This window comes from Varanus komodoensis, unplaced genomic scaffold (assembly GCF_004798865.1).
Source record: "Varanus komodoensis strain SLA01 unplaced genomic scaffold, ASM479886v1 scaffold5, whole genome shotgun sequence".
NCBI classification, from domain to species: Eukaryota; Metazoa; Chordata; class Lepidosauria; order Squamata; family Varanidae; genus Varanus; species Varanus komodoensis.
This window is the reverse complement of record NW_025336087.1, coordinates 51,905,276-52,041,544: the sequence shown is the minus strand read 5'-3', so window position 1 is coordinate 52,041,544 and position 136,269 is coordinate 51,905,276. Positions and strand designations below refer to the sequence as shown.

Here is a 136,269-nt window from a genome sequence, read left to right as displayed (position 1 = left end):
TCCAGGAAAGCCAGGTTTGGCTCTTGGGCCTGAGGATCTGTATCCCCGTCTTAATCTAATAAAATGTCAAAGAGTTTGCCAACATACTGATGAGAAAGAAGACCAGGTAAAATTATGTTGTGTGATCTCCAGGCCAAACTCTCATCCTTACTCCTTTAGATGAAGATCTAATCTCAGTTCATTGATTTCAGTGGAAAGCTGGATGTTCCTCAACAGGGTATCCCAGGAAGCATTGTGTCCATAGTAAACTTTGTTAAGTCAGTCTCATGAAAATTAGTGGGGTTTGCCGCAAAGTGGTGGGTTTCACATCTGGATGTTTGTTGCAGGTCTCATCCCCTGCTAAGATGTCTGGGTGAAAGGAGCTCTCCCTCTTAATATGACAGAGTAATTTAGTACAGAAAATAGTTTAAGGCCCACTGTAGGCAAACCTAGTTCTAGATATCTGTGGGCCTGCCTAGCCCCATTTTTGCTTTTAGATATGAACAGGAAAAAAATGAAGATAGTGTCCTTGGAAAGCACTTTGCTTTTCTATTCTATAGCTCCAGCAAGCCTCAAAGTGTCTGCGATTAGAGGAAGAGGCTTCCAGGGCAAGGGCAGCAGCTTTCATGCTACATGTATGCAATCCACCCTTGTAAATCACACAATGATCCCTACTGCTACCATACAAAGGAGATCACAGACCACATGGCTGGAGCAGCTGTGCAGCCCAGCAGTAGGGGCTGATGGCAGGTCTCTCAGCAGTCTCTTTGCTCGATGGATGTCCAGATCCATCCGCTCTGATGCCACCATGTGCACACCTAAGGCAGCACAACACATTTCTGTTCTCTTTCTGCACTGTATCAGATATTGTGTTGATGAACTAGTCTAGCTTTCCCCAACCCAGAGCCCTCTGGACTGAATATTCAGTCACCCTAACAGGATGGCCAATATACTGGCCAGAGAATGATGACAGCTATAGACCTGTTCATCTGGAGAAGGCTATGCTAGACGATGTGCTGAGTGGTAGGATCAAGTGTGTCACATGGGCCAAACCCTCTCTGACTATGATGCTGTTCATGCCTAGGAATGCTCATATTCATCGGGTTTTGTTTCTGTGCCTTCTTAGGCTTTTTACTGCTCACAGGAGCTTTCTCCATCTTGGTGCCCTTCAAATGCTAGATTGCAGCTCCCAAGACAGCATGGTCATTGGCACCATGCCATATCTGAGACCACCAGGCTGGGGAAGGCTGGCCGACAGTCATGCAGAGGCAAAACAGACAAGGCTTCAGCAACTGCTAGCGTAAGATATTGCATGCAGGAAGGTGCATATTAGAAAAGGCTGCCAAAGGCAAACAGGGATTTTGATGTGTTTGAAATTTAAGGACCTTTTCAGGTGAGAGATTGTCAATGAAGGGAGTGTGCAGTCTTGCACAGCCAGGGAGGACAGCCAGCTGTCTTTCCCTAAGAAAGTGCTTCTAATGCAAAGTTGCTGGATTGGTAAACCACAGCATTTTGAGCCTTGTTCACTATTGGCATTTGTGCCAGTTTGCTTGTATTCCCACCCCAAATCCCACCAGTAGCTACAGGAGTGTCATAGGTACTTGTTCAGTGGTGTACATGAAATAAACTTTCCCTTGCCTACACTGACAGGGCAGCATTTTATTTCTCTCTGCAGTACGACACAAGTGGTAATATAAATTACATTGCACTAATGCAAGGGGACCTCTAGCACAATGCCAATATAGTTGGCCTGACAGAATTCCCCAGAAACCCCATCACCCCAGCTAACACTATTGGCATTGCTGTCGGTATCTTTGTGCCAGTGCAACAACATTTATGTTCATGTGAGAGCTGCATTAGATACTGCTCTATATTTATAAATGCTTTCAGTGGAAAGTTTATGCAACCCTTTAAACAAAACAATAAAGCCATGACAAACTCATGTAAGGCTACCTTCTTCTATATAGGAATGCCTCTCTCCTTTCTAAAACTCTTGATGTTTCCGCGTCACCTCTTTTTCCTTTTCATTGAGTTCTGCATTCTCCATTTTACTAACTCAGACACTGATCCTGTCCTGGAACATCTGCAATTCAGTCTCTGGATATACATCCAGACCCCTCTGAACGCTGCCTCCAGATTCAAATGGTTCTACCCCTAAGTCCTGCCCTGGAGCCAGAATATTTTATGGCAGTATCTTGTTGGGCAGCCGTATATACTACATATAGAACTAGTAGCAGGAAAAGCCAAAGTTCTGCGTTGAAATTACAGTTACCAAGACAAGGAGGTCCATTCTAGACACTAAATATTGCAGAACATTGACCTAGAAAGAAAGCTCATATTGAACCATCTTGTCTCAGTCCTCTTTCTACATATGTTTTATACGGTGCAAGGATTGTTTAATTCTGATCGGATATTCATTCTTTTCTTGCAGCGTTATCATTTGATAGCTGGAAAACAGCATGTCCAGCAGCTAAGGTAATGCTAGAAGTGTGTCTGTAAAACTATGTTTAACTGATGAAATATATCTGATTTTAATGGGGCAGTTTTCTTTCCATGGGAGTTAATTGAGATTAGAACATTACAAATACATAAGGAAAAAATAGGCTTTTGTCTATGGCTGGGAAAGGGATGCAGTCTGTATAACTTTCAGCAAAGCATATTATACTCTACAATAAAATGTGTATGATATTGGTCCTGATAGAAGCCAGTCATCTTGCCTCTCAGCTGTCTACTGTGAACAAGTGGTTGAAGTGGTTTTCTAAGATGTGGTTCCTTATGCTTTCCCAGGACTACTTCTGATCTTTTTTCCCATTGACAAGGACTTCATGATCATTAAAATAGGAAAAAGCAAATGAGCTGCTAGTTCCCAATCAAAATTAGTACTTAAAAACACTACCTTTCATAGTGTATTTTAATTTTGCATTCTGCTGAGAGAATTCGTGGAAAATTCAATGTGGCTGGGCAGAATTATTACATTTCTGCACAAATAAATAGCCTAAATTCTGCACTCCTGGATAAATTATGCACAAGCAATATATTGCCATGTATATAATGGAATATATATACAGTGGTACCTCAGCTCACAAATGCCTTGGTTCACGACCAAATGGGGTCATGAACAAAAATGTCACGAAAATTTTGACGTGGGTCACAAACTCCGCATTGGGTGGTGACCAAGATCACATCCATCTCCCCACCCCCCGAGTGGGGAGATGGCCACGATCACAGTTGTGTTGGTGCAAGAAAGACGTGTGTGATCACAGGCATGCTCCTGCAGTAAAGACGGGTGCAATCTTGGCCATCTCCCCCCCTCAACCAGCACGATCACGCCTGTCTCTCCCTCCCCTGGTGTGCCTGCGATCATGCCCTCTCTCCGCCGCCCAGCATGCCAGGATGATGGGCGTGTGCAGGGATGACAGGTGCAATCTCGGTTGTGCTGAGGGGAGAGGGGAAGAAGGCCGCGATCTTTGTTGTTCTTTGTCACTTTGCTTTACATTTTTCTGATGAAAAAAATGGTCACAGAACGGATTAACCTTATTTACATTGAACCATATGGGGAAATTTAACTTGGGTCACGACCAGTTTGGGTCACGACCAGAGCCCTGGAATGGATTAAGTTCATGAGCCAAGGTACCACTGTAGGTATATATATTGGATTTTTAGAATTGAAGGAACCTGTAATTTATTGGTAAAGTTGGAGGAAGGGTAGAAAAACTAGAGTTACACAGCCAAAAGCACTGGGAGGGTGAAGCAGGAAATAATATAATGGAGTTGTTTGAATGACTTGGCTGCCAGGTTTGCGATATAAGCCAGTAGCAGGCTGCAGAGTACACAGCCAGAATTTTGAATATGCAGCTGAAGATCCAATTTGAGAATTTTTGTGTCATATGATCCTTGGTGAGTTTGGGCTAAACTAGCCTTGCATAATCCACGGTCACCAAATTGTCATGACAAGCCAACCCCTGAGTGGCGTTTGCATGTGCAAGTTAATTAACCCGTGGGGAACAACCATGTATTGTCCAACTCCAATCATCCAAAGGGGGCACAAAATGTCTTCCTCTTCCTTCTTTTTCTGTGCACTTTATGAATGTGGGCTATAATTTGCATAAAATGAAATTTGTATGATTCAAATGAAATTTGAAGCATGGGCTCACCTATGTGTCTTAAGAGATGAAGAAAGATATATTTCCATTTGTTTCAGCAGCCTTACTTTAAGCAAAATCACTATAAAGTATTCCAGTGTTAATTGACATGAGAAGGTTTATGAGTAAACAAAAGAAACCATATAAAGACAGCTAAGTGTTGGCGAGGCGGAGAAACAGTTGCTTTTGTGTGTGTCTAGCTGAAGTACCTAGAAATTCTAGATGGAAATTATGAAATACATTCAGAATAAAATGTGATGTAGTTTGCCACTGATGCATGTAGCATTTTTACATGGATTCAATAAAAGCCTTGCATCTTATAATAAAGATACCAGTGTTTCAGTTGTCAAAAAACAGAGCACTATCTGAAGAAATAACAATTGCCTCAAAATGGAAATCTTTAATATCGCCTCCTCAGATTACAAAAAGGTTGAATAATAGGTGGTGCAACAAAGTTTTTCAACTTAATTATGTTTGTATCAGGGTAAATCTAGTGTGTAAAGGCGTGATCTGTGTGAGCAGGAGATTATTTGTGTGATACTGGATGGGCCGGTGTGATTGTGAGTATAAATCTGAAATGCAGGAAATACTCTCTGCCCTCACCATTTTGTCTAGAGCTCTACCCTAAGTACAGGTGTCCGCTTATCTCTTTCCTTTTTGCCCTCCTCCAATTTCCTTGTTCCAACTACTGGAAGTCTTCTTTTCATCACAGGTGATCAGAGAACCAGATGGGCAAGACAGTTTGTCTCTTGATTCATCATCTCCTAAAGCAAAGGAATCTGCCAGTTGCTTAAGTAACAATCCTACTTTTTGCCATGAAGCTTCGTTTGCCTCCCCACTGCGTTACCGGTCACCAAGTCCTGGTAGGAGAAGGCCAACTTCACCATACAGGTCACCATTCCCAGATTGTTTTGTTTTGATTGCAGAATTGTTTTTAAACGTATTTTGTGAGCTGCCTTGAAGGCCTTTATTAGGTGTCAATCTGGGATAATTTGGAAAAGCATAATAAATACAAGCAGTGCCAGTGATTAAATGCAGAAGACTCCTGCACGTCTTTCATGAGTTGCCTGATATGTGGCTTGATGAGGCTCCCTGGAGGATTACTAACATCTAGAATGCCTTGTTCGGAAAAAGTCAAAGCTACAGTCCTCTTACTCTTTTTCTCTCATGCTTACAGAAGGATACAATGCAATGATGCTCATCAGCAGAGATAAAGAAGAATAGGAGCTCAGTTCTAGGCAGGTCCCATAAATAATCCTGACCTTGTGGTATAAATAGCCCCCAAAATCTGAGAGAATTCCACACATTTGGATCTATTTGTCATTGCTCTGAAGAAGAAGTACTTTGCGTTCACAGTCAGCACTCTGGCAGAAGTTGATTTCCTCAGCGGAATGGTGCCTTTTGTTGGCCATAATAGGAACGAGAGTTATTTTGCTGGTGACCGACTTGTAGAACAGAGAGGTCAAAGACTAAAGCAGAGCAGTGCCTCTGTGCGGGATCAACAATAGCGGGCCATGCAGCTGTGCACTTCAGGGCTTGGAGGAGTGGCCTGTGGTGATGCGGCTGCATGCTGGGCAGCACAGAGGGTGGCGCGTGGAAAACATGGGAGAGGGCGTCGTGAGGAGTCCTTGGTAGAAAGGGCTCCAGCCCTTGGGCCCATCAGCTCTTTGGATTTCGTTCTAGTTTTTTTTCACATGGGAGCTTAATACCTTTTTTATTTTGGTATTGCTGTGTCTATAATGCCAGTGTAAAACGTACACTGGTCAGAAGGGGCCACCCTTTTTGGCAGGTGTGCTATATGTCAAATCTACAGATTGCCACTGTAGTGCTTGCCACAGCCCAGACACAGTCCTCTGCTTCTTGGGAAAGTTTTATCTGATTTACTAGGCTGAGGAGCAGGGAGCACAGGCAAAGGAAGAAAACTCTCTTTCTATGCCAGAGCAGGGCCCATAGACCTTGTCATCCCTCTTCAGATGTCACAGACTTTTGCAGCAGCTTGGCCAGCTGTGGGGTGGACAACATGTGTTCCTCCTGATGTTTTAGCCAACAGCTCTCATGATTTCTTACCACTGGCTGTGCTGGCTAGGGCTGGTGGAAGCTGTAAGTCAAAATATCAGGGACACCACAAGTCACCCAACCATGAAGAAGAGTTAAAAAGACTTTCATTAGTTACGTTCACAAAGGTGGACACTCACATGATACGAAGAGGTTTTGCATATCATGTCAACTCATAATCTAACCTGACATTCATTTACTCTGCTGTCTCATAGCACGGGGGCTCACGATGTCAGTGAAGATCTAGTAAGGTATAGTGGTGAAGGTGCTGGACAAGGCATGGAGAGACCCTGGTTCTAAACCTGCTCAGCTGTGAAATTCACTGTGCCATCACAGGCTGGTTGCCGTCTCCCCGCTTGAGCCACCTCACAGTGTTGTTGTGACAGGAAACTGGGGGAGAGAAGAGAACTGTGAGCCCTTAGAGGAAAGTTAAAATGCAGCTGCAATCAAGATAATAAACACTATTAGTTTTCCCAGCCTGGCCTTCTGAATGTTTTCAATTCAGCTCCCATCAGGCTCAGCCTGCAAGGCCACTGGCCAGGAATGCTGGGAGTTGTGGTTGAAAATACCTGGTGGGCACCAGGTTCGAGAAGGCTGATCTAGGGTATTTCAAGCATATCAATTGACTGAAACTGCAGACAAAGACAATAGCTTCCATTTATCAGTGAAAACTTAACAGAATTGGTGGATATCTCTAGTGGAGGCATTCTGTTACCTGGGATGCTATCTGAGAAAAAGTTAGCACACCTAGTTCACTTTCAGATTTGGTGACATCTGGCAAAGGACTTTGACAAAGATTGGAATGATATGGCAGATGTGTATTTCTTTGCGAGCAGGTGGCTCTACTGTAAATAATGATAAATATTGTTTGTGTGTTTCCGTATCATTTATACTTCTGAAGTGTTGGGAAAAATCGCTAAGAAGTTAAGGTAAAGTTTGGTTACAACTTAAAAGTTACAATATAGTTTAATGTATTGATTTCAAAAAGTGCAATGTAATACTCTAAAAAAATTACAGTACATAAGTGCAGAGAATGAGAATCTATTTCATTATTAAAAACAAAAACAACCAAAATCAATTACAGTTGTCCAAGTAAAATGAAAAGCTTGTTGACTCAAGGGTTTTCTTCAGTGTTCTCTTGCAAAAAAACCATATTAACATCAACATTAAAGGTGCAGTCCTGTGTGTTTAGACAGCAGAAAAATCCTACAACATTCCACTAAGTTGGCTAGGAAATGCTGGGAACTTTAAAAAAAAACTGAACATGCATAGAATTTTGTCCTAATCGAATTAAAGCCAATTTTCATTAGACAATGCTTGGTTTATATTTCCCTTTTTGTTTGTCTGCAGACTATTAAAGCTATTCACATATGGCCTTCTTTCAGATTCAAATTAAAATCTGGCTTATTCTTACATAATATAATTTGTTTTTTAAACAGAATTAAGTTGAACTAGTTTAGATGGCTTTCAGAAAGTAACCAAGCTCACAAAGGATATGTTTATCAATAGAAATCAGTCATGATAATTCAACAGAAGCTCTGTGATCAGAGGCGGTGTACCTCTCTTGAGTACCAGATTCTAAGATCAAATAGGTGAGCGATGCCCCGTCAGCCGTGGCCAGCATTGCCAGTGGTTATAGGTGATGGGAATTGGGCTCCAGTAACATTTAGACGGCCACAGGACGCCTCCTCCTGCATTTGCAAGACATCTTATACCAAGCCAAGCTACTTGCTCAGTTGACTAGTGAGTACCAGCAAATCTCCAGGGCCATAGGTAGAGGCTTTCTGCATCGTTTGCGGCTTGATCTTAAAAAAACAAAACAAAACAAAGTGGTAGATGCCAGAGACTCAGAGACCTTTCAAATGCAAAGCAGGTGCTTTGTTGTTATGTGCTATCAAGCTGTCTCCAACTAATGGCTATGAATGAAAGCTCTCAAATACATCCTGTTTATGACATTGCTGCTTAATTGTTCTAAATTCAAGGCTGTGGCTTCTTTTATGGAGTCAAGCCATCTCTTATTTGCTCTTCCTTTACTTCTTCTGTCTTCCACTTTCCCTAACATGATTGTCTTCTCCAGTGAGTCTTGCTTTCTCATGGTGTGTCCAAAGTATGACAGCCTCAGTTTTGTCATTTTTGCTTCTAGGGAAGCCCCTTTTAGGGTTACACCTCTGCACTAGACTAAATCATTCTGATTTCATTGGACTTGGCTTCCAAATTAGTGGTTTAAGATCATTGTGTTAGGGTGCAATTCTGTGCATGTTTAAACAAAAATACTGTTGGGAGTTGTGGCACTTATTTCTGTCTAAGCATACATAGGACTGTGCCCTTAGAAGGGGTGGAATGTAGATGAGTTGCTTTAAACTACACTGCTTGAACATTGTGTTATGTGGTGGGCCTGTCTGTGTAGCAAGCAAAATAATGAACATGTAGTGACTTGAGCCCATTGACATTTTTCAGGATATTGTCCAGCCCCAGTTCCAGCTGGGAAGAGATTAATGAGAGAGTGAGGAATCTCTTAACGTCAGATGAAGCCAGGCAGAGACTTTCCATTGTGAGTATGATGCACTCAACCAGCCATTTTGATGGAGCAGCAAATGACGTTTGCATCCCCCTCCCTCATGACCCTGCGATCTTACACGTGCCTACTCAGCAGTAAGTACAATTGAGTTCCGTGGCTCCTCCTTCCAGGTAAGCATGTTTAAGATCGCAGCCTAGATGGCGAACATTTTGCTGTACTTTATGTCAGCCAAAATCTGCTGCTTGCGGTCGTTGCCCCACTCTGCCTGACAGCAGGGCCAGCCCCTCAGGAAAAGCTGTTACAGGCAGCTGCGTCATTGCTGGATCCTTTCAAATAACTGGCCATTCTGCTCGCATGTCCAGTATAGCTTCCCTTGACATGTCGCCTGTGAAGTGTAGTGGTGAAGAGTGCAGGACTGGGTGATTTGGGGCCAGTCACCACAGACTCTAATCCCAGTGTACCTCACCGGGTGGTTGTTGTGAGGATGAGACTGAGAGGAGGGAGAGAAGTACGTAAGCCTCCTGGACTGCCTTGTAAGGAAAAAAGAAGGGATATAAATATAATACACAGGTAAATAAAGAGAAGGCTTAGAGGAACCTCATAAACTGAATCAGGGACACCATGAATGGGTGACCTCCCAGTTGTTGTTGGACTACAACTCCCATCTGGCCAAGCCAGCATAGCAAATGGGGAGGGATGATGAGAGTCCAAATGCAGCTACAGAGCCAGAACTAAGTGCTAGCTCTTAGGTCCAATCCAGATAAGTTTGGGAGAACATGAGAAGAGCAGGCTGCATCAGGCCACAGGTCCACCTCGCCCAGCATTCTGTTTGCACAGTGGTCAGTCAGTCGCCCACAGGAAACCCACAAACAGGACATGAGTGCATGTTCCCAGCAAGGCCCTTCCACATGCAGCTTCACATGGAGAAGCAGGCATTTGAGGGAATAAATACGGTAGGGCAGACCTCCTATCGGTTAAATCACTGTGATTGTCTACCTCTCTACATACTCAAGCCAGATCCCAGTGTCATTCTGTCACACTTCAGCACAGCCTTCTCCAGCCTGGCGATCTGCAGATGTTTTGACCACAGCACTCAGCATCCCTGGTTGTTAGCATGTTGACCGGGGCTGATGGGAAGTTAAATCTGAAACATCTGTTTGAGTTGGCTCCGACTGGGCACATGTGTTTCATTGAGATGAAATGTAGCTGTGGTGACTGCAAATCTGATAAAGGTAGCATTGAAAGATGGGGTGCCTTAGAACCCCAGCTACTTTTCTCTCTGCAAGAAAAAATATACAACAGCCACGTAATTAAAGGTGAACAGTGTTGGTCAGAAAACCAGCCTGTGATGAAAGTATGAAGCAACCTCTGCTGCTGCTTCTGCTGCTGCTTTGATTACATTTGTAACCCGCTCTCCCTGCAGCTGCACTCCAGCAAAATAACCACAGCAACTACAAGCAAGTTCAATAATAACAAGGTCTATGTTACTGGGAGAATGCTTCTCACTCTCATCTACTTTAGTCCTTACAGAGGTGAAAAACCTTTATCTGAGTTGTTTCACTTCAGACTGTACAGTGAGCTCGACACTCTTGCTGTATAACACAACAACAGCAACAGTTCCCTACACATAGAAAAGCTGTTGTCAAAGAGAAGGATTCTGTCCTAATTTTCTCCCTGACATGTTAGCTTTCTATGTTTTTCATTTGTATGGAGAAGTGAGAAGTAACCTGACATACTGTTATGTTTGGATGATGCAGAAATAACGTAAGGTCCTGTCATATTGAGACAAGGGTTCCCAAAAGGATGGGAACTGACAACAATTTGGGGAAAGTATAGTTGCTGGATCGATCTTTCTTTAAAAAAAATATGACTGAAAGAATCTGGATGGATCAAACGTAGGACCCTTGAATGAAGATGGAATATGAGAGGGAGACATTTTATTTGGAGGCATGCTCGGCTGAATGCTGTGGGAGAAGCCCTCAGTTTCAATACCACTAACACATATACAAGCTGCCAGCACTGTCAGTGATCAGCCTTCTGCTAAAAGGCTCAGAAACTGTTCTGTAAAGGCTATGGTTGTAGTCAGTATACACTCATTGCTAACTCAGCTCCCCAAGTGAAAGCCTTATGTAGCTCTCCATACATGGGAGGCTTTGAGTAATTCCAGAGTTTGCAGAAGTATGCCCCCCCCCCCAAAAAAACCCCCCCCCCCCCAGGCAAACAATGGCCAAACATGCTTATTGGGCACAGAACCCTGACTGAATTTTGGGGCAAGAAACAGAAAAAAGGGGAGGGAGAGAATGGAGCATCCTAGAAAAGGGCATGGTTGGCATGGCCTACGGGTTGTCAGTTTGCTAGTTCTTCAAAAGAAATTCTTCCTCCCACTGAATTCATAGCTCACTATTTCTCCCTTCAGCTCTTCTATTGTCTGCTCTTAAATTTTTTGCAGGCATTTTGTCTCTGCCTCTGTAATCTAGGTGTTATGTTTTCTTTCGGTCAGTAATGGCTTCCACTCTCTAATTTCAAAAGCTCTCTGCTGAAGGAGACACAGATCTGTGTGAGTTAACCCAAACTGACATTACGTGCTGTTGTTGTCCCTCTAAAATGATGCATTCTTCTAATGAAACTTAATAGAAAGGTATTCTAACCAGCCAAGCTACAGAGGACAGTGTCATACATCAGTGGTTCCTGAACATGTACTGATGAGCTGTTTTAATTCTCCTAGACCAGCTGATATATTTGTTTTGGGTCAGGAACACTTGGCAGTGCTGATGATGATGAACAACCTATGTTAACAGGACAAGTATTTTTCAGGGAGCAACAGATTTTGAAATTGATGACGTCCTTGAAAGAAGGTCCATCTCTCTCAGGAGTTCCCCACTGTGTGATTCAGTAGAACAAAGATACTGCTTGTAGTGTCTATCATTGGCAAGGTATGCTGCTTAAAGCCTGCTCTTTTTCAGCTTTCAGATTGGTATATTTCAGGAGGTTATTAAAAACAACAAACTGGGAAATGTGTAAACCACTTAGGACAAAGATAAACTGTAAAACAGGAAGCCATTTTTTGCACTTACCATTTGATTATAAATTGTCATAGCAAGCCTTAAATTTGTATAGTCTGAAAATGCCCAATCACTTCTCCCTAGAAAAGGGACTTTGACCAAGGGATTGTTATGTATTATTCTTTCCAAACAGTAGCATAGCCACAGTGCTACTGCATTTTTCCTAGCTGCCAACCTAAGATTCCAGTGTCAACTGAAGTTGATGGGTAAACTTGTTGGTGGTATTACTTTCTCTGGCTCCGGAGGGTGCTTTTGTTCCATCACCTGCCAGTATCTCATCTTGGTCCCCACATGGACATTTCATATCACCAGGTTTAAGGGTAAATATGCCAGGTTCAGTTTCGTCCATTGCTAGAACACCAAGCTGAAACCATCAAGGTCCAAGTTGCAGTACGCTAGCTAAAAAGTGTGCCCGTCCCCCAGTCTTCAGGCAGCACAGCACCAGAGCAACTCACATTAATTTGGTGTTACTATAAACAGACTACTGAGAAGTGTAGTGTGACAGTTTGGCAGTGTGACAGTTTGCCGCTTTTTCCTTTCAATCCACTGAGATGAGTGGGACCTATGTCCAGGCAAGAAGGATCAAAATCAGGCTCTGGGAAATTGTATCTCTGAGGCTCCAGCTTCATAGGAATAGCAGCTTTGCCCAGATCCATAGAGGTGTAGTTTTTGTCTGAAAGTTCTGGTTTTATGGCCTTCTGCCTTGAGCATTTTTTCGGTTGAAAGATTGTGGAAATTCACTTGTTCTTTGGTTCCTGGTTAAAATCCACTCACTGGTGACTCCATGTGAGTTTCAGCTCACTCTTCCTTAGCTGGGCTGGCTCTGCAGCACTTTGTGGGAAAGCCGTGCAGACTGAATAAGCAAACCCAAAGCGGAGTGGTCCTGTAGCTCAGCGAGAGAGCGGATGCTTTGCCTGCTGGGGCTTCAGGGCTCAATCCCTGGTGTTTCCAGTTAAACAGCAGCAGGGAATGGAAAAGGTATCTGCCTGGCCCAAGACCCAGAAGATCTGGTGATCGTCAAGCGTAAGAGGACTGTGTTAGACAGAGGCAGATGTTTTGGTCTGCAGCATCCACCAGCCTTAGCCAGGATAGCCAAGGGCGAGTTCTAAGCCAAAACATCTGGAGGGCTAGATAGACAAATCATGTTACATGGTTTTTCCATTGGTATGCTTTGACAATTTTGTTGCTAATGTATTTTTGCTTCTAATGTAATGTGTCCTGGAGCCTCGTTTTGATATATGAAACACATGTGAAAATGCTTTTTTAGAATTAATTTGCAAATTCAGATTTATCCACATTCAAGTAATTAGAAATTAAAAACTGCATTTCAGACATGTGTGCTCTTTATCAGGGAATATAAAAAGAATTTTCAGGTTTGATAGGGAGTGTGTTTCAGTTGCTATAAGCTTCAGGGCCCTTGCTGTAGGGTGAGAGGGGAGGTGTGCTTGCTCTGCCAGCCACACAAATGTTCCTTTATAAAGAAGAAGTCTTAAGTCAGCTCTCTCCCAGTGGATCACAACACAGGAATTCCTGCCAGAAGTATGATACATGGTGCAATCCTGTGCCTGTTGAAGTCCATGACAAATCCCACAGATTATAAGGGAGCAGGACTGCAGCCATGGACCATTGAAAGCAGTGGTTTTGAAACTCTTTTCAAGTGAACTGTAAGGATCCTGAAAGGGAAGATCACTCATGGCAGAGCAGATTCCCTCAATGAGCACTTAAGGCCACTGCTACTAATCTTTCCATTCAAAACATGACTTGCAGTGTGTATACTTGGTGCTTGCATAGGGCAACGGCTGGGCTCAAAAGGGCACATGCCAGTATCTCTTTTTGGTCCCCCATGGACATTGGCCAGGCGGACTGTGAATATTGATGGGCTATGAATATTGTGCCAGTTTAATGTGTTTTGAAAGGACTAGCATCTAAGTCAAACTCACTGGCTGGGTTTGCATGGTACAACAAGCTATGGTGGCTTTTTACCATTGTTGCTCTTTTGAATCATCTGGATCCCTTTGTGGTATTTCAGCGTTTGTAGAAACCATAAGCAGAAACCACGATTGCATCCGAACCCAGAAAACACAACCCATGGAGGGATGAAGTCCAGACCCAGAGAGATGTTGCCGCTCTTGCCAAATAGCTAGGCAGAGAGTGCCACTGATGGCTACTCTTTTACACATCTGTCAGAGGCTCTCTGCTCTGCAGCTCTTCCTTGGGGCAGGAGCAAGTGGCCTTCTGGGTGGTGCTGTGGAAAGGAGGAGCGCTGCTCAGCTGAGTCCTCTCTTGCCTTCCTCACTCTCGCTTGTGAGGAGGGTGCTCTGGGGAACGCCAGCTTGGGGACATCTTTCTGGCCAGCAGGAAGGAGGAAGCAGGGCAAGCACCCCCACCCCCTCATTGCTGCCCTTGTGAGAAAGCTGCTTGTGTGGGCTCTGGATTGGCGAGCAGGAGGGAGAAAGGGGACGTGGGGCAGTCAGCCAAACTACCTTGCCCCCAAGCAGCAGCAGCAGCAGCACTCTCTGGAGTCGCACCTCTCCGGCTCACTTGCCTGGGGGCTTTCTCTGGAGCACACGCAGGGGGCAGCAGTGGAATCAGCTCAGCAGTGCCGGTCCTTTAGTGTCACCCGGCTGAATCTCCCTCTTTTGCCTGAACGTGGATCGGGCACTGCCCGCCTGCAGCCACCCCCCCTCAAAAGCAGGGTTAACATGAATATGATAGTCTGGCATGTAGGTTGAAGGGGGGGAAACGTGCATTGTGGTGGTCACACAAGATTGCTGGTTGTGGCATGTGAACCCAGCTGCTGGTGCTCAGCCTGTTCCCCCACTAAGCGAGTGAATGAGGGGTGTCACCATAGAGTGATCAGAGGAAGCTTTTGCATTGTTTTCTTCTGATAGTCTTAATGGTACTACCTTGTAATGAACAAGGTTTGCTTCTTTTAACGTTCCTCATGCAATGGGTGGGGTCACTTCCTGACCAACCTGTGGCACGGGAATGCTGGAAGAGACAACTCAAAGGGCTAGTCAGCTCCCTCTGCAAGCTGAATGGTGCCCTCAGACATGCTCTGGAATCTTTCATAATAGACAGGGACGCTTAGGCAGGTGTGCAGGTGTTCACTGGCAGACAAGCATGCATGAAAGAGGTTCCCTGGAAGCGGTCCATCTTAAAACTGCTGTTACAGACTATGGAATTGTTAAATAAAGTGCTCAAGTTTAGCCAGAAGTCTCTATTAGAACATAATAATTCAGAACAATAAGGTGAAAAATAATAAAAAAGGATACCTACATAGATTTGTTCAAGTGCCTGGCTACTTTGCAATAGCTTATCTGCTCTTTCTCCCTTGCTGTGCTAACATACAATCTGATGTCTGTTTGCAGAGAGAATAGAGGGAGCGTCCTTGGATTATAGACTTGAAGACCCATTACTGGCAACATCTTCATTTTAGAGCAAACTTATGGATGGTTCATATTCTGTATGATGTTATGTTTAAATTGGTTTTTGAAACAAATCTCAGTACTGAATGGTTGTGTTGATTGCATTGGTAATGTATATAGTTTCAAGGGAAGGGAAACATATCAGCTTATTTAGGACTGAAGCCATAATAATACTGATGGTGCAGTAAATCCTTGGGCTTTGGATAATGAAAGTATTTTCTGTGAATAATCATTTCTATGAATAATTTTATTAATTGAGCTGCGTGTGGCTAAGGGTTAAGATTGTGCTAATTAAGTGATTAAGATTGTGCTAATTATGTGAGGTGCTAATTAAGTGTACAGAGTAACTTAGAATCAGGAGTGCAACTTTGAATTTAAGGAAGGTGAGGTCAAAGAGAGTTCAGGCTTATTCTAGGGAAATTGATGTCAAATTTCACAGATCCCTTCCCCCTTTGCATGTATTCAAAATTAAGAGACCAATTGTATATCCCTGGAAATGGCAGCTGGAGGGTTGTTGGATCTTGTGGATTTTGTCTGCCCATGGAGAGGAAGGTCCACAGGAGTAGAAGGATAGCTGCCGCTCAAGACCTAATCAGAAGAGTATACACTAATATCTCAGCTATTGGGTGGTATAGAGATGATTGGGTGGTATAGAGATGACGACGACGACGACGACGACAATAATTATGATTGTTGCTGCTCCAGTGGCGGTAGGTGGTGGGACGGGCCACGCAAAGAGCAGCTCTAGGGATGCTTCAGATTCAAAGCCTTCCCGTTCTCTGACACACCCCAGATTGTACCAGCCGGCTCCTGAAATGAGTGGTGGCACAATGCAAAAACGGATGACGGGTGTACAAAAAGGGGGAAGGGTGAAAGCCCCCTCATTCTGTGCCCCCACCAGTACAAGTGCAGCAGGGTTTTGGTGTGGCTTTTCCCTCAGGAATTCCCCCAGCAATCATACCGCTAACGTTTCCCTGCATAACCCTGAGTTCTAGTGTAATGAGAAAGAAAAATTCACTCTGTCCATTTTCTATATATAACTTTGCTTTGTTTAGTCTTTCACCCCCATTTAGCTGTTCTTTCTGCAGTCTCCCAGACACTTTAGACCAAAGATGGAGAACATGTGGTGCTCCAGAGGTTGCTGCACGGCGGCTCCCATCAGCCCTTGCCAGCGTTATTCCCAGTAGTGAGCACTGATGAAAGGTGGAGGCCTTGGTCTGGAAGGGTGCACATTCCCCATCCTTGCCTTAGACTTCCAACATGCAGAAGCTGCTCCAGTTTCTTGAACAGTGTAATCCTGTATTTTCTTCAGTTCTGTGGCCCATTTTGAGATGGGCAGAAAAACAGTGCAGATAGCACTGCCCTTTCTTTAAGGATGTCAGTGCGCTACTTCTGATGGTGGAGGTGAGCCTTCCCAAACAAACAAAAAGGAAACCCTGCAAGGGCTGGCTTTTCCTTTCATTTCTGAGCAGTTTCCTCTCACTTGTCAAAACACACAGCTGCAAAGATGAGTCATTTTCATTTGAGAATATTTGAAGGGAGGTAAGGAAAACTTAACCCTGTGTTTTCTTGCCATGCAAAACAAAACCAAGAAAAAATAACTGCGAGAGCTCTCAAAGGTACACCAGTGTAGCAGCTTTTGACACAATTTTTGGTTGGAGCCACTGCAGACCTGAGACATGCCGAAGTCCATTGACATCAACAGGGCTAAGCACATCAGACTGCCTAAGACTGGGCTGCAAGAGTTGTGTTGCTCGAGTGGAAGGGCACCATTGCGGTAGTATCATTCTCCCTCATCCCTGGCCTGTACAATTTTCTTCTTTGGTGTGGGCGACTGGAGACTGCTGGTCCTGTGTACGGTGGTGGGTTCAGATAGTACGGTGAGCCATGGCAGTGCTTTTCAATCGTTCGTCTGTCATGCTGGTCAAACCCAGTAGTGGCATTTCACTGTGGCAAGCTTGTTCTTTAGAAACCGTAAGAGACAACAGTTTGTTCTAAGGCTTCTCTGTACTACCATGGCTTGTGTTGTCCAGACCCAGGATGATGGTTTCCATGGTGCTGGCATGCACCTAACACAGAAAAGAGTGGCCACTTGAAGAGCCATCCTTTCCAGCCACCCAGCCTCTACTGTCCTCTGCCTAGTAACAGATGCACAGACCAATGAAGAAGAGGTAGGCAGCATAGGCAGGGGGCTTGGGATTGTTGTGAACAGTAGAGATATGTGTGAACCCACCCATTGCCTCAAGTCGTGTCAACATTATGCATTCGAACCAGGCGTGGCTCTCAGCCAAAGGACCTTGGAATGAAAGTGGAGGTGCAGCCTGTCTGCTGCGTCCTGGCCTGCCAGCTACCAGATGTTCAACCAGTGATCAAACCAGTGCGGGGGGGGGGGGGGGGAGGACACCATCTATGGCCAAGGACATGTATTCAGCTCGATGGGGCACATCTTGTGCAGCCCTATCCTAGTCTCTCTTAAGAAAAAGTTCTGGATACTTTCAATCCCCAGCATTCTTTAATTAGGGGGATCAAGAAGCTGTGACGGTTATTTTGCTTTCAAACCAGACAAATCTGTAAAGTGGACATGCTTCTGGGTATGCAAGAAGGGCATTTTCAAAGGCAGCTTGTAACTCTGCCCTAATGAGTTCCAAACTGCCAGAATAAAGAACTGGTTGTAGGTAACAATACTTGCTGCCTACTAGATTTAGCCTAGAACAAGATTACTGTTTACTCAAGATTAAAATCAAGCCAAACTCAGTCCTGGAGCATGTTTTCAGCGGGGGCAGAAATAACGAAAGACTGTAAAAAACAACCGCGCTACTATGCGCATAAGGAAGGCATTTCCCTTATTGTCGCAAACAAGATTCTGTGGAAAGAGATTGGAAAGATGCAACTTTCAGGTTTGTCGTAATACTGATTCTGCCTGGAAAGGAAGAGTGATCATTTAGTGAGAAGATGAAATTGACTATGCCTTTTCACCTTTGGGGTGCTTTTGCTAGGACAAAAGATGACTTGATCTACACAAGTGCATTCTTTACAGCAAATTGCTAAGTCAAAGTTACATCTCAACAGTTGGAAGAAGATCAAAGTAATTTTCTCTTAAAATTGCTACTTTAAATGATTGTCCACCCTTAGCACCTTGTAGGGAGTGATTTATAGAAATGGAAACCTTCATGCAATGGCAGCCCTCTTTATTTCCGCTCGGATACTCCACACTGCACAGACATTGGGCTGTAGTCTCCAATTCATTTCAATCAGTCTAGTTACTTAACCTTGGAAGGAGTACAATTCTGCACAGCAAAGTGGTGCTCTTGATCCACTCACGGATTTCTCGAATATGTTCAGGAAGAATCAGAAATATTTTCTTGCCTGCCTTCCTGTTAGTAGTTTTGGATGAACAGGAGCAGAAAAACACTGAGCATTTGGAAGCTATCCCAATTTTCTAGGTTGAGGCAGCAGAAAACTGTAAAGTTTAAGATAGAAAGTCATCTGATAAATTATTCAAGTTTGACTGACTGATTGGTGGGATCAGTTTTAACTGGGATTGTTAAAATGTTAATCTTTGGGACTGAATTATGGAGGAATACTCTGTGATTTGATTGTATCATTGCAACAGATAATGCAAGGCAAAATAGCAAACAGGGTTTTGCCTTCTTGTGTAATGCGTTTTGTTGAATTGTCAGTTATCTCATAATAACGAATCTTATTTAAAAGATCTATATTGATCAAGACAGGATGGACTCTTACAAATAACAATACTTTGGTTTTAAGAAGACTGGTACTGTCCAGGCCCTTTCGCTGGATGAATGGGTCATGATTAGAGAGTCCTTGCAGCTCAAACAGGGCTCAGGCACTAAACTGCAAAGGGGAGAAATGGGGAGCTGATTGGGGGCCCCTGCCCCTGCTGCAGAGAAGACCTCTGGAGCAGCAAGCAAGGTGCCCAGTCTGCTCCCTGTTGCTGCTCTGGTTCTGGGGGCAGCGCTGCTAAGCCAATGGGGGGTTTCTACCTCCTGTCCAAGAATAGGTTTTTCCGGCAGAGGTAGGAGCAGTGGGCTGCTTGGGCACATACTCTGGAGGCAGCTGTCAGCCGTGCTTTCTGGCTAGCTGCTTGGCAAGAGCAGCAGCAGCTGCCCTGGCCAGGTGGCTTGCTTGTTCAGGAACTGGTTTCACAGTGGGTTCTGTTGTCTGAATTTAGATGACACAACAAGCAGTTATGGTGGGATGAAGCCCTAGACCAGACCATTGTGGATTATCAAGGCTGACAGCCGCATTCAGAATGGCTGGGCATTGCAACTGGGTTTGCACGATGCTACAAATAAGCAATTTTCCCCAAAAAGAAAAAAAAAGTTGGTTGTTGTGTTCTGTGAACTCAGAGGCAGGAGACCTCACTGAATACAGTAAGCTGTGGTATGTGAGGTGGGAGCCCCAAAAAGTGAGCAGAAGCACCCCATGCAACAGAAGTCTTTCCTTTTGAAGAACCCAGATCCCGGATCCAAATCTTGGAGTGTGAAGTAGACCCTGGATTTGAGCAGAACCTATAGCTGTGATCTGGAGGACTGACATGCCTACTGTAACAAGAGTTTAAGTTGAATTATGAATAGTATAACCCAGAGATAGTGAAGTCACACAAGTTGGAATGTGTATACTTGCCTGGGAATAAATCTGATTAATGAAGCAGGACCCATTTTGGCATAAACTCATGTAAGGATTGGCCAACCTCAGTGGAACTTGCTTCCAAGAAAGTAGACATAGAATTGGAGTGTAACATGCATACTGTTCATATGCAAGGTAAAGCTAGGTGTGTCTGTCTTTGCTGCTGCTGCTTCTTTTGGTAACTAAAAGGAAATTTCCATTTTATGTTCCCTGATTTGTAACAGCAGCACTATCAATTTGGAAAGCATAGCTACATCCCCCACCTTATTGCAAGCAAGATTAATAGGTAATTATTATTTAATGCCAGCAGATAATGAGAAGTGCATACAGTTTTTCTTCTGTCTTGCTTTCTCAGAATATATACAACAAAAAGAACCTCCTAGCGTGCTTTTCAAAATGTGGCAAAAAACAGATTTATGAACACAAAACTATACAATAACTGTGCTACATTTAAGAGCCCTTCTAAGTTACTGTACAGCATTCAGGGTTCTGTTGAAGCAGTTTACAAATCTGTATTTTATGATCTTGTATTATCTCCACCCCCTCCACACGCCTGGCTTCTCTGTATAGTGTTGTTTTGTGTGACATTAACCTAGTTTGTGTGACATAACAATCTATTCTGGATAACTTAGACATGGTAGGTTTTTGTAGCAGCTAGACCAGATCACTTCCTCTGGAAGAGCTTATTTTGTTTGGCAAGAACCCACTGTGACATCCCATGGCCTATTCAAGGTATTGTTCCCATCACAATGGGCTGCCATGTCATCCAAACCTGGGAGAGCCGTATCATCATGGGAAGTAGAGATCAGCCACCGAGTCTCTTGGCAAGAGTGCACCCCTTGCCCTGCTCCTTGTGATTTTGCCTGTGCTGCTGGATTGATGCGCAAACAGTACTTTGGAGTGACCATGCCTGGTTCATCACAAAATGGTGGTCTCAGAAAATTGCACAAATATGTATGCAATGTTTGTAATTATTATTTATGTATGTCTTTTTGCAAGTGTACAAGTGCCATCTATGGTTGTCAAATGTGTATAATCTTGGTCAATTTTTTCATCTGTGTTTTCTGTCAGAAAAAATGAAGCAGGTAACAGATGAGAAAATTGACAGTCTGCCTATATTTGCGCACAATTGCCAGAGACCAGTTGCCAAGCTGAAAAGTACCAGTAAAGGGGAAAAATGGCAAAAGAAGATGGGTCAAAAAGGGGCAGGGCACAGTATCTCCCCCATAACAATGTAATACACAGTTACAATGCAATTCTACTTTCATTTCCTCATACACTGTTGCACAATTTTCACAAGTCTCAGAATTTTTTTTTTGAATGGTGACAAATCAAAAGAGGTAGTGATCAGGGTAGGGATGGTGAGGCAAGATGGGATCTGCTGTGAAGGACCTGCTGTGAAGATACATGTTGAGTTCACCTGGAGGACTGAGAATTAAGGAGGGGAGAACAGGTCACAACAAGCCCGATTGTGCCACGGGTTGCTCCATGAACAACCGACCCATTGTGGCTTATGGGCCAGGTGTTCTGATGTGATGTGCAAGTCTGGGTCATGTTCCTCAATCAGATCAGGACTGCAGTAGGGGCAATAGGTTGAAGTGCCCCTCTGCCACAGCATGGTCCCAGTTAGGCTTCCCTGCTTTATTTCTTAAACACACCAGGCCAAACAAAGACATGCCTAATTTGTCCCTTGGAAAACCCCACAGATAAAGTGCAAAGGGGGTGCTGGAGAACAGTCTGCCTGTACATAGAAGCCCAGAGGCGAGCCACAAAGCAGTGCAGTGCCCAACTGAACGGCAGAGCAGGACTGGAATAGGAAGGGGCGAAGGTTCCAAGAATGAGGATGCAGGGCCAATGTAGTTCAAAGCCATCGACTTGAGCCGCAGGTTCTCTTTCTGGCCAAATCCCCACCATTTGGTCTCAGTGGATAAAGAAAATCTCACAAAGATGAGTTCTCAAAAATGAGAAATGTTTCGACGGTATCTGTGGTTCCATTAATTGCAGGTTTAACTTTTCTTGGAACAAGTCCAATGATCTCTTCATACAATTCATTTAGTCTCACCATTAGAAATGTACTCCACACTCTTCTTAACCTGCCATCTATTAAAATCATTTCAATTTAATTTCAGTTATAATTTTCTCTGTAATAACTGAATTGGGTATTAATTCTCTGTATTATTCTGTTTTATATCCTCACAAGATACCAAGGGAGTCATCTAAAGCTCTTAGCTGAGCCCCATGCCACAATCTAGAGGTTCCAGCCCACCCCCAGAAGAAAATAAGCAATTAAGTTATTTAAGAAAAAAACTAGTCCATCAAAGAATGTGAACATGGTCAGGTGCTACACAGACTTACAGTGCAAACTGATGCATGTCTACTCTGGGCAAGTCCCATTGAGTTCAATGGGGCAAATACATGTAGGGTTGAAGCCTTAGAATGACCTAACAGGCTCCGTGTTTCCTTGACGCTTCTGTGATGGTCAGAAGTAAGTTCGAAAGTAAGTTCTTTTCAATGAAATGGGACTTACTTTCAAACAGATATGTATAGCTTTACCCTATAAATGTATCAAAATATTGCTATGTGTTTTCTTTATATTGCTAAAGTACCAAAATAGTTGTTAAGCCTATGAAGGCTTTGCAGGAAAAATGTTTCTAAAAATCCTCTTACCCAAATATAGGGGCTATTTCTTTTTAACCAGGAAGACACATGTTTCAAGGGAGTGCATGTTCTTGGTTTAAGAGTTATTTATGATGAGAACAGGTGCTGTATGGAGTGGAAGTTGTTCCTAATCAGGATATTGTCTTCATTCTACAGTTGGCTCTGAATATGGGATGTGGGATGTGACATTAGTTTCATGGTTTATTGGTTGCAAACAGTAATGCCAAGAAATAAATAAAAGCTATCAATCACATGTCCACTTTTATGATTGAGGCTAGCTCGTAACACCATGCCTGCAGGGACATTCTGTTACACATTGAAGCTTCCACTCCCTGGTGGGAGGAAATGCATTTACAATATTTCAAGGGATTTGAATGGTTCCTTTCAGCAATTAATCCAGAACCACAGTAGGACTCACAAAACAATCCTAGACTTTGGGGCCACCCAATTAAATTGACTGGTTTGGTGAGTCAGGACAGATAAACAAAAACGTCTTCACAACATGCAGAATTAATATGGAAATCATTATCAAAATATGTGGCCTTATATGTGGGCTACTAGTTTAGACAGATTTTAAAAGACAACTAATTGCCTTTGCTAGACTCATGCCCCATGAATTTTTCTTAAGGGTGCAATGTTATTCAAACTTTGGCCAAAAATAAGAGCCTACAATTTGCTGGGAAGCAGGTGCTGAATTGGATGGGCATTGATCTGATGTAGCAGTACTTTTATATGGGGAAGGGCATTTCAAGCATCCAAAGACGTCTTTGAAAGTCTTGCGTTTTCTTTAGGCGTCATCAAGGTTTATGTACACACAACAGGACTGCCAGAAGCAGAATTTCCCACCTCACCTCTTCTCACCTCTTGTAACAATGCTACACAGAACGTCAAGGACCCTGCTGAATGGGATAATCCGTGGTTCAGGGGACTGAGAGGGAAGGGGATGGATCTCTGAAAGTTAAGCAAAGGTACTTTTTGTGAGCAAGCTTTTTTGTGATACTTGGTGGTAAGCATCATAGTAATATGAATATAACCCAATGTATCCACCACTGTATTTTTGGAAACTGCAGTTTGTACTGGAATACATTTATAAAAGATATGCAATGGTCTGGATCCAGACTTCACCTTGCACAAATAGAACGGCTCCTCATGTCTGTAGAAGGCTTTGGATCTAGTGGAGGGATCCCACTAGCAGAATGGGGGAGAATACTGTTTTTGTCTATTCCACCTCCCTCTGAAAACTCCCACTCCCTGTGAAGCCTCTGAAAATGTGGGGAATCTTCCAAAATTGCTTGGGAAGTGGCATGTGGGGGTGCTGCAGCAAGAGGAGAAATGGATGAAAATTGGCTCTCCACCTTTCTCCCAGTAGCGGAACTCCACTTTGGGTGGTGTTGCTGCCATAAATACACTCAGGATCCATCTAAACCAGAAACATTGGTTCAGTCAAGTATTGAAAAAGGTGATCTACCAGGTACTTTGTCTTACATGAGTAACCAAATACTTGGGCCTGACAACCGGTGACTGGTTTTACACATAATTCGGAACCAAAACCACTCTCCCCTTTTACCACTCTTCTATTTCTTTCCCTCTTTCCTTTTAATCTTTTTCTTCCCCCTTCTTCTTGTTCCAATCTTCCCATTATCTCAATTTCTCCTACCCTGGTAGCCTTTCCTGGAAGCAGGCCTTAATATGATCCAAAGCTTGGTCTATGCAGTTTCATAATGCACTAACTTCGGCACTGGTGTACTCTGATCTCCATCTCTTTCACCCTGAAGAAAGTGCCTAGAAATTCTGGTTGGCTTTTAGGTCCGAACTAACTGTGACCTCAGTTATCTGACTTCTTTGCTGACCTATTTATGAAGCATCTGGATGCGGGAGTTGATTAAGCCAGTGGTAAGTTTCTGTGCAGAGAGATAAAGTATGGAACACAACATAATGTATTAATTATTAACAGTTCAACATTATTTTTGAAGTGCAATTCATAATGATTTTGTCACTATAGAATTTGCAGTCTGAGGAGTATCAAAGAATGAGAAGACATTTTATAAATTATAGTTAACATATATCATATCTATCTTCCTTTGTCATTTTCCCCATTTTTGTGCTCTACTCATTAAGTAATTGGAGAACCAATTCTAATTAAACATTTTGTGACTAAGGTCTAAGTTTTAAAACCAATTTTGTCAAATGTTATGAGATTGTTAAGCTCTCTACATAGATCCTAGATTCTGGGTAGTCCTTTCCTAGATATTTGCACAGAAAACGTTAAATAGCTAATCAATCCCCATGTATTATTTCCATTACTAGCCACTTGCATGATCATTTAAATGTTAATCCATGAGAACAAAATATCTTTAGACAGAAGCTCATAATAGAAGTTCTGTGGGCTTTGTTCAGACATAACTCTTGATCCTTCAGTAATACATAAACAAGCCTCAGGCTTGAGCTTTTTCTCTCTTCTAGACTCTTCTTTGACAAGGCTATAAAAATGGGAAGCATCTGCTTCTGTTTTATGCTAACTGTAGTTTTCATTTTGTCACACCAAGAGAAATTATGGTTAGTTTTAACTACAGTTTCAACAGGATAGCTTTAAAACATAATTTCTGATGCTGGTTTGTTGGTGATCCAGTTCTCCAGATCTCCCAACTTCCATCACCTCTGACTAATGGATATGCTGACAAGGTGCAAAAGACAGAATTAAAAACATAACTTGGAATTAAAGTGTCTTCTGAGAATATCTGACCTTAGGAATTTGGCGAATGGGGCGGCATAAAAATGTTTTAATAATAATAATAATAATAATAATAATAATAATAATAATAATTTGTTTCAGCATGAAGTCAATAGTAATTTCACAGAAACATCTTTGCAGGCTATCCCATGCTCTCTCTATATCTGCAGCCTAGTTTAGGTGGAAACTGCCACTTTGCTGCTACTGTTGTTAAATATCTGGAAGTCAGAAACCCTTGCCAAAATACTGCAAAACACCCGGAGACCTAGCAGTAGATCCCTATGTTTTACCCACCTATGATTTGGATGGCGAGAAGCTCCTACTTCTGGGATAAATCATACTTGCAACTAACTACAACTGCTGATATAGACAAAATTATCTTTATTATTACACTGCATGCATATTCTGCCTTTTTCCCTCTTGGGGTGAACCCAGGATGGCTTACACAGCTCCATTTTATCCTCACATCATCCGGGTGAGGTATGTTGGCCTGAGAGTGACTGACTGGCCCCAGGTCACACAGTGAGCTTCATGGGTCCCCAGTCCAACACTCTAAGCACCACACCACACCAATAAAAATCATTAATCAAAAATGGAAGCAGATGCTTCTGGCTTCCTTGCAGCTATGCCAGAGGAGAAAAGGGGAGGGTTAACCTCAAACCAGACACCATGTAACCTATGAACCTCATGTACACACACATCATAAAGTCATGATAATTGGGCACAATTCATGAAGTGGTATCAATATAACTTTAATGAAACTGCAATTTATCAAATTTGTTAAATTACTAAACCAATTATAACACTGGAAAGAGTTAAGCAAACTCTTGAGTGAAAGACCCATTTATTTCAGTTGGTGTTGGACTACTTCACAATGCATTGTAGCCGGCACTGGTTACATTAAAGTTGGCTTCTCTTAGAAACAAATCAGGTCATAGGTACGCAAGGGAAGTTTTAAATGTTTTGAATATAATATTGATATTTTCATTATAAAAGTGACAACTAAAGGCAAAACTGTAGTTAAGTTGGTATTTCTGCAAAGGAAAGGTTCCTTGCAGTGCTCAACACATTTTTTTGTACTTGAAAAACATACTATGCTCAGCACATTTTTTTGTACTTGAAAAACATACTATATTGTTTTATGAGAGAAACTTGGAAGAGTCAGAAATTATATATAATGACATCCAGTGAATCAAATGGGCTTTAAGGGGTAGTTGTATTCCTAGGCTGCATGCGGTCCTATGAAGACTCAGGATCAGATCATGTACATGATTCTTGCCCAGTGACTTATGCATTAATCAATGATCTAAAAGGCAGACTTCTTTCACTGGCATTCAGGGGATAATGGTCCTGCTCCAGCAAGCCCTTTATACTCAGTGCTGAGTATACTCATACACTCGGTATATGAATGTGCATCACATCTCTATACTTTCAGCAGAAGCTATTCTGCCCCGCAAGATAAGCCACTCAGACCTGCTGTTGAGGAACAAAATGTAAACAGCTCTATTGTACATGTGGATCTTGCTGCATGTTTCTTAGGACTGAGCCAATGTATGTGTGTGACCCATTTCATGTGCTTTTGGGGTACCTCAGTTAGTAGGAAGAATGAAAGCACACGTTGATCATAGTTCATGATGCTGTACACGATTTATTCCACATGGGCATAACCATGAGAAATCTAGAAGAATAACAGATATAGCAGTATTATTTATTTAATTTCAAGCCTGCCTTTTGATCCACAGGGGACCCCCAAAGCAGCTCACATAAGCAAAGTACAACTGAAACAACCAACCCAATTCAATTGTAATACAGAATATGTTTGTTGCTGCTGCTTCTCATATACCAAGTACTGATAGCTATAGTTTGATTGCTTCGGTTTGCTATAGGCAAAACAAATGGGCAGGGGTCCCAAGCTTCCCCTTTCAAAGCAGTTCTCTTGAGTTCTCTGCCATGACATGACTGATCACCTCTTTAAATATAAGCATTTGCCACAATATGGGTGAGCTCATCATATACAAATCGTGTTTACTGATAACAAATAAAATAATGGTCACAGTCACAAACTACTTATTCAGGAGTACCCTCCTCATATTTAATAGGACTACTCCAGTATAACACAGTTCAGGTTTTGCAGCCATTCACTTGACTGTTTTCTATCATCCTACTTTACAGCTAAAAGAGATGAGCAGAAGCCTCCAGGATATCATCTGCTCCCTGGTGAAAATCTACAGATATGGCACAGGGATAGGTTGGACAGAGCATGGCTGGAACGATTATAACAAAATTTGAACTTAGGCAGTGATGAGGAGACTGGGAAGCTGCTGAGAAAAAGGCTAAACACCACTGCTTATGGACATTTTTTCTTCTCTAGCAACAGCGTAACTATACAAATGCTTTTTAAAAAAATAATTGTGCACAAGATAAAGGACTGATTTATGCTGTACACTCCTTTATTTTGTATAAACATATCAACACTTGCACACTGTTGTAATACTGTATTTATAGCTTATAGTATTTCAGTACATACAGTATTATGTCCCTCAAGGTGCAATTTATTAAAAATCATGCTATAGTTCTTTTCAATTTCTTTGGCACATATACTGGCTTAGTTATGGAATACAAAAGTTTAAGACTGAGTTTGTCTAATGCTACAGAATTTTTTAAATGTTTACTGATAGTAATTAAGTGCATTTTTTCAGTTTGACACAAGCTTATTTATAAAAAAGGTCCTTTGAATTTTTGTTTTCTTACAAGTTAGATAGCTAACTTGTAGTGTGCAAGGCAAAAAAGTTTCTATTTTGCAATAATTTTTGTCCCTAGAAAATGGAATTACACCAAGAAAATACCTATTAAGTATTTAATAAATTGCTTATTATGGAATATTTTAATGAAATCACATGGCTAATCTGACCACTATTGCATTTGGAACACCTGTAAGATGCTGATTATTATTCACCTTTCAAGGGGCATATACGGGCAAAGTTGGATTGCATTCAACAATTCCTCCAGGGATTAGAACTCTTTCCAACAATGGAATTGGGAGGGTGCAATACCCTCTAACAGTCCTTTCCAAAACTGGTCCAAAGGACAAAGTGACCCTCAGGATAAGATTTTGAGCAAGTGGGTAATGACAAAGGGGAGAAGGAGAAGAGAAGAAGAGGAAAAAACCCTGTTGCATGAATAGGTTCTTTTCATTTTACTCTCTGTTTTTATTTTTATGTTTTTCCTCCTAGAGCTGATAAATACCAGTAGTTCTGAAGTTGTTCTGAAGTTGTTTGCCACTTCCCAAAGACTAATATATCAAGAAAGAGAAACAATCAAATTCAATTTGCAGCAAAGCTGATTAGCTTAGCAGTCATCGGTATAATTTAAGATGGAAAATAATACATAACAACAGAATTCCTTATGTGATAATTAATTTCCAGTTTCCATAATAATTTACTTTAAAAATACATACACTTTCAAAAAGTTAACACTTACTGCAAGGTTATTGTCTCTTTTTCCTATTTAATTAACTACAAGAATGAATATTTTGGCACAGAGTCAATTGGTAGAGAAAGATGTAGTTCCAATAAGGTGAAGGATTTTTGTAAAAGAATTCCATGCACAGAAAAGCTGAATGGAAAACATAGAATGATGCCTCAGAAAACATCCTTCATTCATTGTCACAATTTATGAGCATGCTCATTGCAAGCAGATATCTACATCGCTCAGGAATATAACACGACTTTTAAAAAAATACGTATTTAACAATCTCTTTTTCATAAATCTGCCCACAATGATCAAATGCTGCAAACACTGTCTCTATATCAAAGGAACACATTTATCCTCTTAGCTTACTACATGATTTCATGTGTGATAATGTCCTTCACAGCTCCTATGCATGTATGGCTAGGTAATCTTAGCCTGCTGTAGTGCAGAATCTTAAATAGGTTGGGTCCCCTGTTGTTTGGTCTTCATATGAGCATGTATCTATGCTGAGAATGCACCTATGGTTCTATACTGGGGCTCCTGTAGAAACCTCCAGAGCTCTGAACATGTTGGCTGCTCCCGCCCCAAATGACTGGGTAGGAAGAGTGGCCACTGTCTCAGTTGTGGGGAAATGTAAATAGCAGCTTGCCTGCACAGGAGCAGCAGCTGAGGGGAGCATGTGTGGGAGGCAGAGAACATGTGTCCCTTCCCTTTGTGTTACAGCAAGTGGGGTCAGAAGTGTCAGGGGCCCAGAATAGGGTTCATGGTAGAGCCTTCCATGTCCTTTAATCCAGTGTGACTCCCCTGTCAGTCAATGAGCTTCAGAATTGTGATGTCTGGGTGAATGATATGGTGTCAGATTTATCTATGGCAAATGCTCCATTCACATAGGATTTCTTGGTCTCTGTTTCCTCACTGTCAAGCATTGTTGTTTCCAAGGCAAAAGGATTCACTATGTTGACTTCAGAGCTGACATCCATCTGCTCCAGTTCGTTTTTGGAGAGCTTCTCTACAATTCCAGTTCCAAAGGCATCACCAAGAACATTCACCATTGTTCTGAATCGATCCCTACAGAAGAAATATAGTGGGTCACTCAGGGCGGGTGTGATTGGATACAAATATCTGTAGTTCACAGGACCAACTTTGCAATTAATGGGACCATCCTAGAACCAAATCAACATTAGGAGAAGAGCACACTGAAAAGCTCAGCTTTAAAAATGGTAGTAATTTGTATTTTATTTTTACAATCTTTCAACAAAACCAAATATCAGCAAACCCCCCCTCCCTGAGAATACAAAACAAGAGTAAAAACACAAACACATATACAGAAAAAAGGGAACAAATAAGAACACAAACACAAGAAAGCATATATCCACAGGGATATATGAAACTGACTTGAAAGTATTACTAATAATAGCTATGTATACATATATGCTCACACATATCCATACACATTGTCAAAGCTGTAAAAATCTGAATTTCAAGCACTATGTTCCAAATTTTAAAATCTGCATTTCAAAATGTCAACATGTGCCACCTTAAGCTCTAAGTGAATTCAGTTTTTAACCACATTGTCCTAAGGGGCTGCCATTACAAGATTGCAGCACCTGGTCTATCCTATGCACTGCCACACAACTTGCTGCCTTGCTGGGTGGTGGTGGTGGTGGCAGCTAGCAATGGAGTAAACAAACTGCAAAAAGCACCTCATGTTAGTCCCCTCCCAACAGACCACCTGTAATAGTTGAGGGGGGAAAGTTGGGGTACAAATAGAATAATTTCTTGTCCTTAAGACATGCCTCCAATAAACTGAGAAGGGTCTTTTTAAAAGGTGCTTATTTGGTGAAGGAATGTTAAGCAGTTAGCAGAAATTCCCTTAGGCTGACAGGGACATTTAACCTTGCACATTCTAAATGACTGCTAATGAGTTACTTTTCACAGACTGAAAGATTATACATTTGAGGCAATAAGTGAAACACTGATAAGGAACATGGCACCATGGTGTGACCAATCTGCTGAAGTGATAAATGCTTTGGCTATAGTTCCTACTGCAGATAATTACAATGTCATTTGCTTCCTACAAAAAGAATGTTGCATTTTAAAAATAAGTGCAGCAGATGGGATTACAAACATACATCCCCACTTCAAAAGTAGCTGGTTACAGGCAATTATTGCGACAATGCATTTACTATCTTATTCAGTCAAATCTGCATGGAAAAAGGATTTAATGGGCTGTGGAAGTGAATGCTACATCTTCCATTTGTTAATATTGTTACTGAGTGTTAGGGAAACATTAACATGGTTGTGAAATACCCCAACCACTTCCAGCAAAAAAACCATTCTTTCATTGATTACGCAATGAAACAAAGTAACCCCAGTTGATTCAGTATCTAATTTCCCACTGCTAGGTAGACATGTGCTCTGTGCATTCCCTTGCACAGCATCCAACAGTTGCATCTTGACTGGTGGGAGAAGAGCTGTGGGTAGCTGCTGCATTGATTTTAGTACAATAATTATACTCATCCAGCACCCAATTTCCATTTTACTGCAGATTTATGTGCGGCTACCAAACACCTGTAGGTGTCTTGTATGGTTTCACACTGGACCTATTCACAGACAGTTTCACCAAAATGCAAGTGTTCAGTTTCTCATGGCACACAAATTGTGAAAACACCTGTATAATACATAGGCCTGTACAAATATAACCAGTGTTTCAGTAATGCCTCAATCACCCTTTTTTTTTAAAGCCCAATATTTAGAGGGGTGCTATTTCTTTCCCTTTTATGGCAGGGGGTAGGGGAAGGATCTTATGTAGCAAGGTTCTTACATCCAGGAACAAGTAACCAGGTGCATACTTCTGTATTTATCTTTCTAGCCTAAAACTCCAGAAATTTACTTTGCAATGACCACTGTGCCTAATGTCACTTTGTGCTAGTACATGATACAACTCTTTAATTTCAGTCACAGCTTATATGTCCACCACCTACTTAAACATTATTCCTACCAACAGATACAAGTCAGGGCAGGAGACAATAGTGCGCTGGCACCTGCCAGGCCCTCTTCCTCCTTCACCGGACCCCTTCCTCATCCTATGCTTAAACCAGCCCCACTTTTGCCATCTCCGTGCTCATCTGAGCAGCCAGGAAGCAGAGAGTCAGCAAACTGGGAGACCTGCTTCCCCAGCTGCCAGTTTCCTGCAGTGGTACTGGCAAGCAGAGGTAATGCAGAGGAGCAGGTAGAAGGGACAATGGCAGCAAGAAATCTGCAGGAGGAATGCCAGTAGCAAAGCATCAGACCAGGAATGACGGTGGACTGTAGTGGGCCTCAGCGTGGTGCCACGGAAGGCCCCCAGCCTAGTGCCAACCTCATTTTACTGGCACTCTGGTTCCCTTGGTCCCCAGTGCTCCCAACCATCACTCTGCAGCCCGGTGGCTACTTGCTGCCATTGCCAGGCATTCACCTCCCCTTGGACATGTTTACCCCAACTATGACATTTATTTTGGATGCAGGGCTACTGCAGACTTGAGTGGCAGCTTCATACTGTTAAGGGGGACAAACGGGTGGGAGATGAAACCGTGAATGCAGCTGCAGGTAGGTGGCATCATGATAGGTTGGAGGGGACTGTGTGTGCCCAGGATCTTGGCGGATGTTTAGTGGTCAATTAGGAAGGGCTGGCTCTGAAGCAAAGGGAAATTAAATCATTTTACCAATGCATGGCATCTTGGTTTAATTATAAAGCTCAAAATACATTTTGCCTGATGCACAGCCATGGGGATTGAGGACTGAAGAAGAAAGAGAATTATCTCTGTGCTCCTATTATCTTTCATCTTTATGATGGGCCATGTTTACTTTCTCCCATGGAAGTGAATGGCTTCAACTGATGTCCCTGAGAAGTAAAGGAACTGTGGTTGGGGATACTGCTGAGGCAGAGAAAGAACCAGCCATTCCTATTCTAGATGCTTGTGACCAAAGCATTACAAAGGAAGTGTATTTTGTCTGTTTCTCATTTGTGTCCAAAATGGACCTATACATATTTATGTAGAAGTCAGTGGGGACACTTGACTTGTGTGGAACAGAAGCTGTGAACCAAAACATCCACCAATGCTCATCAACACCGTCTCTTAAATCTAGACATGTGACATCAAAATTCTGCATCAATGAAATCAGCAACAATAAAAGCCAAATTCTTGTAACTTTTTGCAAATTAAGCCAAGAGTTATGTAGGACAATTGACTGACCTGTCCCCAACCCAAATCTCCAATATGTCTTCTCAGCATACCCCCTGGTACTTAGATTTCCACCAAGAAAGGAGGACACCCTTTTTCTATTTCGTATATGCCTCTTTCCTTCTTCCCTTCATTCTAGCCATTACTATTCTCCTTGTTCTCAAGTATCCTGATTACATAACTTTACCATGTTTAAAACACTGGCCGCATGAATAACATTGCTTTGAGTTGTTGCAATGTTTCCATACATGAGGCTCAAATCAGTTTTATTTAAAATTAGATCCTACTGCAAATGTAAAATCTACACTGACTGAGATGCACAGTCTTCCAAACTGCTTCCCTCATCAACAATATTCTTATGTGATGCAAACGCCACAGGAGAGTCACATAGGAAAAGGTCCTTAGTAAACTATCATTATCAGGGTCTATACTCCCATACTTGTTCTCCTTTGGATTATCAGAAACCATCGGTGAACTAAAGAGTATTTCTTTGCAGGGCTGTGAAAACTATCTTGCATATTTTGATATAAATCAGATGAATAGTAGAACTTGCTCGAGTTACTGATCTAGCAGTTTACTTACCACAAAATAAAAAAGCAAATATTTAAGACCGCAAACTTACAGAAGCCAGTCCACTGCTATGATGAGAGTAACATCTTCAGCAGGCAGCCCAACTGCACTGAGTACAATCACCATGGTGACTAGTCCGGCTTGTGGCACTCCTGCTGCTCCAATGCTAGCAGCTGTTGCTGTTACACTACATCCAGAATCAACACAAGGCCATCAGAGACATTTCTGAATTATTCAGGCTTATGCTATCTTTAAAAAAAAATCTGAGTGCCAAATCCCTTATTTCACCAGGAATTTGCATGTAGTGTATGTCAGTTTAAGAACCCTACAAAATTATCAAAGCAATGCACCAGCTGGACTTCTTACGTATCAATGATCTTTCTTGCATCATAAAGCTACTTTTGGGCAGATCTGGAAGGGAACACTATGAATTACCTGCTGGAACTCTGCACTCCTGCACTGGGGCCATGTTAGATTTAAGTGATACTGGTGAGAATCAAAAAGTCTGCTCTTTCATGTATCACAATTAAGTAGCTGAGTGCAAATCTGTTGCATTGCAGGGTATTACACCATCAGGGTTTTTTAAACTAATACAATAGTATTTTAGAGAAAATGAAGGCATGACACATGATGGAAACAGGCTTGTTTGTTTTACTTACTTACACTACAACCAAACAGGTAAGCATTCACATTCTTGAAACTATGTTTTACAGGTTATTAATGAAATAAAATGAGATATTCCAGAATACACACAACAGATAATAAATGATCCAGTATAGTGGTTTGTAATGTATTGACTGAAGTGGGAATGTCTCTTGGGAAGAACAGGACATGTGAATTTAAAAAAGAAGCAGGGGGAAATGCTATGGGAAGTTATGGCATTTATTCATTTATTTTAAGGCATTGTATTTTGCTGTTCTTCTGTAGAAACAGTGCTGAGGGAAGCGTGCCACAACATGTCGGGAGCGCCAGCCCAGATCGTCAATGAAAAGGAAGTCTGCACATACACGGCATGCACTCTTATTGCTTCAGGCACTATTAAAAATCATTCAAGGGGTCTGATCCGCACAGTGAGAGTTAGAAAGCTTGTACGCAAACACACACGGAAAGCCTACAATAAATAAAGCACCTCAATCTAAAAACTAAGGGCATTAGACTATACTGCCAGCTGCTATCATTACTGGAAGTGAGTGGCTCCTGAAATAATTAGAGGCAAGCAGAAACTGTAGCTGCTTACTTTGTTGCACTCTGGGTGACCATTTGTGAAATCACACATACGCATTTGGCAGCTGCTCAGAGCAGTCATTCAGAACCTTCTTGGGTTGAACCAAGCTTCTGGGTGAGAGCCTTGACTGCCCCCACCCACCACATGCGTGCTTACAGCAGAGGTACAAAACAGGAGTGAGACATCCAGTGAGGAGGAGGATGGGTTGTGTGGGTTCACAGATGACTACTTGAAGAAGTACAGCTACAGTTTCCTGTTCTCCTCCTCTGTGATCACTGTGATTCACACACGCAGGTAATTCTAAGCAGTCTTACTGGAAAAGGGAGATGTCAACATAATTGACGGAAGGCTTCACTTTCTGAAGGCTTCCTGAAGGCTGCATCCATATAAGCTCTGGTATCTAGGCAGAGGAGCTTGATCAAAGTTGAAGGCTGGGCCCAAGTTGCAGCATTACAGAGTTGAGGGAGCAGGAGGCCCCTGAGGAAAGCAATAGATGAAACCACAACTCTAGTCAAGTGGCTGTGGACATGTTCAGGAGCCAAGAGGTATGCAAGTTGGTAGGTGAGCAGTATAGTAGATCAGACCCAGTTGGAAAAGTACTGTGTGGATACAGGGTGTTTCTTCCTAGGGCCAGAATGTGTATGGCAAATAGAAGGAGAAAACACTCCTAACATCAAGGAAACTTATCTCCACCTTCAATGGAGAGGCAGGTTGGGGGAGTCCAGTTGTAAGACAACCTTATCCCTGTGGAAAATCAAGGAAGATTGGGGTAGACAGCAAAGTCTCCACAAATGCCAGAAATTTAAGATAGTTAATGTGTGCATTTTGCCCTCAGGGGGACCAATGGACATGTACTCTGAGAAAACCACAATGACCCCTCAGCCAAGAGAAACTGTGGAAACAGCGCTCCACTGAGAGATTCAATGGAATGGCCAGAGTTTTGGTTTTGAAAAGAATGGTTCAAGAGGTGTGCCAAGGAATCTTGTGTGGGAGTTGAAGACTCTATGAAACCAGAACTGTAGCAGAGTCACATGAAGGGGGCATGAGGGGTCACAGAAGCAGCTATGGTTGCAGTTATGAGGCCTAGGAAAAGTTGGACAGAATTTCAGGACCAAGAGCAGGAACTGATGTTGCATGTCAAGTGTCTTAGGATATCAGCCCTCTCGACTGGTAAGTGGGTTTTAGCCGGTTACAGAGACTACACGGGCCACTTTGAACTGATGAGTTTGGGAGGGGATGAGGCAAGATTTATCCTGGTTGACCTGAGTCCCAGTGAACTCAAGAGATATGAGGCAGCCCTGATGGAAATGGCTGTTTGGGAAAGTGACAAAGAACCAGTTGCTTAAATGTGGGAAGATAAATATTCCCTGCAGTCAGAGGAATGCTATCAGTCTGGCCATGCATTTTGTAAGACTCTTGGTGCAGTGGAGAGGCCAAATGGGAGAATTTGGTAATACCTGTTGGCTAGGAGGAAGCAGGGGAAGTGACAAGATATGGGATGAATGGGATATGGAAACAGGTCTCACAGACACAGACTGTGGCAAGCAAGTTTTCACAGTGAAGTAGAGAAGGTATAGAAGAGTCATCATCTGAAAATTCCTTAGTCTAATAAGGAGAAGAAAAAAATCCCCAAAAGTTTCTGAGGTGAAATAATTCTTTCTATCTTTTCCTTCTCCAAGAGTATAGCAATTTCTTCCATGAGTGTGGGGGTGAGGTGGGTGGTACAACAAATTCCATAGGCGGGGTCAAAGGTGTAGCTGTCCCTGATGATTGAAAGAACCCATACATGCATGTTACACACTCTGTGTGGGACTGCCTTTAAAGATACTTCAGCTGGTGCACAATGCAGCTGTGCTAATGGGCGCAAGGTGGTCAGATGCTAGGATGCCTCTGCTGCACCAGCTGCACTAGTTGCTAGGTCAATTCTGATTCCAATTTAAAGTGCCAGGGGCCTTTTGCCAGGGACTTTATGGGGCTGACTAGTAAAATTGTTTCAGTGGGCAATTTATTGTAATGCTTTATGCTCAGTTTTAGTGTTATTGTTTGGCCTTTGTTAGTCATTAAGCTGTTAAAAATAAAAACAACAGCTAAAATCTAGTTAAGCAGAGTAGAGAGGACTCTTTTATCCTACAGATGGCCTATAGAAGTGCATGCACCAATGAAGAATAAAAGACAGCTGTGTTGACCAGATTGCAATGCCATGAAAATATTAATGAGGCTATTAGGGTCAATGAGTTTTCAATGCCATACAACTCCATGGGATCCAAATGCTCAGATCCTTGTGTGTGCTAGAGAATCCAATCATTATTCAGCTGCCTACCTTGTTTATGCTTTCTATGTGGCTGTAGATTTTGCTGTCCTCTACCAATGATTCTATTTTAAACAAGACATGATTGTGTAATTGTATGCATTAAGCTTTGTGTAATTGTATGCATTAAGCTTTGTGGATAAGAAAATCAACAGTATTTCGCCAAATGAAGAAAAACACGTTGGAGTACAGTTCTTACCTAATCGTCACTATTTGGCCAATATCTAGCTCTAAGTCATTGAGCTGTGCAATAAAAACAGCAGCCACTGCTTCATACAGGGCGGTACCATCCATGTTGATTGTAGCTCCAACTGGTAAAACAAATCGGGTAATTCTCTTGTCAACATGGTTTTTTTCTTCTGCACAGCGAAAGGTGACAGGTAAAGTGGCTGAACTGGATCACACACAATGGAAAAAATAAAGAAAATATTTTAAGAAGCAAGGAGTAAAATGCCACTATTTGCCTATTAATTTAGCAACCAAGAGACCAACTTGTGCCATGTAGGAGCTACACCCAGTAGAAATCAAAGTGTGAGATTTACCTCTAGAATCATAGCAATTAAATACAGAAAAAGTTTAACAATTCCTTTAGTGCTTTCTAGTAATTACAAGATAAGAGAAGAAATTTCATTATCCTTACCTGGAGGAAATCATGAGTGCTGTCAAAAGTGCCTGAGCCATTCCTATTGCAAACTTATATGGATTTTTCCGTACTATGATTAAGTATATTAGTGGCAAAATCACAACAGAATGAATTGCAAGTCTGAAAGAGGAAACAAATATTAGATATTACTTGGTAATAACATTTTAGCAAAAGGTGTTTATAGATTTATTTATGTTAATTTAATGTATACATCCCACCTTTATCTATGAGGGACAAGTGGTGATGTACAATAAAAACATTAAAATTTCACATAAAATGAGAAATACAAGAGCAAAACCACAAGAACCACATGATAAAATTTGAGAGAAATGTTAAGACTATAACTGACGAGTGAGGAAACATTAAACTACAATAAAAACCCAATGGAAGAAGCCAATCTCACCACCTTCTGGAGGGAATTCCACAATGGCTGGGTTCAGATAGCATCACAAGCCATGGTCGCTTTTTCTATTGCTGGTTTGTTGTGTTGTCTGACCCCAGTCATTGTATTTCACCACAGTAAGTTTAGTCTGTAGAAATCATAACAGTTTGCTCTATGGTTTCTTTGTACCACTATGGCTTGTCGTGAGGTCTAAACTCAGGATCACGGTTTTCAATGCCACAGAATAACCTGGAAAGAGCAACCACTGTAGCAGTCACTTCAGCCATCCATTCTCCAGGTGCAGACCAACGAGGATGCAGCAGACAACATGGGCAAGGAGTAATATACCTTGGACTGAATTTCATCTGCGGTAGCAGGAGGACTCATAAGATGAATAGAAACCATAACAACATAGAAACCACTCTATTATCTGTCAAGCAGATCATTTAAACATCATGAGCCATGGTAATCATGCAGGAATGCTTGCTCTGCAAGGAGTTTAGCGGGGTTCAGTGGGTAGTGTACTGAACTTTCCCAATGTCCAAAGGCAAACTTTCCCAGCGTCCATGGCTTTTTGAAAACATGCCAAGGCCACAGGGGCTTCAGCATGTTAAAAAGAGTACCAGAGATCATTTCTTTGAAGTTGCCTTCCCAACCATTTTGCAGGTAAGGTCCATCTTTGCAGTGAGAATGAAACTGTTTATCCTATCAAAACAACTTTGTTCCCAGGAAGTGGCAGGCAGCCTGGATGCATCCTGACAGGTTCTCCAGTAGTGGGAGAGAGGAACCATACAAAATCCATGGCAAAGGTGCTACCTTTCATTCTCATTTTGGGGGATAAATTGACACGCTGCTCACCCAAGCACTTTTGAAGGCCCATGGAGCACCCCAGCCTATTCAGGGAACCAATAAGCTACAAGTAAGAGGAGTGTGAGCTTTCTTTTGCTTGTTTATTAGTCAACTGTGTAATCAACTTTTACACAGATGGTTTTGTGCCTTCCTTGAAGCTAAACTAGGGTGCCTTGGCTAGATCAGGCCTCTGTAGTCAGAACAACAGGCAAGTTCATATAGAACATGGAAAATGCTGCATTTCTCATTCAATATATTTTCAACACAGCACAGTGAAATTACAGAGTTTATAAGAAGAAACAGATTTCTTGTATCAATACATTTTATTGTTATTTAAGAAATAACATACCCACTTAGTACAGTAGCCATATAAAGACCCAATTTGCGGAAAATTTCCCAGTCTTCAACTTCTATTATCTTTCCAGCAATCAGAAATAAAATACCCAATGGCATATACCTAGAATACACAAAACATCATTTAAAAAGTATTCCATGATAATTTGTCATGCAATACTTTACATGTCTACTCAAAAGCAAGACCCACTGACTTAAATGGAGCTTACTCCTAGGAAACTGTACCAGATACAATGTTTTACCTCACAGCTTCACTAGAAATAATGCTTAGGTTGCAATCCTAGTACAAGGATTGTAAACACCCAAACTCAGATGCTCACAGGCATCCAATGCAGTGTGGGAAGAGCAGCAGAGACAATAATTGCCTCCCTGTTGCTTTCCCAACCTCAGGGAGCCAATTGTGAGGGGGTGGAAAAGATTCCCAGCTCCAAGGTCAGAGTGCTGACTCCAGCCTCAGATCTGGGGCCCTGAAGTATCCTATTGCTCCTCAAAGGTTGTGTAGGTGCCACTGGAGTGCTCCCTCTATTTGTGTAACTTGTCTCGTATCTTACAAGAAGTGGGAAGAAACCAGCTTAACTTGCTGCTAGGAGTAATAGTTATGAACTATAGAACCAATTTTACATAAAAAGTCATTAAATTGAGTGAAGCAACACCGTAATTTGAACTTCTATGCATAGTTCTTTGTATATAAAGATTTGCAACTTGGAAAAAGAGTACATAATTGTCCAACTGGGATTCCTTTGCATAACTGGGCAGAACAAAAAATGAACCTCTGATTAACAAGAATTTGGTACTTAATCCTATATTGCTTAGGCCTAAGAGAGCCACATGAGCTCCTCTCTGTTTATTAATATAATCAGTGGAAACTTCCTTTCTTGGAGGGTAGGTTGGAGGTTACGTGGGACAAAACTATGAATGAGAAATTTCTTCCCCAAAGACATTCTCTTGTCTTCATACACTTTTTAGAGACTTATCAAGAGCTATCTGTCCTGCCAAGCCATTGAGCAGAGCCAGTTTTCCAATTTCATAATACTGATATAGTCATTTAACTGTATGATTTATTTTGATTGACTGAGTTACCGATTGTGGATTCTTCTGTTAGTTTCTGTTTATTTAATTGTAATTCATTAACCTACAATTCTCTCTCTTTTGGCAAAATGGCAGGATCTATGTTTTAAATAAATATTTCTTCATGCCCACAATTCATAATGTTGGATCCAGAGTTAGTCATGATTAGAGCAGACCTACTGAAATCAATTGGATAAGTTACTGGCTAACCTGTCCTGCTGATTTCAATAGATTGATGCTTGCCTTCCTCAACCTTTTGCCCTTCAGTTGTTTTGGACTTTAGCTTCCATCACAACCACACATCATGGTCAAGGGCCAGGAATTCTGTAGTCCAAAATATTCAGAGGGAACCAACCTGAAGGAAGCTGATCTCCACTATGTGTGACTAAATATAAATCCATCATAATTATGAATACAACTATCATCAAAACAGTGATTATTCATACTATTTTGTAACTCTGTTTATTAAGGCTTGTGTGCAAAATAGTCTCTAAAACATAATTTACAACATTTACAAAATATCTACTACTTTGGACATCTTCCAGGTTTCTATTCTATATACCATCAGAGTTATTTTTTTCAGTCTTGATGTTTTCACATCAATTTACCCTACATTTTAAAACTCTTTTTTTTAACAGGGAGAAGGCCATTAATAATTTTGACTTTCCAATTGTTTTTCCATATATTTCTTTGGTACAGTAAAAATGATTCTGTTTTGCTGAAGTCAGTAACTAAACACTCAAAGTGCTACTGAGAAAATATCATCTTACTTACCACATTATTATCTGAACTATATGCATTGTGGCATCATTCAGTGCATTGAAAAAGTCCACCAGCACTTGTCCCTTTTGTCCCATTTTCCCAATAACGATTCCGAAGACAAGACAAAAGACTATCAAGCCAAGCACATTAATACCATCGGAATACATGCCCACTATTTTGTATTCCTTAGTTTTATTCTGTAGATTGAGAGTGGAGTAGAAAAATTACCATCAGCAAGTATATGCTTTATTGCTATACAGATTAAACAAATTTGATCTTTTTTTGAGAAACTACAGCAACGTAAGCATGTTTTCAGTTATTTTGTTTGCTACCTGATTTCTTAGGGGAACAGTTCACCTTAAAAGGATTTGACAACAAACCTCTGCGTCAGCTCAGTTTTACTTCCTGGTATTAACTATCACATTTGCAGGTAAAGTTTCTCTAGACAAATTCTTTCTACATCATTTCAGTAGCAATAGTGTAATACAATACACAGTAGTAATCATACCTGGGAAGACTCTGTTGGCATTACAATTGTGACTGGTTCTTCTGTAGGAACAGTGCCATTTTTTACTTTTATTTCTTCACGTTTGGTTTTATACTGCAAGTTAAGAATATAAGTACACTGCATTAATAGGAAACAATAGACTGAAAAGAAACTATATTTTTAAAGCTCCCTTTAGGTTGCAAGTCAATTTTAATAGAGGCTAGAAAACATATGAATACTATTAACTTGCTAAGACCTGATTCAGCCTTTTTAATTATTATTATATTCCAGTTTTCCCTCTTGTCAGGAACCCAAGGTGCCTACAAAGACACAAAGGTGATTTTTCTGCAGTGTAGCCCTGCTGCTAGGGTTTCTTTGTGGATGGATAGGACACTGTTTCACCAGTCTAGGTTATCAGCCGCCTGATAGCAGACTGGGGCTTAGTTTCCACTGGAAAATCACTATCAGGGAGCACAGAATTGTAATGACTCCAAAGTAGGCAAGCATTAGAATGGTTGGAAAAATGGAAACATTATGACATGACTTAGCTACCACTTGTGCCCCTTTATCCACAGTATACCAAGATTCTTTTAGACTCATACCTGGGCTTCAACTAGACCAATGCAACGGTAGTTCTTCACCATTCCAGCTCTTAAATATCAAGGTGCAGTTTGTAAGCATTGGCAAGCCTCATTGAGCCCTGCATGGCATAGAACTAAAACCTAACCAAACCTCATCATCGCTGATCCCTCCTGAATGATATGAAAATAGATTGTGAAGTAGAATCTCCCTTGCTAAGCAAGAGACAAGTTCTTAGGGTGAAGTCAAGGATGACTTTGCTTGGAAGAATGAATGGCTGGCTGGAGTAATACTCTACACCCCAATAAAGAATCATTCTGGAAATTCTATGCTTGGGCAAATAAATATTCCAAGGATAATAATTAAACCAAGGAGAGTGGGATGCTTCCTAACATCAGAAGAGAAAAAGGGTACTGCTGGTGGCATTTTTCTTTTCCTGCCATGGATGTTTAGTGCAAAAAGGTGCCAAGTGCAAGAAGGGCTTTGCATGCATATTTGGCTGTGGCTTCCTTAAGCTTATCAGTGGGCTGAATGGTGCTTCCAGCATGGGCTTTCCACTTTCCCTCCCTCAGGGCCACCTGTTAGGGGATGTTCTCCAGGGACTTGATTAGATTGCTAGTGAAGAATAGGCTATGCACATATTCCAGAGCTTCCAAGTAGAAACTTGAAGCCACTCCTGTGATCTAAATTACTGGAGGTCAGATAGTGTCTCCCTGCTGTTTTCTTACTGCAGGGGTGTAACTTTGTTTAGCATACGTCTTTCAGGCAAAACACAAATTTTGGGAGCCAAGGTGGCAAAGAAATAATTCAAATGGTAGTAGGGCTTACCCTCTTGTTAACAGTTGGTAATATAGTCATATGAAGTACAACTTTGCAATTTTAGATGCCTTGTTGCATAGTAGATATGAAGTTCACTAATCACTGATGGAAGACAGAAAATACCTCCATTTAGCCTGAAGTGCCTGATCTTGCCTAATCTTGGAAGCTAAGCAAACTCAGGCCTGGTTAGGATCTGGATGGGAGACCTGAGTCCTGCACTCAGCAGGTGATTGGATCTGTTGGCCTGCTAAGCCCCTTCTACCTGTATGAGTCTATGATTTCTATGAAAATATATCACCTCTTATCTTCTACAACTGAAGAACTATTAACCAGGTTTCACGTCTCAGTTTACTTTTCTGTCTCTTGTCTTCATTCTACTACTTAACTCGTTCTTACTTCTCCAGACAAACATGTCTTTATTTTTAGTACTAATCCCCAAAGTACAGAGGCTGCAAAAATCCCTTTTCCTTCAAGTCTTTCACCTTGTAAAATATATACATAAAGCCTTACAGGACCTATTTCAGCATTAATGAAGCAGCATCCATGATTTTTTGCTGTACCAGCAGAATAATGGAGCCAGCGGTAAGAGCTTCCAATTTGGTATCTTAATGTAACTCTGAAAGTATGTGTTCATGTTGCTTTGGACTTGAAAACTGCTCTTTGAAGCAGTGGTAATTGGAAAGGAAAGTGGATTTTCTCAGCACACAATGATAAGTTTCTTTTTGGTTGGTCTTATTATTAAGATGTTATTTTTGTAAAACAAAAGTAACCCAAAAGTAATTTCTACTGGGTCCTTGTCTAAAACACTATTTAGTAACATTTCATCTAAGTATTATGTAATATTTTTTAATGAGATATAGAAATAATTGCAGAACATCTGTCAATAAACAGTTGAACCTACCTGTTGAAAACAGGCCTGTACAAGATTTTCTGGAAACATATTCCTGTAAAGAGATTTAAAGATCTCATAACGTAATGATGCGAATATTGCAGAATCAGTAAGGCAGCTTTCATGTGCATGGTGCTTCGCAGAGGTATTGCATTAAAACTTCCAGCAGCCCTAGTGGTTAGTCCTGCTAGTTTAGGCTGATGGAAGCTAAGTCCAAAACAGCTGGAGGTACCAGGTTTGAGAAGGCTGCAGCATGGTATGATGAAATTTTTTTCTCTTTCCTCCAACAATATTCCTATATATCCTATCGGTCTTGAGGTTCTAGAAAGACTTCACTTGGCCATTAGGAACATAAAGTTGCCTAATAATGAGCCTTTCTCTCTCAATATTGTCTAAACTGACTGCCAATAGTTCTCTGGGGCTTTTCTAGGTCAGGTTGGGAGGACATTTTCCCAACCTGACCTAGAAATTCCGGGACCTGAACCTGGGGCTTTCTTGACACAGGCACGTGCTTCTCTACTGAGCTACTGTTCAGACTCCACGAGTGGACCTTTTAGGAGTTAGGTTCACAGCTGATTAGGATTTTTGCTGAATTTTCTCTCTCTGTAAGTTGGAATACAATATGCTATAAAAATATACAATACCTTATTGCATTGACATAGTAGTAGACACCTAAGTAGTGTGGTAGAACTCCTTCTATTTCTAACATTTTCTTTTGGACGAGCACCACATAATTTTGTCTGAGCAGGAAAATAGCATATATCCTGCATTTTTAAAAAAAGAAATTCGCCCTACTGGCTGAGTAAAAAGATGATATGAAATTCATAGGTTGCCCTCTGAGCTTTCTTTAAAAAGGAACACCAAAACTATACTGTTATGTAAAGTCTGTATATTGTCTAAAGTTCTGTAGTATATGGTTATTTCCTATCTCAAATATATATGCTTTAATAGATAGCTTAAAACTGGGATACCAGAACTTATTGTGCAGTCTTTTAAACAACGAAATATTGGATCCAGAGTTAATTGCATATAATGGGTACTTTCCTGTCATTCCATCTAACAGGGGTGCCCTGAATATATACTATCAAGGGTTAGGAGAACCCATTAAATTAGATGGGCTTTGGCCTGAAAGGCATGGGAGCACCCTGAAAGTCTGGTAGAGGCATTGTCTATGAGTAGGTAATGCAGATGGTGTCTCTGTGCAATTGTTGGACTTCAGCTTTCCCATTCAGCACCCCTCCCCCGGGAAAAAACCCAGTGTATCATTTTCAGGGGGCTAGGAAAGCCAGTCTCATTAAACATACTTAAATGGATTTAACCATTATCTCAAATACTTACCTAATTAAGTCTAACATAGCATCCACTGTAGAAACTTCAGGTGTGCTACCCACCCTGTCAATTTCATCAGCTTTCTGAGAAACTCCTGGTTTGATGGTCACAACCAAAACAATCCCTGGAATTCAGAAAAATCCCATTCTGAATACAACCTTTTAACTATAGCATGCAGTCTGTAGACCAGAATTATGCCTACACAAGTATCAGAATTTGGCTCATTCAAAAACTCATTATTATATGACATATAGTCATTATGCCATATATGGAAGATGGTAGGGCTGCAGCTGGATGAAGTATGACCACAAGCCTTTCTGTTAAATGCTGTGGCTGGCTAGAGCAGACAGACAATGGTCTATTTTTGTCAACCCCAAAAATGTTGCTTAGGGCCTACATTGTGTTTTTTTCAGCATGAGGTGGAGATCTTTTTATCTTCTCAGGCTTTTTAGTCCTTTTGTTCAAAAAAAAAAAGTGTGAGTCTCCCTAAAACTCAAAGTTCCCATTCAACATATTATTGTTGTGCTAATTTGAAAAAGCCTTTTTTTACTGTAGCCTGTACATACAAATATCAGTGGCACAAATAATTGTTCCAATCCTGTTCTCACCCAATGTAATAAAAGTCTCTTTAATATCTGTGAGTGCAGCTGCAAATATTACTGCTTCCATAATGTGCAGGCAATTCCATGATTAAGCGGTTTCTTGTTGAATAGGAAATAACTGTATGCCTGTGAAATGATACACAGGGAATTGTACACTGGCAAAAGATCGTAGCTCAGGAGAATGTCTCTAGGTATTACTGATTAGCAAGGTACTTCTACTCATGTGATATTTACATTTGTTCTTACTCTTTAAGATTCTAGGCTAGGTAAGGACTGACATTGCTGATTTGCTAACAAACCCTTTCAAGAAGCCATCATCCTACAGTACAAAGAAATTTAAGGATTACAAAGACTTCAGGAAAGAACTGTGTATTACCTAGGATTACAGCTATGGCTGTAGTGAAGAAGTAGTATACAACTGCCCGTAAGCCAATCTTTCCAGAAACACTGGAGTCCAAAGCAGCGACACCTAGGAAAATTGGGAAAAATAGTACATAAACATTTATAAATGTTGCCTGTGTGCCTACACTGTGGTCTTCTCAGTATCAGATGGAGACTTCTTTTTAAATCTTCCCAGGCCTTTTAGCCATTCATTTGGGAGAAAAAAGGCTCTTACTTTAGTTTTTACTCTGCTTGTATCCTGTTTTAAGTTTGGTAATATTATTTAATTATTGTACTTTCTAAACTGTTTTCTAAGGCCAACTAATACAATTTACAAAACATTTAATTATGCTATTGTATTGGAACTGCAGCCTCCAATCTAGTGCAAGATCTAGAATTTAGGACAATCTATCAATCATTGCCCTGAAACTTATTAAAACATTATTGAAGGGCAGGAGTGGGCAACTCATGGCTCTCCAAATCTTTTGGCCCACAATTCCAATCAGTTCTACCAACATAATGGTAAAGGATGATGGGAGCTGTAGAACAAAATATCTGGAGATCAGCAAGTTAGCCACCCCTGACATACATCACTGTACACCCAAAACAACATTCCTTGGTAACTTATAGAAAATTGACACAGGTAGAGCTTTCTTTAAAAAGTGGAACAACTTTCAAATTTCCCAAGAAAGAAAACCCTCACAAAAGGTGGAAGGTGGTTTGATTTATATTACATACCAATCACATATGTTCGTAGATCCTTTGGTTATATTTTAATGATTTTTTTATAGATAGATTCTTAAGATTTATTCCTATGGACCAACATGCTAACTGAAGCACAGGGTACCCACCCAGCTTGAAGATCCTAATTTCACTGTAAGAAGAAATCTAGTCATGCTATCACACTGGTTCTAGAGGTTCTGGCATGGCACTATTTTGGAACGCCTGTGCTGGAAGGTGCTTCCTTCCAGAACTACGCTAAACACCTATGCATAAAGGGCAAATTTGCCAATATGGTAGGGACTCTCCTTCACCTATTATTCAGATTATTCTGGCTGCTTTTGTCTGCTTGTTGGATGATTTTACATTTCCCCTTAAGTGTACCCAGTGAACATTTGTACCATCTCCCACCATTCCTCTTGTACCAGCCTTTTACTATCCCTGAGGTATTACACAAGGGGGCTGCATAAAATCCTGCTGCACCTGGTCCCCCAGAGATCAATATGATTACCTTTGGACAGCTAGTATGCAGTTGCCATCTTGGTGTGTTAACGGTTTGTCCTACACTACCGGTAGAACTGCAGTCTGGTAAGCACAGCTGATGCCCTTGCACACTGACTTGAGACCAGTGGAAACAGTTTAGCACTTAAAAGGATATAAGCAGAGCCTTCAGTTATTAAGGCTAAACTCCAGAATGGATAAAACTGAGCATTCTATAAGGTAGTACAGTAAGAGCGCTCTGAGCACATACAAAGTGCATTTTTAAAAAATGGCATCACTTTAGTCAGGCCCAAACACCACTAACAGAAACCACCAAAATTGGGAGGCAAGGATTCCATGTCAACAACTATCCCTTTCAGGCAGGCTTGAAATGAAGCATCTTTTTCAGAAGTTAACCACCAATCAAAACTAAAAGTCATCAGTGAACAGGAATCAGGAGTATCTCTTTTCCCTTTCTCAAAGCATCTAGCAAAGCTTGAACAAACCACCTAGCCATTAGAGGCAAACTGACAGAACCCATTTCTCCCTCCATTTCATTTTAGCCCACACAATAAATTGGTCATTAAAGAGAATCAGCAAAAGCATGGCCTGTTTAACTGCCTTTGCCAACACGCTGTATCTGATGGTATCTGCAACCATAAATCCTTTATCTACAGAGACTGATTTTATGCTACACCCTTGGCCAGTTCCCCAGACAATGAACTGTTGTTGTGCTTGCATGAGACAAAAAAATCACCCTCGGAGACAAAAAATCTGACCTCAAGCACCCACCCCATATTCTTTGCTGTGTCATTTAAGAGTGCGGGTATTATGTAACCAATAATTATCAAACATTAAAATGAGCTCTTTTGGAACAGGATGTGCAGTAGGGGTTTATAGAAACAACCACTTCAGTGTGTAATTTGGAGTAGTTACCTTTTACAATGCGGTTGTGCTTTGTGCACAAGTCAGCAATGAAGTGGCTGATCTACTGCATGCAGTGTCCTAAGTATGATATCTTCTATCACATAAATCTGTAAGAGTTGTGGTATTCCAAAATACATAATATGAGTTGGAAAAACACGTCCTACCTCATGTTGAGATCTTGCATGCACCCAGAATCAGCATGCACATAAACCAGTTTACCCATGTCACTTGGCAAGGACAGAATTCCAAATTCTGACTGCACACTCCAAAGCAATCACACAACAATCCCTGTGCAAGCTCCAGGGCAACCCCATTCAATAAATAAAATAAATAAACTTGGCCCTGAGATACCACTGCTTTCCTAGATAGTTATTTGGATGTGCAGATTTGCACAAGAGTTTCTGTACTACATGGCCAAGATCAGATCGGCCTCACAAATTTCACTCTTTACTTCCCAACTGATGACCGTGGGAACAAGAAACAGCCTTGATTTACTGAAGCCTTGATTCTTCACTTCCTGCCTAGTGTTCATTTGCATGTTTACGTGCAGGGTAGGGGCATCTGCCTGTCCAGCTGCCAATGCTGTGGGCCGCACTGGCTCTAGCCCCCATCACTACATATGCATACATTTTTAGTGCTCTACCTGTGAAAGTACTTATGGTTTCTATGGTGTACCCATAGAAAAACAAGCTCTCCTGTGCCTGGAACGTATTACTCTGATATGACCTCTTAAACCTTTTTAACGTATTCTTTCAGATAGAAGCAATACATTCAGAAGATAAAAAGAATAAAGGGAAGACTTCCTATTACCAGTTTTTCCCCTTGTGAATGGAAATGGCAGTCAGCCTTGACAGTTTTGTTTGTGTACAACTCATGATTTCTGTTTTCACTGGACACTGTTTAAGGGTGCAAGGGGATCAGTCTCTATTGTGTGGGAAGTGCTAAGCAGGGATGCTGCCAGAAAATTCATTTCCCAGGACTCCAGATGTATTTCCCAGAGCCCTGAGTATCTATCAGTGCCATAGAAGATCGCCCCTACTCCAGCTTAATTGTGATATGGGGGGAGATTTTCAAGGCAAAATGCAGGGGCAGGGAGAAAAGGGTACCCCTTCCTTCCCCACATGCTGCTTAACTGCATGGCAATAAAGTTTAGGAAAAAATCTTCCACTCTTACCATGTAGCAGGGATTTCAGGATTTCACTCCCCCTCCTAAAGAGCTACCCCTCCCCATACCAATTAAGCCTAGGAAAACAATTTTCTATTGATGTATGGGGTAGGGGCAATTTTTTTGCAGAAGGGGAAGGGAGGGGAGAGGGGCAGGGAAAGCAGAGGGAGTGCTAGAGAGAGGTAAGTAGGAAGAGAAAATATGTTTATTACTCTCCAAAAAGATTAAACAATTTGGATAGGAGGCCCCTCTCCAGATACCCATGTGTAATGAATGTGCATGGCATAGCATCTTTTAATCCTTCTATGCTGCATTACCTATCATGGCACACACAGAGGTGGCATTTAGAGCTGGGCTTCGGAGCTTTCTCTTCTCCTGTCTTCTTGGTTTATGTGTATGTGTTGGGATGGGGAGATGAGTCACAAATCCCCAATACATGGAGAAACAACTCCAGGACCAGTACAACAGAGAAAGGGAGAGCACCATTATCCCTCCTGCTTCTTTCCTTTCCCAGAATCTTTTTCTTCTTCAGCCCTTGCTCATTTTTTTCCGTTGATCTCCACAAAACTGCTTCTTTCTTCCTTTCTGCTCAAGAAAGGTATACTGGTAATCCCCCACATTTCTTTTCACAGCTTCCTTCTTATCTCAGGTTAATGTCTTGAACATTATTGGGTGGTACCTTAACACATACTAATCACTATGCACCCTAACCTTCACTGAACTGAACAGAAACTGTCAAGGAACAACGCATTATTGTGCAAATTCCATTCCTATTGTCCTCACTGAAATATCCAACCCTGATACTAAGTTATGTAGGAGTCAGCTGTTTTCATGTGCCTTGTGCCTGTATGAACCTTTGTAGTTTGCGACTTTTCTAGGATGATTCTAGCTGAGGCCCTATCTTGCAATGGCCCTGCCTCAGGTGCAGGAATTTATTGGGTGTCTAAATAATATAATCTTCCTTTTGCACTTTCTTGTGTTTTCCCATTGCTTAATTAATCTTTTTTCTTAGCAGAAAAAACTCTTTTGTAAGGAGGAAAAGAGGGAACAGGTTCTTTTTTTTTTTTTTTTTAAATTTGCAAGGTTCGGTGCATCTACCTGGATCTGGCTTAGGTGCATCCTAGAATTTATTTATGTACTACAGTTCAATACTGCCTTGTAGCTAAAACTATCTAGGATGTTCACAACAAACATGATGAGATGTTTGGATAAGAATATTTCAACTAACTTACACCAATCTGTCATGCCTGTTTGTTTGGTTTAAACAGACATTGCATAATGTCCCTTATCCCAATCATTTCCCTACCATCCCTCATCAACTATCAGAACTTTTGTTCTTTTTTTTCTTGTAATGTTTCACATAATTCAGAATGCGACAATCTCCACCTATTTATCCTTCTCTGTCCAAGCATCTCATCATGTTTGTTGTTTTCCCCATTTATTTATTTATTTAGAACATTTCTAACCCATCCTTCACAACAGCATCTCAGGATGGCTTACCAAGCTTAAAACCAAGAAAAATAAAAACAATCAATAATACAATAGACGATAATAGCAATAATACAATCAATAATAATAAAAATACAACCAGAGAAAATGAGCAAGTACATTCAAAAGAGAAAGAAAATATAAATAATTATTTTTTTTAAAAAGCGACTGATTCTAAAATCCCTAATTCTTAAAATGACATTCAAATAAAAAGGTTTTCACCTGGCATCAAAAAGAGTATAGGCTCGGCGCCAGGCAAACCTTTTAACATAGAAAGTGGCTGTGATTCTAATCCTTTAGAGAAAAAAAAAATCTTTTTCTTGCATTTTGAACAAAGTTACAGTGAAGACGCATGCATGTCCACATAGACTATCAACCTAATGAAAACAAGAAACAATGCTGAAACAAAACAAAACAAAAACACAAAACATACAGCGCCTTGCACAAGTAGAGTTTTGACTTTTCCAAATTTCCTTCTGTTACAACCAGAAATTGGAATGCATTTAATTGACACTGTTACCATTTGATGTTTACCAGTTACAACATTGCTAAGGAGTAAAATATTTGTATTTTGGCACAAATGTTGAATGGACAAAAACAAGCTAATCTTGGTTGCAACAATAGTCAACCTCCAGTCAATGCTTGATGGAAGCAACTTTGGCATCAATTACAGCTTCAAGCCTTCTTGGGTAAGTCTCTATCGACTTTGTGCTTATGCATCATTTGCCAATTTTTCCTGGCAAAATTATTCCAGTTCTGACAGGATGGATGGATACTGCTGGTGGAAGCAACTTTCATGTCTCGTCACAGATTGTCAGATTGAGGTGTGAGCTTTGACTGGGCCATTTTAAGACTTTTCAGCTTTTTGGTTTTAAACCTCTCCAGTGTTACTTTGGTTTTACATTTAGGGTCACTGTCCTACTTGAAGGTAAACATCCACCCCAGTCCAAGGTCTCTTGCAAATTGAACCATGTTCTCCTCTAGAATTCTCCTGCATTTGGATCCTTTTGCATTCCCTCGATTCTGAGCAGTTTCCTAGACTTCACTGAGGAAAACACTGCCACAACATGATGCTGCTGCCACCCAGTTTCACCTTGGGATAGTGTTCTTAGGCAATGGGTCCTTGCCATGGGTGGCTCTGTGTCACTAAGAGCATTTTTCTGCAACACCAAGAAGTTCAATTTTGGTCTCATAAGATCAGAAAAGATTTTCCCATGCTTGTAGTGTGGCTCCAAATGAGCCATGAAATAGGTTTGTTTTGGCAATAGGTTTCTTCTTGACACTTTTTTACAAAGCCCAGTTTATGGAGCATCTGGGTGCTAGTTGTCCCATGGATACGTTTTTCCCATCACAGCTGCAGATGTCTCCAGTGCCTTCAGTTACCATTGGCCTCTCGGTTGCTTCTCTGACTAATTCCGCCTATACCTGGTCACTGAGCTTTGATAAAGAACCTTCTCTATACAGAGTGAAAGGTAAGCCCTAATAATACTGATTTTGTAATAACGGATTTAATAGTGCTGTGGAAGATGTTCATAGTCTTGGATATAATTTTTTAGAACCCAACCTTGAATGGTGATTCTGCACAACTTTATCCTAGAGTTGTTTTGGCAGCTCCTTGTGCTTCATGAAGCTGTTTAGATATGATTTCCAAAAACTTATGGGACCTTCCAGAAACATGTATGTTATTCTGTGTTCATGTGGTGCTGGGACTGCACACAGATGGAAGCTATGCAGCTTCTTATAGTATGTAACTCTGGGTAGAGTGGGCTGCACCACAGCTTATTTAGGCATGCCACAGCAAAGGGAATGGGTACTTATAAAACCAACCAATGTTGGTTTGGTTTGTTTCCTTAACTTCTGTGCCACAATAAGAAAAATTTGCATTGTCACCATATTGACTATCTTGTATACATCAAATGACAACAATGCTAATTCAATCCCTTTCCATTCCAGACTGAAATACAAGAAAGAAGATCTTAATGGCAGTTTTATCAATTCCTGTGCTGTTTGTTGTTTTGCCTTATACTTCATTTCAAGTTTACACTTGTAACTGTTTCTATGGCATTTTAGTCATCTGTTTGCAACCCAGCCAGAGAACATTAACTATTGGACAGAGGAAGAATATAATTAATTACTAAACAGAGTTTATCGAGGTCCTCCTACTGGAGCCATGGGCTGGCAATCATGGCAAGGCAGTAGGCTCTAGGAGATGCCATCCTGTGTCTCATCAGGAGTATCCACTTATTTCACTTACATGATCTTGTATGTCTAATCTCCTGAATTCTTCCATTTGCTCACTTATCAAAGTTAATATTCATGTAAGAAACAGCACAGATATTTGCTTTGTATTTCACAGAGCAATGATGATTTGCACAGAAACTTTCCCAGCTTTCGATCAACACTGACTCAGGATTCAGCCAACAATAAAAAGCACAGTAAAACAACAAATAAAATATGGCAAACTTATTAAACAACAAGAAAAATAATATCACGTGTAAGAGGTACAGGCACTTAAGTTGCAATCCAAAGGTATTGCACAGAGAAGTTTTTTGCCCCACACTGATTTTTTTTCTAAAGGATGGAGAAGGGTGCATTCCAGGCAAGAGTCAAAGGTGTTATAAAGGACTGCAGGGAAACCAGGAAACCCACTACCTACAAAGCAGAAATATTTTCTATTCTTTTCTGGAGCTCTTTGGGTCCCAGCCTTAAGGGCAAATTCAATAAAATATTGAGAGAATAAATATCCCCCCACCCCCCTGTTATTAACCCAATCTGATTTAGAAGGCTCAAGGTTGCTTTGAACTAACAAGAAAAAAGATTACAGATCTCTCTGTATTTCATCTAGTTTAGCCTTTGGTCTTAAAAGTATGCTGCTTAGCTTTTTTCTTTTCTAGTACTCATCCAGTACCCTCTCATCCAGAGATGAGTAGGTAAAAATAAAAAAGACAAACCAAAATCCATTAATTGTACAAGACTTTCAAAATCTTTAAGAAGATATAATTATTGAATGGGGCTCTCACAAAGTCATTAGTCTCTTCAATGAGTTTTGGTCATTTTCCTGCGTCTTCCTGCTTCTTTAGCAACTATCTTTTCTACCAATAACATCCCCAGGAATAGCACAAGAGACAATTCACTGCATGATTATCTTTTTCAGTTACATTGCTATGTAGCATAAATGCTCTATTTACTTGGATTCCTGCATTTTCCCTGTCATTTTGCTTTTGCATCATATCTTTAAGACTGCAGATGTGTGAACAACTGTGTTATTTATTTAAAATAGTTCCACTCTGCCTTTAATTTCTCCAAGGTCTAGCATAGTCAACAATAACTATAAAAATACAACATTAAATATAATGTGTTAGCAAAATCAAAGCAGCAGATTAAAAAGCAAGTAAAAAGCAACCAACACATCAGTGACCACAGTTAAAATGCCTAGGTGATGCTAACATCTTCCTCACCTCTTGTCAAGGAAGGACATACAGAGGAGTACTGTATCAGATGATCTTTTATTTTTTTATTATTTAATGTATTTTTATCTAGCTTTTTTTTCTTCTCTTTTTTCTTTATAAAGAACTCAAGGCAGTTTACATAATCTCCTCCTCCCCTCAATCTGTGTCTGGCTCAAAGTCACCCAGTTGGCTCCGTTGCTGTGTGGGGTCTAGACTCAGAAGCAGGTAGATAAAGGATTGCCTACTCCTTCAGATACCTGGGCTCCAAGCTGTTTAAAGTTAAAAATCTATCTAGACAGAATGGACCTTTCTTCAAGTTATCTATGCAATAACAATGGCCATGTTTGACTATTGTAATGAACTGAATTTGAAGACAATTTATTAAAACTGCAGTTGATATAGAATGCATTTGTCTTGGCACTACTGACACAAGGGGATTAGATCACATAAACCCTATGCTGCCCAACTGCACTGGTTACAAGTGTGTTTCTGCACTCAATTTAAAAACTGGTTCGACCTTTGAAGCTTTAAATGACTCAGTACCAAACTACTTGAAGGATCAACATCACCTGTATAAACTTACCTTTACTTTTATGATCAGCAAGAGAGGGTCTTCTCAGTTGCCCACTTGTGAGGTCAGTTAAATGGGCAAGTACACAAGAGAAGGCCTTTGCTGCACTGGCTCCAAACCAAGAATGTAAGAACATTTCAAATACTTCCTTCCCCTGATTATGTTTAATCAGACTGGATAAGGTGACAATTGTGCTGTAGGCTCTATCTTTTGTTGATGTTTGCTGGTTTTGTGGAACTTTTGCCACTTTTATTATTGTATCAGGTTTTTTAAATTTTATGTTATGCATTTTACTGTCATACACACTTGGGAAAGGAACCTGCCTTGAAAAGCTGCCTATAAATATTTTAAATAAATTAAATAAATCCAGTGTTTTTAATTGGGCTTGGAAACAAATATGAAGATAGTGAGGATCTATCAAAATGGGCATAAAACCAGAAGAATAGATAGTGTCTATCAAGATTCTGACAGCTACACTTTACTGAGTATTTGGCATACTGAAGGCATCTATATCTGACCCACTGCAGTAGTCCAGTTGTGAGGACAGCAAAACATTGCAAACTATGTCCATATTGAAGGCCGCAGATGAACCAGCCACAGCACATAAAAGGCACTCAATACCACAAAGTCCACTTGGCCCTCTATTACCAAGGGAAGATACAGGAAAAAACTCAAGCTGCAAACCTGAAGACAGTGGAATTCTATGTACAGTGCCCAGAAAACTTTAATATAATTTATTTAGTATAGTAATAAATTGCAACTCAACACATTTCTGTTATGGGTACTCAATTTAAATCAAGAACTTAATTTTCCTTCTTTCTTCTCCAATACTAATGTTTTATATATGAGTAAATGAAGCTGAAAATTAATTATTTAAAATAATTTCCTTCCGTCTTCCTGATTTATATTACTGAATTAAATTGTTTCATTTTAGATCTTTACAAACTTAAAAAGCAGATTATTAAAAATTAATATAGCTACTAATAAAATATACAAAATGGAAGAATAGGACATCCAAACCTAAACCCACTAATAAAACAAAACAACAGAACAGAATATGGTAAGTTTTGTGAAAAGTATTTTTTCAGAACAGTTCCCAAATAATTTCTAGCAGGTTAAGTCTTTGAGACAGCAGAGCAAAGATAAAGCTATAGTTATGCTTTTTGAAGCTTATGTAAGTTTTATACCAAACCACAAACTGCCATGAACTATCATTGGAGAAAAGGAAAGAAATCAAGGAAATGCTTTGGTTACTTTAAAGATAATACCAGTGCAAGACTTAGGACTTAATATGTTCATGTTAGACATATAAATGAAACCAGCTGGACAGCTCCAACTGGTGCAGCTATTGAGCAACCGTGAAATTCTGGACTTCTAAAGGATCATCTATTTGATAGAGTCTGAAATTGAATATTCCATTAGATCTTTCAGCAATTCCTTAGGCCAGATCCTACATTATTCAGGGCATTCCACTCAGTCCCCAAGGAGGCTTTTTCCAGGACTCAGGTAAGGAAGAAACTTTCCTCCCATTTGATTATAGTATTCCATACAGATTATCATCACCTTGGATTATTATGGAATATGCATTAAATAACTTTAGTGACTTCTAAAACTGTGACTTTACCGAAGTGTTATCCATTTGGTTTATGTTTGAATTTTGAACTTCCAGTAACAAAAGAGGCAGACTATGCATACATGTGCTTGACCATTCTTTATCTTGATACCTGGCTGGGGGAAGGGAATGAAAGGGCAAAGCTACCTTTTCTCCTTCTATGCCTCCCAAACTATTGCAAGAAAAACTATCCTGTTCCTTTGGCCTGCTACACAGTCATCTGCGCACACTCAGGAACAAGTGCCAGCAACTGTGCAAGCCATGCCTCACATATACTGTTCCTTTATCTTTTTCTTCCAAAACATGCTTTCCTGCCCCAACTTTGAGAAGCCTTAAAGGAAAGGAGAAGATGCTACTGCAAAGACAGTAGCCTCCAAAGAACCTCCAGGGTGATTTAGGTGGGCATGGGGAGGTAAATGAGTGCAGGGTACTATGAGGTAGTAAGTAGGTTAGAGTAAGTTTGGCAAGAGCACAGGAAAAGGGCAGGTTGGGAAGGATATCCCACAAGATAAATATTGGTTTCCCCTGCCAGGCACCCTACTGGGAATGCTCCCTTCCTCATGATCTGCTATTGGCACTTTGAAAGTGGAAGAGCAGCCAAAGGAAGAAACCACTTCCCTAAGCAAAACTTTTTGCAATGTGTTTACAGCTGTAATAATCACTAATCTACATATTAAGCACACTGAGAGAGTGGCATTTTGAACTTTTACTTCAGGTGATAACAAGGCTGCAGCAGGAGAAATGTATTTGTAGTTCCCCCTGTCCCTCTTCTCTGCATAAACAAACAAAACTGCAGCAGCCTTACATGGCGTAGTAAACTAATGCAGCACAGAAGTTTCCCAATCTTTATAACATTTTTTTCATTAAGTAAGAAGTTACTAAAGGACAGTTAATGCTGACTTATCATATGCATACCACCAGTTTTAACCATACAGTTTTCACATACAGAAATAAGAAATGAGTCAAGATCAAACATTTCCCCAAGTGTTTGTCTTACCTGTTATCATGCTTGATATAATTAAAGGCAATATGATAAGTTTAAGCATTCTCATTAGAACTTCTCCTGGAAATGCAAAGTAAAATTTGTCCAAATTTGAGAGTTTTCCATATTCCCGAACAGTGACTCCCAGTCCAATGCCTAAAACATAAAGTGAAATACAGAAGCAAATTTAATGTTAGGAAAAAACAGGAAGCAAAACACTGGATCCAGATATTTACTTGCAGAAGGGGCAAAAGCCTTTCTTGCCCACCCCTTTTCCCACCAGCAGCTAAAGCGCCCTAAAATAGCTTCCCTGAATTTCAAGGGACCCTGCCTCGCTCCATGGGACAGACTGTGGCATGTAATGCTGTGGGGAAGAGGAAAATTGTGGAGAAAGCAGTGGATGGACGTTCTGTGACTAAAAGAGAAGGGGCATCTATCCGCTTTTCTACAATCTCCACTTTTCCCCTAGCCCCCCTCCCCCCACCATGCCACAGCGGAGCCACCAATCCTTAAAGGAGAATTTGGCACCATGGGAGCTGGTGGGAGAAAGGAAAGACAGTCAGGTTCTGCCTCACCTCTTTCATGGGCGGATACCTGGATTCAAATGAAAGCATTTTCAATGTAATCTTAATAGCATTGAAACAAATTATCTTAAAATTGTAAAAGTCTATCATTTACAGCAATGTTCTCCAACCTGAAGCCCTCCAGATGTGTTGGACTACAATTTCCAGCACCCCCCAAGCACTATGGCAAAAAGGCTATGCTGGGAATAGCTGGATTTATTTGCTTATTTCTATACTGCCCCACTGCCAAAGCTCTCTGGGCAGTTCACACAGTCCATAAAAACAGGTGATGAATGTACAATAAAATATAATAAAATCAGTAAAATATTAATATATTGTTCAACACATCTGGAATCCACCAGGCGAGAGATGGTCATTTTAGAGTCTTATTTTTCTATCCCTCCTTTTTTTTTTTTCCAAAGAACTCAAAGCAGTTTACATCATTCTCCTCTTCTGTTCTCAATCTGTGAGGTAGGTTGGGCTGAGAGTGAGTGGCCCAAAGTCACCCAGTTCATGATCCATGGCTGAACAGGGACTAGAACCCAGACTGCCTGGATCCCAGTCCTGCACTCTTAACCAGTAACCCCAAATATAGAAGTATTTATCCTAATGCTGTTCTCACTGCCTCATAACTTTTCCTTCAAGGGTAGTCAAAGTTCTTCCCTATGGAAGTTGAAGAAGAGTACTCTTGACAGATCTGAAATTTCTGCAAGCTTCCTATAAGCAACTACACAATCCCACAGAAAGGACTGCACATACCCTGTTTCCCCAAAAATAAGACCTATCCCAAAAATAAGACTTAGCTGTATTTATTCCCAGGGCCAGTGGGGAACATAAAGAGCCTTTTTAAACTTTATTTTTTAACTTACCTTTAACTTAATGCACTGTGTGGAGGAAACATGCTTACACAGCTCTGCTCCCTCCACTCCCTGTGGAGGGAGCAGAGCCGCATAAGCTGATGCTTCCTCTTTAGCACCAGCTCCTGCCACAGGCGGAGTGATACCAAATGTACATGTATTCATGCTTTTGTACATGAATAAGTGTGGATTGTTTTACACATTAAAAAAGACCTACCCCGAAAATAAGACCTAGTGTGTTTTTGTGAGCAAAAAAAATAAAATAAGACAGTGCCTTATTTTCAGGGAAACATGGTAGTAAGAATAAGTAAAAATCTGTTACTGGAAGACTGTATGTGCTATACACAACATGTGCTATACCAAAATCAAAAATTTCCCCAATTTTTTTACTATATTCACAACAAAACACATTCAGAAGCAAGATAGTGATAACTAGAAAGATCTTTATTTCACTGAATATTCAACAAAACGTATTTGATAGCTGTTTTGCATATATTCTTATAATGCTACAGTGTTGCCAGCAATCACTGGACCATTTTCACATGGAAATCTGTCACAGCAGAAGTACAAAAAGACAACTATTAGCAGGAGAAGAAAGAATCTCAATCCAGCCACCAGTCTCTGGGCTGGTCATAGATGCAGCAGCACCCATGCTGAAAAAGCTCTGAATATCACAACTCTCATAGTCAAAGCATAGCAATCAAAGCATGATTAAAATATGTCACAAAACTGTAAAAATTACAGTGCATACACTCTCATAGAAAGCAGGAATTGTCAATTCAAAGCAGATATACATCATTTAACCGCTGCCTAGAGCCAGTTTTTTGTTCAGCACGTGCAATTTATTGTTTTTAGTCAATAAATTGAATGGCACTAACAGGGTAGCCAAGAAGCCACAGATGCATGTGTTGGCCTTTGGTGATCCTGTAGATTTAATTCCTCTCAATATATTTGCATGAATACCAATTTTATTCACATGGATTTGAAATTCTGAAGTCATTGTAATAAATAATATAAGTTTATGTACATGCTCTTAGCTGTTAGAAAAAACTTTCAAGGATGAAACCATTCAATGATCTTCCCTCAGCAGCTTAGTTATTATTACATCATCAATTTATTCTGAGCAACATATTTTGACTATTTTAATTATTTCAAAGCTGTAAATGAAGAATGTTATCACCTGAGCTTTGATCTAAACTGTCTGAAAATGAACAGGATAAATCAAATGATTTTCCATTATACTGTAGTGGGTCTGAATATTTTAAAAATATTTTTGCTTCATTAATTATTAAAAACACCCAAAATGATATTCACTTGGTATGTCATGACGGACCATGTTCAAATAATCAGTCTCTCAAGTTTCAGACTTTCAATTTAGTTTCTCAAAAAAAAAAAAAAGCATACATAGTCAATTAATTAGAGTAATTTTAGTCAGAAGAGAGGTCTTGAGCAATTAACCCTAGTTTCCAATAGGATTCTTTTGTAAAAGTACAATATAAACGAGATGGACTCATGCCTGCATGCGATGTTAGCATTAAAATGTATTGGACATTAAGTGGCATATGCACAATCTACTTGCAGCAGTACATCCCTCTCTCCAAAACACTGTAGTTTGGGTCAATGCAACAAGCACATCCCTACCAAACAACATTTTCCAAAATTCTTTAAAGGGAGCCATGATCATTAAAATTGGTATAAGATCAATGTAACTATTTGAGGTATTTATATTCAGAGACTCTTCAAGAGTGGGACCAACATACCTGCCTCCACTAAGTCAATCAGTTGACCTCAGAGACGCATACACAGCTTCTATTAATTTATTGATTACATTTTATACCATCTAATAGCTGAAGCTCTCTGGACAGTTCAGAAGAATTTAAACAATAAACTACAACCAAAGATACACAATTAAAGTTTAAAACTCCAGTATAAAATAGAAAAAAACCCAAAATAATACGAGCTAATAACAATGAAGCTAGTTTGAAACAGAAATTGAAAGACTAAAATGTCTGAGAAAGTATTCAGCAGGTGCTGGAAAGAAAACAATGTAGGTGTAAGGTAAGCCTCTCTGTGATACTCATTCCATAATCAGGGTGCCACAAAAGAAAAGCTCTCTTCTTATATAGCTACCTAACTTCCTGAAGAACAGCTGAAGATGACCTCAGGTCCCAGGGCAGGAATACTTGGGAGGAGTCCCTCTTTCAGAGAAGCAGGCCACGAAGTTATTTTAGGGTTTGAATGTTAATACCAGCACTTTGAATTGGATCTGAACTGGTAGCCAGTGTAGATGGAAAAGTCCTGGCAGAATAGGATCACACTGGCCAGTCCCTGTTGGCAAACTTACTGCCTAGTTTGGACCATTTTCAAAGACAGCTCCATGTATAATGAATGGCAAGAGGTTACCAGAACAAGGATAACTGTAGCTACACTATCGAAGTCCAGATACAGAGGCACCTAAGCTGCCTACCGAATCCATCTGTGCCCCTAGTGACAATGTTGGATCCAAACACACCTGCAAACAGGTGCAATCCTCTTCAGAAGAGATGGAATATCATACATCTGGCAATGCAAATCACTCACAGTACCTCTGTCTTGTCTGGACTGAGTAGCAGTTTATTAGCCACTATTCAGTCCGTCACTGGGCCCAGAACAACCACTGCCTCACCTGGATTTGATGAAAATGAGAGATAAAGCTGAGTCTCAGCTGCATATTGATGACACCTCTGCCCACATAAAACAGAGGTGGCCAGATTTGTTCAACAGGAGAGCCACATAATGTAAATGTCAGATGTCTGAGAGCCAGTGTGGTGTAGTGGCTAAGAGTGTGGGACTGGGACTCAGACAATCTGGGTTCTAGTCCCCACTCAGCCATGGAGCCAACTGGGTGACTTTGGGCCAGTCACAGACTCTCAGCCCAGCCTACCTCACAGGGTTGTTGTTGTGGGGATAAGATGGAGGAGGAGAATGATGTAAGCTGCCTTGAGCCCTTTGTAGGAAAAAGACAGGATATAAATCGGAAAAAAAAAAAAGCTGCAAGTGAGCACCCACAGGCAATGACAACAGGTGGCAAGCAGGTGCCTGTGTGTGGAGCAGGAGAGCAAGCTGCAAGTAGGTGCTGGTGGGCACCTACAGGAGGCAAGCAGCGAGATGCAAAATAAACTCAAAGAGCTGCATGTCATTCCCAAGCCTTGGTTTGGCCACCCCTGGCATACAGCAATAATGCCCCAGAACCACATTATGGAATCAGTCATCTAAGTAGGAATAGAACTACTGCAGTGCAGTACCTCCAATTTCCAGTCCAGATAACTTACCCAGGATACATTGGTTGATGGCACCAAAAGCCACTGAGAGGAGAATCAACAGAATTATACTCCCCCATCCCTTTCCCAGGAAACATCATCCAACAGTGTGACCAAGGCAGCTTCCATTGCAAAATGAGACCTGAAACTCAACTGAAATGGATCTTGATAATCTATTTTTTTCAACAGTGCTTTGAGTTGATGAGTAACCACCTGTTGAAGCATCTTGCCTAGGAAAAGGTTGTTAACTAGTGGCCTAGAGTTGTGACTATCATCCAGGTCCAGGTGAGGATTTTTCAGAAATAGCCTAATTACTCCCTTTCTCAAGGACAATATTACTATATCTTAAAAAAAGTCTTGTATCCCCCTCCCTATTTGATGTAATAAGGCTTGAAGGGCAAGGGTTAGGCAAACAGGTGCCAACCAAATTTGGCCAAACAAGTTGTCTGTATTTTCAGCTGAACTTCATCCAATAAAATTAGACCAGACAGACTCAATAGAACTGTATTAATTGTGATGTCCAATTCATGATGCATCTGAATGACTTTATCTTCAAAATGCCACACAAACTTGCCAGGGCATGCTACCAAGGGTTCCATAGTCCCTCCTTGGATCATACTGGAGCAAGCCATTATGTTTTGGACCAACCCGGCATTCAGCAGCAGAAGCACCAGATCCAAGGGCAAACTGATAAGGCAGCCAGGAACCATCTGGGTTTAGGAAGAATCACCCAAGCAGCCAATTACTCTAACTGTCTCTTCCTAGTGAAGCAATCCACTGCATGTTATTGCCAGGTGTGTTGTTGTGATGTGTGGATCCACCCTTAGTTCAGCAATCCTCTGATTTTTACACAAGCCTGTACAATGTGACCCATTAGAGTAAATCCAGCCTACCAACCATGCTTTGTGATCGACTAGGCATTTAACTACTCTCCTATTCTCTAGGTCACAGGAGGTTTATGGTTTCTCTGAGTGCAGTGGATATGAGTGGTAAGCTAAAAGTAATGCAGGTCTGGTTTCAGAAACAGGGCAGTGAGAAAAGGCAGAGGGAAATCCAAATGACTGCAAAGCAATGCACTTCAGGCAAAGGTCACACCTACTTTTAGCAGAAAGCCCCCTGTGAGGTTTTGTGGATGGCAATTTGGGCATCTGAACATATCCCCTTCTCTCTGTATTTTAGCTATTTTACCAAAAATGCAGCAAAAGTATAGTATCCTTTCATACACTGTAGTTAAAACAACAAATTGCTGATGTGACAATGATGAAAAACTCTTTATACTTTCTTTCCTTAAATTGTACTAGACTGTCATCCTTCTACACAAGAAAGTGAACTCTAACCAATTAAAACTTTTAACAAGGAAAAAATGTGTACTCCCACATTCAAATTGGTGTATGGCTGATCACCCAGGGTCCAATAAGATTTTAAAAGTTTCAGTATTCTAAGCCCTGTTTTCCAAAAGGGTTTGTTTCAACAAAAAAGCTACTTGAAGGGCACTGGTGCCCTTCCTTTACAAACTGCATCACGAACTTTATTGAGTATATGCTTGTGACATAGTGCATTTGCAAGGAACATTGGGGAATAGAAAAGCAATTTTTATAAATTCATGTCATTAAAGTGAGTTTGCCCACCTCTTAAATGATTTTATTTCTATATTAAAACGTATTCCTATTAAAAATATGGCAACCCTGATGACCCCTTCCAAAAAACTTTTAAAAACTAAACACCATTTGTAAGAGAAATGGTAAGGTCTGAAAACCACAAGAAAGCAGGGAAGTCAAGTTCTTTACAAGATAGCTCCACCTAAAGGCTTCAGCTTGAGGGAGTATTCTCCTACAAACTTCACAAATCTGTATTAATATCCATTGATAGGACCATCAAGATAATTTACCATATCAGAATGTGGCAGGAAAAAAGCTACAGAAGCTTGCAAATGACTAAGCAAATCTTACCACTTAGCAAATTGCTCATTTGTATGGAGCCAGCTTATGTGCAAGCCAAGTCAAACAAATGTACCAGTCATATACAACTAAATGCAAGGGATGCAATTAGGTACATGCATCCACAGAAACCATGTTCTAGTATCTGCTCTGGGACATAAACAGTAGCTAGAGAAAATGGCTTGGAATGCCAACCTCCAAGCAAGCAATCCCACTAAATCATCTGTCACACAAGGCAAGATATATGTGATACAGTCAGCCACAAAACATCCACAGAAACCACATTCTGGTACTCATTCCAAGCATAAACAATATGCAGAGGAAATGGCTCAGAACACAAACTTCCTAGCAAGCCAAAACAAGTAATACAGTCATATATAACTGTGTGGGAGGGATTCCCAAACCATGAAACTGACACTCAAACAATGTTTTAGTACCTGCACCAGGAAATAATTGATATCCAGGTGAAATGGAGATCAATGAAACTCCAAGTTAGCCACTGGTGTATTGCATCAGTTTGATTAATTTAGAATTTGATACTCTGGGACATTCTGTTCTGTTTCAGATTGGTTCTGAGCATTATATGGTTAATAATAATATAATACTGCAAGAGTTTATGTCCTAAAATATTGTTTTCAAATATCTCTACCACATGCTATTGTTTTTGATATGGCACTTTAAATAAAAGGGGCTTTCTGTTCCCGTTAAAAAATAAAGGAACTTTTAACACTACTCTCTTTTTACATACAGGTAGTTCCCAGGTTATGGATGAGTTCCATTCCTGAAAACATCCTTAAGTTGAGTTTGTATGTAAGTTGGGTCACATGAGTAAGCCAAATGTTTGTCTTAGTATATGCATATATCGGGGTGGCCAAATCAAGGCTCAAGGGCCACATACATCTCTTTGCATTTATTTTGTGGCTCACCACATGGAACTGTGAGAACTCATGGCCTGCTTGCCACTTACCACTGGCCACCACCACCCATGGGTGCCTGCTTTCTGCTTGCCACCTGCTGCCACTGCCCATGGTCACCTACTTGTGGCTTTCAAACATCCAACATTTACCTTATGTGGCTCTTTTGTTGAGCAAGTGTGGCCACCTTGGTATATATTTTACCTTTCTATGCATATATAGTGCTTAAGAAACACTTCCATATCCACTAAAACATCTGAAACACAATACAACATTGTAATAATGATAATACAATATTAATAAAGTAACTACAGGTACGAGCGAGCGAGCAAGGGAGGGAGTGAGGGAGGGAGAATCCGTACAGAATGCACAATACTGTATGTGTGCATGTATACAGTATTGAAAAAATAGTCATAACTTGCCTCTTCGCCTGGCTTAATGTATGTTTGAGCTTCACTGTCTGTCCATCTTTAATTTTAATGTAAGTCCAATAGAAAATAACTTAACTCTTTAAAAGTGACTTACCAGTCCTTCATTATCTTGCAAAGTTCTTTGATAATGGGCTGTTAAGGCAATATAGTCCAGTGCCTGCTTATTACATTCAAAACACTTTAATCCATGGCAAATTATTCTCAATGGGTCTGTGCATGGGGGAAGAGCTGGCTGAGCATTTGTTGAGCCTCCAGTTCTGGTTCCTGATGGGATACAAGGCTTATGTGGAAGAGGTGGCAAATGTGTTGTTTAAAGTGTTGAAGAGGTTTTTGGAGAAGGTGAAAATATTTGGTCTAAGGAAATGGGTTTCTGTGACTATCTCTCAGTGACTACATGACCATTGAGACACAAGTCATCAAACACATTGCATAGTTCCCTAGAGACAGCCATGACTATCTCTTGAAAAAAACTGTGAATATCTCTAGCAAAAAACTGTGAATATCTCTATCTCTAATAAAAAGCAGTGAATAACTCTAGGGCACTATGCAGCCACTAATGACGCAATACCAAATTTATTGTGTAGTTACCTGGAGATATCCATGGCTTTTCTCTAGAGATATTCATACTGGGTTTATGACAGTCTGTGTGGGTTGCTCATGACCCAGACATTTGTAACCCAGGGACTAACCATATATTAAGCCAAAGATTTCATACAAGATCTCTAAAGGAGCTTACAACAAAGGGATCTATGCACAGCAAACAACTTCTGCTGGTTTCTTATGGGGAAATGGCCCACAATAAAATGTCTTCTCTATATGTTGCTTGCAATTTGAGCACCATCACATATAGTACTTGATAAATAATGAAGACGTACATGTTTACTCCAACTTTCACTTGATTATGTCTCTTTGGATTGTTTTGACTTGTAGCTGCAATTGCATTGTTGGTTTTTAGTATTGTTTCAGCCAGAAGTTCTAGTGTTGGTGTTTTTTGTTTTCATGAATTCTTGCTGTTTTATCACTGTACTGGTTTTTATTAAATTGGATGTTATAGTTGTAAGCTACCTTAGGAGGTCTCCCACCCTGAAAGAGAGCCTAGACATATTTTAAATAAATACTAACATAAATAAAATAAGTTCCAATGTGTCCAAAACCAAATCTGAAACAGTGTCCATTTAAGTTAGTATTTCCTTTGCAGTTCTTCATTTCTCTGCCATTTTCTAAAGACAGGCTGGATTTGACCTGCTCACTTACCTGGTTTGCAGAACACAACCACCTTCCATAGTTGATTAGCCATGGTGGATGCAGCACTGTGCAAACTTGATGTGGTTTCCACAGGGAGGCTCTTTTTTCCCACAAAAAAGCTACCCTGATAATTCATGGATTATTACCACTAGTTATTGAAGAGTGTCCCTAATGTGTTTGCATTGTTGTTGTTGTTGTTGTTCTGAGCAATTTCACAGGAATGAGTATCTGCTTCTAGGAAATATGTATAATTTTCTCATCAGTGTTACTGCTCTGTCTGGAAATATGTGCAATTTCCTCTTTCATTTTATTAATCTGCCATCAAATTTGTATAATTTTACCACTTTGTCAGGACATTTTGTGTATGGTTAGCAATTCTAGTCACTGCTTTGTGACCCAGGAAAGGAGCTTTAGGGACAGGTACACTTACTCCAGCAGAATGTGAAGCAGCCTTTTTAAAAATGCTAGCAAAGGAAGGTGTTTGGTAACAAAGGAATCATCAAAGAAAGGATGGAATTGACAAGGACATTAATAAGGGGGGGAGTATCATTATGCTTCACTGAATACCCTAAATAGACAAACAAACAAACAAAGACAAGGGTTGCAGAGGCATGACCATGTTCATAAATGTTATTTGATGCAGGGGTGGGTGAATTTTCCTCAGGACCCAGCTACCCCAGAGGACTAACTACAGAAAGGGTGGATAAAAATAAATGATTAAAAAAAAAGAGAAACATATTTTTGTTTAAATCCAATTTTATTTAAATTGGATTATTAAATGCGTTTCTATCTAAACATAATTTTCTATTTAATATATATTGTAAGTTATTCATCATGAAATAAGAATCAGTTTTTAAATATGTAGCATGTGGCTGTATATTTATGCAATGTTTAAATTTTTGTTAAATGAATTCCATTAATCCATTCACAATGTCATGCTCTTCCAGAGGTTTCTGTAAGATTATTGGACAATTTTTCTTTCTAGAAGATAGAAATGTTCAGATGCTCAGTTTTATAGTTCTCAGAACTGTGAATTTGTGTCTGCAGAGATCTCATGCCTCTTCTTCACAGCAAAAATGTTATACCATAAACAGAGTTGAAAAAAGACCTTAATTCCACTGTTTCTTTGCAAAGCTATGGATACAGAGTCAACCCCTTACCTCTTAAGTGCTGAATTTCAAGAAATTCAATGAATAGAAGAAGATTGTTGGGAGTGGAATAGGTCTGTACAAGAAGCGAAGTGTGCAGGGGGTGGCAGTAAAAAATTAAGTGAACCCTTTTGAGCAGAATACTCTCCAAGGCTTTGGATCCTTTTGTTTATAGTCTGATATATTATTCTTTCCTTGGAGGAGACAACATGTAATGGCAGCAGGCAGTAAAAGAGACTTGGGAATATTTTAATGACGTTCCTCTACCTGCAGATAATGCAGGCATGCAGGCAAATTATGTGGAAAACCATGATTTAAATGTAGTCTTACCAACTAGTGATTTAAATCATGATTTAAATTGATTTGATTTAAATCAAAACCACCCTGATGCTGACGACCCAGGACATGAAGAGTTCTGCCACAAAGGCAGTTGGGATACATGCTGGGATCCAGCAGAGGGACTGAAGGGGAAACTAGCCATGTCAAGACACAGTGCAGACAACTGTTTGTTGGGTTAGTAAGTAAACAGCCAACTCATTCAGGCTTATTCTCAGGGTGCCTTAGTGTGATGTGCCAACCCAGAACAATGGTCTTGGGGAAATGCCAGTGATTTTCACACAGAAACGCAAGCTCCAGGCTCTTCATAACACAAAAAGCATAAAGCCAGGACAAACTCTTCAATACTTAACCTTTAACATTGAAAAGAGTCTAATTACCAACCTGTTCACAGGGGTTCAGGGCTTTACAGAAAGGAATAAACTAGGCACTCTTAAACTACTAACTCCTAACTATACACTAAGGGTAGCCTTCTTTCATTTTATTCCTTGCTCCCTACCCATAATGGTGGGTGCTTCACTCTTCAGTTCTCTGCTGAATATTTTCCTTATTCCTATATTCCCCAATAGTCTGTGTCAGATCCTTAGAGTTCAGCAGTGCAAACTCTCCATGTTGATCAAAGAGTGACTGAAACTGAAAACGGATCAACATACATTTTTATCTTTTTGCAGAATCAAACAAAATTCTCATTTAAAAAGCAGTCTGCTAACATACAGATAAAAGAGAAACAGTTAAGCTTCAGTTATCCTTGCTTTTGTTCTACTGATGCACCTCACCTCCTTGTGCTTCAGCCCAAAGTGTTAAGCTTTCTAATGAGACAATCTGTATGTCATCTGCCACAGATTAAGAGAGATGCAATCCAAAGCCAAAGAACAATTTTGTTCCTTGACATGCTTTTTTAAATGAAGTACATTTTACTGAATGAAAACAGATCATTTCAGTCATGTAATGGCAAAAAAATGATCTTGCTCTGTATCACAGCAGATAGATATAAAAACCTCTCCTTACATTTCCAGATCGTCGTATGTTTATTTAGTATGTCTGGAATGCACATTATATATTTCAAATTAATAAATAATTATTTGTAAATATAATAAAAGGATATAATTACATCTGAGAATTTACTTTGTTACAAACTTGTTAGACAGTAATTCTAAAAGTTTATTATAAATTGGTTTATATATTGACAAGTTTTCCTTCAAACTCATTACTAAAATAGATCCACTATTTCACTTGTCCTATAAGTAGTCAATCAATGAAGTCACCTTAAAGAGGAGAAAACTCACTGATATCACTATCATTGGAGTGTAAAGAAATGTTGTACAAGGAGTTTCACTTGCAGTTCTAGAACATATTTTTATTTTCCTATTATTCCTCTTAGATGCAGGCTTGGTCAGATAGTTCATGCATGGCATAATGTGAATGTTTTCAAGTAATCTACCTGCTGCTAACCAGCCCATCTGCCTAATGCAAAACTCTGGTGCCTTGTGCAAGATTCCAGGGCATGCTACAGGTCTCTTGTAGGGCACTGGCCTGACCTCTTGTGCCTGCCTCACTTAAACTGACTGCCATTTAGAACACATGTGCCACTCTTCTGAAGCTGAACACAAATATTAAGCTAGTTTAAAGCTGTAATTACCCTTAGGGAATACAGGTGTCTGAAAAGAAAATAGCAACCCTTACAGCCGGTCAACAGGACTGACAAACATGGGTAAGAATGCAGGCTCTGTATATGAGAACAAGTGGTGTATTTCTGCTTACACATTATATCCCTGTCCCATGGTTCCTGCAAGGAACCGAAAGTTATGTACACAGCCCTCTTCCTCTCCATTTTATCTTTACAATAAGTCTGTTAAGTAGGTTAGGCTAGGACTCACTGACTGCTCCCAAGTCACCCAGTAAGCTTTATGGCTGAGTAGGAATTAGAAACCAGGTTCTAATAAGTCTCAGCCCAACACTCCAACCACACTGGTTCTCTTGAGGCAGATTTCAGTAGAGATTACAAAGTGCAGTGCAAGTGGGTCTGACAATAGGGATCTTACTGGCACCTACAAAATGACATAGTAAAAAACAGACAAGGGCAGAGGAAAGTAAATAACATCTCCCAAAGAACAGATCTGCCTGCCTCCAAGAACTGTGGTGAGGAAGAGATGCTTGGGTCCTGGCTACCTGAACGAGCGCTTACGTCCGTATATGCCCGACCACCCTTTGAAATCTGCGGGAGAGTCCCTTCTCCGGGAACCCTCCATGAAAGAAATTAGGAGAGTAAGTACTCGGAGGAGGGCTTTCTCTGCGGTGTCGCCCAACCTATGGAATTCACTCCCCAAAGAGGTCCGCCTGGCACTGTCGTTACTGGTTTTTCGGCGCCAGGTAAAGACCTTTTTATTTAAACATCATTTTAATTGTTAAAATATATGATCTGGCCAGGGCAACTTCTTCTTCCTTCTCTTTTCTCCCCCTATATTATTTATTTACTTATTTTATACTGATAATTTTAATTTTATATTATTATGTTTGTAACTCAATGTATTTTTTGTATTTTTGTATTTAATGGTAATTTATTATGTTCTATTGTATTTCAATGTATTTTATTGTGTTGTAAGCCGCCCCAAGGCTTCAGCAAGGGGCGGCATAGAAATGTTATAATAATAATAATAATAATAATAATAATAATAATAATGATGATGCTTCTTCCTTCTCTTGGATATGGTGGGAAGATGTGGGGTCCAATTTCCATCTCTTCTCTAATGATCACCCACTTACAACTCTCTGTCTTACTTTCTGTATCATCAGTATCACCTGACACTATCCTCCTCACTCCATCAACAATACCACCGCCATTGACATCAATCAGTCATTTAGAATGTACTGGGTATGGTAAAGCAGATAAAATAAGGATTTTCAGGAATTCCCATAATTCCCATCCTTGTATCTGAGAATATGTATAAAGAATTATAACCACTTCATAAATTACAGCCCATTCCTCTCTAAATTCTAGCACAACCCTGTTGCTGTTTTTTTTAGATGAGAAAGTTTGCCCTTTCTATGCTTCTTTCAGAAAGGCTTTTTTTGTCAAAAAGGTTCATGGAGCAATCACTGGGGGAGGGGGGTGTCTATCTGAGAATGCTGGCACTAAGGCTTCTTCCTGTGCTAGTAATTACTGGCCATGATGAATAATGTATATAATGAGTAGACACACATGTAGAAGTAAAGGTTAAATTGCTTCCAGCATTGAATTTTCCAAATGTAGGGTGGGACTTGTCTCTTCGTCTTTTTTATTAAGCCCAACATTTCAATAACTAATATTAATTATTCCTTTTTTCAATTCACGAACTGAGAAAAATATAAACAAGAACAAGAGAGAGAGAGGAAAATCCATCTCTTTCAAGACTTTAAAAAGTGTGTGCAGGGGGAAATTTCACACAGAAAACATAGACACCTTATCAGCTAGCAGTTTGAAAGTAAGACAGTAAATCGAAGGATTTTCAGAGCTTTACATCAGATCAAAGCCTAATTAAATCATCAGGAATTCTAAAAACTGATGACTGAACTTCCTGGTTTGTTTTAGAATTCCTTTGAAAGAACAAATGGGTTTGTAGTGACAGCAGTGCCATACAAAAGATCTATCCTTTTCTATTGTCTATTCGCCAGTCTCTTAGCTTTCTCTGTCATTCCCTCATCAAAACACTTTTTTCCATTTTTTGAAAATCACAGCCTTATACTATTAATTTCTCTTATTTAATCAATAGTATCTCAAAGAGGAGGAACTATTATTTAGAGATTCTTTCCCCTCACCAGCAAAGGATGCATAGAAAGATTGAATGAGATCACATTGTGCAGGAAAAAACATCTTAAGATCTTTAAACCTGCTTAATTTATGGAAGGCCAAGATAGCACAATGACAGTATAATCTAATGAAACATTAGCTTGTATATGATATATTACAAGGAAGCTGGGAAATCAGACTGTGATGACCTTAAGTCTCTTGATGCATGCATTGGCTTGGAGAGGGCATTGCCTGCAGATGTGACAGCATGTCCCCTCTCAACATAAGAAGGGCACTGAAATAAATAATCCTTGTTACTGATGACCCACAGTGTGTATATTACAGCATTGGACAGCTTGTAAAAGGGGCTTGTACAGGAGTAGAACCTACCCAGGGTTGAGACAAAGTATGCAGAAGCCTGTTGGGAGTTTTACCCAAAGCAATTAAATCTTTGCCGCTAGACTTTATATAACAATTAATGGAGGGTAACTACATAGCAGATCTTTGCCTTTTTTCCACTTCACTGACCAGCACAGCCAAGTTGGTTGCAGTGTGAATAAAGTAAAACCATGCCATTGACAGTGAAACTTTCAGCTAGAAGAAGAAGCTGAATCATGGCTATGATACACAGTTCAGGCGCTATACCACTTCTCACACAAAACTAGATTACAAAAAGTTTCAAATAAACCCCAGAAATAGCATTTAAAAATATTTTTTTCTTTTTGATCCAGAGTTCACCGAAACATCTCAGGTATGAACATACTCAGCTGAACATACACATGTAAATGCAATTCCCCAAACACATCTGATATAAACAAAAATATTTGCCTCAATCCAACTAAAATTAGTTGCACTGGAGGCAACTTATATACATCCTATATACAACCACCAATAAGTTCCATTCAACTCACTGGGACTTACACAGATAGCACTGTCAAGCTTCCTATATATAATTTGCTATTGAAACAATTACTAGCATTTTATCCACTTAAGTTGCTATAGATGAAACTAATGAAAGAAAGAACTATATTTGTTATCTATCCTGGCAAAAAGATTTGCAATTCAAAATTTCTCATATATTACAATCCTAAAATTGTGTTGAATGTAAAGATTTGACCTTTCATTATGACATAAAAGACAATTCAGCTGGTTGCTTTAAAATATGGTGCAGTTGATCATTCCAAATACTAAAAATACACCTAGCATAGCAAGCATCCTTGTTAATAATGTTCCAAAGTATTGAAGTATAGCACTATCTCTATTGATCTTAATATAGTGCTATTTGTGAAAGTAATTTTAGTACAGCGGGTACAGACTATTCTTTAATCCATCAGGCCTATAACTGCCCAAATTCATGGTTAAATTAAGATAACTTTTATGTCCATGCATTTGAATTCCAATATATTTCTTGAAGAAACCAAAACCAGGAATAGCAGTTGAGATCTGCCAAGAGCAATTAATATAACATTTTAAAGTGTATTGGCCTTGCTTTTTTCAAGAAAATGAAGAACTAGTTTGAAATCTACATAAAATATTTAGCTCTTGTTAAGATGGGATCACTTGCAAATACTGATCTGCCCATAATAATTCTGTCAGCAGATCAGGTTTTATACTAATTAGTATTGCATTTGTTTGTAATGTTTCCTATGTTCAAATAGAGTCTTAACTTGCCCTATCCCTGTTCAGTGAAGAAAGGATGACTTTTTTTTTTAAGCAAGTTCTGGTTTAAATCTTTAAATTTCACCTTGCAAGAAAGGAATATTGATCCAAATTTCAAATATTAGTTAAAACACAAAACTTAAATCATTCTCACGGTGACTAGTTCCTTCAAATAGGTTTTTGCATATATGGATTCACCTTCTGAATCAGATCCTTACTAAAGGTGGTTCTGCAGGTAGAGAACCTTGGCCAAGTTCTATAAGGCAAGCTCCGTAAGGGAGCTTGGAGGAATAATCCTATGGACCCAAGACACTGCCTGCAGACCAACAGAACGGCTTGGATTCACAACTGTGAGGTTGAAGGTAGTGCTCCAACTTTGAAACTACAAGCAGACCTTTGATACCTTCTCTATCTTTTGTAGATAGCAAAGGAAGAACCACTGCTATCTGAGGTCAGGAAAATAACCTTGGACAAGAGTTAAGGTGGGAGCAGGCGGGGAAAAGTCTGGATTGTTCAGGATATGAGGTATCCTGAAGCTGCTCCAGCCTCTAAGTCTTCTCTCTCCCTCCGAAGCACTATCACTGTAACAGTAAGCCGTAACAGTCATCTAGTAACAAATGCAGAAGAGGAGAAGCAGAAAGACAAAGAACCCCTACTCCTGTTGTATATTGGTTGTCTGGAATTCTCTGAATTCAGGGGCTTATGTCCAACCCCATAGGAATGCACCTTAGACTTCTTCTTCTCCTCAAACAATGTCATCTAATTTCATTTGGAAAAATTCAAAAGTAATTTGAGAGACTTCACAGTGGTCAGTAGTACAAAAGAAAAAAAGTAGAAAAGTTCAAAATGCCTGTGTGATTTGGACCCTGGCCCTATTACTCAACAACATATATACCATGTCCAGTGCATGACTGTCTCTGTCAGATGGTCTCCCAATACACCCTATCAGATAGAGGAATAAATAGACCCAGTGATATTTTTTCTGCCTATGGGCAGTCAGCACTGTCAGAGTCATGAGTGTTGACAATCTGTCCTGCAAAAGGAATGGGAAGAGGGGCAGATCCTCATGTACAACAGACCAGGCTAAACTGCACATTGCCTATGAAGTGAGCTTTAAAAAAAAAGTGTGGTTAAACTTTCCAATTATATTCTGAAGGAGAGGCACCCTCTAGGACCCTAATTCAGGTCACACAATGGATCTGCATCAGGGACCCTTACCTATTTCCTGCCCCAAATCTCTGCAGGCTGGGATCTGTCCGCAAAGATGACCCTTCAGGGTCAAACAGCAGCTGTGGGAGGAGCTTTAGTGGGAAAACAATACAGGCTCCTGATCAAGAAGCACAATCTGGATCTGGACCCACATGATTGCTTTTCTTCAAAGTACAAGTGGGCAGTTTTAGGGCACAATTTTATTGGGATTCCTGTAAGTCCCCACAACTTACAGGCATTACAGGCATCCAAGAACATGAATACAAGAACACAAGAAAAGCCATGCTGGGTCAGACCAAAGGGACCATCTAGTTCAGCATCCCATACACACAGTGGCAACCAGTTGCTTACGGGATTGTCCAAGCAACATGTGTGCAGGCATGCCACTTCTGGTGAAGGAGGTAGCACATCGGCAGTGCGGAGTAAGAGAAATGGCAGAGGCATTATTCATCTCCCAGTTCTGCTCTGCATTTTTGGCCTGGGATTTTTCACCCAGAATCTGTTCTGGGATTTTTCACTCTAGCAGAACTATCTTGGGCTAGGAAGAATGACTGGAAGGGCTTCAGGATATTTCACATCCTGACCTCCCCAGTTCCCTCCCTTCATCTCCCAAGGTTGCTTTTCCACTGTGAATCCTACTTAGCTCTCACAACTAAGGGTAAGTTCCATTCATTTCAATGGGCCTACTTTAAGCGGGAATTAATAGATTTCACCCAAAGTTAAATATTTATGAAATTTGCAAACAGTCTAGACAGATTCCTGTTTTTGCAGCAAGATGATTTTACTGGTAGAGCTAAGCAAATCCTTACGCCTCTCCTATTAAAATCAATGGAATTTAAGAGATTGCCTGGATTGTGTATGGTGTTTTAAAATGTAAAATCAAAAACAGAATGGTTAAACAGCCATTAAATATAATTCAATGGCATAACATTATAGTAAAGTATTCACATCTTCATTCCTATACACACTTACGTTGGAGTAAATTCTATTGAATGAAGTAAGATATACTGTTCAGGTGCAGAACATATAATAAAGCTGCAATTGATTTACTTGGGAGTCAGTTACAGTAAGCAAAATTTAGTTAAATATGCATAAAGTACAACTATTTAAACCTAGTCTTAAGCCTACCATGTTATTGCCTCCATGTCCACTGGGTCTTACCCCCCGAGTAAGTGTACAATATACCTATTGCTTCAGGAATATTTCCTGTTGTGCTGTAAACTACTCAGAGAGTCCTGTCCAAGGAAAACAATTATATTGTCTTTCAAAGTGCAATTGAAATATGATTTATGTTATGAGAAACCAAGTTTGATCAAAAATGGAGAGATGTAACACTTTTGTTTGTAGTGATGAATTTTCTCCAAACATTATAAAGTACTCTTGAATTTCTGGCATTTAAGTATGGATTAATTTTGCATGAGAATATTATTGATATTGCTTTGATAAAGATGATTTACACTTCTAACAGCCACAGTTATATCAATAACTGTTGCCAAGTAAATGAGATGACATGACTTATGAATTATTTAATAAATCTCAGCAGGAGTTAAATTAAATTCAATTAATAAATCCCAGCAGGAATGAAATTCAAAAATTACATCACCAAATTTACTCTATATTTTTCCACAGAGTAAAAAAGCTATTCTTCTAGAGAAGCTTGGCTATATGTAAAAAGAAGTGTATGCCTCTACTTTATATGCAAGAAGTGACTTGGAATTTTTTTAAAAAGGGGTGTGTGTTTGGGGGGTGTCATTCTTCATGAAAGGAAGGAAAACTAATGGTGCAGTCTTGCAAAAACTTTAGGTCAGGCTGCAATGTTCAAAGAAGCGATGTGAGGCCTTCATCTTCTTTTCGAAATAAATTCTACTAAAATGAGACTTCCTTCCAAGTTTAGATAGGATAGACTAATTATCTACAATAGGACTAGACCTGTGTAATCTGATTCTGAGCTCATCTGAAGGCTGTAAACTTAAATATACTGGACATGAAGCAAGTCCTGTTGATCTCAGTGAAATGGACTTTTAAGTACATATGTTCAAATTGGGCACAATGTTTACTTTATTTGAACAGCCTTTACAGACTGAGATTCTCAAACAATATGAAATTAGCTCTTCAGTACTGGCAGTATGTCATCACATCAGTGGCAATTCTGGCACAAGTATGAACGATTTCCTCATTTCTAGTTATTTCCATTATTGCAACACGACTGATGAGCCTTCATCAGCCTCACTGGCAACACTGGCAAAATCACACCCCACACATACCCTTTTGCTGGCCTAAAGCGATTCTGCTCATGTATCTGCATCTGTTTCCAGGGAGAGGCGCATTATTTAGAAAGGCTGAAGGCATTTGGGGGTCATTTACAGTACAATCCTATACAAATCCCACCGTATTGAACAGGGATTCTTCCTAAGGAAGTGGGAATGGGAATACAGTCTTATATTCCTTCAGGGGATACATGGAATAATTTTTTCATTGCAAGAGCATTACTTATTCTCACATCTTCATCTTCTTGCTTAACAACCCCACTGCAGGACCTTAGAAGAGGCTTATAAAACACACCTGTGTGTGAGAGCGAGCGAGCACACATGAGTATGTAAAAATAGCGACCTAAATATGTATGGAAGCATATATATGGAAGCCCTAGTTACGACCAGAACGCTTCACAAAGGACCCCGTTGAAATGCGGGAGCTGCCTTTCTTGAATGAGCTTGTGCCAGCGACAGCGGAGAGGGAAATACGCACGCACATACTTACACTACACCATCCTATACACGCCTACTCCGAAGTAAGCCTCACTGCGTTCAATGGGACTTACTCCCAAGAAAGGGTGCTTAGGATCGGCAGCCTCAGGGAAAGCTCGAGGTTCCCACACACCACGCTTGACGGGGTCTCGCCACCACTCACCCAGGACCACGGCGAGGATGGTGCTGAGCAGAAGCCAGTTGTTCTTCAGGAAGCGCTTGCAGTCGCATCCCCCCTTTTTGTGGCTGGACTCCTTCCCCATGGTTGCCTGGCCTCGGCGGCGGAGACGGCGATCGCCGGCTGCGGGAGAGAAGCGCGGGGGGCCGGCGGGATGCGCGCGCGCGCCCGGGAGGCAGCGGCCGAGCGGGGAAGCAGGTGCAGCAGCAGCAAGAGCAGCGCCGCGCCGGGCCGAGCTCTGGCGTCAACGGCAGAAAGCTCCCGCTCGCGTTCTGACGGCTGGCTGCGGTTTGCGTTGGAGCCCGTCCGGGGGGGGGGGGGGGGGGGGCGTGCCGCCGCGCGCGGTGGTTACGCCCTGTTCGTTCTTAGCTCTGCAGGACGCGTCTCTGTCGCTGCTGCTGCTCCCAATATTAGTCTGGTGGCGTCTGCCCAACCCTGCGGCTCCTCGAGAGAGAAAGAGAGAGCGCGCAGCTGAGGTGTGTGTGTGTGTGTGTGTGGCTGTGAACGAGCGCGCGCGCGCGCTGTCACGGAGGGCAGCACCTGGCGCGGGCAGCCTGGCTGGCGCGCGGTTCTCCGCCCCCCTCGCAACACCACGACCTGCCCCGCATGGGTGACTAAGAAGAACGAGGGACTTCGGGGCGCTTCCGCGTGCCTTCTGCCTTACGAGAAAAGAGGAAAACACCCCAGCGGTTGGCGTAAGGCAGCGGAGGTCTGCGCACCCGCTGGAGAGGCACTGACTCTCCTTGGGCTAACACAACAACAGTAGTGCGATCCTGTGCATGTTGACGGGAAAAAAAGGCCTACAACTCCCAAGCATGCTTGGGCCAGCATAGCTCCGGCATGCTTGGAGCTGTAGGCCTTCTTTTCTTTCCTAGTATGCATAGGATTGTGCTCAAAGAGCCTTTTGGCATCTTAAATACTAATGCATTTGTTCTGCCATGAGCGTTACTCATAGGATAGATAAGTTTCAGTGAGTGAATTTTATTATTCAAAACAAAGATTTCTCAACCTGCTCTGGTGTGTTCAATTGCCAACCAGAATTGATTTGACTCTCTTGCTTAGCTTGGAAGTTGGCCTATTCAAGCACTGGAATGCTTGGCAAGTGTGCCAACTGGGTTGTTGCAGGATTTAAAAGATGCTTTTTTTAAAAAAGGCCCTATCCATCTCCATATATTTGAAAGCCTGTTTTCCCCTGTGGGCACAATAAAGAATATTAACACATCAGGAGTAGCAGTGAAGGTGCTGCCTCTACAGGGAAAAGATGCTTTTCAGCCTGTTACATCTTACAGGCTGGAGGTGCAGACATTCTAACAGTTCAGCACATGTTACAGTGCATCCCAGACATCCATTTCTTGTCATATGAAGAGTCTGCTGGAGGTGTTGGGCTGTAGAGGGAAAATAAGGCTGAGGGAACTGGAGCAGTGATGGCCAGAATAGTTAAGGTGCTTCAATACTCTTTGATTGCATTTGCTGCAATAGATTAACCCATTGTTTTGAGAGGCAAAGGACCTTATGGGGTGAGAGAAAGTACTGCATTTTGCACTGTGTCCCCAACTTCTCAGTTCTAGAGCAGTGTGAGGCTGATGCAATCAGGATTAAAAGTGATAATCTAGCTATGCTGCCTAGATGAAATATTAACCTTATATGTGTGTGCATGTTCTCTAGTGAAGAAGTGATTCTCCTCCCTCTTCTGCTCAAATTCTGTGAGAGAGAAAACGTTGGAGAAAATGGGGCAATTTTGGTGAATCTTGAAGAGAACAGAGTAAGAGGAGTCAAGAAAGCGTTTTTTTGTTTTTCCTTCCACCACATTGTGCATTTTTCACTGTTCTCAGCTGATGGATAATTCACATGTTACATAAACCTACCATATTCGTATTTTCTATCATGTAAGAAACCATATAAAAACCCACAGGAGAATTGATACTATGGTTTCATGTTTTGTTCTGTGTAATACTGGATATGTAATTTACTAGGGCAGCATTACCATGAAACCAGCTGCTTTAAGAAATTGCTTTAAGTTGCAAATGTTAGAGAAGTGCTGTTTTTCTGCTTGATTTTCAGTGTCTTAAGGTACAATCCTGTGGATGTTTACACAGAAAGAAGCTGACAACTCCCAACATGCACCAGCAGAGCATGCTGGGAGTTGTATGGAAGTTAGGGCATGTTAGAACTTGTATGCCTTTTTCTATGTACTCATGCATAGGATTGTGCCCTTAATATCATTAAGAAAATAATAAGCAGAAGAGAGAACCCATTTGTAAAGTAATGTTTTCCTCTGAATGTGGTCCCTTGGCAGGTCTTCATAATTCTGCCAAGTGCTCCTTCAGGGAATCGCTTATATGCCACAGTGCCACTTACTGGTCTTGAAATGGCACATGTAGAAAGACAAAGAAAGCAATCCCCCCCACCCCATAAGTAAAGGACTTACTCCTGAAAAGATTCTGGAAGTAGAGGCCTCAGTAAAGGCCTTGGTAAACCTTCATGTAGAAAAGCTCTTGTACTGCTGAGTGATTTTTCCTCTGCTTTTCTCAGTATTTAGTTGCCTCCTCATTCTTCCTTTTCTTCTAGCCTAGCACAACAAGAATCCTTTCAAAGCTTCCTTGAAATGTCTGTGCTTAAAACTTGTGGACTCCATCCTGCTCTATTGTGTTTTGCAATATTCAGCTAGGGGCCTTAGATGTTGATATGCATTGTCACCTACATTAGGTAAGTCCATCATGTTAATGAAGGTCAGTATTGCATTGTGCATCTGGGCATCTCCTTGGCTTTTCTATAGATTAACATACCAAGACAAAAGTCAAGTATTTTTCCAAATATATCCAATGGTATTTTTGCACAAGCAGAGCAGACATCTCTGGTGGACAGAATTTCCCCTCCCCTCCACTTCTGAGTGATGGAGGATCCACTGGGCCAGATTTGGAGTGAGGTAGGATCTGCAGTGGGGAGGAAGGGAAGAAAAGCTCCCATTGTGCAAGGAAAAGTCTGCTTGTGTTGTGTTGTTTTTAGTCTCTTTGTATCACTTGCTGTTATTTCCAAAATGAATGTGTTCACCTTTTTAAAAATTTCATCCTGCCCTGCTCTGCCACCCAGGAGAGGTAAAAACAGAAAAATAAATAAAAATATAGAATACACCTTTGAAAGTGTGAAGAAAATATTCTGAATTACTATACAGCTTGATAAACATTATGTTTGTTTAATACGTTTCATTTCTAACTCATCCATTAGCTGCACTAAGCTCCCAAGAAAGGTCACTGTTAAAACTGTTTAAAAGTTCTAGAACATAAGTGAACACAGAACAGAGCTACACCTATTAAAATACAACTCACTCAAAGGTTTGTAAAACTAGGATGTTGTGGCCAGGTATTAGGAATCTAGCAGTGAGCATGGCTAATGAGTTTTCCTTGGAAGAAAATTCCAGTTCTTAAGTACCAGAGAACTAACTGCCCATTGTAATCACTAACCTGGCTGAAGCACTCAAAGCAGCCTTGCATAACCTGGTCTGAGGGTACATCCTTGTTTGTGTGCATAGTAAATACGAGATAAAATAGTTTAGGGCACAATCCTGTGGCCTTTTGATAGTGTCTGGGGGGGCATAGGATAGGTCAGAGTTCTAGCTCTGCCCTCAGAAATGCCTTCTGAGATCAGAGCTGGGACTCCAACCTTGGAATCCCCTTCCTCTGTGCTCACAGCCAGCACTGTTCTTTCACTGCTGGCTGGGCTCCAAAGATGAAAGACTATCTTCGGAACTGGCATGGGAGGAGGGTGAGGAGAGGGAAACAAGGCATCAGCATTTTCAGAGGAATTCTGGTGGTAGGGTTGGCCATCTGTATGTTTTGGATAACAAGGGGAACACAGATGCAATCCAAGTCTTGAGGCCCACTCCTGCCTTACTTTGGAGTCTGTAATTCTCTGAGTTTTGAGGGTTATAGGGAGCCATATTTGATGGCACCCTTAGCTGGTGTTTTCTAGTGGTCAGTGTATTATTCACATCTGGATTTAACTGTGAAGGTTGTTATCTAGTAGTCTATCAAGTTCTTCCTTGATAAAGTGGGATAGCCTTATGAACACCACCCCGTGCTTTTGGAGGAAGTGATATATAAAATGAATATGTGGGAAACAAGAAATGGGTAAAATAGAGATGAAGCTAAAATTTAAAAAATGATGGAAAAGAAGCTGAAACAGTTGTTAGGAATGAGAGTGGTTTAAATTTTGTGATGAATAGGCATGCATTTTAAATAATAGTATTGTAGAATGGCAGATATTGACTCCAGTTCTTGGCAGAATGGGTAACCAAATACAAATCTGCAATTAAAAATGTCCTAATAAAATGAAAACAAAAGAATTAAAGATATCACAGCCTGATGGATCCCTTTCCCATAAAACATCTTAAGCAGAATAATGCAAAATGTTGCTAAGAGATCCTATTCTGGAAGAGTGTGCAAGCACCTGAATTGCATCTCCAGTGAACATATTTGGTCAGCAAACAAAACACATACTAGAGTCCACTTCCAACATAAAGGAGCCCTTGGATTTGAAAAGGAATATACATGGGATATCTTTACATAAGAATTAGTCACTCATCCAAATTGTCAGGAAAAATCTTTGAACCAGAAGGAGTTTAGTATTAGTTTGAATCTTTGAACGGAAGGGAGATTAGGAGCCAGCCAGGTTATTAAAGTGATAAGCTTATCACTTGATAACCACCAGTCAGAGGTAGGGTCTTGACCTGTAAACAAAAGGTATTGCAGCCCCTGGTACTGCTGTGGGAGTTATAATCTGGCTCAGTGAGTTTCGCTGAGGGTTACCCATGGCAGAACATTCCTCATCCAGTTTGGTTTGGCCCAGGTATAAGCTGTTAAGTTAGGGTTAGGGTGTTGCCTGGCTGACAGCTGGATAGATAGTTTATAATCTCTTCCACTTTTTGCTTTTTTGGATAAATCTCTCAATTTTTCTTTCTCCATATTCAGTTCCAGGCTGTTTATGGAGAAATATGTGCATTTTTGTGAAATGGGGCAAGGTCTTACTAAAAATGAACTGAATGAAATACTCATCCTTAATACAGATATCTTGGAGTTCAGTGTAGCTTTATTTCCCTGACCTATCTATTGGCACTGTTATTCACTTGTTACATATTTTCAGCTTTCTTCTTTTAACTCTTGGCTTTGGAGACTGCTTTTGTGTTTTGTAAAAGGCCCCTCTGCTCACACAGTTGTTTATTGCTTATCATCTTGAACTGCCCTTTACCTCTCAACCTACAAGCCAAAATCACAGCCATTCATTTGAACTTGCTTTTACACTGAAGTGTTTCTGATTCAAAATGCCAAGTATGTTACAGTGTGCACACATTCTGTGCAATATGGCTTGTGCAATTAATGCAGATGATGCTGTTGCAAAAAACTCAAAGAGGCAAGCCAAAATATTGTAGGATGGCCTTCCTCCAATTTGGTGCTTTCCATGTTGATACTCCACTCTCACCATCCCTTACTGTTGACATGATGATTGGGGAGAGGTGGAGTTTAACACATCTGGAGGGCACCAGCTTCTGAGCACCAGCTTTGCAGGAGAATGAGCTAGTCAAATTGCACATGTACTACATGTGCAGTGGATCCCCAAAGGTTAAAAAAAGCCTGAACTTACGTTTGCTATGAATTCTAGTAACTATTAGCCAGAGGGTCAAATTTCATATGATGGTGAAGATTTAAGATCAGGATTAGGACCTTTGTATTTTAATATTTAGCAGCTTCAATACAGCTGCTTTGAAAAACAAGGAAGAGGCACTGGAGGAAAAGGGTTTAAAAAATAAAACAAAAAAACCCCAAGCTTTTATCTTCTGGCACTGTTTTCCTAATCTAGTTACCCTTCCCTCCAGCTCAATGCTGAAAAATACACACTCACAATGCAGTTATCTTTTGTTTCTTCCAGTGAAGCTAATAATACCTTCTGGCTTGGCCATTTTTGATAAAAGATATGGTTAAACGTTCTCTTTTCAAGTGCCACTAGCTGTGTGGGGCAGTCAGTTATAACCCATGAGAGAGCCTAGTTATGCATGGCCCATGCCACATTTAATTTGCCCTTGGCTATCCAACTGGAACATGCAAGTGGCTACTACATCTTTGAGGGATTATACTATTATTTGCCAAATAATCTCCAATTTGCTTTGGGTTTTGATCATTCTTCATAATGTGAGAGATTTGTGATTAACATTAAATACACAAAACAAATAATCTGTTGGAGGCTCAAACTTTGTTTAACTTATTTGCCCATCTCAGTCTTTACCCTTAGGAAGATTGCTATGAGCTGCAAAGGCAGAAAAGTCTAGGGACTTGGGCTATGCCTCGCTGTGGAGCCCTGGATGGGGGCAGTAAGAGAGAACTAGCTGGGAACCAGGAAATGGGGAGGAGAATAAGAAGCATGTTGGTGAACTATTTTGGAGAAAAACAAGGAATGACTTGAGTTCTCCTGTTGTACTTTATATAGCAAAGCAAGTGGGCAGTGCTTCATTTTTAAAAGAGACAATGATTGTTACTTACATCTGTGACAGTAACATAATATGTTCTGTAAGCTTGGATCCTTTATTTCTCTCCCTCACCCCTCTTGTCGTCTCTCTGTATGTAGGTGTAGGTGGGTGTGAGAAAGAAATAAGCTGTAAGCATTTAGTACTTACTTACTGACAAAATTGTATTCAGTCAGAGGTACTTTTCCTCTGGGATACAGCTCTGTACTAAAAGCAGATTCAGTGAGCCCTATCACAAATGAAGGTTTGGGTACTTATGTGGTGCCCATATGCCGGCATGCAAATGAATCCTTGTTTCTTAAGAATCAGGGGCTTAAGGGAAGCTTATGACTTGAACAACAGAGGGACATGCAGCTGGACAGTGGGAGAGTGAGGCTGAAAGAAAATAGGCAGTTGGGTCATTGGATGATGATGGATTTAAATGAATACTAAATGAGGATAAGATTGCAGAGAAAATGAAAGAATGCTTTTTATCTGTCTTCTCAGCAGAGGATACAGAACAGATACCTGTACCTGTTTTCAGTAACAGAGTTTGAGAAATTAAGGCAGATACTGGTATCCAAAGATGACATTTTTAATCCCATTGACAAATTGAAAGTTAATAACTCACTGCACCCAGTTAGTAGCCACCCTAGAGTTCTTAAAGAACTCAAGTATGAATGTGCTGGGCTTCTTATAAAATATGTAACATGTCCCTGACATCAGCTTCTTTACCAGAGGACTGGACAATGACCAATATAAGATTGATATTTAGAAAGGGATCAGGGGGGGATCCAGGAAATTAGAGGCCAGCTTAATGTCTACTCTGGATATGTTGCATAAAAGCATCACTAAAGATAGAAAAACAAGCCCTGCTGAAAAAGAATCAACATGCCTGGACTAGGTGGACCCTTGGTTTAATCCAACATGGTTCTTATTTTTTGGTTCTTAACTCATGCAGCTTAGATAGAAGAGCCCTGTAGCCACAGAGGGCTGGCTGGGGTGGGCACACAAGGTAACTCTGTGGCAGTTGCGGGGGATTAATTTTTCCTTTTGATTAGGAATCATTCAATAGTTTGGTTTTCAGTCCATTGTTATGAAGTAACACTACGGAGGCATGTTGAGTAAAACCATTTTGCTTTGCCTTTTTAGATTTCGAACTATGTATTAATTTAAAACTTTTGTATACTATCCACTACTGAGGTCTTGGGACGGTCTTACAATAAAACAGAATGGAGCACAGCATCCAAATTGATTTTCTATACAATAAAACCCCACATTAAAATCAGACTCAAACCTTAAAATATTGGGAAAATAAAAAGGTTTTGGCCTGATGATGAACTATACTGATGAATCTAAACCCATTTGCAAACTGTATTTGCTTCTGGCATTGTATGTGACATTTATATTAGCTAGGTTTCCTCTCTTTCACATGTTCAAAGTCACAGACCTTTCTTACAAAAAATTCTTTATTGACCAATGTCTTTTCCAGAAGCATAAACACCCAGAATGCCCTCCTCTGCCAATATCTCGTCATGGAGTCAAGAATCATACTGGTTTTGTCTATCTGAGAAACTCTCCTGCTAATTGTACATCCTGGTTATTCTCAGAAGCTACCTGTGCACCTGGGGAGTCTGGCCTTGAGATGTGCCTCCTCTTATCTCAATGGTTGGGACTGGCTCACATTCTGAAGCCCCTTACTGCCCTTTCTTCTGAGTCCAAATCAGGAGGACTTGGGAATGTGCACCAAGAGCCACTGTTCTCACTCCCACCACCAGCTCTCTTTAGTTAGAACAAGTCCATTTTCCAGAACAGCTGGAAAAGTAAAACAAATTATCATTTGCACAAAGCCAATGTCAAAGGTTTTGCAAATTGTAGATTAATTGCAAAACTAGATAATATATCTAATCTTTATGATGGTGCAAATGTAATAAAATGCTATATATGCTAGGCATGTTCTTCATTTTCACTTTGTATTAAGACAAAGATTAGATTTTGAAATCTATGTGGGCAAAGTTGTGGCAACCATTGTTGGCATAGAGATTAGACTCTCAGTACACACCCAGAAAACCTGTTTTGATAGTGCTCCCCAAATAAGTTGCTGACTAGGTTCACATAATATGACAACCTATTGTGGGTGACAAGCCATGGTGGGTTGTGTCATGTGATCCCAAACCATTTCCTGCAGTGTGGCTTGCTCATGGGCAATAAGCTACCCTGACAACGCATGGCTTGTTCTGGGGGTTCTTAGACCCTCCACAGGTTGTCTTGTCAGCTGAACTTAAGCAACTGACTCATTATGGATTAAAGGATGTAGCTAGTGAGCCACTTGCTGTTTTGCCAAGTTCAGCCAGGGCACTGCCAGCAACTTCACTGCCCAAGTGGCACATTGAAGCAAATTTCACTGGCTTGGAGTCCCTTACATGATCACAAGCAAAAGGGGATAGCAAGTAGATGATCCACTTTGTGGTGAGATCCTCTACCTATTTTGGCTAGATCCAACTCTTTTCTGCAACATCTTTCTCCCTCCCTTTCCTAAAATGCTAGGTGGCTAGGAAAGTGGTAGAATAGAAAGCTACTCCCTTTTATTGGAGCACAGATCTTTGACTGCCATCAAAGCTTTGCATTCCTGTTAAAGTGAAGATTCTGAATGGGCTGATCAGTGTTTTTTTTATTGGCAAAGTTGTCTGAGCTGTCTGTTAAAAGGAAACCTGTGAGCTACCAAAACTCCATGTTGCCCTAAAAGGTGGTGGCTCTCACTTACCTACTTTCCTAAGCAAATACTAGAATTTGGGGAAAGGGGGGGGAAACACAGGATACTGAGACAATTTAGATCCAGCCAAAATCTTGGGGTGAATGGCCTCCGTTGTTCACAAACAAAGATCATTTGCAGCTGAAAGTCAGATGCAGCCAAATCCAATGTCGAAAATGTATAAAGAAAAGAAAGTAATTGTGCGTTGGTTCACAATAAAAATATGAAAGGGTTGTGAATGAGTGACAGTGCCTCCAAATTGCTGCTTTGGCACTTTGGAGAGGCTGTTTCTGATTGCCAGTTCAGAGACTGAGAGACTCACTCTCTGACAGAAAGAGGGAAAAGAGAAAAACAGTGTGATAGGTAAAATAACAACTTCTGATCATGGTGGGAAGAGGAGTCTCCTGGGATACCTTTTGGAAAACAGGGAGAAAAGAGTGGGGGGAAACCTGCAATCAGCTTGCTCATCTGTTCCGAATGCTCTGAGGTCTCTCATGAACAACCCAGAGTGAATAGCTGATCCACAGCATGGGTTGTCATGACATGTGTCCCCACCCATTCTTCCACTGCTTATTACCGTATTTTTCGCTCTATATGATGCACCTGACCATAAGGCGCACCTAGTTTTTAGAGGAGGGATCCATGGAAAGCTTCCTGATAATCACAGGTACATTCCCCATCAATTCCCCATGGGCTTCATTAAAAGACGGGTTGCCATTTGAAAACACACACCGACCTGTGATTAACAGCTCTCACCTGCGCCGGAGGAGGAGGGTGGAGCAGGGTGCACCGAGCGCGTGCCGGCCAGGTGTGGTGCAGCTGGGCTGGCAGCGTGCCGGCGGTGGTCTTCCAGGCAGCGCGGCGGTGGCAGGTCTTCCCGGGCGGTGGGGGTGAGCAGTCCGTCTCTCCGTACGGCCAGTGGGTTAAAGCCTGCGTCTCCTCCTCCTCCGCACCGCTCCCCCTGAGTGGCACAGCTCTCACCTGTGCCAGAGGGGGGGCAGAGCAGCGCGCGCCGAGCGCGTGCCGGCCAGGTGGTGCCACGTGGTGCTGGCGGGCTGGCAGCATCCCGGGCATCAGGCACACACACATTCGCTCTATAAGACGCACAGACATTTCCCCTTACTTTTGAGGGGGGGAAGTGTGTCTTATAGAACAAAAAATACGGTACTCTAATTGACCTTGAGACAGATCCAGAGTCTACCCTGATTAGCTGTGGTTGTAAGGAATGACTAAATGACAAGTAATAAACCCATGTGTACATGTTTAATAATCTACAGTTTAGCTAAGATATTATTCCTATTATTGTTGTCTTAGAGCTCTGTGGTGGTATTGGTTTGGTATAGTGTAATTTTAAAACAGGAGCTGGAATTCTAAAAAGTTTATGAGAATTATCTAACAGATACTGGTGAAATATGACCAGTATTTCACAATTACAAAATAGGCTTTTATTTGTAGCAGAAACCAAACAGTGATAGTTCTGAACTGGACCATCCTTAAGTGGTCTAGTTAAGTTGTGTCATGTACACCAAGCTATCTTTCAACAGAGGAAGAGCTCACAAAGAAGAGCCTGGATGCTGCCACCACTGCCTTGGGCATCTGCCACACGAAGTGGCTGCCTCACTCTGTCTAAAGATAGGACCGTGCAAATTCAGTGAAAGATTCTGTAAATTGCTGGACTGCAGGCTCATTAGAATTGTACGTATAACTTTGCCAAGTTAGTGACAATTACACAAAAGCAATTGTTCAGAACAGTTTAACTGGATCAGGGCACATTTTTATTAAGTACATTCCTTCAAACTATACCTGACATAGATGGGCTATTCACATGAGCAGATAAATTAAGATGGGGGTGGGATTCTACTCTAAGGACATTGTTGTTTATGCACTTATACCCACGTAGGATCACATCAGTGGCCATATACATAACCTTCCAATGTTTTCCTGAGTGCACTGAGATTGATTTGACCTGAACTTAGTGATGAAAGCAGACGAATATAAAACAAGGATCCTTTCGCATGTGTGAAATAAGAGTGAAATAAGAGCTGTGTTACGTTGAATGGCTTTGAACACTAGAAGTAATGACAGGAAATAATTTGATTCTGTCAGTCTCTAGAGTGGCACTGTGTGTAGCATAAGGTTGCTGCTTTTTGCCAACAATACTTTGTAGTATGGTTGGACAGATTACTTGCTTATAGCCTATAAAATTTTGCATTTCATCGTCTTACTGCATTAATTGGTGATGTCTGCATGAAAATCCATGTTTAAATATGTATTTTGAATTTATTTTCTTTCAATAAATCCAGTGTGGTGTAGTGGTTAAGAGCATGGGACTGGGACTCAGACGATCTGGGTTCTAGTCCCCACTCAGCCATGGAGCCAACTGGGTGACTTTGGGCCAGTCACAGACTCTCAGCCCAGCCTACCTCACAGGATTGTTGTTGTGGGGATAAGATGGAGGAGGTGAATGATGTAAGCTGCCTTGAGCCCTTTGTAGGAAAAAGGCAGGATATAAATAAATAAATAAATATGCTTTTTCATACATATTTTCTCTCTAGTGCACATATCAAAAGTATTTTATGCTAAACTATGTATATTATTTATTTATTTATTTATTTATTAAAACATTTTTATGCCGCCCCATTCGCCGAAGCCTCGGGGCGGCTTACAACAATAAATTAATATAAACATTAAAAATCCAAAAAATACAATATAAAATAAGCCGCCCTGGCCGGATAAAATCAGTTAATACTAACAGTTAAAATACCGCTTAAATAAAAAGGTTTTCGCCTGGCGCCGAAAAGCAAATAACGACGGCGCTAGGTGGACCTCTCTGGGGAGCGTGTTCCATAAGTTGGGCGCCACCGCAGAGAAAGCCCTCCTCCGAGTAGCCACCCTCCTAATTTCCTTCCCGGAGGGTTCCCGGAGAAGGGCCTCTCCCGCTGATCTCAAGGGGTGGCTGGGCATATATGGACGTAAGCGCTCCTTCAGGTAACCAGGACCCAAGCCGTTTAGGGCTTTATATATTATGCACATTGTGATAATTTTTTGAGCTAAGAGCTGCATCGCAAAATTCAGAGAAGTATGAAACCTGAGAGGTAACTGCTTTCCAATCTGCACTGTAGCCTGAGAAGTGTGGCTCAGGCCTGTATGCTTTGAAATGTGAACCAGATAAAATCCTCAACCCTCCCTGCACTGTAGGGCCAATTTCACTATGTATTTCATTCGCTCTAAAATGTGCATCAACAGTTCTGTGGCAAAGAAGAAGTGAATGAAACGGGGCAGACAAAGGGCATGTCAGGGTCTGCCCAGTTTGATTGCTTACCCTTCCAGAGCTAACCGACTTCAGCTGCCCTGGAAAGAAGAAGGAGCAAGGAAAAGAGGGACAGGCAAATGCAAGGCTGTCCCTCTCATGAGGTAGGGTGAATCGTCAGGCAGCAGACCAGGAGGAGCGGTAAATTACACCTTCCCCTCCTGCACGGGGCAAATATTGCAGCTGCACAGCCTCCCTTTCCTGCTGCCAGTGCCTGGTCTCCCACTCCTCCTCCTTACAGGTCAGGCTGCCTCCATCCGCTCTGCAGATTCCCTCAGAATGAGCCAACAGGTGGCTGAGCTCTTTGAAGAGCCACGTTGACCAGAAATGTCACCAGTGGGGCTCTTCAGAGAGGTGGCCAGGCCCATTTGGGATATTTCCCTATAGCAAGGCATTGTGGGATGAGGGTTGACCATGAAATTGCTTACACTACAGGCCCACATTTTCAGGTGGCACATTTTCAGGCAATTTGAGGTGAGGTGAGTAAGAAGATAGACAGGAGGGCAGAGGGGAAGGGATGGTGCTGCCCCAGGACTAACTGTCATCAGTTGCTCCAGGGAAAAGGAGGAGTGAGGGAGACAAGAACATGCAAAAGAAGCATGAGGGTCTCCAAGTGGATTCCATTTCCCCTGCCCAGGAGATGAGTGGGGAATCAGGACCATTCAGCTAGTCCTGTTGACAGGCTTCATTTCTTTTCCATTCCTCTTCCTGTCCCTTTTCCTTGTGTGTCATGCCCTTTTGGATTATAAAGCTGTAGTTTTTACTAATCAATTGTTAGCTACTCTGGAGAGCCTTTTTTAGCTAAGGATTGGGAGTAAAAATAGTTTCAGTAAATAAAATGGAAGAAAAGTCATTTACACCCATTGCATAGGATTGGATCCTGACTCAGTTATCTTTGCAAAAGACAAATTGCAAGTACAACTAATTTAAGTCTGACAGAATTCAGTGCATCTACTCTAAGTATGACTATACCTGGATCCAGCCCAATGTTAGCTTTATACCTACGTTATTAAAAACAGACCTAACCAAAGAATTGGTTTCATAAGCTAAAAAAAGAGCACCAATTTCTAATGAATTTATTACACACTTGGGAGGATGGAACAACATGTTTTCTTACTCTGTCTACCATCTGAAGTACTTGGATTAGGAGTACATTCCACTGATGAAGGCTAATTGTAAACTTGCTGCTAGTGGTTGGCACTTATGTAGAGGCATGTGATAGAGCTGACTCATGCATTTCCCTGCCATCTGGAAGCATTTTTATCAGCTTCCAAGCAGAGATAAGTAACATGTGAGCTCCAGAGCACAAATAGGACCAGCTTGAGTGGTAAGAGGTCACTAACCTATTAGAGCTCTATCATCTCTATGCTTGGCTTCCATTGGATGGGATGGTGGACAAGATCAGTTATCAGACCATCCACTGGCATGTACTATGGTAGCAGAAGAACCTTTGAACTCACCTTCACTTCCTTATTCTAGCAAACAGGAGAGTACAGATTACGCCTCCCAGGTAAAGCACACAGTTGCCATACAAAAAGCCCTAGGTACAGCTGCTGACTTAGATCGCTGGATGGGGTTGGAAAAGATGCAGACCTGAAAACCTGGAAAATCATAATCTGTCAGTACAGACTAAGTTCATTTTTGGGAGTTAATAATCTGTCTTGGTCTAAGGTAGCTATTTTTCTTGTCAGAGTCTAGCATTCTCAGTGATGATAACTGTTTTGAAATCTTCATTTCCTGGTTTATAAGCATAGCAATACTGGATGTAAATCTTTAAGGAGAAATCCAGGAAAGTATTGCAAAATGTATATTCCGCAGTTATAAAGTTTTACTTTAGATGAGGAGAGAATAGGTCTGCGAAGCCTTATTCTCTGGGAGTTGTCTTATCTAGGACATGTCTTAGAAATGCTATGAACTGGAAGAAGTTACTGCCAGGAATAAGGCTGGGATTAGAAACAAAATAGATGCCACATTGCAGTCTGAACAATTTCTATTGTACAGTCAGTTTTCGGTTTTTCGAGTGGTTGCTGTATGTAGTGATCCTTAACCAGTCAGGTGGTGAGATCAAATGTAAAAATGGCAGAGTTCAGAGGTCTGAAGTGCAGGAATAGGCTATTATAACTAAGATGATGATTGACTGCAAACCCATAGTCAATAGGTAATCAAACTATGTAGAAAACTTTTTAAAAGGTAAAGGTAAAGGTTTCCCCTTGACATTAAAGTCCAGTCATGCCTGACTCTAGAGGGTGGTGCTCATCTCTCTTTCCTAGCCGAGGGAGCCAGCGTTTGTCTGCAGACAGTTTCTGTGGTCAGCGTGACTAAACACTAAAGTGCACGGAACGCTGTTACCTGCCCACCGAAGTGGTACCTTTTTATCTACTTGCACGCTTTCGAACTGCAAGGTTGGCAGGAACTGGGACAGAGCAACGGGAACTCACCCTGCTGTGCAGATTCAAACTGGCGACCTTTTGATCAACCGGCACAGCTGTTTAAACCACTGTGCCACCTGCATCCCCTTGTAGAAAACTTTACTTGTTAACTAAAGATCTTCCGAATGATGCCTCTTCCTTAACTTCTGCAGGCACTCATAAGAGCTGTTTTTGTTTTGTTTTTTTTAAAGCTGCTTAAGGGTGTGTTTGTCTGTGCATTTCATAGCCACAGGAGTAAATATTAGGCAGGCAAGTTCAGGCAGCCTAGCATGCATGACTCCAGATGAGTTCATGTGCAAATCTCAAACAGGTATAACAGCGGAGAAAGACAGTGGGAGAAAACTAGCGAGAGGAAAAAAACAGTGAATGCTAGCAGGAGAATTATTAGAACTACATATACATTAACTCTTTTTCTTTTAAAAGATTACAGGCTTGGGAGCCCACTTCTGATTCACTTTTTTTCAATGTTTCTATGTTTACAACAGCAGGTTTTGTTGCTTTGTTTTCTGTAGCACCTGTGTGGACACACTATGCCTCCTCCATAGGCCCACTTTCTTACTTCTTATTGCAAGCCTAGTGAGTGCATTGTTGGCAGTGTGTGTGTGAAAAAGAGTGTGACTAAGTGAACTGTGCACATACGTGCTCATTTCAGATTGTGTCTCAGACTGCCCCTCTCCAACCACCTCCCTTGCTTTGCATTAATAATCTCAACATTAACCTTCAGGCTTCTGTTTTTCCCTTCTGTGCAATGACTTGCTGGTGGAGTAGAACAACATGGCTTCAAAAGACTGCTGTTATATTGTTGTCTGACACTCCCACAAGCCCCTGCTTCATATTCATGCTCTACTTGGCCCCTCCTTTTGTGATTACCTGACTCTGCCTACCATTAGCACCCCACCATTCCCAGTGTGCACCAGCAACTACTGGGGACACCACTTCTCATCCTTCTACTTGTCCTACTTCTCTACTCCTTTGCCAACTATTCTGTACCAAATCCTTGTGATTCAGCTTCAGCGGGGAGAGCAAGAGGACTTAATAGGGAGAAATGAGAACTACTGTTCTTTGAAGGACTAACACCTCAACCTTTACACAAAAGCCAGTTCTGCATTTTAACCCTCCTGATATGGATAACTGGGTATGCTCATATTCTTGTAAATACCTTGTGGAACTCTTAAAGAGCATGGCAGTATTGCACATCACAGCAATGCTGGTATACTATTTATTATTAACATTTACATAGAGTCTTTATGTATGGCTAAAATGCCATCAAGAAGGCATATGTGCTTCAAGAGCCATCTGGAACATCCGGTTATGAATTCAGATAGTAACTAAGAGTGATTTAAGCCAGCATTGCTTACTCAGAAGGCAGTACAGTGACATTCAGAAAGCCATATAAACTTAGATGTTGTGACAGGTAGGTGTAAGTTTCTCTTTCCTTCTAGTGAATTCGCATGCATTGTGCATTACCATAAAGTAATGATGAAAATGGTGAATTCCACTGATCGCTTACTGCCTTTCTCAACTTCTAGTGGGTGACTTCTTGTAAAACAATGATGAGTGAGGGGGATACATATAGTTAATTTAATAATTGTGTAACTCCTGTATAACTCATGACTCCTGCAGGCACTGAACTCTTTAATATTCTTCCAAATAATATAGGTGGAGGTGGAGAGCTCTAACTTATCTATATGCTGTCTGAGTGGTTTCAGTGAATGAAGCATTCTCTTCCAGCACCATGTTTGAAAGCAGCAATCTTCTTCCTGTCAGTTTTCTACATTGTTCAGCTTTCACATAGAGCTTGTAAAGAAGCATAATGCTTTTCCTTTTCAAAAAAAATACTGAATGCAAACAGTTAAAAGATTGAAAAAAATCACATTTTCCAGAAATACAAAAATAACCTGATGATGATCTGACTAAACATTTCTGTGTTGGTTGTTGAGCAAATCTTAGAAAATATTTCCTTATCAACATAAAATGGGAGTAATCTTCAGCAATGCTAGATTGTGGAATAACTTCAGTATATTGCGTTTCTGGAACCAGATATATATTAAGAAAGTTAGGGAGCATCGTTTGGAAATACTGAAGATCCTTTTCACAGTAGGATTTTTCTGAATATGAAAATTCAAAATAAATGCTATACAAAGCTTATAGTCAGAATCAGAACTAGACCAAAATCCAGGAAACAAACAAACAAACAAAAAAATCCCTAGGACAATAGCAAGTGGAGCGGAGCAACACTTGGAACTCAGCAGAAGTGGTCAAGACACAACCAGGGCAAGTAGCCCTGAAAGTCTAATAAGACTGGGAATGGTATGAAAGTCTGATCTTACTGATTAAATGAACAGTAGTGAAGAGGCAGCCAAGAAATTAGGATGCTGGGGAGGAAAGCTATGGCAAATCTAGACAGCATACTAAAAAGCAGAGACGTCACCCTGCCAACAAAAGTTTGTATAGTCAAGGCTATGGGTTTCCCAATTGCAATGTATGGCTGTGAAAGCTGGACCATAAGGAAGGCTGAGCGCCAAAGGATTGAGGCCTTTGAATTGTGGTGTTGGAGGAGACTCCTGCGAGTCCCTTGGACCGCAAGGCGATCAAACCGGTCAGTCCTAGAGGAGATCAACCCTGACTGCTCTTTAGAAGGCCAGATCCTGAAGATGAAACTCAAATACTTTGGCCACCTAATGAGAAGGAAGGACTCCCTGGAGAAGAGCCTAATGCTGGGAACAATAGATGGCAAAAGAAGAAGGGGACGGCAGAGGATGAGGTGGCTAGATGGAGTCACTGAAGCAGTTGGTGTGAGCTTAAGTGGACTCCGGGAGATGGTGGAGGACAGGAAGGCCTGGAGGAATGTTGTCCTTGGGGTTGTGATGGGTCAGACACGACTTCGCGACTAAGAACAACAAGTGAAGAGGCAGCAATACATTCTTTTTACAGCCCTTTGCATAAGTGCCTGGGCAATGAGAGACCTGCTGCTGAAGTCACATATGGCTTCCAAGGAAAGAACAAATTGGGAATTTGTATACACTGAAACTTCCTGCATCTGAAACTTGTGTCATATCAGTTCAACGGTTCTCAGCCCTACTGTATTTTCCCATCTGCTATTCTGAGTAACAACCGAGCTCAAGCAAGTTCAGTGTTTATACAGTGCCAAATTATTTCATGCCAAAAGTTGGGATGGCACTGAGTCAGTGGGTGGGAAAAAGCCAAGGGCCAAGCCAGTTTAGCAGCCATGATATCAAAGAATGGAGTTAACTGAGATCTTCACATGATTATGCAAACAATGGTTGTCTGAGAGATGCTGGGAACTGTAGGATTTATTTTGAACCCACTTCCCGCTCAGCATCACTCCTGCTTGTTACTTCTTTCACGCTGGGCTCATTTACTGTAGTTTTCCAGCTAGGTGTGTTCCGGTCCAGCCTGTTACATGCCCTCACCTGCACTGTTGCTTCATACCCATGTTTCCACAGAATAATGTATAAGCCACACTGAAAGGTATAAGCCACACATTTAGGGAATTGCCATCCTGAAAGGTAGCAGCACTGTTCTCTGGCTGAAATCTAACCCTGCCTTCCCTAAGTCATTTCCTTCAGAAATTTTGGACTGCAACTCCTGGCATTGCTAACTATTGGCTATGCTGACTGAGGCAGGTGGAGGTTGATCTTAAAACATTTGAATGTTGCCTAGTTGGGGAAAGTTGATCCACCCCAACTGGATCCAGCAAACTATTTCATATGCCACCTGCTATCTGCCTGTCCTTTACCATGTTTTGCAATAGTTCACCCCAGTCATTTTTGGGTGTTACTGGGTTATAACTCAAGCAAGATGCATTAAAATTTTTTTTGTGCCCTGACAACATCTGAGGCTACTTTATATCAGAATTGCATTTCTTGCATCGATCACAGGAATATAAAATCTGCAGTGACCAAAGTGTGCATTTGATTCAGGGATGGCTTATCTGCTTCTTTTGCACATTAATAGCAGTCATAAGCAACACAGTCCTGACTAAAAGGCATTCTTAAGAACTCTTGAGAAAATGCCTGAGAGTGCCTGGCTTGTTTAAGAAGCAATCAGCATAGTCTTTGGCACTAAAAGGTAGCTGGAGCTGTACTGGATGGCACACCAACTACTGGCAGTCCGCTAGAGGTCCCTTAGACTGGTGCAACATAGCACTTGGGTCATGTTCAATCCTGCCCACTCACGCACTTGCTCTGCATATGGAAGTACGGAAGTGCACTAATGAATGGCATGTTAATTTGGAACATGGCCATGCTGTTAGCTCATTATGCAAAGTCACCTTTCAATATACTATACAGATTTTTCCTAGGGAATGCCTGCAAGGACAAATTTTTGATTGGCCATGGCTAAAAGCCAGAGCACTTTAGGAATGAGTCCTCTGCTAGTCAGAGGTTTAGTGGCATGGGACTTTCCACAATGGAGACTTGACGGTTATGTGTGGTTGATGAGTAGAGAATGTCCACATATGACATGGGGGTAGTGTTTCTGAACCATGTACTACCTTCTTCTCAAAAGGCTTGTGCAATATAAGTTACGTATTTATATTGGGAGGGATTACCTAAACTGGAAGTTCCTGTTTATGAAAGGCGAAGTATGACTAAGTTTGGATCCAATCCATTCTTTGTCATAGAAATGTAATACTGCTTTTCTAGATGGCCAGGGAAGATCTGTAACTACATCTCATGTGATCTTTGTATTCATTTAAAAGTAGCTGCAATGTATGTTCATAGGAGTGCACTGGAGATGGGAGGGCTTAACTCTTTACACTAACTTCTGCCCAAATTGCGTGCGTGTTTACTGAAGCAAAATATGGTAAAATACATTGAACACAGTAGTGCTTGTACAATAATAGTACAATAAATCACAATGCTACATTCTGTTCAAATTTAGGGAGTTTACTTCTCAACAGGATATTTTGGACTAAGGTAAATTCCCCCCCACCCCCTGTAAAATGGGAACTCAGAGCATGGCTCAGGGCTGTGTTTCTGCAGTGCCAGCATTAAGACCTTCATTGAATGCCCTTCCTCAGGAAAAAGGCCTATTCAGCAATGGAAAGCTTGTGGAATAGTGTTCTGAGTGAGGTTTACCTGGTGCCTGCCCTGCCATTTGGCATCAGGCAAACACCTTTCTGTTTTAGTCCTGGACAACCTCTATAAGCTGCGCTGTGTTCGCTTGCATTTCTATTTGCTTGTATGTTTTATATTGTGCTACTTTAATGGTAATTTTATTTTTTGTTTTTATGGTAATTTAATTTCATTTAATTCAAATTTCTTATAAGGGAATGTCTTGGAAGGAGGGGATATAAGTTCTTTAGACGCAGGTACACAGATAGAGATCAATAATATATAGCAATCTTGCAACATAGAACTCCATTAATACTGATTCACTATCTCATTGTAAACTTTAATTCTCCCTCTTGTGATAGACTGTTTTGATTTTGAGGAAAATCACATTCTCTCTTTTAACCTTGTCTTAGGCTTTGTAGAAGGACAATGACACTCTCTGAAAAGTGAAATGGCCTGTATAAGCAGTAGTTTAACTGTGGGTAGAAAAATGTCTTTGAGGCTTCTTGGCATTTTCTGAGATGTTTAGCTCATCTCATAATTAATCCCTAAGAAATGCTTAAATGCAAGGGAAAAGTAGAGAAAAGCAAAAGTAACTATTTAACTAAATCACGTTTACAAATGGTACAAGTACAATGGTGCTTGTATTTTTTATGATTTCCAAAGAGTAGCTATGCTCTTTTCTCAGGTACTCCATTTTCCATTCTCCCTGCCTCCAGTTACTATTAAGCATTCTGTGACCACTCAGTCCTCATCGGGCTGCTTTTGGAGGGGTAGGGGTTGCCTCTTTTGGGGTTCCCCCCCTAAAGTTTTGTTCTACTTTGCAAACTATAAGGTTTCCAAAATGCTGATGCCTTCCTCTAGTTTACCATTGCCCTGTTTCGCTATAATCATTTCAGCAATTATCAGCTGAATTCACTGTTAATATATGCAGTACTTTTTCAGAACTCTCATTTGCCACAAATGAAGCACTTTAACTGTAGTTTTATTCCATGTCCAAGGATACATGGTTTTAAAAGGTAGATTTCACACTGCAAATTCTATCAAATTGATAAATAGACACTGTTTCAGGGCAACGACTATCTTGTGCCCAGGCTGGAAGAGAGGTGGGCATGAGAGAAAGGTTTGCCCCTTCCTTTGACTGGTGAATTAGTTGGTCATAATTAATCTGCAAATGATTCTTTGGCAGCAAAGAGAAAGGTGATCAAGTTCAGTGGTTTCCAACTGCTGGTGCATGGACTGGCACCGGTCCATGGGAGATTTCCTGAAAGTCCATGAAAAAGCCCTAATGAGGAAACCCTTGCGGGGGCACAGTACCCTGCAAGACCAAGTAACCCGGAGGAGCTGCAGAGGGGCAGCTGGGTCTTGCAGCAAGAGCACGCTGCCCCACATGACACATTGAGGGGGTGGGAGCAGCAGCAGCATTCCCAGAGCCGCATACAAGGGCAGCAACTGGCGCTCAGCCTGCTCTTCCCACTCGCTCAGCACTGCTGCTGTCCCCTGGGGAACTGAGCTGATCCTAGCAGGAGGAGGGAAAGAGCTGGTGCAGCTCCACACAAGGGGCAGGGCGGTTCAGAGAGCCACCTGCTGCTATTGCTTCTGCAGGCAGCACCACCTGACTCTGAAAGCAGGTTTCATGGAATCCTATAAAATGGAAAGAAAAACACAACAAAACCTTCTTCAAAAGCAAAAACAATAGTCAAAAGAAAAGTATTCATGATACCGAAAGTAAGCCAAGTATGAGTACTTTAAAAGGAACAGTAAAAACAAAATGCTTTGATACTTGGGAAGGTGTGACAGAAACCAAGCACAGAAAAGGTAACTTTATTAAGCATTACAATAAGGACTATTTAAAACTTGGTTTCACTGAAGCCCCTGGTAGCAAACAATTGCCATGTCTCTTATGTGTGGTATGTTTGGAATTTTGTCGAATAATGCAAGGAAACCTTCAAAACTTGCTTGTCATTTGCATTTGAAGCGCAGCTTTCTTATTGACAAGCCCCTTGATATTTTTAAAAGATTACATCACCAGATGAAATGTCAGAAAATTCAAAAGAAAATGACATCTAGTGAGAAATCGCTGCTTCAAGCATCTTATTTAGTTGCCCTTCCAATAGCAAACACAAGCAAACAAACACTATTCACTATTGGTAAAGCCTTGCATCTTAGTTGTCACTCGGGAAATATTGAATCCTCATGCTGCTCACGAACTTGAGGCTACACAGCTTTCAGACGACACCATTCAGAGGAGAACTGTTGATATGGCCAGGGATATTGAAGAGCAAATTGTAGAGGGGATAAAGAAATTGATTTTTTTTGCGATTCAACTTGATGAATGATCAGACGTGAGCAACCATGCTGTGTTATTTAACTTTTTTAAGGTATACTGAAGATGAAAACTTCAGGGAAGAACTTCTTTGTTGCCTTGATTTACCTGGACAGACCACTGGATTAGAGATCTTTAATGCCCTTAATGAGCATTTTCAACCCCAGGGCTTAGACTGGGGAAAGTGTGACAGAGTGTGTGGGGACAATGATGCAAGCATGAGTGGACATCACTCAGAGGTAGTTGCAAAAATAAAGGAGGTTGCACATCCAAAAATGTCCACGTATTGTGTGATTCACTGGCAGCACTTAGTTGCAAATTAACTTTCCACTGAACTAAACACTGTGATGAAGGATGCAGGGAAGATCATAAATGAAATTCATAGTCGAGCTTTGAACTTCAGGCTGTTTACAACACTGTATGAAAGTATGACCTCACAACACCAACACCAACATCATCATCTTCTCTATAGTGAAGTAAGATGGCTATTGAGAGGAAGGGTTCTTTTATGTCTTTTCGAATATTTTCACACTGAGAAATAGGATGGATGTGTTCAAAAAGAAACTGATTCTTTGAGATAGTCACGTAGAGGAAGACAATAGAGAAATGTTTCCACATTTGCAAGACTTTTTGACTGCAACTGATGTCAACCAGAAATTCCTATTTAATTTAAGTCAACATTTAAAGGTGTTAGTTCAAAGCTTTAATTATTATTACACTGAAAATGAGGATCCCTATAAAGATCACCTCTGGATTAACACTTTCTTTATGGAAGATATCAACTCATGTGCACTTAATCATCATGAAAAAGAAAAAGTGATTGAGTTATCTTCTGATGTCACTCTGATGTCCAAACATAAAATGCAATCATTGTCACAATTCTGGATCTCTGTCTCTAAGTTACAGAGCCATTAAACTGTTAATCATGTTTTCTACCATATATTGTGTGAAAAGCGGTTTTCAGCCCTGTCACTGATCAAAAACCAAACATAGAAACAAAATGGATGTCAATGCAGTGCTGCATCTCTCAGAAACACTGTAGCCACAATTATCAAGTATTCTGGCAAAGAAGCAACAGCAGATTTCTCACTAGCCTTATTTGAATTAAATATTGCTCTCTAAAAATATCAGTTGTATTCAATTACATTTAATTTCAATATTACATTCTTTTATTAGCATTTGTTACTGCTTGGTTTCTGTTTATTTTAGAGAATTATCATTTTTGGTATTATATTTAAAAAACTAATATAAAATACTATATTATGTATATAATGCTTTATATTTCTGCCTCAGCTGTCCCCAAAATAATTTTCCTATTTTTGCCGGTCCCCAGCTGTAAAAAGGTTGAAAACCACTGATCTAGTTTACTATTTTTAAGCCTCGTTGCATCAGTGGGAATGAGGTTGGATCATTGGCTAACAGCAGAACATTGACTTTCCTATTCCCAATGGCATGTGGGCATATTTCCACTCAGTGTAAGAACTGCAGCAAATAATTTATGTAAAGGTTAAACATAAATGGCCCCAGTAAACAACTCTGTTTAACACTCTTGAATGTGGGAATTTCTTCAGAAATAAGGTCTTTGTTACTACATCTTATCCTGAGTGAAACATTTTGGTGCAACAATATTTGTCCTTCCACTCTCCTCTCACTTTGGTTGGTCAAGGATTTTATTAGTGATCCCAGGTATGGTTCACAGCCCTGGGCTGGCACTTTTTCTAGCTCCTTTATTGCCACATAGGATTCTTAGTTTTTCACCTTCCATGTATTAATCAAGGTTCTTCAAGCAATTTTACTATCAGTGCTAGCATTATGTCAACAAGCAGAGAAAGCTTAGAGGTGGGTCATAGAAACATGTATCTATTGCAAAGAAAATAATAAATGGGCAGAAAATTATCTTGAAATGTATCTGCAATAATAAGTGCATAGACAGGCCTACTTCTCCCAAAATACAACATTCGTAGGTAGATATTTTAGACTCTGAATCCGAAATGGAAGAAGAGTCCGGATCAGAATGCTTAGCTGAAATGCCACAGTCAACAAATTCTGCGATAAGGCAAGCAGCTGTTGAGACCACCTCTGGTTCTTGGGGAGACATTGTGGAACTAGGGGGTTGTCAGAGGGGGAGAGGCATTAATTTATCAGCTCAGTGGTTCCTTGTCAGTCAAACTAGTGGACCAATTACACAAAATCTGGTGTTTCGCTATCTGACCAACAAGCAGCACAAACCTCCCTGAGTGTGGAACCAACTTTGGTGGGGAAAGATGGAGAATTCAGCTTGGAATCAGTTCCTGGTTTAGGCAAGTATTCACTCCACAGTTAGAAGGCTTTAGCTGAATGCTTGTCTCTTACTAATTAAGTTGAATTACTCTCCCTGTATCATAAAGCTGGTCCTGGCTGGCCAGGTTTGACATAATAAAGATTGGAGGTAGAAGTCTCTCAATGTGAACTGCTCAGATGGGAAAAGGAGAGAGGTTGAAAGAGAAAGATTGGCCCCATGTCAAATAGGAATCCTAAAAATAAGAAAGATGTTTTACAAATGAATGAAAAGACATTAATTGCTGGAAAAAGGTGTTATGTAGTGTACTGATTATGAGACATGTTTACTTTATGACAAAAGCAGGGAAGGTAAAACATTTCAGTGTTTGCAAATGCATCATAATCACTGTCATCATCATCTAATTTATATTTTACTTATTTGTTAGAGTTATTTTCTGCCAGCTTGGCCTTAGAGCCCTCTAAGAATTTCCATAGCACATTTCAAAAGCCCTTCATACATCCACATATAACAGGCAGATTAGGAGCTACCATAATAATTTATCTAGCTGGTTTGTATTGCACTTTTCAGCTGAATTCTCCCAAAAGGTTCATAATATTACTAATATGCAATGAATACATTAAAGGCCATATTCTCAAAACAAAATCAAAACTAGCCTGGCTGAAAAAAGGAACAGGTGTCTGATGCTGTCCTGGTCTCCTTCCATCTCTCCCTGCTTCTCAGTATCTACCTATTGCAAGTGTAAAAAGGCTGCACCGAGCCCAAGTGAGTTCAGGCTACCAAGCAGGTTTGTGGCAAATGCAAGAATCTTCCCAGTTCACATGCTTGGCCGTGACATTACACCAGCTGCTGAGATAGGCTAAACTTGGAAATAATATCATTTATGTGCTACATGACCACAAAAGTGAGATGAGAAATCCTACTGTCCAATCCACTATCTGTGGACTAGAATTTAAATTGGTTGTTCATTAGGCAGAAAGCTCAGCCTGGTGGTGGAGAAATTGCACACACCTCTGGAACAGCAACAGGAGCTACTGTGGTACCCTATCCTTGACAACTGGGATGGAACAGCTATAAGATTTTAATCCCTTGTTTCCTGTAAAAGCAAAAACAAACAAGCAAAACTCAGTCCCTTAGCTTTAAGCTCATTAAGCACAAGTATATCAGCATCACATTTTTTTATTGTACCATAGTGGGCAATGCAGCAACTCAATGCACTAGAGCAGGAGAAAATAAGGCCAGTATAAACATAAGATGTTATTACTCTTAAGCACTCTCATCATATTTGGGCGGTGAGTTAGAACTTTTATTAGGCAAATCATTTTCTAAAATCTTTCCAGTAATCCCAGGTTCTTGACACCTACACGAAATAATCTGTTGTTGTTATTGTTTTGCAAAAGCATGCAAGCGGAATGGTATTGGGCTTTGAAGTTCAGTGCTGAATTAAGCAAGACCAAATTGTTGCAAATAGATTGGGGTATGGCTCTTTTACTGAAAATAGAGCAGATAGTGTTCTGGCTTCAAAGCTTATAGAAAAGGAACAATAGTAAGAAATCAGAAATATCTGAAAAACTGGGATGGAGATTTTATGTTTTTAAGAGCAAATTTTTAAAATACATTGGTCACAATTCAATGAAAACTGAAATGTAGTTAAAAGTGCTATCCTTCCTATGTCTACTCAGAAATAAGCCCTGTTGGGTCTAATGGGAACAATAGGAATGCTATTCTGTATGGAGGGAGAAATTTCAGATGTCCAAGCTAGATTCCAGAAAGGAAGAGGCACTGCAGCTAGGGTTTGGGAGCTATGTTTTCCCCTTCACCCTTTCAAAACAGAAGTCAATTCTTTGGTAAAAGCTATATTCTCCTATGTACATCCAGCAAAGTAAATCAACAAAGAGTCTCTAAGCATACACAGAACCCACATTAGAAACTGCCTCCAAGAAACCTCCCCACCTCTCTGGAAGGGACCCTCCAGAGACAGGCCAGCCTCTTCACTGTATGCAATCCCTCTAGATGACTAGTCTTTTTCTCCCATGCCATGGCTTGGGGTCAAGAATCATCCCAGGCTCATCTAGCTCCTATTCCACATCCCCTCCCCACAGTTGCAGACTGTGGCTATTCTCAGGGTCTGCCAGAGCACCTAGAGAGGACAGCTTTGAGATAAACCCCCTCTCCTCTTCCTGTTTCCCAGGGCTCCTCCTTCTCCCCTTCTGAAAAGTCCAAATCTCTCTGGCCTTGAAACACATGCCAAGAACAGCTGCTTATTTTATTCCCAACTAGAGATCATATTGCAAATATACAGTATGTTGGCTACTGGAGTACACCAAAGAATTTCAGTAAAAGATCAGTCTATGCCTTATAGACAACAGCAAAGCCTTTGACTGTGTAGATTATGAGAAGTTACAGATAGTCCTGAAATAAATTTGAATGTCCTGATGTGTAACCTGTATTATGGACAAGAAGCTACAGTTGGGATAGAATATGGAGGAAGAGAATGGTTTCCCATAGGTGATGGAGCCAGACAAGGAGGCATTTTATCTCCATATTTATTCAATCTATACACAGGATATCATAAGGAAAGCTGAATTAGAATCAGAGGAAGGAATGAAAATTGACAGAAGAAACATCACTAATTTAAGATATGCAGATACCACACTACTGGCAGAAAGCAGCAATGACATCAAATGACTCCTGATAAAAGTGAAAGAAGAACATATAAAAGTTGGACTGCAGCTGAATATTAAGGACACAAAAATTATATCCACAGAAGAATTGCAGAACTTTATTGTTAATAATGAAGAAATCAAAATAATGAAAGATTTCACATACCTCAACTCAGTCATCAATTCAAAAGGAAGCTGTAGACAAGAAATTTGAAGAGGACCGAGACTTGGAAGAGCAGCAATGAAGGAACAAGAAGAGTATGGATGGGGTTTTTTTAGAGGCCAAGGTCAGGATTATCCAAACTGTTGTATTCTCAATCACTACGTATGGGTGGGAAAGCTGGACAGTGAAGAAAGCTGACAAGAACGAAATGGATGCATTCAAAATGTAGTGCTGGAGGAGAGCTTTATGAATACTCTGGACTGTCAGAAAGACAGACAAGGGAGTCCTAGATCAAATTAAGCCAAAGCTTTCTATAGAAGCAAAAATGACAAAACTGAGGCCGTCATACTTTAAATGCATCATGAGAAGGCAAGACTCACTGGAGTAGACAATAATGTTGGGGAAAGTCAAAGAAGATGAAAGGAAGGCCAAATATGAGATGGACTGAATCCATTAGGGAAGCCACAGCCTTGAACTTGGAAGAGCTGAACAGAGCTGCCAGGGAAGCTTTCATTCATAGGATTGCCATAAATCAGAGATGACTGGATGGCACGTAACACCCACAAGTGGCTATAGGTATTAAGCCTGTCATCTGGAATAAATTCTCTTTAGATGTGGCCATAAACTTTGAAACTACTAACTCAAACCACTATAGCTAGAATATAATATATAATGTTCCAAATCAGGGTGGCAGTTGGCTGCTTCTAATTGTCACCAAATTTCCCTTCTTTAATTAGCCATAGCTACCTGCCTCCGTTTTTTGATATGGCATCTGATTCTTCTAGAATTTAATTTGTACTAAGGCTAAACCTAGGAAACTGCTTTAAACATCAGATCTCACTTTGAGAGATGGAACATAAGAAAACATGCAGGTAAGTGAACATGTGCAAATGATAGCAGCTTGGCTCCAGATAAATATAATTAAGGATCAGGGCTTTTGGTCTTTTAAAAATATGAAGCCCTGGAATCTCCCATGCTTATTGTGTCTTAGTTTTCTTGTCAACCATCTTTTCTGCTCCAGGTAAATGAGTGTATAACTGGCACTGCAGCTCTTTGCTACGGTTAGCTCCTCATTGGCTTCTTCCTTCCTTGGTTCCATTTTGCTGTATGACAAGTGTGTTCATTGTAAAGCAAGCCAGTGTCCCCGTGTGGCTGGTAATGTGCAAAAGCCTTTTGCCCACATATGTGGCCCTTTGCAATTAGTCATCATTCTTTTCATTAAGACCCTGAAACAACAATTGCTAGCTTTGAAGCAAACCAGGATCTCAAAACAACTTTGCTTAGGGTCTTGACTTGTTCCAAGGCTGGTAACCATGTTTCCTGGTTTGGAAAGATGGGGAGCTATGGTTAATTAAATACAGCCTGGTTTAATTGCAGTTTGCATGAACAGAGTAGTAAAGGAACTATGTGTTATCAGTCAAGGTTCAGTCACACTTTGTTAAGCTGAAATATGATTGGGTGAATGCAGCCAGTGTATCCCTGTACAGTTTGTTTCCTTGAGGGTTCTTCCTGGAAAACAGCATGTTTTCAAGGAAGATTATGGCTTTGAATTGTGTTTGAGATTAAATGATAGGCTTTACCCAGGACTCAAGGCCAGGGCCTGCTGTTGGCAGATTGACCTAAATATGCCTGGAAGCATAAGAAATCTTATGAATTTACATGTTCATTGTGAATGAAAGGGGGTTATTCCAAAATAGCCAGCTCTTTGTAGCTCTCTTCAAGAATCAGTACAATTATAGTTTCCACTTGCAATATGAAAAAATAGATCACCTGAGGATGACCTTCTATTCAGGCTACATTTCTATGCAAACATTTTGTAATAAGTCACATCTTGACCTCTAGTAGGCAAATCATGAGTGGAGGAGTTGATTTGCTGTCCAAAAATGCATACAGTATTTTTGTGTATAATGTTTTAATGAAATAGCATGCAGTGTATTACATGCATTGTTAATGAAATACCAGAGAAATACATTTATAGGAAGTGGGACTAAGTATAATATTTAACACTTAATTAGGATCCAGTCAGGAACAGATGAATCTCCAAATCCTCTTAGAGAAGACCATTAAAAGAACTTGGGATTCCTTGCAAACAAGCTTTAGTATAACAAGATTACTCACTCATGACTCCAGGCTGATTAGATAATCCCCTGAGATGAAAAATAATGGAAAGACATGTGTTTGATGAAGCATACAGAATGTGTGTAAAGCAAAACAGAAATGGTTTTGACCCCCTACATTCTCGAAAGCATTTAATGCTTGAGGACGGCTAGTCATCTTCAGGGAAATGTTCTCATTTACTTTATTGCAAATTGAATAACTGCGGATTAGGTTGATTTGTTGATGTACAGACTTGCTTTCTGTTAAAAGTAAATGATGATACACTTATAATGTCTGACATATGTGAAATTACTATGAGTATCAGAAAAGCCAAAAATATGGAAGGGCCAAAAGAACAATTGAAAAGCATTTTTCATGGGGGTGAAGGACAGAGTATCTTTAAGTGCAGTTGTGGTCTTTGGGTACATTTGTTTGCAGCATTTATCTGCCAAGAGTGATGTGGGGATTCATTTGTTAGGGCTGAATGGAGATTTTATGAAATACATTTCTGAAGGGTCAAACATGCAGATTTATCCCAGCTTATAAAAGTATTAGCGATACACCAGGTTCAGGGAGGCTTATTATAATTTGGTTGTCGAATGGGAGCTGCTTGGAAATCCTTCCACTTGATAAGCTACGAGGTATGTACCCTCTCACTGTGTCAGTCAGATCCACTGTGTAATTTGTTTGTTTATTACAATTATATTCAACCCTTTCTCTGAGGAGCTTAGGAAAGCAGTCATGGGCTTTACACATAACTGATTTTGGATATTTATGACCCCTTGCATATCTAGTTCTAGCAGGTGGGGCTACTTGAGTTAGGCTTGAAAAATAGTCTTGTCTAGAGCATTCCCCAGGAATGCAGGAATGCCCACTGAAGCAGGGCTCTTGATTCTTTCTTCATTACTGCTTCAGTGGATTTTACTGGAAAAGTGGTGATTTAAATGAGCACATGCCATTCACAAGTGACACGAAAACGCATGCATTTTGTACTCAGGTGCCTATGCAAAAAGTGCAAAAAGAAGCAAACGTGTGACACACAGTTGCAGTGCTTGTGACAACGCTCTTTCCCTTTTGTCTTGGCATTTCATTGTCTCGCATTGAGCCAGTATAGAGTTTATTAACCAATAGTCTAAAAAATTCCTATTTCATTATCCATATGTTTCTTCTAGGCCAATTCCTTTTTCATTTTCCTTTTCCTGTAGTGCTATACAAGGTTTTGTTTTAGTGTGAACATTGTAAGTGACTCATAAACGGAGTACTTGAACACCCAGTCTGTCTTGCATTCCACCTCTCACATTTCTGCTTGGGGACGTGTGCCAACTTTTGACCGAAACCATGCTGCTGCTGTTATTGGCAGAATGTTTTATAGGGCACTGTGGCTTCAGTTTTGATAGCACAGGTTACTGACATGAGAGAAGAACTGCTGTTTCCCCCAGCAGATTAATTTTTCAGTGAGAGTAGTGACCAAGGCTGTCAGGTATTCCTGATTTTGATGTGGAGGTGGAATTGTGAAAGGATTCAGGATTGGACTAGGGACTCCCACTCAGGTCTCTGTCCAAGGCAATTCAGATAAAAAGCACAGGGTGTACCATTTCCTTCTCCCTTTACTGAGCTTCTGGGCTTCCTGCCAAGCTCTGTAGGAATCTTTGGCCTAACAACTTCTTGCCCTTGAAGTCTGCTTCCCAGCTGATACCTACTTCCAGTCTCAACCCCAGCCAAAGTCTGTTTCATTTTTCCTCCCTACATGTCATGTGCAGCCATTGAAAGGACAGGGTCTGCTTTCCCATCACCTGCCAACAGGGCTAGTGCTCCCTGATGTTGTCCTCTGAGAGAGCTGGGACCACACTCCATTGTCGTGGTGATGGAGTGGACAGCCCTGTTGTGGCACCTCTTTTTTGCTTCCTTGCGTTCTGTAGCCTTGGCTCTGGGACAAGAGAGAACACACCTTAATCTAGACCATAATATCCTTAATCAACAGGAAAGTATACCCTTTCTTTCTAATGACACCACGGTCCCGTGGCAACCTGAAACAAACATCAAACTCCAAAGTTTTCCTTTTTATACCTTGTGTATGTGTATGCGTACATATATGTGCATGGCAAATATGTGGTGGATTGACTGCATGAAGGGAGCCACAGTCTTGGCTTAGAAGAACTGGGCGGGGCTGTCATGAATAGGGCATTCTGGAGGGCTGTCATTTATAGGGTCGCCATAAATCAGAAGGACTTGACGGCATGTAACAACATAGATGTGTCTGTATGTGTGCTCTCTCCCTTTGCCCGCCATATTCCTCAGGTACACTCTGGCATTGCATGGCAGGATGAGGAATAGAACTAAAGATGGAGCAATGCAGGGGAAGGTTTATGGGGAGAGATGGCCCAGCTCTCACATATTACAGATCCTTCTGATTCTGAGGAAGAGGTGAAGAGGCAGAGTTGGCCAGATGTCTTGGCATTCCCAGGGTACCTCATGAAGCTTTTCAGGCAGAACCAGCCCACCTTGGGGAAGGAATTGGAATTTCAGAGTTGTGGCGAGAGGAGATGCAGTGGGAGATCCTTGACCCCATCAGGAGATGACCCTGAAGGCAGAGTGAGAAGCTTGTCTAGTACCTGTGGTGTGATCTCTCCAACAACTGCTGAAGACTCTCTGGCTTTTGTAGATTTCAAAAGAGCATCTTTAGATAGTTCTGGGACTGATGATTTTAAAATGGTCTTTGAAAGAGTGGTTCTTTTTTGCCTTTGATTTTGCATTACTGCTACTGGTTCTATTTTATATATTCAGTTTGCACTGTGGTAACAGTTTTAATCTATCTATTTAATCTATCAAAACCTAGGAAACGGAGAGATTAAACTCCCTACCACTAACATGTAGTGTTCTGTGATTTTAAATTTATAAATTGCTCTATAGATTATGTTGAGTGGACAGTATATTTGTTGAAAATACATTAGTAAATAACTATTTCTAGAGACATTTTATTTGCTCCAGTAGAGCTACAGTGCTCCATTACTGTATGGAAAGTCCATCAACAATACCATCATTTATGAAAATGAAGATTTCCAACTTTGTTAATCCTCTTTTCTTGGATTTAAGCCTGATTTGGTCAGTTCTATTCAAGTACGAATAGATTTCATTTTCTATTGATATTTTTAAGTAAATGAATGTAACATTTTGAAATATTAAAATTTTCAATATTGAGTAATAACATCATTTGCTACCTTGAGAAAACTTTTCTCACAAAGGCAGCTTATACGTATTAACAATAAAATAATTTAGATACATACATACATACATATATATAAATATATAGAAGTGCCTGTGCTTAATCAGTTGTAGATTACAGTTTAAAATCTTTTAAAATAAGGAATGCAGACAATACCTGCTGCAGTGCTTTTCAATGAATGGCTGCATGTATCTCTTGTGAATATCAATATCTCTGAATTATGCCACTGCTTCATTTTGCATAAGAGTGGGGCTGTTAGAGGAACAAACTCTAGTTAGTCTTACAGTAGTACATCTGACATCTGTTTGTATATACAGTGAATTCATTATGCTTAATGTAAGATAAATAAATACCAAAGGGGCCATTAAAAGCCATTATATTATTTTGGAGGTAAGCAGCTTGTCTTTAGTGGATCTAGCAAAAGCATTTCATGACTTTGCAATATTCAATTTAGTATACAAGTTTTGTTCGAAATTACTACAAAACTGACATGCATGGAGGTGCTCAGACACATATCAAGTTTATTTTTGCCCTTTGAGAACATAAGAAGAGCCATGCTGGATCAGAGCTATGGTGCATGCAGTCCGGCACTCTGGTCACACGGTGGCAAGCCAGCTGCCCACAGGATGTCTCAAGCAGGATGGGTGCAAAAGTTCCACCTGTCCAAGCTTCTCAGCAACTGGTGCATGCCACTTCTGATAATGGAGGCAACACATAGCCAGCAAGGCTAGTAGCCATTGACGGCCTTCTCCTCCATGAATTTGTCTGGTCCCCCTTTAAAATAATCGGAATTGGTGGCCATCACTACTTCCTGTGGCAGTGAATTCCATAGTTTAATTTGAGCAGTCCTCCATTGTATCTGTCTCGAATCTCCTGCCAGTCAGCTTCGTAAGATGATTCTGGGTTCTAGTATTAGGAGAGAGAAAAATGTCGTCTCCTCTGCTTTTTCCACGCCATGCATAATTTTAAGCTGCTCTATCATGACTCCACTTACTTGCCTGTCCTCTAAGCTGAACTACCCCAGTTGTTGTAACTTTTCTCACAGAGGAGTTGCTCCAACCCATTTATCATTTCCCTGAACTTTTTCCCTCCCAACCAGAACTGTACACATTACTTTAAATGTAGTCACACCAGAGATTTGAATAAAGGGAGTAAGCCCTTGACAGTTTTATTTTCAGTTCCTTTCCTAATCATGCCGAACATGGCGTTTGCCTGTTCCACAGCAGCTGCACACTGGGCTGACAGTTTCAATGAGCTGTAAACCACAACCCCAGGATCCCCTTGGTGATCAGTCACTGCTAATTCAGTCTCGGGACTTTGTGCCCCAACATGCATTACTCCCAGAGCAGCTTAAATGACAATACAATGAACAATAAATAGAAAAGCATAAAACAATCCAGACTTGATATAAATAATATAAATATTTAGACAGAGTGACTTTAGTGTGCAGAGCCAGTGTAGTGTGGTGGTTAAAGTGTAGGGATGTGGAAGATCCAGGTTCTAGTCCTCAGTTGGTCATGAGGTGGCCACTCATCCTCAGCCTAACCTACCTCACAGGGTAGTTGTTGTGAGGATGAAAGAGAGCTACATAAGCCATCTTGGGGACTTCACAAGAGGGAAAAAAGGTGGGAAATAAAATGTAACCTATCATCTTCATCTTCTTCTTCATCATCATTTTCTAAAAACAACATTAAATGTTGCAACAGTTAAAAAAAATTCTAAAAAACTGAACCAAATTCGTTGGTGAAAGTGGATATAAACAACCACGTTTAGCATTTGTTTAAAGCAGGGGTCTCAAACTCACCTGGAGGCCGCTGGAAGTAGAGTCTGGGTGAGGCTGGGCCGCATCCAGTATTCCATCACTGTGGTGGTGGTGGGCCACTCATCCCGTGTTGCTCCCAGAGGCCGGCCCGGGGTCCGCCAGTGCTTTGAAGGCTGCAGGGCCCCTCCCCCATGCCCCACCCATCCTGGCAATTGGCCCGCGGGCCGCAAGTTTGAGACCCCTGATTTAAAGATATATAGAGACCAGATGAATTTGCTGTGTCAGGGAGTTCCCCTGGGATAGGGCCACCACTGAAAAGGCTGTGCTTCTTATGTTTGCCACTCCTGAAGGACCTACAGGTAGATTAGAGAGCAGTACCCCAGAGGCCAGTCTTAATGGCCAGGCAGACTCATATGAATGCAGGTTGTCTTCAGATAACCTGTTCAGGGATTTAGATATAATTAGCACTTTGAATTAGGTCCAGAAAAGCACTGGCCATCAGTGCTGTGGGGACAAAATTGTTTCAGGCTCTGGCCCATGCACCTAGTCACCTCCTAGCCAGCTGGGTAGCTGCTATCTCTATCAGCTGAAGCTTCTAAGCAGTGTTCAAGTAGCTCAGCATACAGCACATTAGAGCAGATCAGTCTGGATTTAACTAGAGCAGGAATAACTTCAGCGTTTTCAAGAAATTTTCAGAAATAACTGGCTAATGGAATGGACAGAACAGATGAAATTATTCTTTTGCCACTGATCACTCTCAGATACTGAAGATGAAAGACAAATAGTTTGTCCACCTAATAAGAAGGAACAACTCACTGGAGAAGACCCTGATGCTGGAAACGATTGATGGCAAAAGGAGAAGGGGATGACCAGTGCTTTTTTTGTAGAAAAAGAAGGTGCCGGAACTCACGTCGCCGGCAGTAAGCGCGTGACCACACGCACCAATCCCAAGCCGAGCAGCGGAGCAGCATCCCAAGCCGAGAGCAGCGCCCGTCCTCACTATCTCACTATCAGATAGCAGATAGCAGACCCAATAGCAGCCTGCAGGCACTGTGTTAACGATGTTTGCTGCTGATCTGCTACGATTCAAAATCACTTCGTAAAATCCATTGGAAAAAAAGGTGCCGGAATGCTGTTCCGGAGTATTCGATGACAAAAAAAAGCCCTGGGGATGACAGAGGAGGAGGTGGCTAGATGGAGTCACTGCGGCAGTGGGTGTGGGCTTGGGTGGACTCCGAGGGTTGGTGGAGGACAGGAGAGTCTGGAGGAATGTTGTGCATGGGGTTGGGATGGGTTGGGCACAACTTCGCGACTAAACCACAACAACTGATCACTCTGCGTGATAGCCATAGTTTGGCCTTTTGATGGAAAAACTGACATTAACTTCCACCTCAGGTTTAGGAATCTCCTGTGTACAACTTCAAAACCAAATTTATTTTCCATATATATATATATATGTATGTATGTATATATATTTCCACTCTACTAGTATTTATTTATTTCTATACTGCCCAATAGCTGATGGTCAACAAAAGTTAAAACACACACACACACAAACAGAAAACAATAAAACCACAGCAATTGCAATTGAATCAACATAGAAGCATAGCAGTAATAAAGAATAAAATGCAATATTAAAAATAAAGTTAATAAGTTAAACTATTAAAATGCTGGGAAAATACAAAGGTTTTCAATTGGCAACAAAAAGAATAGAAAAGAGGAACCAGGTGCACCTCTTTGGGGAACTCATTCCACAACTAGGGTGTCAGAACCGAAAAGGCCGTCCTCCGGGTAGCCACTGTCTCACTTCCTTCGGAAGGGGCTTCCAGAGAAGGACCCCTGAAGATGACCTCAAGGCCTGGGCAGGTTCACATGGGAGGGGGCAGTCCTTCGGATAACAAGGCCTCAAGCCATTTAGAACTTTGTGTGTCATTATGAGCACTTTTGTTGCAAAATTTAGGCTTAAATTGAAGAAAGTAGGGGAAAGCACTAGGCCACTCAGGTATGACCTAAGTCATATCCCTGATGAATATACAGTAGAGGTGGCAAATAGATTTAAGGAATTAGATCTGATAGACAGAGTGCCTGAAGAACTATGGACGGAGGTTCGCAACACTGTACAAGAGGTAGCAACTAAAACCATCCCAAAAAAAAGAAATGTAAGAAAGCAAAACGGCTGTCTGAGGAAGCTTTACAAATAGCTGAGGAAAGAAGGGAAGCGAAAGGCAAGGGAGAAAGAGAAAGATGCAAACAATTGAATGCAGAATTCCAGAGAATAGCTAGAAGAAATAAGAATGCCTTCTTAAATGAACAGTGCAAAGAAATAGAAGAAAACAATAGAATAGGGAGGACCAGAGATCTCTTCAAGAAAATTGGAGATATGAAGGGAACATTTCATGCAAAGATGGGCATGATAAAGGACCAAAATGGCAGGGACCTAACAGAGGCAGAAGAGATTAAGAAGAGGTGGCAAGATTACACAGAAGAACTATACAAGAAAGAGCTTAACGTCCCTGATAACCACGATGGGGTGGTCACTGACCTCGAGTCAGACATCCTGGAATGTGAAGTCAAATGGGCCTTAGGAAGTCTGAGCAACAACAAAGCTAATGGAGGTGACAGTATTCCAGCTGAGCTATTCAAAATCCTAAAAGACGATGCAGTTAAAGTGCTACACTCAATATGCCAGCAAATTTGGAAAATTCAGCAGTGGCCACAGGATTGGAAAAGGTCAGTTTACATTCCGATCCCAAAGAAGGGCAATGCCAAAGAATGTTCAAACTATCACAGCATTGCACTCATTTCACATGCTAGCAAAGTTATGCTCAAAATCCTACAAGCTAGGCTCCAGCAGTATGTGGACCGAGAACTACCAGAAGTACAGGCAGGATTTCGAAGAGGGAGAGAAACTAGAGATCAAATTGCTAACATATGCTGGATCATGGAGAAAGCTAGGGAGTTCCAGAAAAACATCTACTTCTGCTTCATTGACTATGCTAAAGCCTTTGATTGTGTGGATCACAACCAACTGTGGCAAGTTCTTAAAGAGATGGGAGTACCAGACCATCTTATTTGTCTCTTGAGAAACCTATTGGTGGGTCAAGAACCAACAGTGAGAACTGGACACGGAACCACTGATTGGTTCAAAATTGAGAAAGGAGTTTGGCAAGGCTGTATACTGATGCCCTGCCTATTTAACTTATATGCAGAGCACATCATGAGAAAGGCGGAACTAGAGGAATCACCAGTTGGAATTAAGATTGCAGGGAGTAATATCAACAACCTTAGATATGCAGATGATATCACTCTCATGGCAGAAAGTGAAGAGGAACTAAAGAGCCTCTTGATGCGGATGAAGGAGGAGAGCGGGAAAGTTGGCTTGAAACTGAACATTAAGAAAACTAAGATCATGGCATCCGGTCCTCTCACTTCCTGGCAAACAGATGGGGAAGAAATGGAGGTAATGACAGATTTTATTTTCCTGGGCTCCAAGATCACCGCAGATGGGGACTGCAGCCAAAAATTAAGAGACGCTTGCTCCTGGGGAGGAGAGCTATGGCAAATCTAGACAGCATACTAAAAAGCAGAGACATCACCCTGCCGACAAAAGTGCGTATAGTCAAGGCTATGGTTTTCCCAGTTGCAATGTATGGCTGTGAAAGCTGGACCATAAGGAAGGCTGAGTGCCAAAGGATTGAGGCCTTTGAATTGTGGTGCTGGAGGAGCCTCCTGCAAGTCCTGTGGACCACAAGATGATCAAACCTTTCAGTCCTAGAGGAGATCAACCCTGACTGCTCTTTAGAAGGCCATATCCTGAAGATGAAACTCAAATACTTTGGCCACCTAATGAGAAGGAAGAACTCCCTGGAGAAGAGCCTAATGCTGGGAACAAGAGATGGCAAAAGAAGGAAGGGATGGCAGAGGATGTGGTGGCTAGATGGAGTCACTGAAGCAGTTGGTGTGAGCTTAAGTGGACTCCGGGGGATAGTGGAGGACAAGAAGACCTGGAGGAATGTTGTCCTTGGGGTTGTGATGGGTCAGACACGACTTCGCGACTAACAACAACAACAACAACAATGAGCACTTTAAATCTTTCCCAGACTTCAACTGGCAGCCAGTGTAGCTGGAAGAAGACTGGCATAACGTGTCCTTGTGAGCCAGTCCCATTAACAGTCTTGCTGTCCTGTTTTGGATCAGTTGAAGTTTCTGGACCTTTTTCAAAGCAACCTCATATACAAGGCATTGCAGTAATCCAAATGGGAGGTTAACAGAGCATGGGTAACTGTAGCTAGGCTCTCTCTGCCCAGGTAGGGTCATACTTGTGGCATCAGCTTCAGCTGATAAAAGTTCATTCTGTTCACACTTGCACACTTATCCAGTGTGCACCTCAGGGGGCGAACTAGCTCCACACACAGGCAGACCAGCTGGCATTTGGGTGGTCGGCTCATCTGGACCTCTTCCACTGGCTGCGCCTCGCCTTGCATCCTGCTCATCCCACGAATGCAGCTAGCTTTTCCCACTGAAGTGGTACCTATTTATGTACTCGCAGTATCACGTGCTTTAGAACTGCTGGGTGGGCTGGAGCTAGAGGCAAGTAATGGCAGTTGAGCCCATCACACAGTGCTGGGCTCAAACCACCAGAGTGCTGACCAGGAATGGCCAGTGTCATTAAGCCACTGCGCCACCCGCACCCCCATCACTTTGTTGACCTCTTCCCTTCCCTTCCCTTCCCTTCTCAATCATCTCAGAATGCAGGACATGGAATAACAGACCCTTACAAGTGTGTACATTTGCACTTGTGCAAGACCAACTTTTTTTTGAGTTAACAAACATATTTGTGAAAATTTCTTGCACTTTTATTTTCAGAAATAGGTGGCAAACCAGTGACAGCAATCTGTCTGCTCTTCCTGTTTGTTATACAATCATGGTGTTGGGAGTGGAAAGACAATTGCTCTTGGTGTGCATTCTCAAGGCCTGCTGATTGGAATTCAGAGGAGGAGGAGGAAAAGCTGGAGGGGGACTCAGAATGTGGGCCAATTCCAGACGTTGAGACGAGAGCCACAGAGATTTTTATCTCAAGGCCAGACTTGTCAGCTGCACAGGCAGCCTCTGAAAAGCCTCTGTTTCCAGAAGAGCCCTCCTGAAAGAGTGGGGCTTAGACCTACTCATAAGGAGTATTCCTAGAAGTAAACAGTAGATTGGGTCCAACATATCTTCTCTGTGCATGCTCTGGGTGCTTGTGCTTCTGGAAATGCTACGGTCAATAAAGAATATTTTGCAAGAAGAGTCTGTGGCTTTGAATGTGCCAAGAGAGGAACCCTAGCTCACAACACATAGGCTTTGGTACTCCTCTTTGACAAAAGTATTTTTTATCCATCTCCTTGATGAATGAAAGCAGACCAAAGTATATGGCAGCATGAAATCGTGGGCACTTAGCAGAAACTCTTCAGCCTTTTTGCTCTGCCAGGGATGAGTGAGCTTTTTGTTTCAAGATGTGTATTTTTACTCCATTGAACTGTAGGGCATTGTTTTCATTTATGCACATCTTGGCTTGATTTTGTTATGTGCATACTGTGAATTAAAGCAATGCCATTAAAAGAATAGAAAGGTTAATTTCACATAATAAATATCTGTATTTTTCCCCTTATAGACAAGAAAGAACATGCAGCTTTAGGGTAAAAGTCTAGAAATGTATGTGCCAGAATTTCTAATACATCTATTAGCTACAGAGTGAATATTAATTACAGATGGTATCGTTTTGTTGCTCAGCATTGTGATTAAGCTATCTAATGAAAGCCTTCCATTGCTCTGCTCTGCAGTTCCTATTGTGTGCAGACATAAATCAGTGTAACCAGACATTACAATTTTAATCAGAATCTATAGAAAAGGGCCCTTTTGCATGAATGTTGCATTTGCAATAATAGGAAAGATCAATGCAAGCTGGGAAAGGAGAAATATCTAAGCACTACTATTTGAAGGGGGAAAAGAAGAGAAAGGCTTTTATTTAGACATTTAAGTCATTCTTTTTCCAGACTGTTCTTAATGTAGAGTGGGGCATTAGTTAATCTAAAAGAGCCAGTGTGGCATACTGTTAAGATTATGGGACTGGGACTCAGGAGAGCTGGGTTCTAGTCCCCGCTCAGCCATGGAGCTCACTGGGTGACTGGGCCTGTCACAGACTGTCAGCGCAACTTACCACATAGGACTGTTGTGAGGATAGGATTGAGAGGAAAAGGAGAATTATTTAAGCCACCCTGAGTTCCTTGAAAGGAAAAAAAGGTGAGATATAAATACAATAAATCAATAAAAATAATTTTATGAATATAATACAGGGATGAAAGGTCACCATGAAAGAGACCTTTGCTATGTGGCCCAGTTCTGATAGGCCTTGGGCTGGATGAGGTGGCTTGGGGCAGGGGAGGGGCAGCAGTGCCTCTGCCCCCACCCCCGGCCCCTATGCAACTCTGCTGCCCACAGGTGTGGTGGACAGTGCTGTCCCATCGCCTGCCAGTGAAGCTGGATTGTGGCAAAATGCCTTGGGGCTGCCCAGAGCAATGGGCAGATGCAGAGCAAGAGGAGTTGGTCTCCAGCTGGCAACGATCCCATCCTCTCTTCCTAATGCGAAATCCAGTCCCAGTGGGTTAAGTTACAGATGAAGGGACGGTTGTCTAGTTAAGTTCCTTACTATCAGAAACAAGGGCTGAAAAGCACACCACACTTTAACAAAGACATTTCAAAGAAAAAGATCTGTGATCTTGCGGCAGCATACCCAAAGAGAGAAGACCCTGTCTGTCTGTCTATGAGGCTGCACTGTTGAACAGCCTCATTGAGCGAGTTCTCACCCATTAACTCTAAACAAAAGTTTTCCAAAGTACATAAAATGAAGAAGGGTGGGCAAGGATTGGCTTAATTCCCTGACAACAGCATTTTGTGGCTTAAGGGCTGGGAAAATGCAAAATATGGTCACGCAAAATGTTTTTAGTTGCTATGTCTGTATCTTGTGCTTAGTTCAAGCAGGTTATGCAAGCACAAAAGCAAAAGAGCCAAATACTCTATTAGCTTCTTTTGTCCTTTAGGGTGGTGGGGGGCAGGTGGGGGAGCATTTCAGAGCACTACCATGAAAGAGACAAAAGTTTCCCATTAACTTCTGTGTATTTGCCAGAAGCATGGAAGATTTTGCTAAATGCACTTGGGAGCCAGCAAGTCCCACTTGATCAGAGCTTTTAGGCTGTAGCCACTGAGATCAAATGGGATCTAAGCTCACTAATACTCTGTGTGAACGAGGAATGAGCCATCAGATGTGTCCAGTAGTTGGTTCTGATATTCCTGGCAACACGTTTGAGGAAAAATAGGCTGCAAGATTCCCTGGAACAACATTTAAACTCTCAGGTTTATAAAGTTACTAGCCCCTCTCATTCCTAAATCTGTTTTCAAGTCTTTGAAAATCCCACATTCCCCAAAGAGTATCTTAACTGTAACTGGCTGAGGCTCAATAGTTGATGCTAAGCTGTAAAGTTTAAGCCTATGCAAGGGAGGAAGTTAAACATGATGATTTGTGGGATGGCAATCAGATTCTTTAGAAACTCAGCCATGATGGAAGGCCTGACCCCTTTTATCTGTTCATGCTGATTGTGCTTTTATCTGATCGCAGTCTTGACCCTTCTCCGATTGTTTCTTCAACTTCTTCAACTCAGGAGGTTCCCTTTTGTTTAGGTATGGCTGGATGCAGCCTTTCCTAGCCTGGTGCCCTCCAGATGCTTGAGAGTTCAACTCCCTGCATGCCTAACTGTTGGCCATGGTAGCTGAGGATGGTGGGAGCTGAAGTCCAAAGCCCCTGGAGAGCACCAAGCTGAGGAAGGCTGAGGATTCATACACCCTCTCCCCCTTCATCATGCATCCTCCCTGCTCAAAAAAAAAAAGCTACATTTTCAGATGCCACTCTTTGCTCTTTTGGAATGGCACGGACAGGATTTTCTAATTTAGTCTTGTTAATGTGTGGGAAGAGCATCTGTCCAGCCTGGTGTGTTGTTTATGGTAGAACCTGTGGATAACTATCTGCTTTTTTCAGTGGCTGGGCCCAGGATGTGGAGCTCTGTCCCAAGGGAGTCTTGTCCTGCCGCCTCCTTGTTGGCCTGCCACGTTGCTAGAACTTCCATGTTTGGGGAACTTTTGAGCAACGAGTGGTTGCTGTGTGGTCTGTTTTAATATGCTGTATTGAATTGGCTTTCCCGCCCTCTCGTCTTAATAGCAACTCTGTGGTTTTTGTGTTCTGCTACGCTGAGTTTTCTTTTGTTATATTTTGTTTCTTTTGTACCTCTTGTTTTATTATGTAAAACAATGGATTGTTGTTAGCCGGTTTGAGGGTTTTTTTATTTCATTTGTTTGAGGATGCTTAGGATAGAAGTGCTTCAAATGGGCCAATGCATCCCCATGGGGTATACAGACCAAGGGAAAATGGTAAGTGCAATCCAGCTTCATTGGGATACCCACTTCTGCTTTAAATGAATAAGGCTGCAATCTGGAGAAACTCCAGTAAATTCAGTGTGGCACAGATCCAAGTAGACATCTATAGGATCACAGTGGACAGTTTATATTCAACTCTGATTCAGCCCATTTCTAAAGGAGGGCCAGAGAATGCCACCTTACTTAGAAAAGGAACGAGGAATAATCAGCATTCCACTGGCTGGTTATGTTCTGCCTCTCTTTTTCTCTTATATCAATAGCCTTCCAATTATTTTAGCCTTCTGCTCCTCTCTCCAGCTCTTGTGTCAGAAACTAACGGAACAGCACAAGAAGTTCTGCTAATGCTGGCTCTGAAAACTGCTGGGAAGCCCATTTAAGAGGTAATGCGCAGCTTAGCAGTCAGTCCCTGTTCCCTCCTGCAACTGAGGCTTTGGGTAGGTGGCCTTTCATTAGAGCACAGCAGGGGAAAGAACGAACTGCAAGCCCTGGTGACCCTGCTGTGCTCAGGGCTAATTTCAAAAGATAAGTGGACTGTGGACTCCTGGGGTCATGTCAAGTTGACCTTTGCAAACATGATTGGCAAGGTCTGCCACTCCCTTTTCTCTGGCAAATAAGGCAAGATAAGGATGAGCTCAGTGATGGCCTGAAAGCAGCACACATTTCTAGATTTTTAAAAATTATTATTATTAATAGTATTCTTAATTTCATGTCTGTACTGCTCCATAGCTAAAGCTCCCTGGGCAGCTTACAACAAGCAGCACAGAAACATCTCCAGAAAAGTTCTGTGGATCATGACACTTTACTCACTTCAGATCCTACGGAGGGATGTTTGGTGTCTCTGAACTGAGTTAGATTGAGTGAGAAGTTTGGTGTGCTGTCATTGGACTGTCAAAGAACACATATGATCAAAAAAGAGCCAAATGAACTCATGTATTTGTATAAAATTTGCATACCTTATGTATAGATACAAATGTAGACACAATACCTCATACTTTAAAGAGAAAAGCAGTACATCTCACCATAGTGTATTAGGATCAGGTTATCTCAGTTGGCTTTTCAAGTGCTGCTGATGGACAGCTTCACGGCCCAGCTGTTCCTTCTAATAGTTCTTTATATTTCAGCCAGCTCTGGATAGGCCTTCAGATAATGGATACCATCAAAATACAGGACCATCATCTGTAAAAAGAGGTCACATTACCATCCTAAGTCAGTGCAGTTATTTGGGAAGGAAAAAACAAGCTGAAGCTTGTTTAATGGCTTGCCCCTCCTAGGAATCTTTTGTTATGTGGTATTTATGACAATATTGATTTAATTTCTGAAGCCCTCTTGGGGGGCAGGGGGTTACAATGATCCATTAAACAGATAATAAAATAGAATAAAAGTAAGAACAGTGTGCTTGCTAAACTGTATGACCCTTCCAGTGGCAAGGGTTGCCTTTTAGTGTTCCTCTGCAGAAGCAGAATGGTTTTAGGGGCTGGCATCCATGCTGAAGCACTAAGTGCCATGCAGTACTACAGCTCCTCGCCCACCGCTGCTACCCAGGTGGAGATGGAGGCAGGCAGCTCAGAGATGACCCTGAGCAGACAGCTCTCCTCCAGTCAAGCAGGGATGGAACATGGGTGGCCCAATTGCAGGACATCTGGGTGATGTGAAAATGTATTTATTTTTAATGTTTTCAAGGAAAAACAAAAGCACCAAGAGCAGTATGGAACAGTGCAATAGACAGCCATTCTCTCTTTGGAAAAATAATGCATTTTCTGGGGGCAGCAGGAGATGTTGGGGGAGTGTGTGGCTTGCTGGGGCAGAGAGCATGAATCTGGTAGCTAACTGGCCGGAAGCGGGAGTTTGCACCTTGCATGAGCTGTCACCTAACTTTGACGAAGAAGCTCTGTCTGGGCTGGAAGGTCCGCCTCTTCTGAGTTTAGAGCCAGCCCTAATCCAAAGTGGTGCTTACATGGCTTCTCCCTTCTCCAAAATAGCGACATGTGAAAAGAAGCTGCATGGAGCCAGCGAGACACTTGTGGGCAGCCCTGAAGGAGCAGCCTGGCTCCTCATCCCTGTGGCTGCTGTGCAGGTAGGGTTTGGCATCTGGCCAAGAGCCCCGTTCGCTGGTGGAGACTCCTCCAGCTGGAACAGTAAGGTCTTCGGGCTCTGCAGGAGCAGGGGTTGCTTAGCATTGATGGCTGCTAGCCCCTCGGATGGATCCTTCTCCCCCTTCTTCTTCCGAGGAGACCTGAAGTTCAGTGTGTGGGTATGAATGGATAAGGCAGGAGAGCTCTGGGTCATGTGTCTGGAACCTTAGTCTCAATTATGCCCTCAACACTCACACTTCCCTGGATTGGAACAACTTGTCTGCGGTAATTTCATAAAATCAACAACCCCAGTCCAACTTTCCTGACTGACAGTTATAATTGGTATGTGCTGTGCATATTTTCCAAAAGGTGCCCACAAAAATAATCTAAATATTTGATCATTTTTAATTTTTTTAAGGGGAACAGAAATCAGAATCCCAAGGAGTATTAAAATAAGCTTTGGTAATATTTCAGTTTTAATTACCTGGACCTTTGCCTGTAATTACACCAGCCATTTGTCTAAGTCTGCCATGATGCTATGACATTTATACAAATCTGCTTTAACCATGTTGTGGAAATTTTGTGTAGCCCAAATGCCAGAGAGTCTTGGACAATTTTACTCTTGTGCACTTGACTCCTCAAGCGCACGCTCTGGTTTTATGACACAGGATATGCCAAAGTAGTGAGGCTTTTCTCTTGCAGCAAATTCCAGAGCAGAGGCTCAGTGGTTGCACTCTTCACAAATCCTTTAGCTGGTGACAATTAGTTGTTGGCTCCACAAGTAATGATACAGCAATCCAAAGCTGAGAACTACAACTGTGTTGGAGATTAGTTATAGTCTTTGTGGCTCAGCATACAGGGAAAGGGGCTGAATAATTCCTGAGGTCAGCCTTCCCAGGAGAACAAAGGCAATGGTTCTGGAGAAAAGACATAAACAAATCTGCATATACAGGACTTAGCTCAACTTTGAAATCTTTAGTGGACACTTCATGTTATATAGGTAGGGTTCAAGAGTTCAAGACAGAGTTCAGGAGTTAGTCCAGAGTAAACCCACGCATGCAGAGACGTTGACAAACCATTCTCTTTCTCTGTATTCTGTCCTAACTGTAGCTTCTTGTCCATGATACAGATTATGCATTAGGACAATCAAGTGCTAAGACACACCCATTTCTTTCAGAGTCGTCCATGGCTTCTCATGATCCACACAATTAAAGGCTGTACAATAGTCTATAAAGGATAAACTGATCTTTTTCTGAAATTCTTTGCTGCACACCAGTAGCCAACATATGAGGTATGTCCAGAATGCTCAAATACTGAAAGACTTGTTAGATCTTCAGTCCATTCAATTCTGGAGCTGAGCTTTTATGTTTCTAATGATGTAGTAGCAGTCTTTTAATTCTCATAAATAACATGCAAGATGCATTTTTGTTAGATCTGCTTTAATTTCCAAGAAACCTGTGGAAAATATAAGAAACTGTACCAGAAAGCATTAAACAGTGCTCCAATACAATATTTATCACTATTATAACTTTATGCTGTAAGTGCATTTGATTATAAGATCCTCTATAGCACTGGAGCTGGGCCTCAACTTTTCCTTCCATCTGAAAGGCTGTGTGTGCATGTGTGTTGAGTGCAGAATTTATTTTTTCTGAATATGGCAATTTGAGTCTGTACAGCTGGTAGTAATTTGCTCTTTAAGTCATACCGAAAGCCAGGAATGATTTGTGGGTCAAATTTCTATGTGACGTTTGTCACCCTGGCATGCAAGACTTAAAAAACAAAAAACAAAACACCAACAACTGGTGCACAGCATTTTAGTTTTTCCTAGTCTGGTCCTGAGCCTATCCTTTGATCATCGCTTCCTGAGTGTGGGGTGGGAACCTGAAGGAGGATTTGTTCCCTGCTCAAGCACTGTGGTTGCCCACAGTGTGTCTGCTGTGCCTCCTAGGACCACCTGAGTTTCACATAAGAGAAAAGAGAACACCAAGTGGCCAGATATTAAAGGTGCTTTCATTTCTCAGGACTAGGATCAAGATAAGGACCCCAATGAACACACAAGTGGCGTTATGGTGGGTTAAGCTATTGCTGAGCCATATTATGGCAATATTTACATATTCCAACATATTCTTTTTGGCTGACAGGCCCCTGAAACAACATACAGAAAAACTTAAAATACATAATATTATATCGTATAAATTCGAAACACAGCAATCCAAGCCCTGCCTGGAGGTGGTTCCAATAGGAAGCCCCGAGTGTTACAGGAGACTTGTACAAGAAGTCTGCAAAGATAAACACCTCTCTTTCAATACACTGTAAAGCTTGCCGCTGTTGCTGCATTTGGACATCTATTCCACAGTTGTCAGTTTCTTGCATGCTTTTTTAGATATATGCTCTGCTTATATTAGCATATGTATTTGAAACAGAAGTGTCAAAATCCAGAGTTTATTTTAATGCGCAGCTGGAAACAGTTCATGTGGTTAGAAAAACATATGTGCAGTAGATGGTAATTTTTCATTCAGTGATGAATATGGAACAAGTTCTTTCTGAAAATGAATAGTACAGTAAAGAAATGGAACGCTAATGTTATGTCTATTTCCCTTCACTCTCCAAAACCTTATGCTAATGATGTATGATTGCGACTCACTGCTTGGCTAACAAGAGCATTTATGAACTCATATACCTGTCAACAGTATTTTTCAGTATATCACATGGGTATATAGCAGTATAAATGCAAAGAAGATTACATAATTGTGCCATGGGCCAGGCCTCCTCTCACACTATACAAAACTCATCAAAATGCCCTTTATTAAAACAAAGCAAAAACAAAGCAGATGGTTAGATTGTCATCATCCAGGGCTGGGTGGGCTGTTGGCTGAAGACTTTTAGGGAAATTTCTTCCAACTTCAGCAGCTCTGCTGTTGTTTTCCAGCCATGCCTTTCTTTGTGTGCTCTTCAGTAGGCACCTGCAGGAGCATGGATGTGCTTAATCCCATTCAGTGAAAGGTGGTATGTTCTGATAAATGTGGAGATACTCATTTCCTGACTCAACTGACTCTGTTTCTGGTGATGGATTTCAACTCACCTGTCTCTACCCTGCCCTCTCTTTATGCCTTCCTGTCTTTCTTTCTCTAATCATTTTCATTTACACTTTCCTTTATTATATTTTCCCTCAGTACGGATATTTAGGGAGATGCTCATGCATTGGGGAAGTTTTTAAAAAATGCTTAGAAAAACAACAGTAACCCCAAGAACCCTTTTGCTTCTCTTCCTCTTTCTTGAATTAATGATGTTGTTATAGCTCATCTGTTTTTCTTTGTAACATTCTTTTGGTGATGTTATTGTTTATTGTTTGTTTTGCTTTGATATCATTGCAAATTATTAATGATAATGAGAGATAGGGCAGATATGTCCTTTGTTTGGTGGAGAGGAGCTATAGGATGGGCCATGTTTGTTCCAGAGGCTCTGGGTATTCCCATGGAGAACTCTATGGGGGTAAAGGTATCATTGAGGATGTTTCTTCTGGTGACAGGCCTAAGCAGTGTATTCTGGAGATGCAGTGGAAGCAGCTTTGGATCTGCTGGATCTAAAGCCCCTCTGCCCCCCTAGCAGGGCAATCTTATGCCCCAAATATACTAGACTGCAGCTTGTATAGCCAATTCTTCTCCTTTTGGTTTCAGTGGGAAATTGGCTCACCCAGCCTAAAAATCCCACTAAAGCCACTTCTTATCCTGGCCAGCATGAGACAGCACAGCTTTGGAAGGGCAATTTCACTTCCACAGCTCCAGGATTGTACCCAAACACAGCTACCGCAATTAGCATTGGTCCCTCTGACTGCCAGAGTCTCAGTTGGGATCTTTGCCATCATCTCCAACTTGATTGTTCTAACTGGAGAGGCCAAGGATTAAATCTTTGACCTCTTGCTGTGACACAGTGTTTGCCACAGTCTGTGGCCACTGATGAATTCACCATTGTGCAAGCAAGGAGTAAAGGAAAGTTAATAAAAGGCTCAGATGTTGATCTACTGGTAAAACCAATGGCTGACTTTTGTTCAGGTTTTATGACAACCCAACTCTTATCAGCAGAAAAGCAGACTTAGAGGAAAGCTCAAGGAATGGTGGCAAACAAGACATTGCAATGCCTTTTCCCCAAACACTGTTTGCAAAGGGATAATATGGTAGGCCAATGGAGTTGTTTTTCCACAGCCAGCAGGCAATGCTAATAGCTTTAATACAAGTTTAGTGTGCTTTAGAGGAAGCAAAGGCACCGGGCCAGGCTATGTTCTTCCATGGTGAATGCTCTGAACTATAAAAACAAGCCAATTAGGAAGAGAATTTTCAGAGTTTCTGCACATTTTATCATCATGCATAAAGGAGAAAGGATGGTATTTCAAAGAAACTGATGTTGTTGTTGCTCATTCATAAATGAATTTCCCAGTCAGAGCAATAAGCTATGAAAAGCAATTATATTTACATCATGCATATACAGCATGCCTGGATAGAGATACTGGGTAATGCAGGTTGTTTTGATATCATGGCCAGGTTCAGATCATAGAAGACAGAATAGTAGACTCGGAAGGGTCCATGCAGGCCACTGGGTTCATCCTCCTGCTGTTGCAGGTCACCATTTTCTACTCAGATGATCATCCAGTTTTGCCTTGCATGTCTCTAGTGTGGGAGAGCCCACCACCTCTCTAGCCAGCTGGTTCCATTGTCATATTGCTCTGACAGTGAGGAAACTTTTCCTTATATCTAGCCTGAACTTTGGTTGTCGCAGCTTGATTATTCTATGTTCTCCACTCTGTTGTCAATGAAGTGAGATCTTGACCTTCCTCTTTGTGACAGCCTTTGAAGTACTTATAGAATAATATTATATTCCCCCTCAGTCTTCTCAAGGTTAGTATCTCCTCACAGGAAAGTGTTTCCAAGCCCTGGATCATTTCTATTGCTCTCCTCTGGAGTTTTCTCCATCCAGAACTAGACACAGTATGGCTTCTTTGTCCTGTGATCATCTGAACCTGGCCATCGTGGCTTCTTTTCCCCACTTCAGCTCCTGCTGGGTATGTGCCTGATGATTTGCCTCATTATGGTCTCAGTACATTGCCTGGTCTGTGCAGTGGGGGCTGGCTTGGGTTCTGGAGTGATTTCAAAGCAGTCCCCACTGCACCTGGTCACCTTCAGATGATGCGGCAAGCTGTGTGTCACCAGAGGAACCAGGCAAATGGTGTGGTGCACACTCAGACCATGTTGTGGTGGAAAGAGAAAGCACCTTGGCTTCTCTTCTCCATGATTGTGCAGATGTAGCCACTGAGCAGAATGCTGATTTCTCCCTCAGCTTCTATAAATTCAGAATAGAAGGGAAATGGTGTGCCAGTGATGAAGCTTAGAGAAACCGTGAAAATCCCTTTCATATAAAGCAGGGATACAGAAGCTGAGATCCAATTTGGCTCTGTAATGGTCCTTAGAGGGGCGTGCCCCCTTTCCCCTGACCACTGCTTATTTGATGCTTTCCCAGAATATTAGAATATTTCCCAGAATATTAGTGCATTCTAATTTGGGAGTGCTACTCCCTGGCCTCTAAGTAGCATTAGGAGCATTACACTAAAACTTGGTAGTATTTTTGGCAATCTGGCACAAACCCCTTTGCCTTCATCCCTGCCCACCAGAAGAAAATGGCCACAAAGAGTTTCTTCAAAATGGTTCAATGCCCTAACTAAAAATAGGTATTTTGAACTTCTGTACTCCTAAAAGATTATGTCTCTGTTAGGGAATCTGTTCATACCACACACTGCATGTTGCACAAGATAAGTAAATGGCCCAGCCTTCCCTTCGTGTCACGTGGAGAGCCAGCGACATGTACTGCTTAAGAGAGCTGGACTGGGGCTCTGGAAACCAGCATTCTAGTCCTCATTCAGCCAGGGAGCTCAGTGGGTTACTTCAGACAGATTCTCAGTGCAACGTACTTCACGAGGTTGTTGTTGTGAGGATGGGATCATGAGGAGGAGAATTATGTAAGTCACTCTGAGTTCCTTGAAAGGAAAAAAGTGGGATATAAATTGAATACATAACAATAAATAATAAAATTGATGGCAGAGAACTTGTTTTGGGATGTCTCTGGGTACATCTCAAGGATCATCACAGGGAAACTACTGATTACCCCTTCATAAAGCACTGATGTAGAGGCATACTCAGCTAGCCGAGATGAGGGATGCTGCCAAAACTTAAAGTTCATCAGTAATACTTACTATGTTCATAATGCTCATATGTGTACTGAGCTTGCATGGCTATCTAAGGAACTTTGATATTATCTTATAAACTTAAACTTACGCAAACTTTAGATTGATTGCAAGTGTCTGTGTACTCTCTGTGACTAAAGGTGCTAGTGCAGACAGAATAAGCGTCTTTGCAGGTTGTTTTTTCTGTCTAATCTTACACAGGACAGCACCCTCAAACTCCTCAGTTTCTGCATGGATTCTGATATTGGTTGTTCGGCATTGATTTTTCATATATGGTTTGTTTTTCCTTCTGTATTAAGCTAGTCAACAGAGCCTTATTTTTTTATGGAGAACTTATATCTGCAATTGGGCCAAAAGATTTGTAAGCTAGTTAATGAATTACAATTTCTCTTCAAGTAAGTTCACCCCCCCCCCCCCCATTACCCACTATAAAGTACAAATTGACGTTGAAAGATGTCCAGGAACACAACCCAGGAAAGAACAGCTGCGGAAGACACATCTATTGTCTCCATATCAGTGGTTATTCACCATCCCCACATTTTATAAAGTAAGATTGTTTCTAATTTGGGGATGTGGTGCCCTAATTGCTATCCAGCTTTTCCTCATTGTTCCACATTTGCACATTGAAAAGATCTGTCAGACTGGACTGTCAGGTTGTCTTTTCATATTGTTCTGATAAATAGACTGTATTTGGGCTTCACTTGATTTTTGAAAACCCACCATGTTCTTTCTGTTGTGTACAGAGGTAGGCAGCTTGCAACAAAGTGGTTTATCTTATTACTACCAGGGATGGGATGATTTTCATTTGTATTTTCTGATTGTTAGCTGGAGGAGGGAAATTTATTTCCCTGAAGGAGGGAAATCTATTTGGAACCTCTTCTGAGCAATGCCCAGGACAGGTACCTGCTGCCCTGGGTACCAAGGGTTCCAGCCAAGTGTTCAAATCCTCACAATTGTACAACCATGAAGATTAGTAATTGTTCAACTGAGCCTAATTTAGCTTTTAAAATTAAAAGCATTTTGCACAAATATGTCTGTGCAATAAAAATTCCAAAAAGTCCCTTGGAAAGCATGGGAGGATCTTCCCAAGATGCCTCTGGGGCCTTTGGAATGGACTGGCTATGGACCAGTCGAACTGGGGATAACAAAAGTTGGCTTGACAAATTGCTTTTGTTATCTCTGCAAAAAAAGAATAACAAGAAAATTAAAAAAAAAATCTGTGGCAAGCCCCAAATGGTTTGCAGTTCTAGTAGGGAGGGCAGGACAACTTGGGCCTCCTGTGGTGTCCCCGTCCCCCAGGATATCTTCAGGAGGACCAAGGACGGAGGCCATGAATTCGTGTTGAACCTGATCATCTGTTAAGCTTATAGTGGGCTGTTTGCAGGACAACCAACCCACTTTTGTTCCTTGCCAGGTGAGTGAGCACGACACATTAACATGCCCATTTTTTTTTTTCAGGGAGTGGGGACCATTTGCAAATGCTTGATCCATTTTATAAAACGATAGCACATTTGTTAATGAGAAACTTTGGATAGTGGTCTTTAAAAATGCTGAACACCAATGCTTATTAACTGGATTTTTTTTTACTGCTTCTTAAAATATGTGACTTTTATACCTGTGTCAAAACAGACAGTTTACACAGTTGGATGCCTTTCTTTCCATTACTGAAACACATTAACAAGGTTCATTTATAATTGCCCAGAGGCTGGTGCTTCTCCTTTTACTATTAACATAGAGCAGTAGTTACATTGTACTCATCTTTTGCATTAAGTAACTTGTAGGCTGCCCCATGGCTAATACTTCTGGGAAATACAGCTTTTAATAGATGCATGGAAAAGCACATTGCACACAGGTGCCAGGAGATAATTGGATATATCTGTAATTTTTCCCTTGAAGTTTTTCACAGCTGACCTGAGACAGCATTTCTGGAAATGACATTTCAGTGCTAACAGCTCCAATCTAACAGAGAGTTGAGCATGTTTAAAGCAATGATTTCACTGAATTTCATTTGTCTTGTAGCCAAGCTCTCTGGAGAAGAGAGAAAGCTCCTGGTTCCCCATCAGTGAAATTCCAACAACCAATGAAAGGAAATTGAGAGGAACCAATCATTTTTAACTGCTCACCTGGCTTCTGATTACACTTCCATGTAGCAATCAACATTAGCCTAAATAAGCAAGATGGTTTCTAAAACTAATCTGCACTCACAGAAGGACTGTGAGGAGCCCAAAAAGGGAAGTGCAATAATATTTTGTGATGATGGCAGTATTATATATAAATTATTTCCTAGGTAATGTTCGTTCATTCCCAGAGAGGTTGACACTAGGCAACCACACAGAGCTATACAACACCTGAGTAATGCACGTCTGGACCTGAATAACCACTAGTTAATTACCTGTGGAAACAATTAGTGGTGACCCAAAATATAGTACATGGGGGGGGATCTGAGCATCTATCTAGACATCTTATGACATGTATCTTTTTTAAAAGAGATTTTAAAATGTACACAGTGACATGAGACATGTCTGTCCTTTCACAGCACACGCACACACAGACACACACACACAGACCGCCACTATTTTTATGACAGGCAAATACTGTTTTCCCGTGGCAGGCTTCCACCTACGATCTCGTCATTTGCATCGCCTGCGTTACATGCAGTGTTCTGCACAGCTAATTATTCTGGCTGTGACCCAGAGGGCTGTGCGCAGCCTTGCCCACATCCACGGCATCCCCTTTCCTGACTGCACCCCCTGAGTAGCTGCCGCTACGCATTGGGAGGACTCTTCGGAGCAACATTTGATGTGCTATGAAGGGCTGCAGTTGGCTGCCCTGCATTTCTTTGTGTGGACTCTTTCAGTCTTGGCAACTGTGGGTGTTATTTTTAATTGCCTAGTAATTTATGCAAATAGGAAGCATTGATAGGCACTTTTCTGTGAAGAGGATCCAACAACGTTAAACAGATGCATTAGGTCACAGTGTGAGGCCAGCCAATATAGTTCGAAACTCTCAAGGTGGCTTGTAGCTCTGGAATAAAAATAGAGAACAATAAAAACGTTTAATATCAATGCAACTGAGTCTAAAAATAAAAAGCGAGAGAGCATCAGCAGAAAGATAGAGGATCTGTTCATCTGGTGCCAGAAACACAATAGGTTTGGGACGGGACAGTCCTCTGCAGCGTCCCGCACTGGTGCCCCACGTCAGGTGACAGAGGGACCTCTGAACACAGTCTTAATACTTAGGCTAAAATTACAGCATGTAAAAGTATCAGGTATGTGACAACACCACCTGAGCTGGTTTGAGGGGCATATCAAGGCATACAAAACAGTTCCGATGGTTTACCTAGATTTGTATCTGAAATCTATATGTTTTGGGAGAAGTGTCAAATAAAGCAAACCTGAGCACAATCAATAATATCAGATGTGCCATTGTTCTCTGCACGTTCCACTCACTCACAGGACTACCACAAATGCAAACAGAAATAAGTACTTCTGGCAAGGAGTGGGAATGCTCATTTCTAGGACAGGACAAATCAGTCATGACCTGCTCCATGGACTTTCTAATGGCTTCCAAGGGCCTCAATACTGCAGGTTTCCCAGTCCACTAGGGAACTGCATCCTACTAGCATGCAGACAGTATTGGATAAGGTTGCAGATGATCCATTTACGCTACAAAAATTTGCCTTAACAGATGCCTTAATGTGCATAGTGAGAGCTCAGTTGTGCATGGCTCTACCTGTGACGACCTCACTCATACTGGTTTTCTGTGGTAAAGATGTTACTAGCTCCAGTACGCTAGTTTCCTACAGCACAATGGTACAGCCTCTGCTGGAGGCATAGATTTGCTTGTTAAAATTATGCCTAGCTGCTTTCTGGAGTTCCCTTTTATTTGGTGATGCTGCCATCTTGTGGTGAAATTTTTGCTCTGCCGTATCTGCTAAGATGACAGCTGTATTTAGCAGATTCAGCTGCAGCAATGAGCAGGGCTTCCGCTTCCGTTAACTACCGCAGGACATTTGCAGAAGCTCCATTGATTTCAGACCCAGCCAATTTGCCGTATGGTGAATTTCAGCAGTGGAGACTGAAAGAAGTCAGAAGAGATCTCTGAATATTCCAAACTTGTGCTTCTTACAGTATCTCTAGACCAAATATTGATACATGAGTTTGTATCAAATGCAAAACATTTCTAACAATTATACATAAGTAACAATTTGAAGCTGGCATCTATATAATATCAGTCTTTTCACTTCCAAAAGGGCACAGAGAATCCATTCAACTTCTATTTATTCATTTTCATGAAGCAGGTTTCATAACTTGAAGAGTATGTACATCAAAGAGTGTTAAGGACTGTTCTAGTACAAAAATTATCTGTGTAATAAGTTCCTTCCAAAAAGAAACTACTGGACATTACCAACGCACATGTTTAAATGAAGCATTAGCTGTATTCTGCCTCCAGCAATTAGCTGAATTAGGCAAACCCTTATCAAAGAGATGTTGTAGTGTCCAGCAGATACAAAACAACATTTTTTTGCATAATTAAGTGCAGCCCAAGATTCACAGATGTAACAAGTGGACCCCAAAGCAGCGTTCCCACCATTAGACATTTTTGGTGGTGCCCACAGCAGTTTTGCAGATTCCCAAACGTGCCCATGGGTCCAAAAGTGTTGGAGAGGGCTGGCCTGCCCAGTGGTCTCTGCTGTCTGCTCCCATGGCAGATCTTTCTAATACCTAACCTGGATTATATGGGGGTTGGCTGGGATAAACTCATGGGAAATCTTGTGTGCCATGATGGAGCCCAAAAGCATCTCTAGAAATACCCCATTTCCCTGAATGTGGAGTAGTCTAAGGACAATGCTGCATAGTTTAGTTTCCTTTGGTTACGAGACACTTGGAGTGTTAAACTGTGACTGTAAACAAAGCAAATATTAAAAATATGCAAATGTGAATGAACTTCCACCTAGGAATGTCCAGGGCAGCAGTCAATGGCCAGCATTACTAAAGTACTGGGTTGCCTGAGAATACTGCATGCTGGTACTGTACCGGTTGAGGCCATGGGCCTCCATCACTTGCCCAAGACTTACTGTGGCAAATAGCAGAGGGAGGAGGGTACCATTTCTCAGGAATGCAGGTGGATTCTTGGATGCTTGCCCTGATTCTCTACATATGGAGGTCTGGGGAGTCAAAAGGAAAAAGGCTACTACTGCAACACAAGGGAATAGAGAGAGAGCCAGTGTGGTATAGTGGTTAAGAGCATGGGACTGGGAGAGGATCTGAGTTCGAGTCCCCGCTCAGCCATGGAGCCAACTGGGTGACTTTGGGCCAGTCACAGACTCTCAGCCCAACCTACCTCACAGGGTTGTTGTTGTGGGGATAAGATGGAGGAGGAGAATGATGTAAGCTGCCTTGAGTCCTTTGTAGGAAAAAGGCAGGATATAAATAAATAAATAAATAAATAAAATAAGGTGGACTACACACTACAGTTTTAGTCAGTGTCACAGACTCTCCTACAGGCTCTATTCTTCTTACATTAGCTTCAGTGACTGATTCTGCTTCATGATCACATGCCTGCATCCCCTTTCTGGTAGTAAATGCACTTCAGTACACATCCGTGTCCACGGAGGCTGCATCAGGACAACAGCATGGAACGGACCATGTAAACAAGCCTTCACTTCTATTTTTTTTTGTTTTGTTTTGCATTAATCAACATTGATATAGTAGGAATGACATGACAACAGATATACTTATGAACTTAATAGGAAAAGAGGTAAAATGCATATATTAGCCATTGTTTTTACTCACATCAGTTTTAACTTTTCAAATAATACTGACAAATGCAACCAGGTTGCTGGACTATGGAGGCTTTTGGCCTGCCCCAGAAGTGCTGTTCTAATAGTGAGCTGCTGGTGAAAACATTCATCTACCACCTTGGCTTCTGCTCAAGCATCTTAATCACACAGAAACCTTTGTAAAATATGGGGTATGTTAATGGGGCTCCTCTGATCATTACATATTTCGTACTTGTGAACAGTTCCATGGTAAGGTAATATATGAGGAGTATGCAAAAAGTTTGCACACTTTTACATTGTATAAATATATATTTTTTGCTGATGGCATTACAAAGTTGGTACGACGCTGGGCAAATGTCTCACAAAGGAAGGTGACTATGTAAAAAAGTGATGCAATTTGTTTTTGAAATTCTTAATAGAGTTTTCAAAAGTGCAGAAACTTTTTGAAGGCCCCTCATGTGTATTTAGGCCAGCTAAATGTCAGAAAGCAGCAAGCAGGCTTTCAAGTTCTCCAGAAGAATAATTCTGGGGAATTCAGAAACTTGCTCACTGCTATCTGAAATTTTAGTTGATCCCAAGAAATGCATCACGTCACTCTTGCTTTTGGATCCCCTCCAAACACATCTTTCCAGAGTTCCGCCATACAGTCCCTTACCATGATGATTTGTGAGTTCTTAGGACTACCCAATAGAGGGCACTAGAAACTTTCTGGTAACCAAGAGATAATGTTTATTTGTCTTCCTTTCTCTTTCTTTTTCTCTTTCTCTTTCATGCAAGTCAGTAAAATGGCATGAAAAGGATGCAAAAGGTACTTTACGAGTGTTACTACAAAGGCAGAAAAAAAGTCTGCCATTCTTCTCCCCATTATCATCAACATTTTTGTAGCACCCAATAATGAAAGCAGCCTGTTGTCCTGATACAGCCTTATTAGACATGGGTCCAGTGTAACAATTCAATATATAAGCATAACTTTGTCAATAAGCATAACATCCCAGTTGACCTGACATTTCCTGTATTCCTTTTTTTTTGCATATATTACCAGGGTCACCATAAGAAGATTCTACACCATTCATTCATTCATTCATTCATTCAGGTTTGTTTGTTTCATTTTTATACTTTCCAACAAAGAAATGCTGGATGTCGTATGGGCCTTCCCCACCCTCATTTTATCCTCCTGACAAGTCTCTGAGGTAAGTTAGTTTGAAAGAGACAGAAACACCAAGATCACCTCCCAACAAGTTTCATGACTGGTTAAACTCTTTTATTACATGGGTTGGATCCAGACATTATCCTATCTAGAGC

The 136,269-nt window shown here is 41.1% G+C and overlaps 2 protein-coding genes across 2 annotated transcripts in view; one reads left to right on the top strand and one right to left on the bottom strand.

Annotated features, from left to right (window-relative positions):
• Positions 1 to 5,345, top strand: part of SPATA6L (spermatogenesis associated 6 like) — a 22,932-nt gene extending 17,587 nt beyond the window's left edge. Inside the window, exons 8-11 of the mRNA XM_044446210.1 lie at positions 864 to 1,002; positions 2,411 to 2,454; positions 4,834 to 4,984; positions 5,299 to 5,345. Coding sequence (XP_044302145.1) covers positions 864 to 1,002; positions 2,411 to 2,454; positions 4,834 to 4,984; positions 5,299 to 5,345 — 381 coding nt within the window. The remainder of the gene's footprint in view (positions 1 to 863; positions 1,003 to 2,410; positions 2,455 to 4,833; positions 4,985 to 5,298) is intronic.
• A 21,446-nt stretch (positions 5,346 to 26,791) lies between these two features.
• SLC1A1 (solute carrier family 1 member 1) lies at positions 26,792 to 77,962 on the bottom strand. Its single transcript, XM_044446616.1, has 12 exons — positions 77,830 to 77,962; positions 57,574 to 57,714; positions 46,160 to 46,252; positions 45,191 to 45,305; positions 43,865 to 43,907; positions 41,587 to 41,679; positions 41,091 to 41,275; positions 39,244 to 39,351; positions 37,661 to 37,783; positions 37,220 to 37,414; positions 33,540 to 33,674; positions 26,792 to 29,762 (listed from the first exon to the last, which is right to left on the bottom strand). Exons 1-12 carry the CDS (start codon positions 77,927 to 77,929, stop codon positions 29,516 to 29,518), a joined length of 1,578 nt encoding a protein of 525 aa, XP_044302551.1. The 5' UTR covers positions 77,930 to 77,962; the 3' UTR covers positions 26,792 to 29,515.
• Between the last annotated feature and the right edge of the window lie 58,307 nt (positions 77,963 to 136,269).

What these genes read in the sequence shown, in the direction of transcription:
- SLC1A1 (XM_044446616.1), bottom strand. Translation starts at nt 77,929, where the DNA reads ATGGGGAAGGAGTCCAGCCACAAAAAGGGGGGATGCGACTGCAAGCGC. An exon ending in CATCCTCGCCGTGGTCCTGG is followed by an intron (nt 57,715 to 77,829) that starts GTGAGTGGTGGC and finishes TTTATGTTTTAG; the next exon opens with GCATTGGACTGGGAGTCACT. An exon ending in GGCCAAATAGTGACGATTAG is followed by an intron (nt 33,675 to 37,219) that starts GTAAGAACTGTA and finishes TTCTGGATGTAG; the next exon opens with TGTAACAGCAACAGCTGCTA.